This window comes from Cnephaeus nilssonii (genome assembly GCF_951640355.1).
Source record: "Cnephaeus nilssonii genome assembly, chromosome: 4".
Lineage (NCBI taxonomy): Eukaryota > Metazoa > Chordata > Mammalia > Chiroptera > Vespertilionidae > Cnephaeus > Cnephaeus nilssonii.
In genome coordinates this window covers 22206002-22350180 of record NC_137075.1, presented here as the reverse complement: position 1 = coordinate 22350180, position 144179 = coordinate 22206002, and the positions used below count along the sequence as shown (strand labels likewise).

General features: G+C 40.4%; 1 protein-coding gene across 3 annotated transcripts; it reads right to left on the bottom strand.

Annotated features, from left to right (window-relative positions):
* Window positions 1-28613: 28613 nt before the first annotated feature.
* Window positions 28614-123591, bottom strand: BAZ1A (bromodomain adjacent to zinc finger domain 1A). 3 transcript variants are annotated; one of them, XM_079767521.1, is made up of 27 exons: window positions 123385-123591; window positions 122723-122905; window positions 108289-108567; window positions 93124-93267; window positions 88336-88437; window positions 86016-86103; window positions 76922-77056; window positions 75592-75691; window positions 74732-74898; window positions 72132-72227; window positions 70710-70848; window positions 69310-69456; window positions 64369-64464; window positions 64024-64248; window positions 62658-62823; window positions 62294-62407; window positions 52951-53075; window positions 49624-50217; window positions 47577-47740; window positions 46710-46864; window positions 45190-45338; window positions 39415-39662; window positions 39098-39324; window positions 36678-37144; window positions 35049-35191; window positions 30006-30093; window positions 28614-29578 (listed from the first exon to the last, which is right to left on the bottom strand). In XM_079767521.1, the coding sequence occupies exons 2-27, from the start codon at window positions 122833-122835 to the stop codon at window positions 29382-29384; spliced, it is 4668 nt and encodes a 1555-aa protein (XP_079623647.1). In that variant the 5' UTR covers window positions 122836-122905; window positions 123385-123591; the 3' UTR covers window positions 28614-29381. The 3 variants fall into 3 exon arrangements, with proteins under 3 accessions (XP_079623647.1, XP_079623648.1, XP_079623649.1); XM_079767522.1 differs by having other exon boundaries at window positions 123424-123591; XM_079767523.1 differs by lacking the exon at window positions 108289-108567.
* Between the last annotated feature and the right edge of the window lie 20588 nt (window positions 123592-144179).

The following is a 144179-nucleotide window of genomic DNA, read 5'->3' as shown; positions in this document are numbered from 1 at the left end:
TTTGATATAGAAAACTTTGAGATTTTGATGAAGTTATTTAAAAAAAAAAAGAAAAGAAAAAAGCCCTGACTTCATTCTTTCACATGTGGATATCCAGTTGTCCTAATACAATTGGTTGAAAAGATTATTCTTCTCCTCAGATTTGTTTTTAAATGCCATTATAGGTATGCCAGCAACCACACTCTAAAATTATGAACTAAACTGATAACAAGAAAGGACCTTTTCTTGTATTTTACAGCTGGAATACTTATGCATCTGAAAATTAATTTCTTAGTGAATATATCAATAGGAATTTATTTATTCATTCATTTAGTATTGAGTTCCTACTATGTGCCAGGAAGTGTGCTAGACAAAAAAAAAGAAACATTTTGTTAATCCTCACCTGAGGATATTTTTTTCTTCATTGATTTTTAGAAAGTATGGAAGGGAAGGGAAGAGACACACAGAGAGAGAAACATTGATGTGAGAGAGACACAATGACTGGTTGCCTCCCGCACGTGCCCAGACTGCGGTTGGGGATTGAGCCTGCAACTGAGGTACATGCTCTTGACCTGAATTGAACTAACGACCCTTCAGTCCATGGGCCAACACTCCAATCACTGAGCCAAACTAGCCAGGGCTAAAATGAATTTTCCTCAAGAAAGTATTTATATGAGAAATTCCATTAGGATGATTCAATTTCTCAAACATTTTTTTCTGTACATTGCTGTTAGACCTTTTCTTCCATTTTCTTTTCTTTTTTAAATTTCTTTCTTGATCTCATTGGTAACCCATTCATTGTTTAATAACATAGTATTTAGCCTCCATGTATTTGAATGTTTTTGGGTGTTTTTACTGTAGTTGATTTATAATTTCATTCCATTGTGATCTAAGAAGATGCTTGATTTCAATCTTCTTGAACTTGTTGAGACTTGTTTTGTGTCCTAACATATGGTTTTTGTGAACGATCCATGTGCACTTGAGAAGAATGTGTATTTTGCAGCTTTGGGGTAAAATATTATATAAATGTCAATTAAATCCGTCTGATCCAGTGTGTCCTTTAGAGTCACAGTTCCTTGTTAAGTTTTTGTCTGGAAGATCTATCCATGAAGTCAGCGGGGTGTTAAAATCTCCTACTATGACTATATTGTCGATCTCTCCATTAAAGTCTCTAGAAGTATTTTTATGTATTTAGGTGCTCCTATATTGGGTGCATATATATTTACCAGGGTTATATCCTCTTGTTGGATAGATCCCCTTAGTATTATGTAGTGACCTTTGTTGTCTCTTGTGATGGCCTTCATTTTGAAGTTTATTTTGTCGGAGATGAGTATTGCTACTCCAGCTTTTTTTTTCTTTTCCATTTGCATGGAAAATTTTTTTCCATCCATTCACTCTCATTCTGTGTGTGTCTTTTGTTCTGAGGTGGTTCTCTTGTAGACAGCATATAGTTGGGTGATGTTTTTGTATCCATTCAGCTACCCTATGCCTTTTGATTGGAGCATTTAACCCATTTACATTTAAGGTTATTAATGATAGGTACTTATTTATTGCCATTTTAATTCTGTATGCTTGGGTTTCTCTCTGTTTCTTCTTCTCATTACAGCAGTCCCTTTAGCATTTCTTGTAATGCTGGCTTGGTGGTGATGTACTCCTTTAGCCATTTTTTTGGTCTGGGAAGCTCTTTATTTGACCATCTATTTTGAATGATAGCCTTGTTGGATAGTAATCTTGGTTCCAGATACTTGGTTTCCATTACCTTGAGTAGTACGTCATGCCATTCCCTTCTGGCCTGTAGGGTTTCTGATGAGAAATCAGATGTCAGCCTTATGGAAACTCCTTTGTAGGTGACAGTTTGTTTTTCTCTTGCTGCCTTTAATATTCTCTCTTTGTCCTTACTTTTTGGCATTTTAATTATGATGTGTCTGGGTGTGGGCCTGTTTGGAGTCTTCTTGTTTGGGGTTCTCTGTGCCTCCTAACTTGTGTGACTTTTTCCTTTATCAGGTTAGGGAAGTTTTCTGCCATTTTTTCTTCAAACACGTTCTCTATCCCTTTCTCCCTTTCTGCCTCTTCTGGTACATCTGCTATTCTAATATTGTTTCACATTGTCCCACAGCTCCCTTAAGCTATCCTCCTGTTTTTTAATTGTTTTTTCTTTTTGGTTCTCTGATTGAGTGATTTTTTTCAACCCTGTTTTCTAATTCACTGATTCGATCCTCAGCTTCCCTTAATCTGCTGTGTATTCCTTCCAATGTGTTCTTTATTTGTGCTATGTCATTCTTTATTTTCGACTGTTGTTTTTTCATAGTTACTATATCTTTATTCATGCAGTTGAGCATCTTTACCATCATTACTCTGAACTCTGTTTCAGGTAAATTTCTTATCTCTGCTTCATTTATCTCTTCTGCTGGAGAAATCTGTTGTTCTTTCATTTGGGAGTTTTTTTTTGTCTTCTCATTTTGGCTGTCTGTTTGGGTTTATGACTATGTATTAGGTAGATCCTCTATGTCTCTCAATCTCTAGTGCAGGACAGTATTAAATGCTGTTTCTGAATAATTAGATCAGGCAAGGACAGTGTCAAATGCTGTTTCTGATTAATTAGATCAGGCAAAGACTCACAGCCTCCAGAGATCACCTCTGCTTACAGATTGATAGGATTTTGACTTGAATTGCCCCCAGGCAATCATCCTCAGTTGTGGCGAGAGTTTTTTTAAAACAGGATGGGCGGGTGAGGCCGTGTGCCCCTGGATCCGGGTGAGGCTGGGTCCCGGGTCCGGGTGAGGCCACGCCCCTGGGTCTGGGTGTAGCTGAATCCCGGGTCCAGGTGAGGCTGCACGCCCCCAGGTCCGGGCGAGGCCGCACGCCCCTAGGTCCGGGTGAAGCTGGGTCCCGGGTTCGGGTGAGGCCGTGCGCCCCTGGATCCGGGTGAGGCTGGGTCCCGGGTCCGGGTGAGGCCGTGTGCCCCCGGGTCCGGGTGAGGCCACGAAACCCTGGGTCTGGGTGTAGCTGAATCCCAGGTCCGGGTGAGGCCGTGCACCCCTGGATCCGGGTGAGGCTGGGTCCCGGGTCCAGGTGAGGCCGTGCACCCCCGGGTCCGGGCGAGGCTGCGCGCCCCTGGGTCCGGGTGAAGCTGGATCCCGGGTCCGGGTGAGGCCGTGTGCCCCTGGATCCGGGAGAGGCTGGGTCCCGGGTCCGGGCGAGGCTGCGTACCCCTGGGCTCGCATGTGGTCACACGCCCCTGGGTCTAGGTGAGGCCTCACGCCCCTGGGTCTGGGTAAGGCTGGGTCCCGGGTCTGGGTGAAGCTGGATCCCGGGTCCAGGTGAGGCCGTGAGCCCCTGGATCCGGGTGAGGCTGGTTCCCGGGTCCGGGAGAGGCCACGCGCCCCTGGGTCCAGGTGAGGCTGGATCCCGGGACTGGGTGAGGCCGCACACACCTGGGTCCGGGTGAGGTCACGCGCCCCTGGGTCCGGGTGAAGCTGGATCCCGGGTCCGGGTGAGGCCGTGCGCCCCTGGATCTGGGTGAGCCTGGGTCCCGGGTTCAGGTGAGGCCGCGCCCCTGGGTCCGGGAGAGGCCATGCGCCACTGGATCCGGGTGAGGCTGAGTCCCTGGGTCCGGGAGAGGCCACACGCCCCTGGGTCCGGGTGAGGCTGGATCCCGGAACCGGGTGAGGCCGCACACACCTGGGTCCGGGTGAGGCCACGCGCCCCTGGGCCTGGGTGATGCTGGGTCCCAGGCCCGGGTGAGGCCGCGCGCCCCTGAGTCCGGGTGAGGCCGCGCCCCTGGGTCCGGGCGAGACCAAACCAGAGGGAGTCGGACCTGCATTACCACCATTTGTCCACCATCCAGAGCTGAAAAGTCAGTGCCGACATGTACACATAAGGAACTGGTGGACATTGAAATTGGGTCTCAAAAGAACTGTTGGTCCAGAAAGAAACTTACTACAGACTGATTCATTTGCCTGTCAGCATAACTATTATTGCTCGTCTCACATTCGGTTCTTATAAGTATATTTCTAGTAACACGTGATCTCACTCATCTAGGGGAAATGATGAACAACATAGACTGATGAACAAGAACAGACCCAGAAACAAGGAGGCTTCGATTGGACTGTCGGGCCTCAGAGGGAGGGTAGGGGAGGGTGGGGGTAGGGGGGAGAGATCAACCAAGGGACTTGTGTGCATGCATACGAGCCTAACCAATGGTTAAGGACAACAGGGGGGTGGGGGCATCCGTGGGGAGGGGTGGGGGATGGGAATTGGGGGATGAGGACAAATATGTAACACCTTAATCAATAAAGAAATTTAAAAAAGAAAGAAAAATAAAACAGGATGGGGCATTTGCTTCTGCCCGGAGGCTAGTTGTTATTTTTAGTCTCTTAAGTGGCCTCAGGGCAAGGTGTTTTCCAGTAGGGTGGGTCAACTGTCTTCCCCCTGAGGCAAGGCAAATTTCTGTTTGGGGAAGATGACCTTCTCAGTGTGAGGGAATGACTCAGCACAGGAAACTGGGGGTATCTGCCTTCTGAGCTCTAACTCCTGAGTCCCCAATCTTGGCTTCTGCTCACACAGTTCCAGTTCACTTTTCCCTGCCTCTGCTGGAGCACAAGGTGGGTGGCTCCACAGGGAATTTTGTGTGTTGGCCCTTTAAGAGGGTACCTGAATTTCCAACCTTCGTTCTCTGGCAGACAGCACTCCTGCTGCTTTTTACTGCCATATGTTATGTGGGTACTCTTCTCAGTTGTGGTGCTCTCTGCTGGGGGGCCCAGCTTGGGAATTAGACCCCAGAGTTCTCAGTGGCCACTCCCCACAGCTGAGATATCTCCCTGGAACTTTGGTTGCTGTCTATGGGCGCCTGACCAGCCCTTTCGCATCCCTGCCTCGCCTACCAGTCTCTATGCAGTCTCCACTTTCAGTCCTTGGGTATAGGACTCAAAGTGGAGAGCAATAATAGTTGCTGACAGGCAAATGAAGCAGAGACGAGCAATAATAGTTATGCTGACAGGCAAATGAATCAGTCTGTAGTAAGTTTCTTTCTGGACCAACAGTTCTTTTGAGACCCAATTTCAATGTCCACCAGTTCCTGCAAGTCTTCTGTTGATTATTCAGGACATTTTTCTGTATTTTAGTTGTAATTCCAGTTTGTTTCTGGGAGCGTGTGCGTGCAGCATCCACTTTGCTGCCATTTTTAATCTCCATTTTCTTTTCTGATTTGCCAAAACTAGTTTTAGTAGTATGCATTTTTTACCTTGTGAATGTTACAACAAAGATTTGATTTAAAAAAATATATATTTTTATTGATTTCAGAGAGGGAGGGAGAAGGGAGAGAGAGATAGAAACATCAATGATGAGAGAGAATCATTGATCGGCTCCCTCCTGCATGACCCCTCCTGGGGATTGAGCTGGCAACTCGGGCATGTGCGCTTGACCAGATTCAAAGCTGGGACCCTTCAGTCCACAGGCCAACGCTCTATCCACTGAGCCAAACCAGCTAGGGCCAAAGATTTGATTTTTGTATTAGTTTTCTGTACATAATTTAAAAAAAATTTCTGTACATTAAAATTTTTTTCTGTGCTTTTTTTTAAAAATAGAGAGCCCTAGAACACTTTATTTTATTTTATTTAAAAAATATATATTTTAGTGATTCAGAGTCATAATAATCTGTGTATATATATATATATATATACATATATATGTATATATATATATATACAGATTATACACACACACACACATATATATATATATATATATATATATATATATATATATACACACATATATATATTTCTTTATTGATTTCAGAGAGGAAGGGAGAGGGAGAGAGAGAGAGAAAGAGAAACATCAATGATGAGAGAGAATAATTGATCGGCTTCCTCTAGCACGTCCCCCACTGGGGATCGAGCCTATAACCCAGGCATGTGCCCTTGGCCGGAATTGAACCTGGGACCCTTCAGTCCATAGGTCAATGCTCTATCTACTGAGCCAAACCAGCTAGGCCTGTGTAGTTCTTTATATATTCAGTATAACAACCATTTGCCTGTTATATGCATTGCAAATACCTTATTCCATTCTCTGGACTATTTGCTAATTTTGTTTATGGTATCTCAAATAAACAAGTTAAAAATTATGTGATAGAATGCATCAAGTTATTCCTTTAGAGCTGTGCCTTTTGCTTTATATTTATGGTTTGTTTTATTTACTCCCTCCCTTTCTTCCTTTCCTTCTCCTCGGCTTCTTCTCCCTCCTTTTCCAAGACCCTTCTTCCTTTCTTTCAAGAAATCCTTCCTGACCAGCTATTTGACAAGCTCAAGGAATTAGTATAAAAGTTTTTTTTAGCTGAAACCGGTTTGGCTCAGTGGATAGAGCGTCAGCCTGCGGACTGAAGGGTCCCGGGTTCGATTCCGGTCAAGGGCATGTACCTTGGTTGCGGGTGCATCCCTGGTGGGGGGTGTATAGGAGGCAGCTGGTCGATGTTTCTCTCTCATCAATGTTTCTGGCTCTCTATCCCTCTCCCTTCCTCTCTGTAAAAAAAATAAATAAAATATATTTTTTAAAAAAGTTTTTTTTAGTGTAATAATGACATTAAGGTGTGTTTGTTTTTTTTTGTGTAGAGTCCCTTTTCTTTTAGAGATACAGTTTGAAATATTTACAGATGAAATAGTCTAATGAGTGGAATTTTCCTCAAAATAATATAGGGCGGGAGTTGCTGGTGCATGATTGGCCATGAGTTGGCAATTGTCAAAGCTGAGCAATAGGTACAACGAGGGTTCATTATACTATTCTATCTAATGCTGTATATGTTAAAATTTTCCCATAATGAAAAGCATAAAAAATTCTTTCCAATCTTGATATAAAAATATTTTCCTATATAAAGTTTTTTTTGTTTTTTCATTTAGGCCTCTAATCCCTGGGTGTCTCTGAAGGAACACCATAGGAGAAGACCAGAGAACAAGAATGAAGCTGATTGTTGTCTATGAATAGGAATAACCAAAGGAAATATTTGACATTTATTAAACGATTTTTAAACCCTTGCTGCTTTTTGACCATTGGCCAAAAAATTTTTTTATGTGATAACTGCATTATTTATCTAGTAAAATAATTTTGCTAAACCCTTCATCTCAAAAAGTTAGATCATTATATTCTGCTCTTGGAATTCCTCCCTTCAAAGTAACATGCACATTTAGAGAGGAAGACATTTGAGGTGGGGGGAAGTGGCAGATGTTTTTAGATCTACTAGGAAAGGGTCAAGCGAAGAGTCTTTGATCTGTTGGGATTTCTAACACATGTGAATTCTCACCATACTTTCTCTAATTTTACCAGATGTAGTCAAATTGTTCATAGTGAATCCACCAACTAATAACTTGCTTTAGTTATAGATCTCTTGCTTTCTATTATACAGGATGGATTTTCAGATGTTCTTTTGATTTGTATTTTGCTCATTTCCCTCCAAGAAATTGTCAAGAAATGGTCTGGACTGGTGGACCCTTATCTTTATTTGTCCCAAGAGTTGGCTTTGGTAGGCCACCCAGTGAGTTAAACAAATGCAGTACTTTGCAGACCCTGCCATAGTTAGTTTAGACTTTAGAGAGGGAGAGAGAGGAAAAAATCTGAGTTGGAACAGAGGAAGAGTATTAGGAAGAAGAATGTGGTTTGAAAAAACTTTTTTTTCTTGTTCAGAATCAACGTGAGACTGTCTAGTCTTACTGAGATCCAAGAGATCTCAGGATGAAGTGAAATACCCTGTAGTAATGCAAGCCAGCATGCATCTTTTGGCTTTCTTTCTTGTGAGTTTCACAGCCATAGTATTTTATTGAGTATCCACAATATGTCTGGTGCTCTATTTGCCCAACTCTTTCTACAGAAAGGCTCAACTAACCCATTATTAGCCCTAAAGGCAAACTAAGCAGACAGTTCAGCAGTAGTTCTTAAAGCAGATATACACTGTTCTAAGAAGTGCATTCTGGTTGTCTCTGCTTATCTGTCTTTATGGTGAAGAATAGCTACTTGTGAGGGACTCAGACAAGAGATATTCTCACCTTTACTAATCCTCAACTTTTAGTAACCACAAAAAATAAGAACCATTATAAAATGAGAAAGAGAACATCAAGTACTTAACTATCTCTGCAGCTTCCATTTTGCTCTGAGACAAAAATACATTGTTGATGAGTTTGTCACTTCTACTACCCACTGGTGCATTCCTCATCATGTGGTCCATAACCTCGCATCAGCATCCATTACAGATGGAATCACTGAGTCATGTTGCTTTTTGAACTCTTCAAATAGAAATTTCCAAGCTTGGGTTAAACATAGAAGAATAACAGAGATGAGATAGTTGAATGAGGTTTGACAAAGTCTGAAACAATGAGAAAATGACTATAAGACATCATTCCAGTGTAATAATATTTACACTGTAATTCCTCCAAAAAAGAGTTTAAAGTTGCTTAAAAGACACAGGATTGAGATATTGCACTTCATTATCCATATATTATATTTCAAATTTTTAAGGGGCAGAGGGATGATGAAACATTAAGGTTTAGTTTTAAGTTTCTTGTTGGTCAAGGCAAAAGGGAAAATCCTTGTGTTAAATAGCTCTAATTAGCTAATTAAAAAAAGTATAAAGTCGGTAAGGAGAAACTGTTTTCTCCTGAAACTAAATCCCAAGAGAAATTCATTAAAATGAAAAAATTAAAAACTGGGTACTATATACCAGGAGTTTTTGCATGTTTTTATTCTCATTTAACCCTTACAAAAGTACCGTGATGAATATTGTGTCATCTTCATCTTACAGATGAGGAAACTGACGATTACAGTAGTAATGGTGACTAGACACAGCCAGTTTTGAACCCTGATATCTCTGCATTAAAAAGCCTACAGTCCTAGCTGATTTGGCTCAGTGGATAGAGTGTCAGCCCACAGACTGAAGGGTCCCGGGTTTGATTCCCGTCAAGGGCCACGTACCTTGGTTGCAGGCTCAATCCTCAGTCCTGGTTGTGGGAAGCAACCAATGGATGTGTCTCTCTCACATCGATGCTTCTCTCTCTCTGTCTCTCCTCCTCCCTTCCACTCTCTCTAAAAATCAATGGAAAAATATCCTTGGGTGACGATTAACAACAACAATAATAATAATAAAAAAAGCCTAAACTATGCTGATCACACTACACTGCCACTCAGTGGACACTCATTATATTGTTGGTGTAGTTTTGGACGGTGGGTTCATTTTCAGTGGGGCTTTATCTGCAATATTATACAGCATGGACTGAAGCATAGTCCATCCAGAATAGTATTGCATTTGTTTCTGTTAGGCACAGCAGATATGACTAGTTGTGAGTTTGTTTCCGTTAGGTACAGCAGGTATGAGTAGCCCCCAAGGGCTTCTTTTCCTAGAATCTTGAGGGAGAAGCTTATATCAGTGGTCGGCAAACTGCGGCTCGCGAGCCACATGCGGCTCTTTGGCCCCGTGAGTGTGGCTCTTCCACAAAATACCACGTGCGGGCGAGCATGTACAGTGCGACTGACACTTCGTGGCCCATGCGCAGAAGTCGGTTTTCGGCTCTCAAAAGAAATTTCAGTCGTTGTACTGTTGATATTTGGCTCTGTTGACTAATGAGTTTGCTGACCACTGGCTTATATTATTATTATTATTATTATTATTATTATTATTACTAGAAGCCCAATGCACGAAATTCGTGCAAGGGCCTCGGCCCTCGCAGCCCTGGCTTTGTCTGGAATGTCGTCTGGAAGGTTGTTCGGCCGTCCGGTCTAATTAGCATATTATGCTTTTATTATTATAGATTATTATTATTATTTTATTTATCCTCACCCAAAGATACTTTTCCATTGATTTTTAGAGTGAGTGGAAGGGCGGGGGAGAGATAGAAACATTGATGTGAGAAAGACACATCAATTGGTTGCCTCCCACACAATCCCCGACCAGAGCTGGGGATTGAGCCTGCTGCCTGCAACCAAGGTACATGCCCTTGACCAAAATCGAACCTGGGACCCTTCAGTCTGAAGGGCATGCTCTATCCACTGAGCCAAACTGGCTAGGGCTATAAGCTTATACTATTGATTTGAGAATTTTCCTCTTTTTTTAATGGATGCATTTATTACTATAAATTCCCCTCTCAGTTCTGCTTTAGCTGTGTCCCACGAATTTTGTTATGCTGTGTGTTTTTTTCTTTTCATTTTCATTCTGCTCAATGTACTTTTTTATTTCTGTTGATACTTTTCAGATATGATTAATTTAAGGACCTCCAATGGGGAGATAATACTGAATTGTCTGGGTGGGTATAATCTAACCACACCGGTCCTTAAAATATGAGAACCTTTCCTGGTAGTGATCAGAGGAAGATGTGAGTACTGATGGAATAAGGGGCTGTAAGCCAAGGAAAGTGGGTGACCTCTGGAAGTTGGAAAGAGCATGGAAATGGATTCTTCCCTGGAACTCCTAAAGAGGAAAGCAGCACTCCAGAAGTTTTATTTGAGCCCAGTGAGACTCATGTCAGATTTCTAACCTACAATAACCAACTGATAAATGTGCATTTTCTAAGCTGCTAAGTTTCTGGTGATTTGTTACAGCAGCAGTAGAAAACTAGTACACTGAACCTTTCTATTTTTTCATTTCTTTCAAGTGTGTTTATAATTATTGAGTACTTCTTATTTCTTTTTCTTTTAAACAGTATTTTTACTTATTCAGTTCTAGTATACACATCAAGTAGTGTCAGAATTGCTAACCCATATTCCTGTGGAAAATATGTTTGCTAACTATATTACATCATTTATATAGTTATTTTTGTCTTTAACTTTGTAGTATCCAGACAAGATACTGTTTTCTAAAGTTAGGGTAGTTTTCATCACTCTTTGAATGTGATTGCTATTTTTAAAAAATCATTAAAAATTTTTTAAATTGCAGTGACATACATTATTACATTAGTTTCAGCTGTACACCCCAGACATTACATAACTTACTAGGTGATTATCCCAATAAGCTTCACACCCATCTGACACCATACATAGTTATTAGACTGTTATTGACTCTATTCCCTATGCTGTACTTTACATCCCCATTACTGTTCTGTAACAAACAATTTGTATTTCTTAATCCTGTCACCTTTTTCTCGCATACCCTCAACCCCCCTCCTATTTGGCAACCGTCAAAATGTTCTCTGTATTTATGAGTCTGTTTCTATTCTGCTTGTTCTTTTTGTTTGTAGATTCAATGGTTGACATATATGTATTTATTGCCATTTTATTGTTTATATTTTATCTTCTTTATTTTTCTTCTTAAAGAAGAACCTTTAACATTTCATATAATCCTGGTTTGGTGGTGATACACTCCTTTAGCTTTTTCTTGTCTGGGAAGCTCTTTATCTGTTCTTTGATTCTAAATGATAGCTTTGCTGGGTAGAGTAATCTTGGCTGTAGGTCCTTGCTTTTCATCACTTTGAATATTTCTTGCCAATCCCTTCTGGCCTGCAAAGTTTCTGTTGAGAAATCAGCTTATGGGACAGTCTTATGGGAGCTCCCTTGTAGGTAACTAACTGCTTTTCTCTTGCTGCTTTTAAGATTCTCTCTTTTTAACTATTGGCATTTTAAATACGATGTGTCTTGGTTTGGGCCTCTTTGGATTCATCCTTTAAAAAATATGTTTTTATTGATTTCACAGAGAGGAAGGAAGAGGGAGAGAGATGTAGAAACATCAATGATGAGAGAGAATCATCCGACTGCCTTCTGCAGGGCCCCTCCTGGGGATTGAGTCCACAACCTGGGAATGCGCCCTAACTGGGAATTGAAACGTGACATCCTGGTTTATAGGTCAGCATTCAACCACTGAACCACACCAGTTGGGCTGGGCTCCTCTTGTTTGGGACTCTCTGCACTTCCTGGACTTGTATGTCTACTTTCTTCACTGGGTTAGAGAAGTTTTTTGTCATTATTTTTTCAAATAGGCTTTCTAGTTTTTTGCTCTCTCTCTTCTCCTTCTGGCACCACCATGATGTGAATGTTTGTATGCCTGAAGTTGTCACAGAGACTCCTTACACTATCCTCATTGTTTTGGATTCTTTATTCTTTTTGCTGTTCTGAGTGGGTGTGTTCTGTCTCCTTATTTTCCAAATCACTGAATTGATTCTCAGCTTCATCTCCTCTACTGTTGATTCCCTATAAACTATTCTTCATTTCAGTTATTGTATCCTTCATTTCTGACTGGTCCTTTTTTTTTAATCCTCACCTGAGGATATGTTTTTATTGATTTTTAGAAAAAGAGGTAGAGAGAGGGGGCGGGGGTAGAGAGAGAGAGAGAGATGAGAGAGAAACATTGATAGGTTGCCTCTTGTATATGCCATGACTGGGAATCAACCCGCAACCTATTGGTGTATGGATGACACTCCAACCAACTGAGTCACTGGCCAGGGCTGACAGGTCTTTTTTTTTAATGCTGTTGAAGTTCTCACTAAGGTCATTGAGCATCCTTATAACCAGTGTTTTGAACTCTGTATCTAGTACATTGCTTATTTCCATTTCTGGAGTTTTGTTCTGTTCTTTCATTTGGGACATGTTTCTTTGTCTCCTCATTTTGGCAGCCTCCCTGTGTTTGTTTCTATGTATTAGGTAGAGCTGCTACATCTCCTAGGTTTGGTAGAGTGGCCTAATGTAATAGGTATTCTGTAAAGTCTAGTGTCACAGCCTCCCTGATGACTCAAGCTGGGCACTCAAGGTGTGCCCCATACCCTATGTGGGCTGTGTACACCCTCTTTTTAAAAACATTATTATTGATCTAAGAGGATAAGGGAGAGGGAGAGAGAGATTGAAACATCGATGATGAGAGAGAATCATTGATTGGCTGCCTTCTGCATGCCCCCTCCTAGGGAATGAGCCTACAACCCAGTCATGTGCCCTGACTGGAAATCAAAGCATGACCTCCTGGTTCATAGGTCAATGCTCAACCACTGAGCAACAATGGCCGGGCTAGATACTCTTCTTGCGGTTGAGCCTTGATTGCTGCTGGCACGTCAATGGGAGAGGTTTACTCCTAAGACGGTCAGCTTCAAGGATTGGCTGCAACTATTGACCACTGACCTCTGACCACTGTGGAGGATCAACTGGGCAGAAGCCCACCCCACAGAGCAGGACTTACTTCAGCAGGGCTCTGGTGCCCACTGAGTCCACCCCTTGAGTGTGTCACTTATGGAGGTGGTTGAGGGGTGATACTTGGACATGGTCTGAAGCTGTCTACTGGGTGCATTGGCTCTGAGGCCTCCCGGGGGGTGCAGGCCAAGGTCAGCTGCCACCTGTGTTCTGCCCGGGGCCACCCAGCAGGGAGCTACAAAGCCATCAATAGATGGCTGCTACTTGTGCTGGGTTTGGCAGGTCCCAGGTAAGGCCAGGCTGTGAACCAAGGCTGGCTGCTGCGAGTGCTAGGCCTGAGGCACGGGGCATGCTGAGGCCAGATGCTGCTTGAGAGATTTTAGGAAAATCTGAAACATGAACCAAGACAGGCCATTTGTATGGAAAAGCCACTGGAAACAGCTTGGGTGGGCCTGAAATTTGGGTGGGATGGGGCCTCAGGGAATCACCTGGGCAGGGCAAACAGTGTGAGCCAGGCTGTGCTAAGTTGTGGAGTCTCAGATATGGCCTCTGGCCTGTCCTGTGGAGGGAGGGCTCAACAAAGGAACAATGGCCTCTGCCAGCACTTCCATCTGTGAGAAAGCTGTACCCCCTGATGCCAGACGATTCAGTTCCTCGCCATTTGTCTCTGGTGCCTTTCAAGCTGCTGCCTCAGTGCTGGAGCTCAGCGGGAGTGAGTCTGAGTAAGTCTGTGCTTGGACTTTTTAAGAACTGCCTGCGACTCAAAGAGCTCTCCTCTGTCTCTTTCAGCCGCAATCCCCACTGGTTTTACAGCCAGAAGTTATGGAGACTTCTCTTCCTGTCACTTGAACCCTGGCCTGGAAGGTCTGGTGTGGATCTGGATCTCCTCGCTCCGCAGGGGAGACCTCTGCAGCTGGGATATCCCTCCCAACTTTTATCCGTCACACCTGGGTGTGGGACCAGCCTGTTCAGTGCTCTGTCCCTCCTACCAGTCTCAATGTGGCTTCTTCTTCGATTCCCTAGTTATAGGACTTCCATTCAGCTCCATTTCAGGCAGTTCTGAATGATGGTTGTTCTGTAGTTTAGATGTAATTCTCGTGTTGTCACTGAAGCATTTATATCATGGCTGCTTTAAAATCTTTATCAAAGGATTCTAGTATGCCATCTTGGTGTTGGCATCCCCCCCCCCCCCCCTTTTTCATTTAGTTTACAAACTTCCTCGTTCTTGGTATGAGTAATTTTGACTAAAACATGGATATTTTTGTATGATATTGTGAGACTCTGTATCTTATTTAAACTTGTGGTCTTAGCTGGCTTTCTCTAACCCCACTGACCTGGGAAGTAGGGGCACTACCTTGTAATTGCCAGGTGCAGGTAGAAGTCCAAGGTCCCCACTCAGCCTCTTTTGACACCGGAAGGGGTGCTCCGTATAATTGCTGGTCAATATGGAATCCTGGCCCCTCACATGGTCTCCACTGACACTGTGGAGGAAGTGTGTGTGTGGGGGGGACCTCATTCCCGGCCTGCGGGGATGAAGTCCAGCCTTCCTGCTTGGTCTTCTCTGACACCACAGCAGTGGGGATGTTGGAGCGCCTCGTTTTATCTTTGTGAGGGTAGAAGTCTAAGCTTCCCATTTAGTTTTTGCTGGTGTGAGTGTTGGTGAGGCCGATTTTTTCCCTGTGGTGTTTGGCTGGAATGGAGAGGTTATGTCTAAATGTTTTTTTCTTGCTAGGCAGCTCCTTTTCTGGTCCTTTGACTAGAGAACGCTTTTGTTGTAGCTTTCTTTCTTTTTTTATTTGTGCCATTTGGTATTTCTGATGGCCAGCTTCGTCAGCATGGTTTGGATATATGAGTCAAAAAGAAAACCAAGGAATTCAACACTGTCTTTCCTTGGATCCCAAGATTCTTGGTCAGTCTGCCTTCTCTCCACCTTTCAGTCTTTATTTTGTCCTTTCTAAATTTGTTTCTTTTTTGTTTTCTATATCTTTTAGTCTTAAATTTGCTTTATATATATAATGTCCAGGGTTTTTAGTTATACTGAGTGGGAAGATTTGGGAAAAGGATGCTTACTTCATCATCCCAGCAGTGGTAGTGTGCCTAAGGATCACTTTTTAAACTTGGTTTTTCTTCTGGTATGTTTGGACCACATATTGGCAGATTTCCCCCTCCCCCCCATCTACATTTTCAATAAAGGAATAGTCCTATATGGGTTTTGGCTTTATATGGGTTTTCAGTTCAACTCTGATTTGAATGACCCCCAGGACTTATCTCCAAGTAGGTTTTATAACCAAGCCCCTGTAGAATGAAGACCATCAACTCTCCTTCACCTGCTGCCCACCATCACCAGGATAGCTACAGCTTCAGTTCATGAAGTTTTTCAACCAGAATAGTTTTTCAACCGCTCTCTGTGGACTCAGCTATGAATTTAAACAGACGCTCATTGTATTTTAGTTAGCATTTCTGGGTGTTTTAATTTATTTATATATTTTATAGTGGTAAAATATACATAACATAAATTTTACCATTTAAAATTCATTGTGGTAAAATATACACAACACAAAACTATTTTTAAGTGTATGTTCACTGGCACTAAGTACATTCATACTGTCATGCAACCATCACCACTCTCCATTTCCAGAACTTTTTTTTTGTCATCCCAGATGGAAACTCTTTTCTGGGTGTTTTTAAACAAGTATTTAGGCTATCTGCGTTCTGCTGGTGAAGTGGTGGTAGAAAGACATTTCAGGTGGAAGGCACTGCGAGTGAAAAGGCATGGAGGCTTAGAAGAGTCATAATATTTGAGAAACAATGAATTCCAGTGTGATAGGAACCAGAACAAAGATGGTGTGGTGGGAAGTGACAGATGAGGCTGACAGAATGGTATCAGATTGTGCAACGAGGAAAGGAAATTCATAAATAAGAAACTGAGTTGATTAGTTTTGTTATTTAGGGAGATAACTCTAATAATAGATCTTGCAGAGATCTACACTGTGTAATGTATGAAACGTTTGTTCATAGAGTTTGTCCAGTTTTCTAATTGTTTACAGCAGGATGTAGATTCCTATACCAATTCTTCCTCCATGGATAGAAGTAGAGGTCCAACATAGTTCAGAGGTCCGGCTAAGTTTCACCATGGGAATGTATGTGATTTTGTTCAGGAACTAGGTACAGACCTACAATAAAAGAAAAGCAAAGATGAGAGCACACATGAATCTTGACTTTTAAGGAGTAGCCAGAGCAAGGACTAGTGAAAGAATTAAGAGTTCTTCCTGCTTATCAAATACCTTTGTTTAAATGATTTTTATATTATGTATCCCAGATCAGGGGTCAGCAAACTACAGCCTGCAGGCCAAATCTGGCCCACCACTTGTTTTTGAAAATAAAGTTTTATTGTGACACAGCCACACATTTGTTTCTGTATTGCCTCTGGCTGCTTTTGTGCTACAATGGCAGAAATAGTTACAGCACAGATAGATGGATGGCAAAGTCTTAAACATTTCCTATCTGGACCTTTAAAGAAAGTTTGCTAAGCCCTCTCCTAGAGGATTGCATGGACTGAATAGTAAAAAGTGCATGGGATCAGGCAAAAGAAAAAATACCTTAAGAACCCAAAGCAGGAAAATATTTAAAATTAAATGTCTATTTGCTGTAAAATACTACATTGACCATTATCCATTTTTTAGTTAGTCACTCTTCTGATTAGTAGATCATTATCTAATAACAAAAACAGCTGTTATAAACATAAAAATGGGATTACTCTTAGGAGTTAATTGTAGTTAGCCAAAATATCCCAAGGGAATTATAACTTTTTATAATCTGTCATCAGATAACCGGTTAAATAAATGTAGGTCTAGGATATCTGGAGAAGGGTTACAAATTGAGGTGAGTCCCAGATACAATGGGATATTGGACAGCACATAGTATCCACAATGTACTGGTATTTTGCTAAGTGAAAAAGCTGCTTAAAATATGATTTGTATGACATGGTCCCATTTTTGCTGAAGAAAATAATCTAAAAAATTATATACCAAATTTACTTTTGTATATATATATATATATATATATATATATATATATTTCTATTTCTCTTTTTTGGACAATGGCCCTTCATTAATTTTATGACTAGAAGTAGTAAACATTTCATTTTTCTGGGGAAAAAAAGTATTAAATATACCTCTAATACTGACTAGATCAAAGACTTAAATCACAATCTTAAATTTTATAGATTTGTTCAATAATCTGAATATGTTTTCAAATTTCCTTGATAGAAAGGGTTGCTGGCTCCAAAGATAGATGTATCACTGAGAAAAGAATGAATAGAAAGATTAAAGGGTTACTTGGTCATTTGCATACCATTAAATTACTTATACACTGCTTGTCCCTGCATATCTATTCTAATCTAGAGGTTTGCTTTGATATCTTTTTGTTTGTTTGTTTTGTGTGTTTTTTGGTTAATCCTCACCCAAGGATATTTTTTCATTGATTTTTAGGGAGAGTGGAAGAGAGAGGGAAAGACAGAGAGAAACACTGATGTGAGAGAAAAACACATTGATGTTAGAGAAACCAGGAGCCTGCAACCAAGGTATGTGCCCTGGACCGGAATCGAACCTGGGACCCTTCCTTTGGTCCGCAGGCCCACCCTCTATCCACTGAGCCAAACCGGCTAGCGCTGCTTTGATATCTTAACACTGCAAACTCTTGAACAGCACATGTAAGGCTAACGTGGAATATAGGAAGCACAGTCTTCCTGGTGTCGTTAGCGAAATTAACCTAAGCACTCGGCTCATTTTTTTGGTAATCAACGGATGTATCCACATGTGTGAAACTCACTAAACCTCCTGTTCCCTCAAGAAAAAGCCTAAAAATTTTAATACAGAAAAGCAACAAAAGAGACAATGATCTACTTGGAAGAAAGCTACCATCAAAGTGTGGCATAGGTATTACATTTTTGCTTCTAACATGCTTCAGGGATTTCTGATCAAGATGGTGAAGTTGGGCCCTGGCCAGTGTGGGTAAGTGGTTAGAGCACTGGCCTATGCACAGAAGCATCGCAGGTTCAATCCCTGACCCCGGTTGGGGTGCATGTAGGAGGCAACCCATCGATATGGCTCTCTTACATTGATGTATCTCTCTCTCTCCCCCCCCTCCCTCCTTTCCACTCTTTGAAAAGCAATGGAAAAAACATCCTCAGGTGAGGATTAACAACAACAACAACAAAATGGTGAAGTTGGTTAATGTAGTACTCGCATCCTCCCACAACCCCATCAAAATTACACCTGAACTATAGAACCATCATTGAGAGCCACCTGAAATATAGCTGAACAGATGTCCTAGAACTAAGGATATAAAGAAAAGCCATGTCGAGACTTGTAGGAGGGGTGGAGATGTGGAATGGTCTGGTCTCAGGTCCCCCTGAGGAGTGAGGGGGTCCCATGCCCCCAGCCAAAAATTCCAGTGCCAGGAAGAGAAGTTCCTATAACTTTTGGCTGTAAAAATCAGGGGTGGGGGTTGTGGCTGAGACAGAGCTGCTAGCGTTCCAGGCATTCCTCTTAAAGGGTCTATACATAGGCTTTCTCACTGACTGACCCACTCTGAGCTCCAGCACTGGGCAGCAGTTGGAAAGGCACCAGGAACACACAAGGAGGAGCTGAAGTGTCCAGTGTGAGCTGGAGGGACAGCTTTCTCCCAGACAGAAGTGCTGGCAGAGCACTGTTCCTTTGCCGATCCCTTCCTCACAGAGCTGGCAGGCAGGTGCCATATCTGAATCTCAGTCAACCTGGCTAACACTGTTTGCTCCACCCTGGTGATTCCCTGAGACCCCGCCCCATCCAACTTGTGGGCCTACCCAGGCCATTTCCAGTGGCTTTTCCATATGAATGACCATGCTGAGGACTTTCCTAAAATCTTTCAAAGGATCACAAACCCCAAGCAAATAGCATCTGGCCTCAGAGTGCCCCATATCTCTTGCTACGTAGCTCCGGTCAGCAGCGGCACTAGCTGCAGCCTGCCTTGGTTTACAGCTTGACCTTTTCCAGGCACCTCCAAGCCCAGTACAAGCAGCAGCTATTTGCAGATTGCTCTGTAGCTCACGCAGGGTAGCTCCGGGCAGGGCACAAGTGGCAGGTAACCTTGGCCTGCACAAGGTCCTAGAGCTAGAATACCAGGGAGAGAGCTTCAGACCATGCCAGAGCACGACCCAACCACCTCCACAAACAACACACTCAAGGGGCGGACTCGTTGGGCACCAGACGAGTGCTGCTTAGTGGGGTTGGCCGCTGCACAGCAGATCCTCCACTGTGGAATCCTTGAAACCACTCAGCCTGGGAGTGAATCCCTCCCATTGATGTGCCAACAGCAATCAAGGCTCAACTACAACAGGAGGGTCCACACAGCCCCCATGGAGGTGGCGTGTATACCTGGAGCATCCAACTCAGGTGAATGGGGAGGCTGCACCACTGGGCCCTACAGGACACAAACTACATAAGGCCACTCTACCAAGAGTAGGAGATGTAGCAGCTCTACCTAAAACATAGAAACAAACATAGGGAGGCTGCCAAAATGAGGAGACAAAGAAACGTGTCCCAGATGAAAGAACAAAACTCCAGCCTGGCCAGTGTGGCTCAGTGGTTGACCATGGACCTCTGAACCAAGAGGTCACCATTCGATTCCTGGTCAGGGCACATTCCTGGCTTGTGGGCTCAGTCCCTGATGAGGGGTGTGTAGGAGGCAGCTGATCAATGATTCTCTCTCATCATTGATGTTTCTATTTCTCTCTCCCTCTCCCATCCTCTCTGAAATAAATTTTTAAAAACTCCAGAAAAAGCACTAAACAAACTGGAGACAAACAATCTACTAGATGCAGAGTTCAAAACATTGGTTATTCCTTGGCCAGTGTGGCTAAGTGGTTATGCTCTGACCTGTGCACCAAAGTATCGCAGATTCAATTCCCAGTCAAGGGCACATACCTGGGTTGCAGGTTCCATCCCCAACCCTGGTTGGGGTGTGTGGGAGGCAACTAAGAGGTATGTCTCTCTCACATCAATGTTTCTCTCCCCCTCCCTTCCAATCTCTCTGAAAATCAATGGAGAAAAATATCCTTGGGTGAAAATTAATAAAAACAAACAAAAAGGTAAAACAAAACAAAAAACACTGGTTATAAAGATGTTTAATGAGCTTAGAAGAAGAGTAGATAAACTGAGTGAGAACTTCATCAGAGATAGAACACATAAAAATAGAGATAGAAAATACAAAAATGAACCAGTCAGGAATGAAGAATACAATAACTGAAATGAAGGATACATTAATAGGAATCAACAGTACATTAGATAAAGCAGAGGATCAAATCAGTGTTTTGGAAGATAAGGAAGCAGAAAACAATCAGAACAGCAAAAAGGAAAAAGAAAAAAATGAGGATAGTTTAAGGAGACTCTGGGACAACTTCAAGTGTACAAACATTCATATCATGGGGGTGCCAGAAGAACAGAGCAAGGCATTGAAAATCTATTTGAAAAAATGATAGAAAACTTCCATAACCTGGTGAAGGAAGTAGACATTCAAGTCTAGGAAGTGTAGAGTCCCAAACAAGATGAACCTAGAGGCCCATACCAAGTCACATCATAAATAAAACGCCAAAGGTTAAAGACAAAGAGGGGATTTGAAAGTAGCAAGAGAAAAGCAGGTAGTTACTTATAAGGGAATGCCCATGTGACTGTCAGCTAATTTTTCAACAGAAAATTTGCAGGACAAAAAGAAAGAACATTTGCAGGACAGAAGGGAGTGGCAAGAAATATTCAAAGTGATGAATAGCAAGGACCTACTAGATGTACCCAGCAAAGAGCCTATCTAATAAAAGAGTAATATGCAAATTGACCATACCCCCCGCTATGCCTACAAGCCACGCCCACCAGCCAATCAGGAGTGAGTATGCAAATTAACCCAACCAAGATGGCTGCTGCCATGGAGTGAGCAGGAGGCTTGGGTTTCTCCGGCAATGGAGGAAGCCAAGCTTTCTGCCTGCCCTGGCGGGCCCAGGCCTCCACTCAAGGCTACAAAGTTTCAATTATAGAAGATAAATAAATCCCAGATCCCAGGGCCTCCACTTGGATTGCTGGGAGGCGTGGCCAGCCTGCAAACCACCACAGGCCTCTCGCCCAGGCCGCCCCACACCCCAAGGGAACCCCCACCCCGATCTGGGACACCCTTCAGGGCAAACCAGCCGGCCCCCACCTGTGCACCAGGCCTCTATCCTATCTAATCAAAGAATAATATGCAAATTGACTGTCACTCCAACACACAAGATGGCTGCCCCCATGTGGTGAAAGATGACTGCCCCCATATGGACACAAGATGGCCATCATAAGATGGCCAGCAGGGGAGGGCAGTTGGGAGGGACCAAGTCTGCAAGGGAGGGCAGTTGTGGGCGATCAGGCCAGCAGGAGAGGGCAGTTGGGAGGCACCAGGCCTGCAAGGGAGGGCAGTTAGGGGCGATCAAGCCTTCAGGGGAGGGCAGTTAGGGGTGACCAGGCTGGCAGAGGAGGGAAGTTGGGGGTTACTGGGCCTGCAGGGAAGGGCAGTTGGGGGGATCATGCCTGCAGGGGAGGGCAGTTAGGGGTGACCAGGCCTGCAGGGGAGGGCAGTTAGGGGCAAACAGGCTGGCAGGGGAGTGGTTAGGGGTGATCAGGCTGGCAGGCAGAAGTGGTTAGGGGCAATCAGGAAGGCAGGCAGGCAAGCAGTTGGGAGCCAGCAGTCCTGGATTGTGAGAGGGATGTCCGACTGCCCGTTTAGGCCCAATCCATAGGATCGGGCCTAAACGGGCAGTCGGACATCCCTCAAGGGGTCCCAGATTGGAAAGGATGCAGGCTTGGCTGAGGGACAAACACCCCCGTGCACGAATTTCGTGCACTGGGCCCCTAGTATAATTTAGAACAGGGGTTGGACCTCAAAATCATTTGGCCTGGCCCTCTCAAGGCATTAGGGGTGAGTTAATTAAAGGTTTGACCAAATAAAGCAGGCTATTTTTAAAAAATATATATTTTTATTGATTTTAGAGATGGAGAAAGAGATAAAAACATCAATGATAAGAGAGAATCATTTATCAGCTGCCTCCTGAATGCCTCCCATTGTGAATTGAGCTCACAATCTGGGCATGTGGCCTGACTGGGAATCAAACTGTGACCTCCTGGTTCATAGGTAGACACTCAACCACTGAGCCACGCCGGTTGGGGCTAGCAGGCTAATTTTTAAGTTGATAATTTTTTATGGCCCATGAATGATGTTGTAAATATCCACATGGCCCTTGGCAGAAAAAGGGTTTCCCACCCCTGATTTACAAGAATAGATAAAGTGCTTCCCAGACAAGAAAAAGCTAAAGGAGTTCATCACCACCAAACCAAAAAAGGTTCAATGGTCATCTTTAAGAAGAAAATAAAAGATAAAAAAATGAGTAATAAAATGTCAATAATTATGTATCTATCAACATTACTTTAAATTTAAGTGGCTTTAAATGCTCCAATAAAAAGACATAGTGTGGCTGAATGGATAACAAAAAAAAGACCCTTACATATGCTGTCTACAAGAGACTCACTTCAGATGGAAAGACACACATATTGAAAGTAAAGTGATAGAAAGAGATATTTCATGAAAATGGAAACAAGCAAAAAGCTGGGGTAGCAATACTTATTCCAGACAAAAAGACTTTAAAATAAAGTCCATAACAAGAGACAAAGAAGGACCCAGCAATTCCACTCCTGGGTATTTATTCAAAGAAACCCAGAACACTACATTGAAAATACATATGCATCCATATGTTAATTGCAGTATTATTTACAATAGCCAAGATATGGAAGCAACCTAACTGTCCATCAATAGATGAATGGATAAAGAAGCAGTAGTGTACACAAGCATGGGAAAAAGTAGGTTTACAGTTGTAATATAAGTAATATAATAATTAATAAATAAGAATACAAGAATAAACTGTTTTATGTACTCACAACTATAAACCTACTTTTGCCCACCTTTGTATATACAATGAAATTTAACTTAGCCATAAAAAAGATGAAATCTTAACATCTGCAATAACATGAATGGACCTAGAGAGTATTGTGCTGAGTGAAATAAGTCAGACAGAGGAAGACAAATGGCATATGATTTCACTTATATGTGGAATCTAAAAAACAAAATAAATGAACAAGCAGGACAGAAACAGATTCATTGATACAGAGAACATTTTGATGATTTTCAGATGGAAGTGGACCTGGGGGCAAGTTGGTAATTACAGATAGTCATGGGGATCTTAACTACAGAATAGGCAATAGATTCAATAATATTGTAATAACTATATATGGTGTCAAATGGGTACTAGGTTTATTGAGGTGATCACTTTGTAAGTTATAAAAATGTCTAATCACTCGGTTGTATGAAACTAATATGATATTGGATGTCAACTGTAATTAAAAAATAATTACAAAAACATGTTTCTGGATATGCTTAGATAATAAGGACCTTATAGCCCACATTAATTGGACTTATAGTCCTATATACATATGACTAAATTCAAAGTTTGGAAGACAGCAGCTTTTCCAGTGCTCACGCAGCCTTCAGTATATATCCTGAGCACATGGCTAAAAGGTACGACGATAGAGATCTTCAGAAACTACAAATAAAAAAGGAAAAGAATCATGTGTTTAAATGAATATCACTGTAAAAATGTCACATAAATTCGTTCCATATACCTTCTCCAATATACATTTCCCTTTTTGTCCATCCTTTTACATTGTGCACCAAGATCAATCTGTGGATTTCTCATCCACCTGGAGGTATCTTAATGTGATGAAAGATGAAACTTGGACAGCCTCGTGTCATTTACTGATATTGAACAAGTACTTAAAAAAGAAGTCTGAGTCTAAACCTATTTGAGAGAGAATAACAACAACAAAAAGCCCTTACAGAATTGCCTTAACACACAAAGCATTTATCATAGTTATTAAATACAAAAGATACAAACTTTTCTATTAATGGGCTATCATAGTTATGCGGTACAAACGATATAAACTTCTCTATTAATGGGCTTGGCATGTAATAGGGTGTGTTCATTTCTTTCCCTCTGGCACTCTCTTGCAACTACAAATCACATGCTTTTACAAATATAATTTATCTGAGCTTAGAGACCGATCTCAGTAAGAAGTACCCAGCTGACTGATATGTCTCCTTCACTATCTTGGACTTTAGCTTTTTCAGTTATGTTTTTGTTCTACCTATTCCATTATGTAGTACTTTCTCTTTGAAGAAAAACATAAAAGCAAAATAGAAGTTGAATAATACTTATTGCTTTCTTGGTCATGTCAACATTACATTCTCAGCCACTACCATATATTCTTGTGTGTTAACCTTGTTGCTATTTTAAATTTCAATTACTGCAGACATGTATGGGAGTAAATGATTGCTGTGTATGAGACAATCTGGCTGGCCAGATTAAAAAGCAATGTCTTATTTAATGGATCTAACAAAGACAACATGTAAGATAAATTTCAATTTTTAAGATGGACTTTCAGACTGAATAATTTAGTAAATAGTTGGCCAGAAATGGTTCCTTCTTAGTGTTCATTGTCTGGAAGAAAAACAAATATAAACATTACTTGTTATTAATGTTGTTATTAACATTAAGAAATAAAGAATATTAAGTAATCAAGTCATTTACTTTAAAATATAATTATATTTTAGAATTCCCTCCTGAATATTTAAATGCTAAGTAAACCTTTCTAAGAAATTTGGTTATTGGCATATGAAATGATTACAAATTTACCAAAATTTATAGATATGAACATGCAAAGAATCCAGAGAACTTGATAATCTCAAAGTATCTGAGAAAGTAATGAAAATAAAGAGGGTAACTTCTCAAATAAATAAGCCTACTTAAAAAAGAATACAGCATGCTCAGGATTTTGGATGAGAAAATGGAGGGCCAGTTCTCTCTCCTCTTCCCCCAAAGCCCTAAAGAATACACCTGTTTTTGCATCCTAAAACGGAACAGTTACTCCTCCAAAACTGAGGCTCCTGTATGTTTTCTACACTTAAGAAATAACACTTTGGATGGGAATGGCTGGGGGTGTCAATTGGGGAAAAAGAAGACATACGTAAAACTTTAGACAATAAAAAAAGAAAAAATATTGAATAAAAGAAATAACACTTTGTTTCATTTTTTAAATTTAATCTTTATTGTTGAGATTATTACAGATGTCCCTCTTCCCCCCAAACCCAGCTCCGCTCCATCTGGTTCCCACCCCACCCCTGTTCCTCACCCCCTATTGTCTGTGTCCATAGGTAATGTATACATGCAAGATCTTTGTCTAATCTCTTCCTGCATCCCCCACACCTCATTGCCTCTCAGAATCATCAGTCTGTTCCATTTCCATGCCCTTGATTCTATTCCATTCACCAGTTTATTCTGTACATCAGATTTTTTTCTTCTTTTTTAAAAAAAATATATTTTATTGATTTTTTTACAGAGGAAGGGAGAGGGATAGAGAGGTAGAAACATCAATGAGAGGGAAACATCCATCAGCTGCCTCCTGCACACCTCCTACTGGGGATGTGCCCGCAACCAAGGTACATGCCCTTGACTGGAATCGAACCTGGGACCCTTCAGTCTGCAGGCCGACACTCTATCCACTGAGCCAAACCGGTTAGGGCCAGATTTTTTTTAATTCATTTGATTTTTTAGATTCAATTGTTGATATGTATTTGTTGCCACTTTGTTGTTCATATTTGTTATCTTTACTGTTATCCTCTTCTTCCTCTTAAAGAATACCCTTCAGCTTTTCATATAAAACTAGTTTGGTTGGTAATGATGAACTCCTTTAGCTTTTTCTTGTCTGTGAAGCTCTTTATCTGAACTTCAATTCTAAATGATAGCTTTGCTGGGTAGAGTAATCTTGGTTGTAGGTTCTTGCTCTTTATCTCTTTGGGAATATTTCTTGCCACTCCCTTCTGGCTTGAAAAGTTTCTGTTGAGAAATCAGCTGACAGTCGTATGGGTGCTCCCTTGTAGGTAACTGTTTTTCTCTTGCTGCTTTTAATATTCTCTCTGTCTTTTGCCCTTGGCATTTTAATTATGATGTGTCTTGGTGTGGTCCTCTTTGGGTTCCTCTTATTTGGGGTTCTCCGCGCTTCCTGGACTTGTAAGTCTATTTCTTTCACCAGGTGGGGGAAGTTTTCTGTCATTATTTCTTCAAATAGGTTTTCAATATCTTGCTCTCTTTCTTCTTCAGGCACCCCCATAATGCAGATGTTGGTACGCTTGAAGTTGTCCCAGAGACTCCTTCCACTATCTTCATATTTTTTGAATATTTTTTCTTTTTGCTCTTCTGTTGGGAGTTTTCTGCTTCCTCGTATTTCAAATCACTGATTTGATTCTCGGGATCTACTATTGAATCCTGTATATTATTCTTTATTTCAGTCAGTGAATGCTTAATTTCTGACTGGTCCTTTTCAATTTTTTTTTTTTTTTTTTTTTTTTTTTTTGGCATTCTCACTAAGATCCTTGAAGGTCTTACTAAGTTCCTCGGAGGTTTCTAGAAGATTCTTGAGTAACCTTATAACCGTGGTTTTGAACTTTATATCCAGTAGTTTGTTTTCTTCCATTTCTTTCATTTGTGACATGTTTCTTTGTCTCTGCATTTTGTTTGCTTCCCTGTGTTTGTTTCAATGTACTGGGTAGCTGCTATGTCTCCTTGAGTTGATAGAGTGGCCTTGTGTGGTAGCTTACCTATAGGGCCCAGTGGCTCAGCCCCCCCAATCATCTGAGGTGGACACTCTAGGTGCACCCCTTTGTGGGCTGTGTGCACAGTCTTGTTGTAGTTGAGCCTTGATTGCTGTTGGTGTCACTGGGAGGAATTAACCTCCAGGCCAATTGGCTGTGAGGACCAGCTGTGACTACAGTGGGAGAGCTGCTGTTTAGGAGACACTCTTATGGAGCAGGACTTGCTTCAGTGGGGCTTTGGTGCTCACAGTCTGCCCCTTGAGTGTGTCACTTATGGATGTGAAGAGTTGTAACCTGGATGGTCTCACTCTGACCACTGGGTACACTGGCTCTTGGGTCTCTAGGGAGGTGCAAAGTCAGCCACTGCCTGGGACCACGCAGCAGGAGCTACAGAGAAATCTGCAGATTTCTTCTCTTTGTATGGGGTTTGGAAGTGCCCAGACGAGGGCCAGCTCTGAGGCAAGGCAGGCTGGTGCTGGTGCCAGGTCTTGGGCCTTTTATTGATTGGTTTGGGGCTTCCTGACCCAGCTGCAGCTTGACAGGTTTTAGCTGAGAAAGGACAGGCCATTCATATGCAAAAGCTGCTGCACACAGCTTGGGTGGGGTTGTAAATTGGGTGGGGCGGGGTCTCTGGGAATCACTAGGGTGGAGCAAACAGAAATGGCTGCCAGTCAGCCCTGCAATGGGGAGGTCCCAGCACGGGAACAATGACCACTGTGAGCACCCCCGTCTGGAAGAAACCCGCCCCCGGATTCCTGTCCCAATGCCAGACAGTGCAGTTTCTCCCCATATGTGTCTGGGTCCCCCAGAGCTCACCTGACACTGGAGCCCAGAGGAAGTGGGAGCTTGTAAATTCAGTTCATGGTGCCGGCCTTTTAAGAGGAACAGCTGGGTCTCCAGCAGCCTGTGTCACTCAGCCCCAATCTGCACTCGTTTTTACAGTCTGTAGTTCTTACTGCCTGTAGGGACTTCTTTCCCCAGCTCTGGGACCCTGGGCTGGGTGTCTGGTGTGGGGCTGGGACCGCTTGCTCCTCCAGGCGGCCTCCGCAGAGGCGATCTCCCTCCCGATTAAAAAAGTGGCCCACGTGGGTGCAGGACCAGCCTGCTCCGTGTCTCCGCACCTCCTACCAGTCTCAATATGCTTTCTTCTTTACCTCTCTAGTTGTAGGACTTCCATTCAGCCAGCTTTCGGGTGGTTCTAGGTGATGGTTGTTCTGTATTTTAGTTGTAATTTTGATGTGGTTGTGGGAGGCAGCAGCTACAGGCGTTTGCCTATGCCACCATCTTGGTTCTCTCACTTCATTTCATTTAAAAAAAATTTCCAGAGTGGTGTTTCTTTTCTTTAAAAAAATATTTTTATTGATTTCAGAGGAGAGGTAGAAACATCAATGATGGCAGAGAATAATTGATCGGCTGCCTCCTACAAGCTCCATATTGGGGATTGAGCTGCATCCTGGGCATGTGCCCTGACCAAGAATTGAACCATGACCACCTGATTCATAGGTCGACGCTCAACCACTGAGCCACACCAGCCCAGCCAGAGTGGTATTTCTTAACTAAGTGGGCACATCCCAAACTTACTTTCCTCCTTTTAATGACAATCCCTGCCATAGAATGTTCACTGTTACTGATCAGAGGTATATTATTCCTAAAGGGCTTGGGTAGAAAAACCACTGTTCTAAGATTCAGGTACAATAAGACACTGGCTCCTATGGTCTGTATGTATCATGTATAGAAGTCCAACTCTGATTTTTAAAAATGCCAGAAATTCAGAATATTTGAAAAAATGTATCACTTTATTTGTACACTTAAAAAGTTGTACGCAGAAATTTATTCTGTAAAACTGGAAGAACTGTCAGGGAAAAGGAAGGGTGTTACCTTTTATTGAATGCTCATTAATGAAGTTAAGAGAAATAAAACAAAAACAATAAAATGTTTAAAAAATTAAAGAACATTTTCCAGGTATAAATTTTATAAATACAAAACAAATTCACAAATTAACTCTGAATGCTAAATAAATATCTAGTTAATAAACTCAGACTTAATACCTCTAGCCAGCACTGGTCCAGCACTTCAAGGATATAAAATTAGATTCATTCATGTGTAGTGTTGAAAGAATGTGCTCATTAAAGATTTTTAGACATATACACTTTTTTTTTCCTGTGCTATAAATAGAAGATTTATCTGTATAGATAAATCTCTCTTAATACCACATGTCTAAGAAAAGTCATCAATGACAAAATAAATCACAGGTGAAAAATATTTTCCAAGATATTGGGACACATGAATGATCTCAAAATGTACAAAAACCTCTGTAAACCAGTACTGTATCCAATACATCTGTCAAACTTATCAGATACTGAACAAAACTGTAGCAAAGGAAATCTTTCCTACATTCTCCTGAGTGCTTAATATTAAAATTGAGAATATAGTGCAGGCCACACTTCAAAGTGGTCAATCAGTTGTTATTGCTTTATACATATACGTCTGCTTTGTAGCATGATTTAATATTCCATTTCACGAATAATTTGTTTTCCTCAAATATATCCTTTAGAAGGACAAAGTTAGATTCGTGACTTTTTTGTAGCTGGTGGAGTGCTAACTTGATCCACATTCCCAGGTGTGACGTGAAGTCCAAGTTTTTGAGCCTGAATATGGAAGAATGCTTGAAGCCTCGTTCCAGCTTTTGCTTCACTTGTGTTACGAGGGTTGTATTCAAAGCAGTTCGAAAACATTAACTCAATATCATCAATAAACTCAGCTGGAAAGAAAAAACAAATGAGATTAGGATGAAAGTTTATTAACGTCTAACTGAACCTTTTATTTGTATCACGTCTAGAAATGTCCTTAAGGAACAGAAGGCCACCTTTTTCTTTAGAAACTGAAAACAAGGCAGCAGAACCGAAGCTTAAAACCCTTTAACTACAAATACTTTAAACTGTTTTATTCAAACTATGCAATTAGGCATAACTGCAGTTTCAGTAAATAACTTCTGTTAAGAATCAGAGTCTATAAAATACCTTTAACTCACTTAAACCTCATCCATCTTTCATTTCCATATACATGGACAAGCATTTGAGAGATCTCTTGGGATGCCATCTACACAATTACATTAATATATCATAAAGGTAAAAAGAAAAATAGCCTCTACCTCTTTAAACAAAAAGAGAAACATATAAATTACTTACATGCTAATTTATATTCACATTTGTTCACCTTTTCACGAATTATATTTAAGGCAATGGGTTTTTTGATGATGTCATAATAGTCTGGAACCTGTAAGATAATTTAATTATTATCTCTCCTATAAAAAGTTTATCAGAGATAAGTGGTCAAATACATGAAGGTTTTACACTGAAAAGCAACTGCATTAACCGCTGAATTCTATTATTTCATTAAAACCATATAATACATTTCAGTCATTTAATGCTGTAGAAGCCTATTTGATACTATAAAAAGCTAATTTATTATGAAAAAATTATGGTTTTGTGTACTTTCTGTCTCTCTCTATATATACAGTATACTTAACATATATGTATCTATAAAAATTTCTTTAGCCTGGCCAGTGTGGGTCAGTGGTTGAGCATTAACCCATAAGCCAGGAGATCCCCAGTTCCATTCTCAGTTAGAGCACATGCCCAAGTTTAGGCTTGATTCCCAGTGGGGAGTGTGCAGGAGGCAGGTGATTGATGTTTCTCTCTCATTGGTGTTTCTATCTCTCTATCCCTCTCCATTCCTCTCTAAAATATCAATAAAAACATATTAAAATATTTCTTTAATTAGTATTACTGCATTTGTAATAAACAAAAACATGTATGCAACAAAACTTAATTCAGCACAAGTACTACTCAGGAAAAAATGAGTTAAGAGTCAAAATGAGTGCTGGCTGATATGGCCCAGTTGGTTGGGTATTGTCCCATGTGCCAAAAGGTTGCCAGTTGAATTCCCAGTCAGGGCACATGCCTGAGTTGCAGGCTCGATCGCCAGCAGGGGGCATGTAGGAGGTAGCCAATCAATGTTTCCCTCTCACATTGACGTTTCTCTTTCTCTCCCTTCTTCTCTCTCTAAAAATCAATTTAAAAATATATTAAAAAATAGTCAAACTGAGATTAAATTTTATGAGATGCTATTCATTGTTAACTAATACTTTACATTCTTTAAAAAATATGTAAATATTGTTTATTACTAAGCCAAGTGGTGTTCTTGATGTCAGATATGTTATTCTTCACTTCTGTCTGGTTCTGGTTAATGGTCTCTATTTCCTTTTATTTGCTGCTATAGTTCTCACTGAGTTCCTTGTAATTTGCATTAAGCTCCTTAAGCACCTTTATAACCATTACTTTGAATCCTATGTCTGATAGGTTGCTTGCTCCATTTCATTCTTTAGAAAAAATTCCTTCTTTTCTTTCATTTGGGGGTTGTTTCCTTGTCTCCCATTTTAGCTGTCTCTGTATTTGCTTCTATGTTTTAGATAGAGTTGTTATGCCTCCCAGTCTTTGTGAGATGGCCTTATGTAGAAAGTGTCGAGGGCCCCAGTGGTGCAGTCTCTTTGTACGCCTGAGCTGGATGCTCTAAGAATGCCCCTTGTGTACATTATTTGGGCTCTCCTGTTATAATTGGGACTTGATGGTTGAGATCCCATTTGTGGCAGGGATCCCCTCTGACTTGCTGCCTATGAGGTTCAACCCCTACATCGTCGTGCCAGCTATTATATAGAATAAGACATAACAGGACCAAATGAAAAACACCACAAAAATTAAGCTACTTGCCCTAACCGGTTTGGCTCAGTGGATAGAGCGTCAGCCTGCGGACTCAAGGGTCCCAGGTTCGATTCCGGTCAAGGGCATGTACCTTGGTTGCAGGCACATCACCAGTAGGGGGTGTGCAGGAGGCAGCTGATTGATGTTTCTCTATCATCGATGTTTCTAACTCTCTCTCCCTCTCCCTTCCTTTCTGTAAAAAAAAAAAAAAAAAAAAAAAAAAAAAAAAAAAATCTATAAAATATATTAAAAAAAAATTAAGCTACTCAATGCAACAACAGGAAAGAGTAAGAAGGAAAAAGAAAACAAAGCAAGGAAAAAATAAAAAGAATACTGATAGGTGACCAAAGACTCTTTAATATCAGAGAGGATATTAAAAAAAAGGGAGAAAGAAGACGATGAAGAAAATGGCTATATGGAAGCAAGGAGGAAGCTAAAAGAACTAGTATAGGAGGAAAAAAGAAAAGGAAACAGAAAATAAATGAAATGATAACGGTGATTTTAAAATGAAGTAATAATGGGTATATTAAGATATTGATAAGAAAAGTAAAATGGAAATAAAATGAGAAAAAAGAAAAACAAAATAAAGTAAGAAAAATTAATAATAGCAATAAGAATAGACTGAAGTAGAATAGAATCAAAGGAAAGAGAGAAATTAGAGATATGCAAGAAAAATGAGAAGAAAATAAAAGGGGGAAAAAACAAACACAAAAAAATCCACTCACACCAAAAAACAAAACCACACACACTCACACACTCAAAAACCTTTGGGTCTGCTATCTGTGGAGCTTGCTAGGTTTTGCTCTGATGTTCAATCTGGTCCCTTGCTGTGTCTATCCTGGGCCTCCTGGAAGCTGCTCTGGTCAATAGGAGTCACTGTCTCTTTCTGGCCCTGGGCAACCTGATTGAGGTCCAAGAGGCTGAGGCCCCTAATGGTCCAGCGGGCGAGGAATCCTTAGCCCAGAGGCTGGGTCTGCCTTGAGTCTCATATCTGGATTGTACCTGTTCTGAGCTGTACTCCCTTCCCCCACAGAGCTGGCCCCGCAGGTATCAGCCGCAGGCCTGCGAGGTCCCACGGGCTTCCCCTTAGCTGCGCAGTATGGGTGCTATCTGTGGCAGGTGCACGGGGTCTGGGGTGTGTCCTTGGGGATGCCCGTGGGTTCAGGCATGGGACCTGGCTACTCTGGGTGGAGGAAGGTTGGGGGCCTCGCTGCTGCTGCTACCTGCAGCCTCCTCCCAAGGAGGGTCTTGAAAACCCTTCAAGATGGTGTGGTTTCCAAACAGGAGCCCCGCCTGGGGATGGTCTGTGGCAGTAGCAGGGGCTCTTTGGCCAGGAAAACCTGAACCACTGCCACCGAGACTCCTGTGCGATCGGTCTCTCCCTCCTCACCCTCCGCCCCCCAATTCAGTCCTGCCGTCCGCCATGTTGGAATGAATCCTTTACATTCTTGCTCTAGAAATCTCAAAGTAGAAGTCTGATGATGTCACTTTTTCATTCAGAAACCATCACCTAACACTGACAAGTGAGACGCTTTATACTCTTAATTGTGTCTAGCTAATCTGCTCCATTCAAACTATTCATTATCCCCATGTTCTCATTTCTGGGTCTTTAACTTATCATCCCTCTTCCTTTCTGAAATTCCCTTATTCCAGTTCACACTGTTGAAATGCCATCTTACTTCAATGACCAGACTTCAAGTAGTTCTGCCGTTCCCTCCCTCTGAAGTGCTCAAATCAACCTCCTTTTCTTCTCTATTTCTGAAAGACCATTATATAACTTTTATTATTTTATATAATAAAAGCCTAATATGCAAATCGACTGAATGGTGGAATAACGGTGGAATGATAGGTTGCTATGACGTGCACTGACCACCAAAGGGCAGATGCTCAACATAGGAGCTGCCTCCAGCCCGCAGGCCCCCGGCCAGCCAAGGCAGGTGCCAGCAGGGGCCCCCTGATCACCCCGCCAGTCACCCCATAGATTGGCCCTGATTGCTGGCCAGGCCTAGGGACCCTACCCATGCACGAATTTCGTGCATTGGGCCTCTAGTAATACTATAACACTGTCCTATCTCTACTATAGCATATCACATCACTAACATATCACATCACGTGCGTGCACACACACGTACACACACACAGTTGACCCTTGAACAATGTGAGGATTAGAGGTGTCGAGTGACCACACAGTCAAAAATCTGTGTATAACTTTTGACTCCCCCAAAACCTAACTACTAATGACCTACTGTTGATCAGAAACCTTACCAATAACATAATCAGTCAATTAACACATATTTTACATGTTATATGTATTATATATTGTATTTTTACAGCAAAGTAAGCTAAAGAAAAGAAAATGTTATAAAAAATCATCATAAGGATTATACATTTAGAGTACCATACGTATTTATCAATACCATAATTTTACATCATCTATTTATGAGATAAGTCACCTGTCAGTATCTACATCAATATCGTTTTATATGATACAAAACACTGTAGATGTTATACATATTACTAACACTAGACATCAACTACGAAAAAAATATGAACAAGAAATTCATCTGTTTACAGGTATAATGATTCATTTATTGATAACAAAGAAGCAGCAATATGATTGCTTTATGATAGCCTAGTGTAATCAATATGATTGCTTCATGGCAGTAAGAAAACCTCCAAAGAATTTTCTTATATATATATATTGAAAACAATCCACATATGTGGACTCAGTTCAAACCTGTTACTGTTCAAGGGTCCATTGTATAAACAACTACAGCACCAACTCTAACCCCTTAGTTAGGTTAGGCCATCTCTGTTATTTAATAGTACTTATTTTTAAAATCAATGTTTCTCATATTGTGGTCTCTGGACCAGCACCATCAGCATCATCTGGTGATTTGTCATTAATGCAAACGGTAGGGCCCAGTAATCTGTGTTTTAACAAGTCCTCCAGGTGTGTCTGGTATATGTTGAATTTTGAGAACCACTGTTTTACATAATAGAAATACCAACAATGGTACTCAGTTGAATTAACTCTATTCATATTCATTACCTTGAATAAAAACATTGAGGTTATTTCAACACAGTCATCATTTATAAGAATCAGCCACAGGGCCCTGGCTGAGTTGCTCAGTTGGTTAGAGCATCGTCCCGATACACCAAAGTTGTGGGTTTGATCCCTGGTCAGGGCATATACAAGAATCAACCAATGAATGCATAAATATATGGAACAAAAAAATGATGTTTCTCTTTCTCTCTCAAAATCAATAAATAAAGAAAATAGAATCAGTCACAGAGTTAGAAAGGACTGAGGAGACTATGCTGTCTAACTCCATTTTTTTAAAATATAGAGACCAACTTTTCAAGTGTTCAAAAAAATGCAGTCATTAAAAGGTGTTTGGACTATCTCAAAACTGTCATGCAGACTAAATAATGTACAGGGATACATTTTATAAAGTCTAAAAATATTACCTGGATTTTAGAAACGAGTTTCAAAAAAGGCCAGCTGTCATCATGCCGTACCAATTCTACAACAAGTTGTTCAAAAGCAGACAATTCATGAACTCCTCCCTGTCGGCCTGAACTTCTTCGATTCAGTGTCACAGGAGATGCTTCTAAATAAATAATTATATTAATTTTAGGTGATGACAAAGCAAAATATTTGATCACTACAAGCTAAACAGGGCCTATAAATACAAACTAAATTCAAACAAACAAAATGACATTATACTCCGAGATGTTAAACTAACTTACATTTTGAGATATGAAAATCTGGACCTTTTTGATCTTAAAAATTTTGAATTGCATTGAAAATTCAGTGGGAACAGATTGAAAAATAAGTGTAATACAAAAGAAAATTCTAGAACACAAAGTTTGTGGATTTTTTACTGTTTTATTAAAAATATGTTTTCAACTACAATTAAATAACAGTAAGCAATTTTACAGTATTGCCTAAAACGTTATCAATTGGAAAGTTGCCTCTTCAGATCTAGAAATTAGGCCTCTTTAAATCTTAATTTTATATGGAGAATTTTTTTTAAAGCAAGATGCTTTCTCATAAAATCTAAGTATATACCTAAATTGAAATCTAAAGTATATGAATTAGTAGAAAAGGGTGGTAGTATAGTCCACATATAAATTCAGGTGTTTAAATTCTCTACTTAAATGTAAATCCACATATTCCGTCTTTATTTGTCCTTAGAAACAGGACAGTGATTTCACCAATCAATTAATAACAACACAAATTTTTTCAGCGGTGTTTCTGAATAAAAATAGTTCAGGTTTACTAGTTTGAAGTTCAGATTCAGGGAAAGGCAAAACAGATAAAGGGATAAAAAAGCTAAATTAGATTTTGGTGCAAAGTTACCTGATACTTCCTCCCTCCCCCCCCAAACCTGACAACATGTAGACTAATTATAACCCATTTTTCACCAATAAATTCTTTACTCCTGTCACTGTCCCAATAATGCAATACAACCTGTCTACATAATTCTTCAAAGGATAATAGCACTTTTTGTTTCACTTCATTTTTTGAAAATAAAGTTTTATTATCACTGACATTAAAGAAAAAAAGATATGATTAAATAGATAAATAAGTAGGTTATTATATGGATAAAGATTACTATAAACAACAATTATTAGAATTAGACAGATTGTGATCACTCTAATAATATTACTGCCCCCAACTCTCTACCGCCCCAAATTCAGTGTATCAGTTAGGAACCTTAACAAATAACCTAATGTAGCTTGTTTAGATGATAATGAGTATGTGTGTTTTAAGGAGGAAAAGGTGGAAGAGAATGAAATGTGTCATAATGTGGTATATTGAGACTGTTCAAGTATTGGCCAAGTATCTCCATTAGCAAATTTCTCACAACTACCCTGCTATACTAGTAGAAATACTAGTAATATAGTTTACCTTTATTCTCCAAATAGCTGCCCCTTCAATGAATATTATGCTTCAGGGAAGGCTGCTTCCTAAAAACTTTGTATATCTTAGTGACAGCCTTCAAAAAATGATCCAAAGTATCCCAACATTTAATCTTTCCAAATTATTCAATTTTCTTAGGTAAGAATAGTTTAAATTAGACTTCTTCATACCTGCAGATTGTCTTTTCCTGCCTCTTCTCTTGGATTCACTATCTTGGAGAGAATGTTTTGAAGCAACATTTAGAGATCTTGACTGCCCACTTGACTTTGTGGCAATGACTCTGAAGTTAGGCAAGTTAGGGCTATTTTCTGGTGTATTATTAGCACTTGTCCTGCCTCTGCGTTTTCTACGAGGACTAAGTAGTTCCACAAATACATCTGCTTGCAATGGACCATGACTGTGGCGAGTAGAACGACTGGCAATTCTTAAAGATTTAGTTACTGTAGGAGGAGCAGACTTTATCTTCCTTAGGCTTCTACTAGTAGTTTTAGAAGAAACAGATGTTTTGGGTGTACTCTGCTGACTCCTTGAAGTATATCTTCTAGGATCTTGTTGGCCACGACTTGAAAAAGAAGAGTTAAGTCTCCCTCTTGTTTTAATTGGCAATCTAACTTGTGGTCTTCCTCGTTTTGGTGGGCTATAAATATTGTTAGAAAACACAATTATTATATAGAGCAATATGAATGTACAATTACTTCTAGTCCCCTTGTTCTAGTATTCAGTCAATAAGTTCTACATATTACTTTTCTTTATTAATGAGACTTATCCTATGCTCAATTCTTTAAAATTGGAGCTAACAAATTTTTATGGAAATCTAAAATGTGCTTTCATATATTTCTTTGTAATGCAGATAATATTTATTATTTTCTTAGTGATTTCAGGATATCATCATGAAAATCAAATTCTAAATTGTGATAAACTACAATAAAATCTACAGGAGGACCAATAAATAGACTTAATCATGTTGATTAAAGAGTGATGAGCTAATCTTAAAATGCAAATCTTTTGTCTCCGTATTATCACTTTTCATTACCACAGTTTCGGCCAATAGCTGCCATTAAAGTAAGCCTTAAACCTGTTGTTCCTGAATACCAATCAAGAATCTCTTTGCCATCCTACTGGAAAATACAAAACTAGATTCAATCTTTTAATTGCCTTTAAGTTGTAGACAAGGATGAAATAACTCCATTAAGCCTCCATTTATCCATCTTCCCATATACCCAGACTTCTAGTTTAGCTAAAATATTTCCAAGAAGTTTCCAAATTCTTTATCACCTTTATGCTTAACACAATACTACCCTTATAAGCTACAGGGAATATGGCTCCTGCTAGTTGAAGCTATTTAAAAAACAATTTGTGCCTGGCCAGTGTGGCTCAGTAGTTGAGCATCGACCTATGAATCAGAAGGTCATGATTTGATTCTTGGTCAGGACACATGCCTGGGTTGCCCGCTTGAGCCTCAGTGGGGGGCATGCAGGAGGATCAACGATTGTCTCTCATCATTGATGTTTCTGTCTCTCTCTCCCTCTCCCTTCCTCTCTGAAATTAATAAAAATATATTCAAAACAACAATCCCCCGTCAAACAAAACAAAACAAAACAAAACAAAACAAAAAACTACTTGTTCCCTGGCTGGTGTGGCTCCCTTGGTTGGAGCATCATCCTGTACACCAGTAAGTGTCGGATTCGATTCCCGGTCAGGACACATACCCAGGTTGCAGATTTGATCCCCGATAGGAGTGCATGCAGGAAGCAATCGATCAATGTGTTTCCCTCACATGGATGTTTCTCTCTCTTTCCCTCTAAAAAAATCAACAAAATCTTAAACAACAACTTGTCTGAAACTGATGGGGTAGTTCTCTCAACTTAATCTCCTTGGATGGTGGCCTTTTTGTACGTTGTTAGTTCTAGGTTGCCCTTGTTTCACATTCACTTTTCTGATTCCACATGAATGGGGTTCAAATATTAAAAAGGGAGCAAGGTTTTAGGGACAAATAAGGAGAGACTGCCCCATAGCTGGCATAGTAGGAATAACCCGGCCCTAAACCCACTGATTAGGTGTGGGTGGCATAATTTGCAAGTTGCAGAACACTTGGTTTTGTGGTAGTATAGACTATTTCTGTGTGCTGATGTGGTAGGAGTATAAATAAATATAATGTGCTTCTGGCATCTCTCTCTCTCAGTCTCATTCTCTCTGTAGACTGCCAAGATCAACCAAAATTTGGGTATAGAGGCATTGGGAAGCTGCATCTATCTTCATCTTATGAATATCCTCTGGACTGTTTGTTTGCTACTTTAAACATAAAATTAAGTAAAATCAACCTTGAGGTGGGTCTGATTGCATTCTTGTCCAAACTTGAATTCATACTTGATTTTATGATCTGGCAAAGTTCACAAAGCTACTATACTCGCTTGGAAAACTTTGAATGTTTATAATACATAAAGCAAGGGTAATGTCAAACTACTATATTACTTTACATACTAGTTTTAAAAAAAATGATGGACCCCCACCACTCCATGTGTACTTGAGTAAAGAGATTGTCTGGTTAAGATTCATGAACCCTCCATTTTTACTGCATGTTAGGACTTACCTGATTTCTTCCTCTTCTTGGGAGTCATCTTCATCTTGTTCTATCTCATACTCTTCCTCCTCACTTTGACCCTCTTCATAGTCACCATCAACTTCATCGTCTTCACTTTCCATACTGTCTTCCATCTCTTCATCACTTTCCAAGGATGGTCTCTGTCTAGAGGAGAGTCTTCTAGAACGTTGCTTTGGCCGACACTCTGGACAAAACCAATCTCCTTCAGGCACAGTCTGAAAAGTCACATAATGTTCATTAACCATCTGTCATTCAAAATCTCAATGTTTCAATTATAATCTGAGAATTAGAAAAAGAAAAAATACCTTGAGCTTTGGTCGAACACAGTAAGTATGATGACCCCGATCACAGCCATCACAAAGTACCATGTTTTCAGCATCACCTTTCTTTCGGCAGATCTTACAACGAGCATTCAGTATAGACTTAGACCATATCACACTTCGATCCAAGGTGGAGAGGTGAAGAAAGACTTGGGATAGACTAGCAGAAGAAAGAAGCGACTCTCTCCAACGGTCCAGGACTGTTTTATAAGAACGCCCACTGTCACTGGCATCTTAAATGAAAATAGAAAGTGATTAAAATTTCTAGGCAAATCTTAGACATCTCCTAGAACTATTTTCTTGGTAGTTTAAACAGGATAAATTTTACAGTTCTTGTAATACCTAACAAAAATACCATGTTAATATTTAAAAAAAACACACCTCAGTTAAAGAAAATACTTGTTGAATCACATCTTGTTTATGTTAAATCTGTACATCAAATGGTTGGGGATTTCAACAGTTAAAAAAATAACTTCGGCAATGTGTTCTCATCTAATCTTTGTAGTAAATCTTGATCTAATTTAGAAAATTAGCTAGCCCAGCCTACGTGGCTCAGCAGTTGAGTGTTGACCTATGAGGGGCATGCCAGAGGCAGCCAATCAGTGATTCTCTCTCATCACTGATGTTTCTGTCTCTCCCTTTCCCTTCCTCTCTAAAGTCAATAAAAATGTATTAAAAAAAACCCCAAAAAAAACCTGGCTAAATATGGTTACAAGTCAGCTACTATTTATTTAACTCAAGGATGTTACTTCCTCATTTTCAGATAAAAGACTGCTCTCAGTTAAATATCAATCATACATGAAGTTTCCTTTGAGATGATAAAAATGTTCTAAAAATAGATAGCAATGGATGGCTGTACAATTGTGAATATACTAAAAATCACTGAATTGTACTTAAAAGAATGCTTTTAAAAAACGTATGTTTATTGATTTCAGAGAGGAAGGGAGAGGGAGAGACAGAAACATCAGTGATGAGAGAGAATCATTGATTGGCTGCCTCTGGCATGCCCCTCACTGAGGATCGAGCCCGCAACCCAGGCATGTGCCCAAACTGGGAATCAAACCATGACCTCCTAGTTCATAGGTCAATACTCAACCACTGAGCCATGCTAGCTGGGCAGGATAAATTTTAGATATGTGAATTATATCTCAATAGGCTGTTATTGAAAAATACCAATTATGTATAAATGCCAACTATATTGTCTTCTATCTCTAAGAAAATATTATTTTTAAAGTGAAATAAATAAAAAAATGTTAATACCCCCCAAAATAAACTTTCAGTACCAGTATTTATACAGAAACATTTGATACCTTCTGTCATTAACAAATCATCCTTTTGTCTTCTGGGTTAAAAAATGTATTAAGAATCATTTGATGCCATTAATCTAGCCAGTCTATCGTTTTACAATGGCATGTGTTTTCCAACTTTAATTATCTTCAATATTGCTACTACCTTAGTTTTCCTAAGACATTATACTTAATTATGAAGGGCCTACCACATCATGTGAAAATTTGCAAGGTATATAAAACTCCAAACATAGTTTGATCCTATCATGCCATATTTCCTATTATTATCCTCAAATAAAACCTTTGGGCAGTAGCATAATGGTTAAGAGCATGTGGAACTCCAGAGTCAGTCTGCCTTGAGGTGAGTACTAGCTCCCTCCTATGAGAGGTCGGGCAAGATACTTAACCCTTTTATCCCTCAGGTTCTTCAACAGTACTATGTGGACAGTATCTACCTCTGAGGGCTGTTGGGAAGATTAAACTAGATAATATACGTGAGACATGTAAACTGACTGTCACAGAGTAAATCTATTATCATTATTCCTGCATTATATTGTTCCTCCTATGTGCAGCACTTTAGAAGATAGGGAAAAAATCTATTCTATGGTCCCTACCTTTAAGAAATTTTTAATATAACTGGGAGTGTGAAGATATACACAACGAGTTCAAGTCATAAAACAACAGACCTATAAAACACTAGTGAGTCTTGAGCTCCTGTGTGACTCTGGGGCAGGGTGAGAAGACAGGACATGAAACCTAGGGCCCATCCAATGTAGTGAGTCCCCTCTAAAAAACTAGGACTCCAAAAGGGTATATTTTTAATGTGGAGAGGATAGCACAAAGAAAGAAAGAACTAGCAAGGAAATCTTCTCATTGGACATTGGAGTTGGGTAGAAAAGGGAAATAAAGATACCCTAAGAAGCCCGGTTGACCTGGTTGAGTATCGACCTATGAACAGGTCACGGTTCGGTGCCTGGTCAGGGCATATGCCGGGGTTGCGGGCTTGATCCCCAGGTGTAAGGCAGCCGATCAATGTTTCTCTCTCATCATTGATATTTCTCTCTCTCTCCCCCACTCTCCCTTCCTCTCTGAAAAAAAAAAAAAAAAAAAAAAAAAAAAAAGATACCCTAAGAATATATAACTATAAGCAGAGCCTTGACCAGGTTTAAAACCTGAAAAACCACAAGCTAAGATTTTACAATGGTTCAGGGTTGGCAGTGATCTCAGGTGAATGGTAGAAACAAGCACAAATCTTTGCAAATTTTCTCTGAAGAAATATCCATAAAGTTCTGAGGAATGAGAGCTAATAGTCAAAACCTACAAGGCTATACAGAAACAAAACACTATAAGCAAGAGCCAGCAGAATCTGACCCATAAAGACTTGAGATATTAGAATTACAAACAGAATATAAAATAGCTGTATAATATGTTTTAAGAAATAAACATTTGAAAACGTGAGTAAATAAGTAGTTTGAAAAAGTACCAGAACTTCTACAAATATGAGATTAATCACTCAATGGGAGAGGAAAAAAATGGGTGGTTCTAATGTCTCCTCAGACAAAGCTAAAGAGAAATATTAGTAAGGTGGGAAAAATGCAATACAGTTCATTTGACTTATTTCCACCCTCTCATTTTGTGCTTTCTTTTAAAAAATGTTTTAAAATTGATTTTTAGAGAGAGAGAGAAAGAGAGATAGAAACATCAATGATGAGAATCATTGATCCTATGCCTCATGAATGTCCCCCTGCTGGGGATCGAGCCCACAACCTGGGCACATGCCCTGACATGGAATTGAACGGGGACCTCCTGGTGCATGGGTCAACACTCAACAACTGAGCCACATGAGCCAGGCTCATATTGTGCTTTCCATTTATCTTGGTTTTTGATAGAAGGCTTCATGAAAAGTCTAGCCTGAGCGGGACATCTAAGGAAGGCGACAATAAAAACTGCTAATTCAAAGATCTTGAAGAAATCTTTCTGGATAAATCAGAGTGCATTGTTATCAGTAATGGCAAGAAATAAGCTTGCAGAGGCCAATGTGGAAGAGTTGAAGAAAAAGACAAATTCTGAAGATATTTTGAAACCTGAGGAGAAACCAAGATGGTGGCATAGGTAAACACCTAAACTGCTGCCTCGCACAACAATTTCAAAACTACAACTAAAAGACAAAACAGACATCATCCAGAACCACAGGAAGGCTGGCTGAGTGGAAAGTCTACAACTAGAAGGAAAGAGAAAAGCACACTGAGACTCAGAGGAGCTGCAGAAGCCAGAGGTACAGAGGTGCGTGCGCGCGGAGAGGGCTGGCAACTGAGTATGCCGCTGGCATTCTCAACCGGGAGGGAGACAAAAGCTCCCGACTGCTCTGAACTCCAGTTCCGGGCGAGACTCTGGGGAACCAATCTCATTCAGGGAGAAACTGGACTGTCTGGCAGTGGGCGAAACTCGAGGGCGGCTTTCTCTCAGAGGTGCTTGCAGCGATTACCGCGGGACACTGAGACACAGAGCCTACTAGGTCAGGGCTGATGGGAAGCCACTGCTGTCTGCTCCGCCCTGAGACTCCGCCCCATCCAAACTGAGCACAGAAGTTCTCCCAGCGTAGACACAGCTGACCTTCACAGCCAATTGGCCTGGAGGTCAATTCCTCCCAGTGATATCAACAACAAGCAAGGCTTAACTACAACAAGACTGTGCCCACAGCCCACAAAGGGCTGCACCAAGAGTGTCCACCTCAGGTAACTGGGGAGGCTGAGCCACTGGGCCCTATAGGACGCCTAGCACACAAAGCCATTCTATCAACTCAGGGAAGCAGCCAAAATGCAGAGACAAAGAAACAGGTCACAAATGAAAGAAATGGAGGAAAGCAAACGACTGGATATAGAGTTCAAAACCACGGTTATAAGGTTTTTCAAGAATTTTCTAGAAAAGGCCGATAAATTTAGCAAGACCCTCGAGGATATGAAAAAAGACCAACTAGAATTTAAGCATACACTGACTGAAATAAAAAACAATATACAGAGATCCAAGAGCCGACTAGAGCAGTGGTTCTCAATCTTTCTAATGCCTGGACCCTTTAATACAGTTCCTCATGTTGTGGTGACCCCCAACCATAAAATTATTTTCGTTGCTACTTCATAACTGTAATTTTGCTACTGTTAATGAATCGTAATGGAAATATCTGTGTTTTCCGATGGTCTTAGGCTCTACAGCAGCGGTTCTCAACCTGTGGGTCGCGACAGGTTGAAAATAATTGTTTCTTCTAGTACCTATTATTGAGACATAAACTATCTTGAGCCCTAGCTAGTTTGGATCAGTGGATAGAGCGTTGGCCTGCGGAGAGAAGGGTCCCGGACTTGATTCCAGTCAAGGGCATGTGCCCAGATTATAGGCTTGATCCCCAGTAGGGGGCATCCAGGAGATAGCCAATCAATGATTCTCTCTCATCATTGATGTTTCTATCTCTCTCCCTCTCCCTTCCTCTCTGAAATCAATAAAAATGTATTTAAAAAAAATCTATCTCGATATGATGAATTGTAAGTTAATTCAACATTTCAGAAAGACCACAGGGAAGTAGAGTATGACAGAAAATTGATTTGAAACTTGAAACACATTTTTCTAAAGACATATTGATTATGTTCCTTAATTACTAGTCCCTGAAAGCATATTAATTTCATAAATTGCTGACACATGATCCAGATAGTATTATTTCTATGATCCTAATAATAAATTATAGAACATTTCCTTATATATGTACCATTTAACACTTGGTATTTCTTTCTTTTTTAAAAAAATTTTTTTTCATTGACTTTAGAGAGGAAGGGAGAGGGAGAGAGAGATAGAAACATCAATGATGAGAAAGAATCTTTGATTGGCTGCTTCTGCATGCCCCCAACTTGGGATAGAGGCCACAACCTGGGTATGTGCCCTGAATGGGAATCAAACCGTGACCTCCTGGTTCATGGGTCGACTGATGCTCAACCACTGAGGCACACTGGCCGGGCAACATTTGGTATTTCTGATCTAGCACTTCTTATATAGTGTTCAGGTTAGTGATCCACATTATTAAACTGTACCCTTAATGGTGGAAATTTAAGTAGCTTCTTTGGGGTTTTGTTTTTAAAAAATAACAAAAAATTTATGTACAATCTTTGATTCTTCAGAGTCTGGCTAATCATAGGTTGTGGTAATCTTACTTCTGATTAAGGTTTCACAAAGAAGATACTGACAGAAATAGTTAAAAAGACATTTATTAAATGATAAATATCTAGAATAAAATTTTAAAAATAGTATTTAAGAATTATTTTAAAAATAAATCTCACCTGAAAGAATTCATGTATTAAAATGAAAATACAATCTCAAATTTTTCAAATCAATTAATTTCATTATGTTAGCCCATGAAGTTCTATTAATTAAGGGCCAATTTCAAAATAATTTAAAAGATAACTAATATTTTGAATTAAAAACAGATACTTACCAAGTGGAGCTTTGAGAAAACGCCGCTCAATGCCCTGCTCTATTTGAAAGAGTGCCATTGCCAGATAATGAACCACGTTGCTCACTGATTGCGGTGTACTTGCATTCGTTGAGACAGTACTTGGAGTTTCTGTTTTTATGCCCAAAAGTCTACAATTAAAAAAACAATGAAGAGTTTATGGTACTTAAAAACACTATTAGGTGAAACTTGAGTACACTCATTCATCCAAATGCTTGCTTACACCTTTGTAAGAAATAGTTTCCTCAATCTCAAGGAGCTCTAATAAAATAGTAGGAAAGGGAGATAAATACATGAATCAAGAGCTAAACGATATGTCGTTATTGAAGGGGTCAGAGGGCAAATATTTGGAGGAGGGGAGATGACGAGACAAGGCAAAGGGAAAAGGCTTTAAAGAGGTGACATTGTGTTGGCCCTTAAAGAATAAGTATCTCAGGCAGCTTATCTCTATTTCTCTTGCTTCAACTTTTACTGGGTAGGACTCTATAGCTGTCTCCTAACTACTTAAGATTAGTCTCCAATCTTACTCCCTTTGCAATAAATCTCCATGCTGCAGCTAAAATGGTCATTTAAAAGGACAAATCCATTCACTCAAAGTCTTTGGTTTACCCTCCCAATATCACATCTTCCCCATATTTAGGTCTGAGGTTTGAATTTATTTCTTCTAGCATTTTCTTTGCTGCTTTCCATGTTCTACCAAGACAAACAGCCCTCCTATGAACTACATTTGCACTGGGTATTTACTTCACCCTGTTCCATAATTACTAGCTTAATGTCTGTCTACCATTTCCTTCTACACAATAAACTCCTTAAAGGATGTACTATAGAAAATAACTCCAAAAAAGTAAAAGTATCTATCTATTGATATAGAGGTACAGGTTCTGATTATTAGTTCAAATAATATTTAAGTTTAGCACAATTTACTATATTTTCCTACAGAAAAAAAAGGAAGTGTAGAATTACTTTCTGAAATTAATAAAAACATTTAAGTTTAGATTTTTAAAAACTTGGATAAATTATCTTAAAAAAATAAACTTTAATGTGGGAATTTCCAGGGACCTTTTATTTTATTTATTTATTGAAAAATATATACTTATATTGATTTCAGAGAGGAAGGAAGTGGGAGAGAGAAACATCAATGATGAGAGAGAATCATTGATTGGCTGCCTCCTGCATGCCCCCTACTGGGGATTGTACTCGGCAACCTAGGCATGTGCCCTGACCAGGAATTAAACCTGGTTCATAGATTGACACTCAACCACTGAGCCACTCTGGCTGAGCTAAATTATTATCTTAGGTTGTCTTTTGGTTGCATCAGTACAAAGTAGAATAACAAGTACCTGAAGTTTAAGCAAAATCATCATTTCAGTGGTTATCAGTATTAAAGTCCTCACAATAAGGTTTTAAAACAATTTTTTTGAAGAAAAAGAAACATTTACATTAGAAAAAACATAAGAGTGGCAAGGAAAAGTGATGGTTACTTTAAAAAATTCTTTTTGTACCTGTCTTTTACTATGACTTTTGCTTGCTCATCAATTTCCATGTCTTCAACATTTTCATTCACAGTTTTAATTATCCCATTTTCCTTGTTTTCTTCAATTAACAGCTCATACCGTCCATTTTCTAATGCTGATCTCCAGATGTGTCGATCTGTAACCTGTAACAAAACTCAAATTACTAACCCTGAAAACTGGCATATGTTGTTACTAAGGAGTATGAGTTTTAATGTACATATGAAAAACTCATGAATGTTCTAGAACAGATTGTGAATCAAAAAGGGATCTAAAAATAAGATTACTAAGTGGTCAAAATGAAATTCATATCATTCACAGATGGAAGCTTTAGTACCTTACTCTCTATTTAGGAAAATCATAAACAATTCTAAGATTGGTCACCTGATAGTAGCAAAAAAGTGACAGATGATAGCAAAGCAATGAATAGAACACACATACCAAACATGAATTACTTACAGATTTTAAAAAGGTAACAAAGAAACCAATAAACAAACCAGACTCAGCAGAGCAGGCAGGAGCTGGTCAAGGAAGAAGAAAATATCCTTACACATTTCAACATCTTGGATGAAAATACCATATAATAGATATTTTAAAAATACTAAAAATTAATGTTAAAAAGGTCAGTTATGGTCACTAAATTCGGTGTAAGAAAGCTGATAGTCATATAGCATAATTAAGAAAGATTTATATCCACACATAAACATTCTGATACAGGGGAATAACAGACTTAGTTTTTATAGAAAATGTATCACTCTGGTATTCAAAACACACATGGGTTGCCTATAGCAAAGAAATGAACAAATATGACCAAAATTTTGGTAATTTGATAAACTAAAAATGGGAACAGGTACAAACCTTTATTGCTCCTAATGTTCCTTGGTAGATTCTGTCTTCAATATCCAGAAGAAAATCTCTCAGCCTCAATTCAAGCTGCCTCTCTGCAGACATCTGAGATGGATCATATGCATTGGAAGCTCTTCCCCGAGTATACGTAGGTTTGCTATCAATTTGAGGTTTGTCTGAAATAGTTATCCAATACTTTATTATGATTTCCTTATTAAAAAATATAATCACCCCATGTAACTGTTATGATCATGAGATAATGGATATAAAAACCCTTAGTAAATCCTCAAGTGCAATAAAAAAAAGGAGAGGGGGAGAAAATGTTTGCATATCGTATATCTGAAAAGGAACTTGAATCTAGGATATACATAAAAAACTCATAATAAAAAGACAATTAATCCAATTAAAAATGGTCAAATGATCTAAATAGACTTTTCTTTAAGGAAGATACATAAATGGCCAATCAGACCATGATATAATGCTCTACATCATTACCCATTCAGGAAATGAATGTCGAAAATAAAATGAAGTATCACTTCACTGTAGGATGGCTAGAATAAAAAAGTCAGATAATAACAAGTGTTGGCAAAGATGTGGAAAAATCTTAACCCTCATACTCTGTTGGCAGAAATATAAAATGGTGTAGCCACTTTGGGAAACAGTTTGGTACTTCCTCAAATGATTAAACAGAATTACCATATGGCCCATTAATTTCACTCTTAGGTATATACCCAAGAAAAATGAAAACATATGTCAACACAAAAACTTGTATGCAAATGTTTATAGTAGCATTATTTAAAATAGCCAAAAGATGGAAACAACAGAAATGTCCATCAGCTAACATGGATAAAAAAAAAAAAGTGATATACAATGGAACATTATTTGGCCATAAAAAGGAATGAATGCTGATACATGCTACTACTTAGATGAATCTTGAAAACATTATGCTAAGTGAAAGAAGTCAGCCACAAAAGACCATATGTTACACAATGCCATTCATATAAAATGTTTAGACAGGGATATTTATAGAGACAGAAAATAAACTTGTGGTTCTTAGGTCTATTGGGTGGCGGGTAGTAGCTAAAGCGTATGGTGTTTCTTTATAAGGTGATGAAATGTTCTAAAATTAACCATGTGATGATGGTTGTGCATGTTGGTGAATATACTATACAACCACTGAAGTGAATATTTTTAACGGGTGAATTGTATGGTGTATGAATTAAATCTAATAAAGCTGTTAAAAAAAGAATCGTGAGCCACAGTTTTTAATCCTGAAGAGAACTAAAGTAGTGATGGTCACTCTGGCTGGTTTTGCTCAGTGGTTAGAGTGTTGGCCTGTGGACCAAAGGGTCAAGGGTTCCCAGTCAAGGGCACATACTTCGGTTTTGGGTTTACTCCCCACCCCTGATCTTGCTGTATGCAGGAGGCAACCAATCAATGTGTCTCTCATGTCTATGTTTCTCTCTCTCTACCTCCCCCACTTCTATTCCCTTCCACTCTGTCTGAAAATCAATGGGAAAAATATTCTCGGGTGAGGATTAAAAAAATAAAAATAAAGTAGTGATGGTAATATGCCCCCAAATTTAAGAGTACACTACCTAGAGAATCTCATTTAGAAATATAAAAATTATACCTAGCCCTGGCCAGGTGGCTCAGTTGACTGGAGCATGTTGCAGGTTTGATTCTCGGTCAGGGCACATACCTAGGTTTCAGGTTCGATCCTCAGTTGGGGCACATATAGGAGGCGGCTGATCAATGTTTCTCTCTCTCTCTCTCTCCCTCTCCCCCCAATAAAAACATACTTGGGTGAGGATTAAAAAAACAAAACAAAAACAAAAACTTATATCTAAAAATGTTTTACTGCTATTACAAATGAAACCCAGTGGAATCTAGAGAACCTTGTTTCCCTAACTCGCAAACACTTTCAAAATGATAGCATGGTCCAAATGAAAGATAAGGTGTTTCAATATAGCTCTAATAATTTGAAAAATGTTTAATCCTGAATCAGAGTTTTATGAGGAGAGAAAAATAAAGGCAATAGTTTTCACTGAAAATTTACCTGAAAAATGGAATTTCTCTTCAGAAAAACGGGCTAGCTGTGCACATATTCTGCTTTTCTCTTGTAACAAAGTTTCTTTTAAGGCACTTTCTCTATGTCCTCTAGAATTAAGAGCTTCGATAAGCTGGTCTAGCTGTTCACAAGAACTGTAAAAGCACCACCGATTTGGCTTATGCACTGGTTTTGGCAGTTGCATAGAATCATCACATGGATCTTGGTCAATGTTGGAGGTAGATTCAGACATCAAAGACTCTCCAGTTTTAGTGGATACCTGAGCATTTTGAAATTGTACATTATTCTGAAATGATGAAGGTCTAGGCAACAGCATGTCTTCAGTGAGACCAGAATAATCCTCTTCAATAAACAATCCAGGAATAGAAGGGAAAATCCAATATCGCCTATACATTCGGTCACGTCCCAAGGGAAAGATATTGGTGCATGCTATGGCACTTTGGATTTTTTCTAAGAGCTCTTTCTCTTTTTGTTGGTGTTCCTGTTTTAAAGCTTCTTCATCAGCAGTAAGAGGCTCTCTTGTTAAACAGTTGATCTTTTCTTGTCTTGTAAATTCTTTAAATCCATTTTGTCCCCTTTTCCCTAGAGTTGAAGTAACATTTGATCACTATCATATTTTAAACTTTCATTAGAAAAATAAGATATAAGGCTACCCCAAGTTACTATGCTATGAACTGAAATATATGCCCCAAAATCCATGGGTTGCAATCCTAAATCCCTATGCTACTGCTTCTGGAAATAGGTCCTTTAAGGAAATAATTAAGGTGAAATGAGGTCCTAAGGGTGGGAGCCTTATAGGAAGAGGAAGAGAGACCAGAGCATTCACGTTCTTCGCTGTGAGTAGGGAGGAAAGGCTGTGTGAGGACAGTAAGAAAGTGATATCCTCTAAGCTGGGGAGAGAAGCCTCACAAGAAATCAACCCTGCTTGCACTTTGATCTTGTACTTCCAGCCTCCAGAACTGTGAGAAAATAAATTCCTGTTGTTTAAGCCACCTGGTCTGTGGTACTTTGTTATGGCAGCACTAATAGACAAATACACTATGTTAATAAAAAATTGGTATAGTTAAATATAAAAAGACACACAAATATCTGTGATATCAATAACTGGAAAGTCTGGCAGAATTTATTATTCTGCAATATATATTCAGTCCTTCCTCTAAGGCAGGAGTAAGCAAATTACTTTTAAAAAGGACTAGATAATACATATTTTAAGCTTTATGGGCCATATTGTTTCTGTCACAGCTACTCAACTCTGCCATTGCAGCATGAAAGCAACCACAGTCATTATGTACATGAATGAGCATGGCTGTGTTCAATAAAACTTTATGTATAATCACTGAAATCTGAATTTCATATAAATTTCACGTTAAAAAATTTTCTTTTTTTAAAAACAGAGGGCAGGGCAAATTTGGCCAATGGGCTGTAATTTACTAACCACTGTATTCAAGTAAGGGAACCCTTAACTTTTAGTTGGGTACCCCCAGCAAGCCAAAGGAAGGACAATATTTCCCAGACCCTCTTTCCCCAGTAGGCATGACTACATGAGAAACATCTGGTGAAATAAATGGGGGAACAGAAGCATTACATGTAACTTCAGAGTCGTGCTTCTCTTTCTTTTTTCCCTCTTCCAACTAGCCAAAATGGAGACATGATGATAAATGCTTTTTGAACATAAGGATAGAAGCACCAACAAGACAGAAAGAGCCTGAATTCCTGGTAACCTGCCTGGCATTAATAATGTATTAAAGAACTGAACTTATCTCCTATTCCAGTCACTGTCAAATTACTTAAATGGTTGGGGAGTATGTTTTTTTCTACTTTTTTTTCCTTGAAAGAGTTTGTATAAAATTGAAATTATCTGCTTTAAAACTGGCAGAATTCACCTATAAAATTGTCCAGGAATGATGTTTTCTTTGTTGGAAGACTTTTAAAACTAATTCTAAATCTTTAATGGTTTAGAACCATTCACATAATCCATTAATCCATTTTTATAATTTACATTATTCAACTTATTGCCATAAAATTAGACACAGAAAATCAATTTCAAAAAAGGTTTGTCTAGCCCTGCTGGCGTGGCTCAGTGGTTGAGCGTCACACCTATGAACCAGGAGGTCACTGGTTCGATTCCCAGTCAGGCACATGCATGGGGTGTGGGCTCACTCCCCAGTGTAGGGCGTGCAGGAGGCAGCCGATCAATGATTCTCTCTCATCATTGATGTTTCTATCTCTCTCTCCCTCTCCCTTCCTCTCTGAAATCAATAAAAATATATATTAAAAAAAGGTTTGTCTAGTTTGTGTCTTTTTCAAAGAACAAACTTTTGGCTTTGTTGTTCTTTTCTATTATAGTCTTATTTTCTATTTCTACTCATATCTGTTGTTTCCTTGTATTTGGGGGGATTATTCTATTTTCTACTTCTAACTTCTTAAATAAATGCATACCTCAATTTGCCTTTCTTGATTCCTAATATGCATTAAAGCTATAAATGTTCACCAAAGTAGAGGGACTACATCAAACAAATGTTAACATGCAGCACTGATTAGTTTGAAATATTTTCTAGTTTCCATTATGGTTTCTCCTCTGATACATTGCTTGGAAATATGTTTTAAAACGCTCATCATATGAGCATTTTGAATTTCTAAATCAATTGGACTGCAATCAGGAAATATAACCTCCATGATATAGGAAATTTTCTGTAATAACCGTTTAGAAAATAATGTAGAAAAAAATAGCATCCAAATTATAGGCACAGAATAAACTTAAGGATTAAGTTGTCAAATGAGGATGGTTAAAGACCCTCAGAAGTAATTTGTATCAATAACTTTCAAAAATGTATTTCCTTTGATCCAGGAGTTTATGAAATTATTTTAAGGCAGCAGAGATTTCCATTCTCAGAAATATGACACCAATTACAAGCATTATTGATCTTTGTATCTCTATTAACTAAGAGGCATTCAATGAATGTTGAATGGGTACATTATAGACAAATCATTTAACAAAAAACTCAACAAAACTTACTGACTAACCAAAAGTAGAAGTTATGAGAAATTGACCTATTAAAGAGATAGGTATATTGTCTTTTTTCCCTAAAGTATAAATGACATATAAATAAAGACCTAATCATAAATATACTAATGTAACTTCATAACCATTTTATTACAAAATGGTTACCGCTATGAGTTGGGCACTTAAAAAACAAACACACCTTGGAATCACAAATGGAAGTAATCTAATACATAAGTCAGAATAGCTGAATTAACAAAGTGCCTTATCAATTAAAAACAAGTAAGCATGTCCATAAGAAATTTCTGTATTACCCCTTCTGCTTCTTTTATGTGATCCTGGGTCATCTTCATCTTCAGTGACTGTATCTTGATCTAGTTCTTTTTGCTCTATTTCTTTGCTGTCAGTGCTAGTATCAAAATCTTCTCTTTCTTCCTCCCTTCAGGATAAAAACAAAGTTTATATTCATTAGTGAATATATAATTCCATTCATAAAGGACTTATTGCCGGCCTACAAAGTGTGCTTATGAAGTAGTAGACAAGATGACACAGAGTTTATAGACTTGTAAAGAAAACATAAACCATTGTTAAAATATGTAGTAAGTACTAAAAAAAGGTGCTATGGAAGCATTTAAAGGAGAACCAGATGTAGTCTCAGGGATCAAGAAAGGCTTGCTTGAAGAAGTGACATTTAAACTGAAAGACTAAAAACAAACAACAACAACAAAAAACCTGGAAAGACTACAGAGACTGAGGAGGAGTGAGATGGCAGAAAAAAAAAAATCTCCATTTCTAGTAGAGGTGATAATATGTGCAAAGGCTGAAGGGAACAGGAAAGAGCATATAATTTCAAGAATGTAAAACAACAAAAAGAGAAAAAAAGAATGTAAAACAAAAAGAATACAAGATATGGGTAAGAAAAAGGCAGGGTTAGATCATACTAGATCTTGTAGGCATTATTCAAAAATCAATGGTAAAAAAAGAGAGAAAAAAAGCAATGGTGAAAAGGTAGAAGAGTTTAGTAAAGGGAAATGATATGACTAGAAAAGCACTTTGGTTGCTACATGGAAAATTATCTGGCAGAACAGAAGAGGGGAGACCAGTAAAGTGGCCACTATAATAGTCTAGGTAGTTGTCTGGGAGGTGATGGTGGCTCAGAGTAGAAAGTAGATAGACAAATAGTGGAGGAGAAAGGTAGACAAATTTCAGACATAAGTAGACAGAATGAACACTATATGGATGTTTTGTCTAATCCATTCTATTGTTCAAATTAAAACTAAAATTGTATGAACTTTGAAATAAATTCCATTTATGTTCTATATGCAAAGCGAGGTTTGTAAACTCAAATGTATTCAGAAGCGAGAGAGATAATGTATGAATGAGGCTAAGTGAGTATAAAATATGAAGTTGTGGGGTCTATAACATGTTTATTTTCTTGAAAGACAAAAACCCATGATCATATCAATAGACGGGGAAAAAGCATTCAACAAAATCCAATACCCAATTTTGATAAAAACTCTCAACAAAGTGGGAATAGAGGGAGCATATCTCAACATGATAAAGGCCATATACGACAAACCTACACGGGCAAAAACTAAAACCATTTCCCCTAAGAACAAGAACAAGCAGGGATGTCTGCTTTTACCACTCTTGTTCCAACATAGTACTGAAGTCCTAGCTACAGCGATCAGACATGGAAGAAATAAAAAGCATCTAAATTGGAAAGGAGGAAGTAAAACTGTCATTAATTGCAGATAACATGATATTATACATAGAAAATCCTACAGACTCCCCAAAAAAACTATTAGATTTAATATATGAATTTGGCAATGTAGCAGGATACAAAACCAACACCCAAAAATCGATGGCTTTTTTACACAACAATAAATTCTCAGAAAGATAAACTAAACAAGCAATCTCATTTACCATTGCAACAACAACAACAAAAATTAAAATACTTAGGAATAAACTTAACCAAGGAGGCAAAAGACCTGTTCTTGGAAAACTACAGGACATTGGAAAAAGAGATAAAAGAAGATATAAACAAGTGGAAGAATATACCATGTTCATGGGTGGTAGAATTAACATCATTAAAATGTCCATACTACCCAAGGCAATCTACAGATTCAATGCAATCCCCATTAAAATACCAACAGCATATTTCACAGGTCTAGAACAAATACTCCAAAAATTTATATGGAACCAAAAAAGAATCCAAATAGCTGCAACAATCTTGAGAAAGAAGAACAAAGTTGGAGGAATCACAATACCAGATTTCAAGTTATACTACAAAGCCACCATAATCAAAACTGTCTGGTACTGGCATAAGAGCAGGTATACAGATCAATGGAACAGAACAGAGAACCCAGAAATCAACCCAAGCCATTATGCTCAATTAATATTTGACAAAGGAGGCAAGAGCATACCATGGAGTCAAGACAGTCTCTTCAATAAATGATGTTGGGAAAATTGGACAAGTACATGTTTATTTTCTTTAAAAAAACCCTGAGATATCACAAGGAAAAAAATTTGTAACTATGTGAGGTGATTAATATTAATTAAACTTACTGTGGTAATAATGTAACAATACTATATGCATGTATTAAGTCATTTTGTTGTACACATTAAACTAATATAATGCTACATGTCAGTTATCCTATCTAATAAAGGGGGAATATGTTAATTGGCCCTCACACCTACGCAAAGATGGCGGTGCCCACCGCCAATAAGGAGGGAGTATGCTAATTGACTGCCCACCCTCAAAAATGGCTGTGCCCGCAGCCAATAAGGAGGGAATATGCTAATTGACTTCCACGCCCTCAAAGATGGCGGTGCCCACAGCCACAAGATGGTGGCGCCCAGTTCCCTCAGCCCCATTGGGGCAGCAGGCGCGCGGCAAGGCCGGGCCTGCACGTCTGCATCTGGAGTCCCCCAGTCCCCTTGGCCCTGCAGCCGCCCAGGGCCCGCTCGAGGTGCAGGCAAGCCTCGGATGGCAGCTGCCCAGCCGCCCAGGGCCACCTGAGGCTCAGGTAACCAGGGCTGGCCAAGGCTTATGCTGCCGGCAGTGGCAGCAGCAGAGGTGTGATGGGGCTTCGCCTTCCCCTGATCGCCAGGTCACCTCCCGCCCTGAGGGCTCCCGGACTGTGAGAGGGGGCAGGCTGGGCTGAGGGAACCCCCTCCAGTGCATGATTTTCATGCACCGGGCCTCTAGTATTTTAATATAACTGGAAAAAGTTTATAAAATGTAAAAAAATTGAGATATAATTCACATACCATAAAAATCACATTTTTAAAGTACAAGATTCACTGGTTTTAGTATATTCACATGGTTGTATAATCATTACCCTGATTTAATTCCAAAACATTTTCATTATCTCCAAAGACAAACCCTGTAGTAATCACTTTCCATTTTCTCTTCCCCACTGCCCCTGGTAACCACTCATCTACTTTCTGCTATGAATTTGTCTATTCTGGACTTTTCACATAAATACAATCATACACTACATGGCCTATTAGGATTAGCTTCTTTCACCTGCATTACATTTTCAAATTTCATCAACATTGTAGCATATAACAGGGTACTATTCCTTTTTATTGCTGAACTAGAGGCCCAGTGCATGAAATTCATGCACGGGTAGGGTCCCTAGGCCTGGCCGGCAATCAAGGCCCATCAGGTTCCCCTGCCTTCTCCTTCCCTAGCCACCCGAGCTGCCACTGCGCAGTTCCCCCCACCTCCTCCTTTCCTTCCTCCCTCAGTGCTCCGCCACTGCTGGTCGTCCACCATGTTCTGCACCACCCCCTGGTGGTCAGTGCATGTCATAGCGAGTTATCAAACTCCCATTCTCCATTGAACTCCAGAGGGGACATTTTGCCTATTAGCCTTTTGTATCTTACCTTATAATAGAGAAACATGCAAATTGACTGCACCTCCGCTATGCCCATGATTGGGCCGGCAGGAGGCTGGGGGCGGGACTCCGGGTGGCATATCCGCCGTTGAGAAGTTCAAGATGGCGGTGCCAAGTGGCCGGGCCCATGCCGCCGCTCCCGGGGGTGCCTGGGGCGATCGGCACCCCGGGGGTGTGTGGCAGGGCCCATAGGCACCCCGGGGGGGCGTGGCCGGGCCCATGCCGCCGCTCCCGGGGGTGCCTGAAGCGATCGGCACCCCGGGGGGGGGCGTGGCCGGGCCCATGCCTCCGCTCCCGGGGGTGCCTGGGGCGATCGGCACCCCGGGGGACGTGGCCGGGCCCATCGGCACCCCGGGGGGGCGTAGCTGGGCCCATTCAGCCGCTCCCGGGGGGTGCCTGGGGCGATCGGCCACCTAGGGGGGCGTGTCCGGGCCCCTCCCGCCCCTCCCGGGGGTCCCGGGGTTGATCGTCCACCTGGGAGGGCGTGGCCCTGCCCCTCCCGCCCCTCCCGGGGGTCCCGGGGTCGATCGGCCCCTCCCGGGAGTCCCGGGGGCCGAGGCTTTCCGGGCCTTGGGCACCAGCGGGGAGCCTGCACCGATCGCAGGAAACCACTGGGGGTCGGCTCCTGTGATCGGTAGCAGGGACGCTGGGTGCGGCGAGCCCAAGGCCGGGAAAGCCTGGGGCGGAGGCTTTCCCGGCCTTGGGCACCAGTGGGCAGCCTGCACGGATCGCAGGAAACCACTGGGGGTCGGCTCCTGCGATCCTTAGCAAGGATGTTGGGTGCCGCCGAGCCCAAGGCCACCGCCCGGGGCCAAGCCCCGACCCTGAAAAAGGCAGAAGGCGGTGGCCACAGCCAAGGCCTGGGTCCCTGGTGCCGGCAGAAAACTGGTGCAGGCAGCCAGGTGAATGAAGGTCTATTGCACGAATCTTTGTGCAAACGGGCTACTAGTATATAGATAACATTTGCTGTATGGATATACCACAGTAAGGATATATCATTTTAATTATATATCATTTGTCATCAATTGATAGACATTTGGGTTGTAACCATTTTTATGGCTATTAAGAATAATGTTGCTATGCCCTGGCCAGTGTGGCTCAGTTGGTTGAGCATCGTCCCATGCACTGAGAGGTTGCTGGTTCGATTTCCAGTTAGGGCACTTATCCTGTGCCAGAGGCAACCAATCAATGTGTCTCCCTCACTCTCCCTCCCCCCTTCCTCTCTCTAAAGGGGAGGGAGGGGGGGTGAGAGAGAGAGAAACATTGATGAGAGAGACACATCCATTGGTTGACTCCTGAACATACACTGACTGGGTTGGGGATCAACATGCAAGCCAGGTACGTGCTCCTGACCAGGAATTGAACCCTGGTGTGCAGGCCAACACTAAATACTGAGCCATGCTGGCCAGGGCAAGAGTTTCAATTTTTTCCATTTCCTCACCAACACTTGTTATTGTCTCTCATTTGGATTATAGCCATCCTAGTGAGTGGCAAGTATATCTCAATGTGATTTTGATAATACACATTTCCCTACTGACTAATGATGTTGAGCATCTTTTCATGGGCTTCTTGTGTATCTTCTTTGGAGAAATGCCTATTCAAATCCTTTGTCAATTTTTTAATTGGGTTGTCTTTTTATTGTTGAGTTGTATGAGTACTTATCTATTCTGGATATTAGACCACTATCAAATATATGATTTGCATATTTTTTTTTCCCCACTCACTGGATTGTCTTTTTTACTTTTTAAAAAAATCCTCACCTGAGGATATGCTTTTCATTAATTCTGGGGGGGCAGGGGGGAGGGAGTGGGAGAGAGAGAGACAGAGACAGAGATAGAGACATGTGAGAGAGAAACATCGATGAGTTGCCTTCTATTCATGCCCTGACCAGAGTTCAAATCCACAATCTAGGTATATGCCCTGACTGGGAAAATTAAACCCAAGACCCTTTGGTGCTCTGGACAACATTGTAACCAATTGAGCCACACCAGCCAGGGCTCTATTCACTTTCTTGACAGTGTTCTTTAAAGTATAAAAGTTTTTAATTTTGATGAAGTCCAAGTATCTATTTTTTCTTTGGTTGCTTGTGCTTAAGGTGTCATATCTATTAACTTTCTTAAGGCATCCAAATTCAACTGATGGACATATAAAATATAGCCATTTCAAGTTTGTGACCTATGATCTTCAGGCTTAATAGGTATTTTTTACAGATAAGTATAATCAAGTCAGTACTAATTTTGAAACACTGAGATTTTTAAAACATTCCTTGCAGATTTTGTAAATAAAAAATTAGTTCTGCTAAATTTGATTATGGTTTGGCATCTACAATATGGAAAAATTCCCACTTGTCTTCATAGCCAATCTTCATCCCAAATATTTTATGCAATAAAATACTTAGGTAGTCACTAAATTACCTAAGGTGCTTTCATCCTTTCTCTATACCTTCTATCAAAACCTCCAATCTCATCCCTAATCCTCAACAGGCTCAGAGAAGCTCTGTGAAACACAGTGTACAACTGTGATGATGTTGGTGGTGGAGTGGGGGACTTACTACTATTGCTAGAAATATATTACTGATTAAAAATAGCCTATTAAAAGTTTTCTGGGAAATTTTAATTAGTAATATTATTTCTATGAGAAGATGAGAAATGAGCTTCATATTTTTCCATTGATTCTTTAGAGAGAGTGGAAGGGAGGGGAAGAGACAGAGAGAGAGAGAGAAACATTGATGTGTTTCGTTGCCTCGACCAGGGCTGAGGGGTGAGCCACCAGGGCCAGAGATAAAACCTGCAACCAAGGTATGTGCCCTTGACCAGAATCGAACCCCAGACCCTTCAGTCCATAGGCCAATGCTCTATCAACTGAGCCGAACTGACGAGAGCCCTGGAAGCACTTTTAAACACAATACATGGACTGATGCCATTTTGGTCTCAACCTTTTGCTCACAGATGTAACAATGAATTTATAATTCTTAAAAAAAACCAAAAACACACACACACAAAACAAGACCAAGATGGCGGCATAGGTAAACGCCTGTGCTCACTGCCTCCCACAACCACATAAAAATTACACCTAAAATACAAAACAACCATCATCCAGACCCACTGGAAAGATGGCTGAATGGAAGTCCTACAACTAGAGAGGTAAAGAAGAAAGCACACCAAGACTGGTTGGAGGTGCGGAGGCACGGACGGGCTGGTCTGGCACCAACGTGTTCCGCTTTTTTAGTTGGGAGGGACATGGTTTCTGCGGAGGCCAGAGGCTGCCCGGAGGAGCAAGGGATTGCAGCCCCACACCAGCCCCCAGCCCAGGCTTCCAGTGCTGGGAAGAGAAGTCCTCGTAACTATGGCTGTAAAAACCAGTGTGGATTGGGGCTCAGAGACAGAGGCTGCTGGAGACCTAGCTGTTCCTCTTAAAAGGCCGGCACCACAAACTCAACCTACAAGGTTCTGCTTTCTCTGAGCTCCAGTATCAGGGTGAGGCTTTGGGGGACACAGACACATATGAGGAGGAACTGGACTGTCTGGCATTGGGGCAGGAACTCGGGGTCAGCTTTCTCCCAGAAGGAGGTGCTCCCTGGGCTAACTGGCAGCCATTTCTGTCTGCTCTGCTCTGGTGATTCACTGAGACCCTGCCCCACCTAATTTACAACCCCAACAAAGCTGTGTGCAGTGGCTTTTGCATATGAATGGCCTATCCTTGCTCAGGCTAAAATCTGTCAAACAAGCTGCAGCTGGGTCAGGAAGCCCCAAACCTCTCAATAAAAGGCCCAAGACCCAGCACCAGAACCAGCCTGCCTTGCTCCACAGCTGGGCCTCATCTGGGCACTTCCAAACCTGATACAAAGAAGAGGAATCTTTAGATCTCTCTGTAGCTCCTGCTGGATGGCCCCAGGCAGTGGCTGACTTTGCACCTCCCTGGAGACCAAGAGTCAGTGTACCCAGTGGTCAGTGTGAAATCATACCAGATTACAACTCTTCACCTCCATAAGCGACACACTCAAGGGGCAGACTCAGTGAGCACCAAAGCCCCATTGAAGCAAGTCCTGCTCCATAGGGGTGTCTCCTGCACAGCAGTTCTCCCATTGTAGACACAACTGTTCCTCACAGCCAATTGGCCTGGAGGTCAATTCCTCCCAGTGACACCAACAGCAATCAAGGCTCACTTACAACAAGATTGTGCTCATAGCCCACACAGGGATGCACCTAGTGTGCCTAGCTCAGGTGACTGGGGAGGCTGAGGCACTGGGACCTATAGGACACCTACTACACAAGGCCATGCTACCAACTTCAGGAGACATAGCAGCTCTAACCAATACACAGAAACAAACACAGGGAAGCAGCCATAATGAAGAGACAAAGAAGCATGTCATAAATGAAAGAAACGAAGAAAGCAAACTACTGGAGTTCAAAACCACACTTATAAGGTTACTCAAGAATCTTCTACAAACCTCCAAGGGACTTAGTGAGACCTTTTAAGAATCTCAGTGAGAATGCCAAAAAATGGAAAAGGACTAGTCAGAAATTAAGCATACACTGACTGAAATAAAGAATAATATACAGAGATTCAACAGTAGACTAGAGGATCCGGAGAATCAAATCAATGATTTGAAATATAAGGAAGCAAAAGACATCCAACCAGAAGAGTAAAGAGAAAAAAGATTCCAAAAATATGAAGACAGTGTAAGGATCCTCTGGGACAACTTCAAGCGTACCAACATTCCCATTATGGAGGTGCCAGAGGAAGAGAGAGAGCAAGATATTGAAAACCTATTTGAAGAAATAATGACAGAAAACTTCCCCTACTTGGTGAAAGAAATAGACTTACAAGTCCAGGAAGCACAGAGAACCCCAAACAAGAGGATCCCAAAGAGGACTACACCAAGACATATCATAATTAAAATGCCAAGGGCTAAAGACAAAGAGAGAATCTTAAAAGCAGCAAGAGAAAAGCGGTTAGTTACCTACAAGGGACCGCCTATACAACTGTCAGCTGATTTCTCAACAGAAACTATGCAGGCCAGAAGGGAGGGGCAAGAAATATTCCAAGTGATGAATAGCAAGGACCTACAACCAAGATTACTCTACCCAGCAAAACTATTATTTAGAGTTGAAGTTCAGATAAAGAGATTCACAGACAAGAAAAAGGTAAAGGAGTTCATCACCACCAAACCAGTATTATATGAAATGTTGAAGGGTATTCTTAAGAAGAGAAAGAAGAACAGTAAAGATAAAAAATATGAACAACAAAGTGGCAACAAATACATACCTATCAATAATTGAATCTAAAAACGAATAAGAAATCTAATGAACAGAATAAACTGGTGAATAAAATAGAACCAGAGGCATGGAAATGGAACAGACTGACGACTCTCAGAGTGAGGCGGGAGAGGCGGGAAGAGATTAAAACAAGATCTTATATGCATATATGCATTACCTATGGACTCAGACAATTAGGGTGGCGAAGGCCTGGGGTGGGGCGGGGACCAGGTTGAGGGGGGTAATGGGGAGAAAAAAGAGGGACATCTGTAATAATCTCAACAATAAAGATAAAACACACACACACAAAAGAAAACCACACAACACGTATACTTGAGGGCTGTCTGTACTACGTAACTTTCATAGGCTCACAACACAATTATTTTATCTATAGAATACTAGTTTTCTAAAAATTCTGAAAGCATTTTATAGTTCAAGGTGCTGATTTTTCTTCTTTATGGAAAGCAAGATGAACAGTGTAATTCAAACCATACCCAATTGACATATCTGCAGCTGAATTTCTTTGTTCATCTTCCTTCAGTTTTTCTTGTTTCTCTTTCATTTTTTGTTCTTGCTCCTTAAGTTTTTCTGCCTTCCTTTTACGAATTCTAAAAGTTAAAAAAAAAATTATAGTCTGTCAGATGTTTTTAACTTTTAGCATCTTGCCATTAATCATTAAATTAGTCATCCAAACGTTATCACAAAACCATAATGTAGCAATCCATTTATAACCTCTTAGTGAAACCAGAAAACATCAGTGTGAGCCAATGTCACATTACAGCCCAATGTGAAATACGGTTCTAGAGGCAAAAAAATAAATAGTTTTCATTAGAACAACTGACAATAATTGTCTCTTACCTAGCAGCTGCTTCTTCCCGTTCTTTTCGGTGTTGTTCTGCTTTTAACTCCCGGAACTCCTGCTTGGCCTGTCGTAATATATCAACATAATCTTCAATAAAATCCCTAGTAGAAACTAGGGTCAGTAGTTTCCCACAGAGCGCATGAAGTATCTTCATTTTTTCTCCTGTAAAAAATTGGTAAATAACTTCTGTATTATCAATGACAAAAAAGGAATTATGTTTGAAACATTTTAATTTGTGGCTCAATGTGAAAATGTTTAAAAATAGGGGAAAGTCTCTTAAGATCATACATGTAAATGGCATGTCTTCAGAAAAAAGCAACATTGAGTCAAATTTAAGTTATGTGCTATATAAGGCATTTCAAATACTAATGACTACATTATATACTAGTGAAATAGACATGAAAAAAATTTTTTTTGTAATCCTCACCTGACCTGAGGATATTTTTCCATTGCTTTTTTAGAGAGAGTGAAAGGGAGGGGGAGAGACACACACAGAGAGAAACATTGATGTGAGAGACACACATTGATTGGTTGCCTCCCATACGGGACCCCAGTCGGGGCTGGGGATTGAGACTGCAAACTGAGGTATGTGACCTTGACCAGACTCGAATCCATGACCCTTTAGTCTGTGGGTAGACGCTCTATCTACTGAGCCAAACTGGCTACGGTATGGAAAATCTTCTAATCATAAAGAATTATTTTTCAAGTTTCAATTTTTAGGCTCATATATAAAGTTCAAATCAAAACTAAATTATAATCACATGAATTTTCTTTAAAATGGCAATAGGCAAATTGCTACTCTGAAAAGACTACTCAGAAACACTAGCATAAACTATAAAAACTATATGAATGGTAGGAATTAAGGTCCTCTATGTTCTGTTTTCTTAATCACATAAAATTAAACTCTATATATTTGTATATTACAATTTTTTTATTTTAAAAGGCAGTGAAAAATAACTAACTTTTATACTGTTTCTCAAACTTCAAACACTTATTCAAGCAAGTGTTGGAATTTAGTAGTTACAGCTTAAACTTCTGATATACTAATAAAAATGAAAGCTAATTCTCACTTATCCTTTTAAACTTAGTAGATTCAGTAGACAAATCAAAAAAATTTAAATAGAAAACCCAAATAAAAAAGAAAAGAAAATCCTAAATAATTAAAGATAATATGAACAATAGTAGTTTCAACATATGACACTATTGGTATTCCAACAATTTTTTTTTAAAGACTGTATTTTCTCTTTCTCTTTTAGAACTGCTTATCATCTAAAATATCTCATTAGCTAGTTTTCTGGGTGTAAGAGACATAAGAGGGTAGAAAGTGGAAAAGTTATACAAATTCCAACTTGCAAAGTTTACCTGGTGTCAAATCATACACTGAAGTGCTTGACAGTTTCTTTACTAAACTGGGATTGCTTAAACGAAGCTCCATACAGGCATCATCTGTAGCATCAAATCCTCCTCGTTTTTGATATCTGTACTTTGCATTTGCTGATGTTACATCAGCACCTGAAGCTAAGATGTGCAGTCTGAGGATTTCAGAAAGGGTGCAGCTATCAAGATCCAAACTTTTCAAACTGCAGCCTATAGTTAAAAATGAAAATAGTCATTTAGAATGTAAACCATAAATCCTCAGCAATGTAAAATGTACCTTTATAAAATTAAAAATTAAAAGCCAATAAAAAAAAAAAAGCCCACACATACCCTGGTGCAACTGGGGCCATGCAGCTGCCAAAGATGCAACTGCAGACAGTGCAGATTTTGTGGGGTCTGCATCTTCATCCAAAGCCTCTGTTAAATCTTTAAGGAAATAAATACTTTATTCTAGTGCAAATCAAAGCTTGAATATTTGGGAACAATGCCCTTTCACAATGATGAAACAGCAAACAGCTTAATATTCACAAACCTCAAAAGAACCAACACTAATTACAAGCATCATTTATATTCTGCCTACTTTCCACCTAAAACTCTAAATCCTGCAACATGCACTACATATTAATATTTTCCTTACTTAACATAGAGAAGACAACTTCCAAGTTACCAGCAAGATGCACATACACCTTCCAAAAAATGGTAAAATACACTTTAAAATGAAAAACAAATCTTTTTGCTCAATATAACTTTGGAAAATACTACTTTGAAAATCAAAATCTAATTGAAGATAGCCAATCTTTTAAAAATATGTATATTTTTACTGATTCAGAGAGGAAGGGAGAGGGAGAGAGAGATAGAAACATCAATGATGAGAGAGAATCATTGACCGCTGCTTCCTGCATGCCCCACACAGGAGATTGAGCCCGCAACTTGGGCATGTGCCCTGACAGGAAATCGAACCATGCCTTCTGGTTCATATGTTGACGCTTTCAACTACTCTGCCACACCAGCTGGCGAAGATATCCAATCTTTTGTAAATATCTTAAGATTGAATCCTAACAAAGTGTAGGTTGTAATCATCACAAAACCAGCAAAGAAAAAGAGCTAAAAGAACTTAAAGACAGCACTGCCGTCACTTAACCATTGATTTATCTTATACATTTAAATTTTGTTTTGATTTTTAAAACTCTCCAATCCAAAAAACAATAGGAAGATTTTCCTGTATTTTCTAAGTAAATTGCTTTAACTTTGAAAACAGTGCTTAGCTTACAAATAGGACTAATGAGCAAATCAACAAGCACAAATGAATTTAGAGCATTAGCATATATAATTATTTCTAATTATAATACAGAGATGATAAAAAATTAAAGTGTCAACTATGAAAAACTTCAGGCTTAAAAAACTTAAGTCTATGTCACAGTACAGTGCACCCAGCTTCAGACTAAGAATCAGATCATGTATAGTCTAGTCTTAGGCTCCTGCAGTCAGTCCCTAGTTCCTCATTATGTAGTCTTTAGAAAAGTCACTTAATTGGTTTCATTTTTCTGGATGCGATGAGTCTAGATCAGCAGTTTTCAAATTTTTCAAATTATTTCTTGGAAGCCCATTATAAAATAGATAAAGAATGCCCTTGTTAAAGTAGGGTTATGGAGGTGACAATCCTGCACATTCATCTTTCCAACTCTCCTGCAGTCGCACCAAGGAACCCCTGTACAACCTGAAGGACTCTATGGATTAGAGTTTAGAAAATCCCTAGGCTAAACTGGTTCTGTGATTCATTAACTTTCTACCATATGATTTCCTTCCCAAAATTCACAAGCTCACAAAATGAATCTTAGAAAACAGAACTGCTGTCCTTTACTAAAGGAAAAAGGCAGCTCTGGTATCCTGTCTGATTACAATCATTGATAATTTCATGGCACTTAAGAATAAACAATACCACACTGGAGAAAATTATCTGACTAAATTCTACATCTATGCAGAACTTCTTACCAAGCCACAAATCTAGTCCAAAAACAGACTTTATATTCTTCCTCACTAGGAAAATAGTAGACCTAAAACTTTTTTTCAATTTCCATTTTACTTATAAAGCCAAATAAACAAAATGAACAGGCACTGTAAAATTAACAACAGTCCTAGTTGTGAGCTGTAAAAGTGTACTGGCCCTCTTCCTTTGCAGCAATCACACATTCAATCTTCTATTTCCTAGGACAAAGGCTTAGGAAATGGACAACCAATAAAATTACAATTTATTTTTAATTGTGTTATATTAACATGTTAAAATATTACTTAACTCAATTTATCTACCAAATGGTACTCTCCAGAAACTGTAAATATCACTCTAGGAGAGCGGTCGCCAAACTTTCGGACCTCATGAACCACCAGTGGTCCGCAGACCACCAGTTGGCGACCACTGCTCTAGGATTTGCTTAGAGCTGGTCATCTGGGTACATCATACCAAGAGAATATAAACTTGAACTCTATGTGTTATGGCTATCTAAAAGATACTCTTAATATCATAGTAAACTAGAATTATGTACATAAAATTCCAACACTAAACAAGAATATCTCAGCCAACATACAAAACTATCCTACATAATAAAATGGTAATATGTAAATTACCATCACTCCGCTACGCCCACGATTGGGCCAGCAGGAGGCGCAGGGGGCGGGACTCAGGGTGGCCGGGGTAGCTGATTGGGCCAGCAGGACGCTGAGCCAGAGGCTTTCGGAAGGCCTGGGGCACCGGCGGACAGCCAGCCAGGTCCCCCGCGATCAAAGGCCAAAGCGGGGGACCTGGCCGGCTGTCTGCTCCGGCGCAAGGCCTTTCGAAAGCCTCCGCGGCAGCCGGAGGCTTTCGGAAGGCCTGGGGCACCGGCGGACAGCCAGCCCGCTGGTGCACCAGGTGCATGATTAAATCATGCACTGGGCCTCTAGTTCTATATAAGGAGGATACTCTTATTCATATGCTCTGAAGGGCTTTCAAGTTTATGATGTAAGATTAAAGTGAAGAATAGATATTTTTAATATAAGATTTTAAAAACTGCTGGTAAAAACTTCCAAGATTTGGATATAACAGAGACCAAGGGGCAAAGTAATTAGATCTTCTTGAATACAGATAAATTTATGGGCCATGCTAGGGAAACAAATATTCAGAATTTCAACTTCTTTGCCCTTATAGCATAGTCATTATGAGGCTCTAGACCTGATTGCCAGAGTTTGTATCCCATCACTTTCTTATTAGCTATGTGTCTTTGGGCAAATTAATTAAGCTCCTTAAGTCTAAGTTTCTTTATATGTAAAAGGCAGAAAATAATCATATCTACCTCATCAAGGGTGACAGGAGGATTACATGAAATAATGCATATATAATTTATATCACTTATTAGCTAAGTAATCTTCAGTAAATAATCTCAGTGAACCTGTTTTCTCATCACTAAGATAAATTCATACTTTTCTCTTTTGCCCAATTTCCCTCTTTCTGGAAATAGCAGGAAAATACCTTACTATTAAGACCGGCTAAAGAGGAAGTAAGAGAATATTCAATCCCATATGACTATTAAATTGCTTTAGGAAAACTGTGGAAAGGCTTTTTTGTTACTGAATGGGAGGACAAAATGAAAGATGCTTGGGGGAACAATCTAGGGCTCTTATGGAAACTGAAATAACTATGTAAAATGTGGTAAAAAATAATAAGGAAGTGAGAGTAAGGTGAAAAATTCCCAAGTATGTTTTTTATCCTCCCTAACATTTAAATATTTTCAAAAGGAGCATTACAACCTTTATTTAATGGCCAATACTTATTCAGAGACCTCACATTTACATGTATAGACAGTTCTACAAAGGAGTAGAGCTATAGAAATTACAAACAAATAATGAATACAAAATATAATGACAATACAAATACCAACAGTCACATATATTTTTCCTTTATACAGGGGATTTTCCAAGAAAATTTTGTCACCCACTTTTTGTCATTGGGATTTCATCTGCTTTAATTCCTTAATTAAATACTACAGTTTTATGTCCTGTATTAAGGTCAAAACTTGGTCAATAACCCTGTGATGTTATTGGTGATTAAGGCAACCTAATGGCTACAAGAATGATTATGTGCTACATTGTCTGTCTTAGATAATCCATCTTTAGTGCTGGTGCTTGTAATCTTAATAACCTTTAGATAAACAGATTTACCCTTCTATCTTCCCTTTCGTAGAATCTCATTTAATTGACTAAGTTATCTGTGATGACAACAGGGACCACATTGCTAAAATGGCCTTGATAAGGGATCTATGGTGAATAGCACTCAAGCTATAGAATGTATTTTGCTTGAACACAGGCTATAAAACCCAAAAGCAACCAACATTGGATGCATACTCATCATTATCCTGTTTCTCCAACCAGCATAAAGGAAAATGAGCTCAAGTTATCTAATAAGACCAACAATACTATTTGAATGGAGGAATTCCCTACCTTTTTGTACTAAGATTTTGCTATCAAGATGTCTCCCAATAGTTATTTCTTATTGTGAATTTGTATGCAATACATTAGTATTGTTTAATAAAGCTTTTGATCCTAAATCTCATAGATGGCAAAGTTCACAGAGAGTATTATTTAGGAAGCCAAATCAATCTCTTAATATGGCTTAATGATTCCTGTGATTGAGGAAAATCCTGAACAAAATATTAAACATACTCTGCTTTAAAAATGAAAAAGGGTTTATTCAAGAATTATTCCTACATTAATATGTGCCACACACTGACTCCAGATATTTAGGTATACAGAATTTAAAGAGCAAGATTTTTAGTTCAAACTAAGTAGCAAAATAAAAAATTAAATTTTACTTAACTCTGATCCTAAAACTGTCAAATCTAAAATGAAATCAGCAATAGTATTTTCAATTTAAGTTATTAATAACAACAATAAAAGTATTTCCTTAGGTGGGGCAAAACAGTGCTACTAGCAGAATCTCTTGGAATTTCAGATACTAGTCAATGAAATCTGTAATGATACTATATGATAGGAGAAATCTAATGGAATAAAAAGCAAGATAGATTGGGAAGAAAATATTTTCAAGGTCATCAGACACAGGATACATCAAAAGAAAGGTTTTATAAAACAACTGATAATGCATTCCTAGCATATGATTCAAGAATTTGGTAACTTGAACAACTATGTTTTATAACTGTAAAAGCCAAGTTAATTTTAAAGTAACCTTCAAAAATGAGTATCACTACAAAGCCACTACCAATCAACAATAATATGAATTCTGACCTTTGGTGTCAGCATCAGTTATTTGCTCTTTGGCAACTTCCTCTTCTTCTTCAGCTATTGCCTGGAAGATGGCAGTCAGGAAGAAAAAAAGCAATTCACATAGTGGGCCTTCACTGTCATTTCCTACAAGAGCTTCCTCTAACACTTCTGTGAATAAAATGTTTAAAATCAATTTAAAGTTCTGTTCATGTACTGAAAAAAATCAACTCCAATGGAATAATAAACATTCAATCAACAATAGCCTAGTTAACTATTTTTTTAAATGCCCATTTATCAAGGTAGAGCCAAGTATTACCTAAGGTAAAATAAAAACCCCCAATTATAATGATTATTATAAATTTCAATAAAATAATAAGCCCAAATCACCACATTCAAGAAAGCCAAATCAGACTCAGTAGATCAATACAATATTTCACCTAAGTTTAAACTTGAGGTGTAAATTAAGGTACATCTTAAAAATTATGATTTTACTCTAATTTGAATAACAATGTAAAGATTTGTTATTGTTACCCCCACTGTTCTGAAGAGCTATGTGGGACATTACTTTTACCAAATAGTGCAAAGGAGAGGTAATCATCAGCATTAGGTGTAACCCTAATATCAAATCCAAGTCATAAAAGTTTCTCATCAAATTCATCTTACCTAAACCAGCATTATTTAGACCTGTAACAATGACTCATACCTCACCTAGCTCAGAAAGAGAAATTTAGGGAATGTAAAAGCCCTTGTGGAGAATACACTCTTAAAATAAGATTACAATTCTGTCTTTGAGGTCTTTACTTGGATCTTAAGACATTATTTTACCATTTCACAGGTAAAGATCCAAAACAGGAGCCAAAGCTCTACTCATATTAAGTTAGCTCTTAAAAATGAAGTTCATACAAATTAAAGTATGTAAATACAGAGACAAAGCAGACTCACAAATTAAAGGTAGGCCATTAACTTGTTTTCAAATATGGCTGATGTCAATTTCTTCCTTCCTTGTACTTACTTACCAGGCCACTCTCAAGTGAAGTCTACTCTTTCACCCCCTTGAATACCAGCAAGCCTGACCAATGGAATAGGGCAGAAATAAGGCCTGCCAGTTCCAGGCCTTGCATTTAAGAAGGCGGGCAGTTTCTGTGTCCTGACTTTTAGAGCCCTCAGGTGACACATAAGAAGTGTAGGCTACTCTGATGGAGTGGGATGCATGTGGGGGAGCGCCAAGGCACCAGACATGCGTGCAAAGAAGCCATCTTGAACATGTAGCCAGGTAAGCCTTGAGATGATTCCATTTCCAGCCACTGACTGACAGTAACTAGAGAGGTAGGTCCAGTGATTCCACAGAACTTGAGAGATAATAATTTGTTCTTTAAAGCCACTAATTTTAGGATGAACTATAACACAGCAAAAGCACTTGCCTAGGGTTACTCCCTCAGGAAATTCATCTTGAAGATCAAAAAGTTCCCCAAATGCATTAAGAAACTCTAAAACCATCAGAGCATCACCAAAGATTTCAGGAGGTAGTCTAGTTTTCACTGGAGTTGGTTCTGGAAGTTCCTGCAAGATTAAACAATTTATGTAACTATTTGAATCAAGTGTAGGAAATTGTACAAAGTAGATATGATATACTCTTTACCGAATAAGAATTATTTCATGTAACTAGTGGTTCTCAACCCTGAATGTTTACAACAATCACCTTTAGAACTTTTAAAATTATAGATGTTCTGGCCTTATTCCAACTTTACTAAACCAGTTTCTAAGGATTTTTTCCTTCATCAAATTAAGAACATAACTTTAGGTTGAAGTGTATTTCTGACTACATTTTCTAGTTAAGAGGAACTTTTAACCTAGATTCTGATGTCAAGACAGTTGTGTCAATATTATCTTCAATATGGGATCTCCTTAAGATATGGAACAGAATTAATCTGCCACCTACTGACTTAGAAATGTTTCCTTATAAACTGAGCTGAATGAGTTTGGTTTGAATATTGTGATCATTTCTGGAGGCAGAAATAATTCTTCTTCTTCTTTTTTTAATCCTCACCTAAGGATATGCTTTCATTGATTTTAGAGAAAGAGGAATGGGGGTGGGGGGAGAGAGAAACATCAAAATGAGAAACACTGATCAGATAGATCGATTGCCTCCCACAGGCACTGTGGCTGGGGATCAAATCTGCAACCCTCTGGTATACAGGATGATGCTCCAACCAACTGAGCTACCTGGCCAGGGCATGGAAAAATTCTTTATCTAGCAATCAAGCTAAAAATGCATGCCTGACCCCAATGGTTATTAGATTATCAAGGATCACATAAATGACCAATTATTCTGCAGAATAAAAATCATTATCCAGCTGGTGTGGCTCAGTGGTTGAGTATCGACCTATGAACCAGGAGGTCACAGTTAGGTTCCTGGTCAGGGCATATGCCCAGGTTGCGGGCTCGATCCCTAGAAGGCGGTGTGCAGGAGGCAGCCTATCAATGATTTTTCTCTCATAATTGATGTTTCTATCTCTCTCTCTCTCCCTCATTCTCTTCCTCTCTGAAATAAAAAAATATTTAAAAAAATCATTATCAAAGCTTGTTAGGAAATGCTACCTTGAAACTCTTAAATGTAGCATTTGCTCAACTGACTATTTAAATATGAAGAGGCCATTATTGATAAGAAATATTTCATCAACAAAGCCACATAGGACACTAACTGCTCCCCTGCCAGCCTGTTTGCACCTAACTGCCCTCCCCTGCAGGCCTGGTCACCCCTAACTGCCCTCCCCTGCAGGCCTGGTCCCCTGATGTTTCACACAGAACATGGGTGTGTGAAACATCACATAACAAACTTATACCTTAAGATCATCACATTCCATATCTTCTCTAGGTTTATTCCACTGTTTTAAGTGTTCCATGTATTTTCGCTTTTCTTCACGTAACTTCTCTCTTTCCTAGAACAAAAGGTTAATAAAAATTCTTATAAGAACTTTATAAGGCAGCATCAGTATCACTTGGGAACTGGTAAAAATACAAATACTTGGGCCCTATCCCAGATCTACTGAATCAGGAACTCTGGGGTTGGGCCCCAACAATTAATGTTTTAAGAAGTCTTTCTAGTAATTTTTTATGCATGCTAAAGTGTTAGAACCACTGATCAAAACAATGCCTACCTGACATAACTGCTAAAAAGATGGAAAATGTCCAACACAGTAGTGCTTGGATAAGTATTAATTCAACCGGGCCCTGCATAGCAGCTCTCCCCATACTTCAAAGCAATTAGATCCTGACAAAGTAGGTAACAAATTATTAGAGTACCTAAAATAAAACCTCCCCTTATATTTGTAATATACTTGTCATTTTCAAGATTCATTTAAACTTGACTGACAGACTAGAGATAACACACACAGAGGGAGCAGTAAGTAAAAGCAGTATTAGAATACAGTTGGTAAATTTTCTTTTTAATATAGGCCATTTCTCTTGTTCCCTTGGGTCTTTTGAAACCCTTACTTCTTGGTTTTGAAACTGCAAAATAAATACTGACCCTAAAAAAGTCTCTAATAAAGTACAGTATAAATATTTTATTATAATTTTTCCAATAAATGTTTAATATATGTTAACATTTTCCCTTTGAAATTTAGAAACACCAAAGGTAGACAGATGTGCACTTATCAAACTTTCAACATAAAACGACTAAATGGTTACAGAACTTAACTGTGCTTTGAGTAGTCTGCTGAAATAAGTCATCCCCCCCACTACAATATAATTCCTATAGGACGTAATAGGATGAGTAATCTCATTCACTATTGCTGAGTGTAAATAACACGTTTGCTAAACAAATACCCATGTACACGTATAGAAAGTTTTAAAAATGTTCTTAACCCTTTGACCCATTATTCTACTTGTACAAATTTATCCAGGAACATAATCCATAAAAAGGATATTTATTCACAAATTTGAACAAATATCATTATTCATGGGCAAAAAATTATAATCTACTTAACTACATCAATTTGATTAACTATTAAGCAGTCACTAAGAATTCTACCTTACTTAATTTAATAACATGAAGAAATGTTTATAACGTTAAACAAAAAAGTATACAAAATTATAAATGCTGGATCTCTTTTTTAACGTCCAGAATAAAGATTAGAATAAATTAATCAAAGTGTTAACAATGCTATCTCTAAATGTTACCATTTAGATTACAAGTGTTTTTTTTGTTTTTGTTTTTTTGTTCTCTACCTTTTCTGGAATGAACATATATTAGATACCTCTAAAATGGCGTATTTGAAATAATTCATAAAACTTCAGGCAATTTAAATAAGCACTGTGTAGAACATGATTATCTAAGGCTACTTGTGAGTAGCTCAGAAAACCAATGGCTATTACTATCTTTGGAAAAAAACCAGCTATAGAATTCTCTAAGGAATATCTACCATTAAAGATTATAATAAAGATTTACTGAAATGTTCTTATTATTCTTTAAGGAGAGTAACAACTCTGTAATAATTCTTGTTGAGTCATAGATTTTATTGTATTTTTCTAACTATGTATTTTACTTTTAAAGGTTTTACTCATGCCTGGCCGGTGTGGCTCAGTGGTTGAGTGACACCGCTCCTGGTCATGCCTGGGTTGTGAGCTCAATCCTCAGTGGGGGGAAAGGGGAAGCGAGGGTGTGCAGGAGGCAGCGGGTCAATGTTTCTCTCTCATTTTTGTTTCTATCTCTCTCACTCACTTCCTCTCTGAGATCAATAAAAATCCTATATAATAAAAGGCTAATATGCAAATTGACCAAATGGCAGAACGACCGGTTGCTATGACGTACACTGACCACCTGGGGGGAGATGCTCAATGCAGGAGCTGCCTGCTGGTGGTCAATGTGCTCCCACAGGGGGAGCGCCACTCAGCCAGAAGCCGGGCTTGTGAGCAAGTGCAGCAGCAGTGGCGGGAGCCTCTCCCACCTCTGGGGCAGCACTAAGGACCCCTCGGGGGATGTCCGCCTGCCAGCTTAGGCCTGCTCCAGCAGGTGGACATCCCCCGAGAGGGCGCAGGCTGGGCTGAGGGACCCCCACCCCTGAGTGCACAAATGTTGTGCACCGGGCCTCTAGTATATTTATAAAGGTTTTACTCATTATGACCTTCTCTAATTTTAAAAGTCTAAATGATGAAGAAAATTAACTTTAGAATTATACATTAAAAAAAGCTGAGGTGTAAAGACATGTTTTGTAAAGATGTGTGTGTGTGTGTGTGTGTACACATATGTTGAACCTTAAATAATTCATTAAATTTTTCAAAGCAAAAGGGAGATAGATCAATACTGTTTATCAGTGCTCTACACACAACTATAAATGTGAATGAAAATAGTAAAGGAACTTGAAAATTAACCAGGAATTTAAATGTTTAAAGCACTATTAACTATATGTACAGGGCATAGCTAATATATTTAAATGAATACCTTTTCTCTTTCTATTTTAAGCCTTTCTTTTTCTTCTTTCTTCTTCAGTCTCTCTTCTTCAACAATTTTCTTCAATTCTTCCTTCTTTTTCTCTTTATCTTCCCTTTCTTTTTTCTTTGCTTCTAGGGCATCTGCTTTTTCTCTTTTTAATTTAGCCTTTTCAAAAGCTGTGGAGAAGGTCAAAGTTAGAACTGCACACAGACAAAAAACAACATATTTTGTAATGTAACATAAAAATCCTGAAATAATTTAAGGTTTAATGAGATAAGCAGAGATACACAGGGGTTATAAATTCCTGAAGGGAGCCAGCAGGTGATTAAAACCGAAAAAGCAAGTTGGCCGGGCTTAAGATAAACTATTGCAGTGGGACATTTACCTGCTTTTAAAAGCCCTGCTACTCAAAGTGTGGTCCTAAGAGCAACAACCAGGTTATCTATCACCTTCTTAGAAATGCAGAATCTCTTCTGTCACTCAGATCTACTAATTTAGAATCTTTGTTTGTAATAATGTTCCCAACTGATTCATATGCACAGTTAAGTTTGGGAAGCCATGTTTTATAAGGCTGCGTGACTCAAACAAAATGGCCCAAAACAGTCTGTAAACTCTAGAAACTCCAACTTGTGCTTAATTCAGCATTAGGTCAGTTTAACATGGGATATGCTATACCTTGAAATAGATTTAAGAGATAAGCAGAGTTCTCATTTATCATAAAAATCAATGGATACGTAATGAAAAAAACACCCTGATTTATGCTTTTTAAAGACCCCAGAAATATGCATTTTTAGAAACATCCCCCACCGGGCACAGAGAAATACTCTTCCTGTATCTAAATAGTTTTTGGACAGAGTGTTAAAACTCACCCAGTGATTTCATTTCTTCTTGTTTCAAAAGTTTGTCTCTTTCTTTAGTAGCTTTATTCCTATAATTCGCGATAGTCTGTTTATTAGCAAGACTGGCTTCCTAAAAAACAAACCAAGAAACTAAGGTTGTAGAACCACAACTTCTACAAACTGGGTCTGCCTTGTTCTTACAGTAATAAAAAACAAAATACTGAATAGCCCTCCTCAATTATACTTTCTTTATACTAAAATTAGGTTTTATTAAAGCATAACTGAACTTTAAAAAATATGGTATTTAGGCCCTGGCCAGTTAGCTCAGTTGACTATAATGTCATCCCAATATGTCAAGGTTGTGGGTTTGATTCCCTGTCAGGACATATACAAGAATCAACTAATGAATGTACAAATAAGTGGCACAACAAATCGATGTTTCTCTCTCTCTCTCTCAAATAAAGAAAAATATTTACATAAAAATATACTTATTAGGATACCATTAATAACATTATAGTTCAGTATCTGTATACTCTATTGTGTGCTCACCATCCAAAGTCTAGCTTCCTTTGTTATCATATATTTGACCCCCTTTACCTAATTCGCTTCTGGTAACCATCATTCTGTTGTCTATGATTTTCTTTTTGTTTTGTTAGTTCATCTTATTTTTTTTTTATATTCCACTTAATTCCTAAGTTTTTGCCCTTTTCCGTCTTGTAACTGCATTTTTAGTAACCCTAATCATAGTAACATAGTAACTTTTAATAACTTTAATCATAGAACTAATTCTATAGTCTACAAATTGGTCCAAAAATCTTCCAGAAAAAACAACTGGTAACCTATAAAGGGAGACTTAAAAAAATATGCACTAGATAAAAAAAAAAATCCTTATAAACTAGATAGTATAGACATCAAATATGTAAGAGGTAGAGAAAAGACATGTCAGAAACATTCTGTGGCTAATGTTAAAATATGTCAAAAGTTTATTTCTACTTTATTTCTTGTGAAAATAACGTCTCTAGCCTGCTTTACTATCTCTTATATATTAAATACTCTTTATGTTTCAATAATATCATTTATTCCCTCTATTTCATCCTGGTTTACATTTTAGTGATTGCTTATATGCTTGCTTCCACTGTATAAAATCCCTGTGGCATGGGAGCCATGTCTAAAATTCACACCTGAAGCTTCTACAAGCCTCACTGCTGAGCAGTTATCACCATATAGTACACACATTTTGTGTGTGTGAAGGAATGTGCTCCTTCCTACAGGCTATGGAGGTGGGGGAGCTAAACAATACTCGATTTTAAATAGTTTTATTCAGAGTTACAAGGTATTCTTTTATCTATTCTCTACTTACCTGACTAATAGATACTCGTTTGGGTGGTCTCCCTCTTCTCCTGTTAGCAGTACTGAAGAGAAAGGTGGGTGGATCATCAGGGAAAAAATAAGAAAAATCTTGGTCTGCTATTTTATATGTTGAAAGAGAGGATGCCTTTGTAAAAAAAAAAAAAAAAAAAGATAAAATAACATATTAGTAAACCACAAGTAGATATCCTCTAACATGTCATATGACTAACATATTAGACGAGGCCCAAAACATTAAAATTTCTTATGCTATTATGAAGTAATGCATATTTTAGTTAGTTTCCTTTAAAAAACTACATAATTAATTTGCTTTACTAGAAAGTAAACCAAAATTGAAATACAATAAACTCTCAAGAATGTTTCAACAGTTTCTTAAATTCTAAAACTATTTCAAAATTACATTTACACAAGAATAATTTTTACTTGCTTTGTTTTTGAATAATTTTGTATGAGTTTTTTCTTCTTTTTTTTTTTTGTTATTAATCCTCACCTGAGGATTTTTTTCCATTTATTTTCTTAGAATGGGAGTGGAAGGGAGGATGGGGGGGAGGGAGAGAGTGAGAGAAACACTGATGTGAGAGAGATTGGTTGCCTCCTGCACATGCCTGACCAGGGCTGGGTGGAAGGGGGTGTCGAACCTACAACCCAGGTAAGTGCTCTTGACCCTTTGGTGCATGGGCTGATGCTCTAACCACTGTGATACACTGGTCAGGCTGTATGAGATTTTCTATGTAAATAAATAATCCATATATTTAACATTTAAAATCCATCATATTAACCAATAAATTTTTCTTAACCATTTCCTAACTGCTAAACATTTAGCTCCCCCTACTCTGTTTGGGGTGATTTTTATGTATCGAATTTTAAAGTTGATCTGGATAAAAGCAGAAATACTGACAAATTCCTATAAAGTTTCAACTCAGAATTTTAGTTCAGAGAAATCAATCTCATTTTTATCAGAAGTGGTGTGGTTCTGGAATAACTGATAAATCTAAGAGTTTCTCTCCTTTCACCTTGTATTCAGAACCTTTTCACCTTTTTTATTCATGTCCAACTCTTTTTTATTTTTTATTAGCAATTTTGAAGATTATTTTTTGTCTAATTGCTAAGGTCATCATTCATTCTCTCTCCCTCCATATGTATGTGTATATGTATATGTATGTGGTGTGTGTGTGTGTGTGTATCATATATATATATATATGTGTATATATATATGTATATATATCCTAATATATGAAAAGCCAGGGGCTGTCAGACCTAAACGACAGAACGGACGACCAAACAAGAGGCTGTGTGGGGCGACCAGGCCGGCAGGGGGGGCCGTGAGGGACGACCAAATGCCTGGGCCCTGGGCCCCAGCCAGAGTGCAGTGGCGGAAGGGAGCTCTGGGCCTGGGCCGGGGCGTGGCAGAAATCTGGGTCTCCTATGACTGGGGGTGTGACTGGCCTTCAAACCTGGGGTCCAGAGCTCTCTTTCGCCACCTCGCCCCTGCAGGGGGGCGGCAGTTAGGGGTGACAAGGCTGGCAGGGAGGGGGCAGTTAGGGGTGACCAGACAAGCAGAGGGGGCAGTTGGGGGTGACTAGGCCAGCAGGGGGGGCAGTTAGAGACAACCAGGCCAGCAGAGGGGGCAGTTAGGGGTGACCAGGCTGGCGGGGGGGGGGGCAGTGAGAGGCGACCAGGCCAGCAGTGGGGGCGGGGAGGGCAGTGAGGGGAAATCAGGCCGGTATGCAGGTGAGTGACTAGGAGCCAGGAGAGGGATCTCGGATTGGAGAGGGTGCAGGCTGGGCTGAGGGGACCCACCCGTGCACAAATTTTGTGCACCGGGCCTCTAGTATATATATAATTGATTTTAGAGAGAGAGGAAGGGAGAGGGATAGAGAGATACAAACAACGATGAGAGAGAGACATAGATCTGCTGCCTCCTGAACACCCACCATGGGGGATCAAGTTCGAAACTGGGGCATGTGCTCTGACCAAGAATTGAACCAGGGAACGCTTGGTTCATAGGTTGATGCTAAACCACTGAACCACACTGGCCAGGCAAGAATTTTCTTCCTCTTGAAGAAAATATGTGCCATTTACAAAAATATCTTTCAGGAAATGTGTAAGAATATAATGATACACAACTTCATATTATTAACAAAAAATTACTTCTATTGGAATTCAATTTTCTATACAGTTCCATTTTGGTTGGAACATATCTTTTAATATCTAAAACTCAATTAGTTCTGGCCATCATAAATCAAGAATCTATTAAGATTTTACACAGATTCCATTAAGATGGTTGTCTACTATCCCACTTAAATAACTCCTGAATATACAGAATTGCTCTTTAAGTGTGAATGTAAAGCACATAAGTGGTTTCTTTTCAAGCATATATATTAAAAAAAAGTCAAAATAGGCTTTAATATATTACTAAGGTTCCTTATTCACATATACATTTTGCACAACACACATAAATACCAATTATCTTTGTGTACTTGCAGGCATTCCTAAAACAGTCTACATTTACCACACTGAATATAACTGTGCTTTGTCGAGGGTGTGAGTATGTGTCTCTGTGTGTGCGTACATGCATGTGCTTGCACCAGATATCCATTAATAATCTTTTATTATACTCTAAGAGAAAAATGTTTATCGTCACCTTAATTTTCATTTATTTATTAAGTAAAGTTGAACTTCTTTCCATGTTTATTGAATGTTTATTTTCCTTGGGAAATAACTGCTGCTGTCCTTCACTACTTTTCCAATTGGGTTGTTTTTGTTCATTGATACATAAGAGATCTTTGTAAATTAGAGAAATTGGCCAACTGGCTACTTAATAATACACATATACAACTATCCTATCTAATAAAAGGGTAATATGCAAATTAACTGTCACTCTGCCACAAAGATGGCAGTGCTCATAGCCACAAGATGGTGGCGGCTGCTGAGAGTGGGCAGTGTGAACGGCCTGGTGGAACGCTTGCTTCATCACCATGGCAACGAGGCAAGTGTTCCACCCCGGCTGTGGAGGGCCTCTCCACAGCGGGCACGGAGTGGCCGGGGGCATGGGAGTGAACGCTTGTGTCATTGCCCCGGCGATGAGGCAAGCGTTCTGCGCCCTGCCGCGGATGGGCCTCTGGGCCGCGGAGAGCCTCTGTGCAGTGGGCACGGAGTGGCCAGGCCCCACAAAGAGCTACTGGCACACGGATTCGTGCACAGGGCTACTAGTCTATACTAATAAAAGGGTAATATGTTAATTAGAGCAGACAAAGCCGCAGTGGCTGCGAGGGCCAAGGGCAGGTAGCCGTGAGCCCCGGCGGCTAGCAGTGGCAGCAGCAGCAGGGTGATGTGGGCGGTGCCTTCCCCTGATTGGCTGGTCGCCTCCCGCAGAGGGAGGACATCCCCTGAGCGCTCCTGGACTGTGAGAGGGGGCAGGCCGGGCTGAGATACCCCCCCCAGTGCACGAATTTTCGTGCACTGGGCCCCTAGTTCATACATAATATTCACTGACTGCCTACCAAACACCAGGCACTATTTTAGCCACTTAACACAAGTATCCAAATTGTTAACTTCTTAAGCATTATTTTACGTGGCTATCTGATATTCAATGCCATAGATAAAGCATAATGGGGGGGGCAGGAGCGGAGTGGAGGGGGTCACTGGGGAGAAAAAGGGGACATGTACAACACTTATTCAACAACTAGTAGCCCACTGCACAATATCACGTGCAGACCACCCGCCCTTCTGCGGGAGCAGCGGTAACCACGGCGCGCCGCCAGGAGCCGTGCTGCTTCAGTGGGAGGCAGTCCCGCTGTCTCCTCTCTGGGCCTGTGCTCAGCCACGGAGGCTGTGGGCCAGCCCCGTCCCCAGAAGCCCTCCGCAGCCAGGGCGTTGCCACGACAACGAAGAAAGCATCCCGCCTGGCCGCTCTGCACCCACTGCCCAGAGGCCCTCCGTCACCGCGGTGACAAAGCAAGCATTCTGCCAGGCCGCTCACGCTGCCCGCTCTCAGCGGCAGCCCCTCCAGGACTGGGGGACTCCGACAAGGCTGAGGGGACTGGGCGCCACCATCTTGTGGTTATGGGCACCGCCATCTTTGTGACGGAGTGATGGTTAATTTGCATATTACCCTTTTATTAGATAGAATAAGCTTGGAGGCAGCCAATCAATGATTCTCTCTCATCACTGATGTTTCTATCTCTATCCCTCTATCTTCCTCTCTGAAGTCAATAAGAGAAATATAAAAAAAAGAGAATGCATAACATTAAAATTGGTTTCATTTCATTTTTTTTTTTCAGTTAACCAAATGTCCCAGCTTTATTTTATTTATTTTCCATTGATTTTTAGAAAGAGTGGAAGGGAAGGAAAGAGACAGAGACAGACAGACAGATACATCATAAATGTGAGAGAGACACATTGATTGTCTCCTACATGTGTGTGGGATCAAACATGCAACCCAGGTATGTGCCCTTGACTGGGAATCAAGACCCTTTGGTGCACAAGCTGATGCTCTAACCACTGAGTCACACTGGCCAGGGCCCAGTTTTATTTAATAAATAATCTATCTTGGCCTCTAGTGATTACTAATCTACTTTTTCATTTTCTTTTCTTTTGATGTAACATTTAGATATAATGAAATGCATCAATCTTAAGCATACAATAGCTGATTTCTGATGCATGTATATATCTCTTACCCATTCTATTGCCTTTTTACTTAGATTTAGCATTTATCCCAATGTGTGTTAAATATTTCTCTCTCTTTTTATATGTGTGTTATAATAAAACTTTATTTATAAAACCAGGCAGCTAGCAGGAATTTGCCCACTGGTGCTAACTTGCCAACCCTTGATCTGGTGACAAAAATTACTACCATCACTTGAGGAAGACACAAGTGAAGCCCCAAAAGGTTATTTTACTTACTTATCCAAGGTCTCACAGACAAATTACAGAATGTGAATTCAAATTAGTACTACTCAAATTTATTTTAAAATATATCAACCAATAAACTATTTATATATATAAAAGGCTAAGTGTTCGTCCATCCAACCAGTAGCTATGACGTGCACTGACCATCAGGGGGCAGATGTTCAATGCAGGAGCTACCATGACTCACACTGGCCATCTACACTAAAAAAAAAGAGAAACATGCAAATTGACCATCACTCTGCTACACCCACCAGCCAATCAGAAGGGAATATGCAAATTAGAAGGACAAAGATGGCAGCTGCCCAGCTGCTCCAGGCGCGGAGTGGCCTGGCGGGGCAGGACACCTGCTATGAGAGGGAGGGCAGGGGGTGAAGGGATCTACAGGAGCGGCACTCCGGCCGGCCGCAGCGAAGGACAAAGAGTGCAGACTCCGGAGTCTGCAGCGAAGACGAAGATAGCAGACTCCAGTGAAGATGAAGATGGCAGACTCCAGTCTGAGTCTGCAGCGAAGACGAAGATGGCAGACTCCGGCCTGAGTCTGCAGCGAAGATGGCAGACTCCGGCCTGAGTCTGCAGCCAAGATGGCAGACTCCAGCTGGATTCTGCAGCAAAGACGAAGGTGGCAGACTCTGGCCGGAGTGAAGGCCTGGGTCCCGGGTGCCGGAGGAAAACCAGAGCTGGAAGCCAAGGGAAGAAAGACCTATTGCACGAATCTCTTCGTGCAACAAGCCACTAGTTTAAAAATAAACAGCACCACGGACCTGGCGCTGACAAACCAATACTTGGCTTCCCCCAAGTGGGACACAGGCCCTGCCACCATCTCAGAGCGACACCCCACCAAATCGCAGCCAACACTGCCAAAACCCCATGGCGCAAAATGCATCCCACACCCCAGCCCAGCCCGGAAACGGTTGCTGTGGGTGCTGGGTGCTAATGTCACATAGCAATGCCTGACTTCCTCTCCCTAGAGACTAGCCTCCTTGCAGTTTCTTCAGCCCAGGAACCCGACTTGCTTTATAGTCAGGTGCAAACATTTTACAGTTTAACAATATGTTTGTGAAGTGTTTTCCTATGCCTTATCTCAGTTGATCCTCACAGAAGTCCTGGAACAGGTAGATAGGAGACTCTGTAGAATCCTATTTTCTTTTCATTAGCCGGAAAGTGGAGATTTAGAAAGCTTAGAAACTTGATCTGACTGAAAATAAGTAAGAAATGGTGGACCTTAAAAATGACTTCAGGTTTTCTCACTGCAAAGAATATAGTCAAACACTGCTGCAGTTAAATATTTCACCCTTTGTTCTCCCTGCATGATCTACAATAATAATCTGCTTTGTATTGATATTTACTGCTGTGTTGCTGACAATTACCTGAGAAGTTGAGGTACTTCACTGGGCTGGAAAAAGTTTAGCTACATCAGAAAGCAGGTCTAACTAAGCAAGTTTATTCTATATAGACTAGAGGCCCGATGCACGAAGATTCATCCAAGAATGGGCCTTCCTTACCCGGGCTGCCGGCACCGCCTTTGCTCTGGCCCGGTGCCACCATTCAGCCTTCCCACGCTGCCCAGAGGCCTGGAGTGGCTGGGGCGGTGCAGAACGCCTGCGTCATCGCCATGGCGACGATGCAAGCAAGCATATCACCCGGCCCCCTCGGCGCCTGCGTATGCAAATTAACCCAACATCTTTGTTGGGTTAATTTGCATACTCACTCCTGATTGGCTGGTGGGAGTCATGAAGGTACAGTCAATTTGCATCTTACTCTTTTATTAGTGTAGATAAAAGGCTAAGTTGATTCGTGCATGTGTGATACATATAAAGCTCTCGCTGGCACCAATCGCATGCGTGTGTTTTGATCTGTCATTGGTGATTGTGAATTTGGTTGACACTTCTGTTATAGAGAAAGGGTGAATACTATTATTAAAATATTTCTTCTAAGTAATTTCCTTTCAATGTGCATGAATCCATGCACTAGGACACTAGTAGTAATATAAAAAATAGAGTAATTTAATCACTCACTATTTTTTTTTAGTATTTTGATAAATAAATTTTATATCTTTCTTTTTTATTAAATTGATTAGAGTGACATTGGTCAATATGATCATATAGGTATCAAGTGTGGGTCTCTATATTACAAAAATCTGAATATTGTACCATGTGCTCACCTCCCCAAGTTAAATCTTGTTCGGTCACCATATATTAGGACCCCCTTATACCTCCCACTCCCTTCCCTCTTGCAACACCACACTGCTGCTTGTGTTTTTCTCCTTTTTAAGAATTCGTTTTATCATTTAACTTTTTACTCAGTGTACAATGTGCAGTTTACAAAATTTATTCACCCCCCTTTAACAGTTATGAATAAATTATAATCTTAGTATTGGTCTTTGATGTTCTTTTTATTATATAAACTAGTGGCCCGGTGCACGAAATTCGTGCACGGGAGGGGGTGTCCCTCAGCCCGGCCTGCACCCTCTCCAATCTGGGACCCCTTGGGGGATGTCCCTGTGGGATCGGGCCTAAACCAGCAGTTGGACATCCCTCTGACAATCCGGACTGCTGGTTCCTAACCACTCACCTTCCTGCCTGCCCGATCGCCCCTAACCACTCTGCCTGTTGGCCTGCTTGCCCCCAACTGCCCCGCCCCCCCGCTGGTCTGATCGCTCCCAAATGCCCTCCCCTGCCAGCCTCATGGCCCTCAACTGCCCTCCCCGGCCGGCCTCCTGGCCCCCAACTGCCCTCAACCAGAGGCCCATCTGCTCCATGCCCGCTGCCCAGAGGCCCTCCGCGGCTGGGGTGGAATGCTTGTCGCCGCAGCAATGAAGCAAGCATTCTGCCAAGCCACTCATGTTTACCACTCTCAGCGGCCACTTCCCCCGGGACTGGGGGACTCTGGCAGGGCTGAGGACTGGGCGCCACCATCTTGTGGCTATGGGTGCCACCATCTTTGTGGAGTGATGGTTAATTTGCATATTACCCTTTTATTAGATAGGATTGTTCTCCTATCTAGTAGGATCTATTTCAGCATTGTTCTTTGATCTATTTTTGTGAGTCATAACCACACTATTAGAAAATTATAGTTACCCCACCCCCAAAAACCTTTCTTTTTCCAAGTTTTCCTTCTATTCTCACCTGGTTAATCATTTTTACCAGGAAAAAAAGTGGCAGTACCTGTACCATCTAGCAATTCTAGAAATTGCAAAAAACAGTATCTAATCCAATCCTATATAATAAAAGGTAAAAGGGTAATATGCAAATCAACTGAACAGTGGAACGATCAGTCGCTATGACACGCACTGACCACCAGGGGGCAGACGCTCAATGCAGGAGCTGTCCCCTGGTGGTCAGTGTGCTCCCACAGGGGGAGCACTGCTCAGCCACAAGCCGGGCTGACGGTGCTGCGGTGGAAACCTATCCCGCCTCTACGGCAGTGCTAAGGATGTCCAACTCTGAGTTAGCGGGGAGTGGGCCTAAGCCATCAGTCGGACATTCCCCAAGGCTCCCAAACTGCTAAAGGGAGCAGGCCGGGCTGAAGGGACCCTCCCCCTCCCCCACCGAATGCATGAATGTCATGCACCAGGCCTCTAGGATGTAAAGAAAATTACTAAAAATTGGCTCTAGGTAAAAAGAGCTATTTTTAACCAATTCTGAATGAACATTTCTGCAATATTATAACTTTACCAGTGGCTCTGTGCACAGATTCATGCACATTGAAAGGGAATTAATTAGAAGGTGGCCGGCAGGGCAGGATTGGGCAAGACAGGCCAGACATGCCCTATAGCCAACCTCCCGCTGTTCTTCCCCTGCCCGCTGCACCTGGGGTGGTGCCACAGCTCAAAGGGCATCTGCGGTCACCGAAGCTCAGCAATAAACCAGATTTGGGGCCGACAGTGCCCCAGCAACAACATAACCCACAGCCGAAGGTGAAATCGCACAGCCTTGCAAGGAATCGGGCTCCCTCCTCTCTGGTTTGGGGGTGCATCACCCGAGAACTGCTGCTGCCAAGTCACTGCAGCTCGGCAGTTCCTGCATTGAGTGTCTGCCCCCTGGTGGGCAATGCGCGTCATACCTACCGGCTGGTCGGATGGTCACTTAGCCTTTTACCAGTATATATATAGAAATCACACTATCCATTTCTCCTTTTTTCTTCTTTCTAACAAATAATTACACTATTCTAATTACCTTAATTTTAATGACCCCATCTTGAGTTTCACAGTGTTGCTTTAGAAAAAGCTTTAGTTTATCACGAGAAAATAGGTGTTTTCTCCGGCTAAAGGGGAAAAAAGGAGAGCAAAGTGTTAATATCAAAGAACTCAATCCGAACTCCATAATCTCTGTAAATCCATAACCTCAATTTCAAGCCTAGAAAATGACATTTCATTTTGTAAGAATATTTTTGTAGAAGTAGCCAGAAACTTTATACAAAAGTACTTAGCAGAATGTTATAAGATCTACTTGATTGGATCTATTATAAAAGTCCATTAAAATAGTATATGCATTTATTGCTTAGGAACCACTTAGAAATAAACCTCAAGGAAAACATACTATGAAGAGTAAACCAAATCTTATAAAATTAGACGATCATTCCTACAAGTTATCACCATTAAAAATGTTTAAAAAATTAAAATCAGTAGGCTATCATAGTAACACTAAGTAAATCAACATTCAAATGGATATTGTGAATAGAGTAGGACATGGGTTTTATCAAATTCTAAAATATTTTGTGTTTAAACTTCATATGGCAGCCAACAAATTCATGGGATTAAACTGAAAGAGAATTAGAATTTTTAAAATTCTAATAATATACTATTTCTGATTCTCCCTTGCTCCCAAATTAAAAAAGAGTAACTATAACAGTAACAAACACCACTACAACTAAACAAAAACAAATGACACACAAGTATTTCTGGAGTTTCTGGAAAGCAAATGATTTAATTCAATTCAATGTCTTCCTATCAAGAAAAAGCCACATCTGGGGGGTGAGGGCATGTATGGGTGTGGGGTGGGGGGGAGGTAATGGTAAGATATGTACACATATAATACCTCAAAAAAAAGAAAAAGCCACATTAAAAGCTTCTATCCTATATAATAAAGAGATAATATGCAAATTGACTGTCACTTTAACACACAAGATGGCCACCCCCATGCAGTCAAAGATGGCTGCCCCCATGTGCACACAAGATGGCTGGCAGGGGAGGGCAGTTGGGAGGGACCAGGCCTGCAAGGGAGGGCAGTTGGGGGCGACCAGACCTGCAGGGAAGGACAGTTGGGGCGGACTGTGCCTGCATGGGGAGGGCAGTTGGGGGGGACCGGGCCTGCTGGGGAGGGAAGTTGGGGGCAACCAGGCCTGCAGGGGAAGGCAGTTGGGGGGACCAGGCCTGCAGGTGAGGGCAGTTGGGGGGGGACCAGGTCTACAGGGGAGGACATTTAGGAGCGACCAGGTAGGCAGGGGGGGTAGTTAGGGGTGACCAGCCTGGCAGGGGAAGGTAGTTAGGGGCATTCGGGCCAGCAAAAGGCAGTTAGGGGTGACCAGGCCTGCAGGGGAGGGCAGTTATGGGAGACCAGGCTGGCAGGGGAGGGCAGATAGGGGCAATCGGGCCAGCCGGGGAGCAGTTAGGCGTTGCTCAGGCTGGTAGGGGAGTGGTTAGGGGGTGATCAGGCTGGAAGGCAGAAGTGGTTAGGAGCCAGCAGTCCTGGATTGTGAGAGGGATGTCCCAGATTGGCGAGTTTGCAGGCTGGGCTGAGGGGCACCCCCCCCACCCCCCCCAACCCCATGCATGAATTTCATGCCCCGGGCCTCTAGTGAGTAAATAAACTATTAAAAAGTTTTTAAGTAAAGGCCCTCCCAAAAATAATATTACCACTTTTCTTCAAACACATGAGTATATATGGACAACAGGGATGAGAAAATAGGTAGAAACATTTTACATCAAACAAAAATGCAAGATGGACTCCTATGTGGCAAGTTGATAGTAGGCTGACAATGTCAACTTATTCAGATGACTAAGAGCCTAACCTCAGCAGGCAAAAATAGGGATTTTCCCTATGTATAGTGCTGATTCTTTTATTAACCGCTCACTACCTCTCTTTTGATTAGGTCTCAAAGAGGAATTTTTAAAGATACTCAATTTTTATTATTTAACTTTCTCAAGAAATTAGGAGACTGATCAGATGCTTGTATCTAATGAATAAATTATTACAAACGTGACTGACATATTTGTAAGCACCATCAAATTTCTCAGTTTTGAAAATTGAGTTCTCTCATGAGAAGTACTTCATAAATAGGATCCTTCATAATTTCTTAGATGTGAAGACTATTTGGGGTTACTTACAAATCTAAATAAAGGGCTCATGGAGTCCATTAAGATTCATTTTATCTGTTTATGAGCATATAAATGTACATTTATTTTTAAAAAAGAAGCAACCACTTAAAAGTTGTTTTATATCAAATCTTCTTAACCTAATATAATCAAATCAGCATAGAGAAGATACTGAATTTTACCTGATTTGTGTGGCTTTAACAATAGCACACTCAAATAATTCTTTTTTAGTGGCTTGTACTTTGTACTTGAATAATAAGGGATCAATTGCATCTCTTTTCTTCCTAAAAAGAGTAGAGAAGAGATAGAAATCAGTTAATAATCTCTTTGGAAAGGTGAGGTTTTAAATAGAAATCTAGTTCCTAAGAACATACCATAACAGAACCTAAAATATTTTTATATTTTCTTTTCTTTTCTTTTAATCCTCACCCGAAGATTTTTTTTCCATTGATCTTCAGAAAGAGCGTGAAGGGAGAGAGGAAGGGAGAGAGGAAGGGAAGGAGGGGAAAAGGAGGGAAGTGAAGAAGAAGGGAGAGAGAATAACATCAATGTGAGAGAGATACATCAATTGGCTGTCTCCTACACTCTCCCAGACTGGGACGGGGATTGAACCTGCTACTGAAGTATGTGCCCTTGACCAGGAATGGAACCCCCAAGCTGCTTTGGTTCCTGGGTCAATGCTCTAACCACTGAGAAAAAACTGGCCAGGGCTGTGTATTTTAATTTTAACTAGAATTTTAAATGTTATTGATATTCCTCACCATTCTATTAGCCAAAATAGTAAAAAGCACTATTTTGTTAGGTGGTACTCTAATTTCTCATTCAATAAAATTTTCCTTGGGTGAAGAAAATAGTTAGAAATGACTTAGCACAAAGTATCCAGTTTAATTTAAATTAATAAACAAACAAATAGCTCTTATATTTGCTTTTAAACTTTCTTCTTCATAGCTTTGTAATTCAAGAACTAAAGTAGAGATAATGGAATTTATCCTATTTTAAGAATTGGCAAAAAAGTACACATTTAAAACCTCCACTCCCATCAACTTATCTTTTCTTCCCTTTGAGGGTGCATTCATTCATTCATTCATTCAGTTATAAGTGTCAACATGCTACAATAAGGATGTACTTTAAAAAATAATACCAAGTGAAATAGGCCAGACACAAAAGAACAAATATTATATGATCCCACTTATATGAAAATATGTAATTAATGCCACTAAATTATACATTTAAAATGGCAAGTGATTATGTTATACATGTTCTCTCTCTTTCTTTCCCTCTACCTCACCCTTTCTCCCACAAAATGCTGGTGATCATTTTGAGCACCTAGGCTCATTTCCAATATCCTGCTTTAGTATATCTTGCAGGTATTATGAACTATTTGATACTTTCCTAACTCAACTTCTATTTCTCCTCAATGATATAAGAATATGACTATCTACCCTATAGAATGCGTCTGAGGAATAAATAAGACAACATATGTGGGTGCCGTTACACAGTTTAACTCATGGAAAATGCCACCTACTAAAACATAAGAAAATCCAGATTATGTTTTGTTTGGAGGGATCAACCAAGAAGTAAATCACTTAAGTTAGGGAATTAATAGAAATAACTCAACAGATGCTCTGGCCGGTGGTCAGAGCATCGGCCCAAGCACCAAAGGATTTCAGTTCGATTCTGGTCAAGGGCGAGTACCTGGGCAGCAGGTCCGGTCACCTCTGGGCATGTGTAGGAGGCAACCAATCAATGTGTCTCTCTCACATTGATGTTTCTCTCTCTCCCTTTTTCTCTCTTCCTCCCTCCCTTCCACTCTCTCTAAAAATCAATGGAAAAAATATCCTTGGGTGAGGATTAACAACAACAACAAAAAGAAATAGCTCAACAGAGTAAAGGTCCACAGATGTCTATGTTTCACTCTTCCTGATATCTCAGGATATAGCAGTAACAATCTATAAACAACCTGGCATTTTATGATGTTGATGTACAGTGAAAGCTCAGATTCTTTGAGAATCACAAACTGGTTAAAAATATCTATCCTATCTAATAGACAAATATGCAAATTGACCATACCTCCAACACACCCATAAGCCACACCCACAAGCCATGCCCACCATCCAATCAGAGCGAGTATGCAAATTAACCCAAACAAAGATGGCTACAGCCACAGAGAGCAAGGTTTCCCAGGTAACAGAGCAAGCCAAGCTTTCCATAGCCGTTGCAGGCCTAAGCCTCCACTCAAGCTACAAAGTTTCAATTATACAAGGTAAACAAATTCAAACAAATGGCGGCAGAATGGAGCTTTGAGAGAGCAGGCCAGGGTTGCCGGCGGCAACAGGGGAAGCAAAGCTTTCCGCACACCCTGGCCGGGCTCACCCGCTTAAGGCTACAAAGTTTCAATTGTAGAAGGTGAATTAACTGCCACAGAAATGGCTGCCGCCCCGGAGGGAACAGCAGGCTTGGCTCCGCTCCAGGCTACAAAGTTTCAATTGTAGAAGGAAAATAAATTCTAGATACCAGGGCCTCCTCTTGGGTCGCCAGGGGGCGTGGCCGGCCTGCAAACCACCACAGGCCCCTTGCTCAGGCTGCCCCACGCCCCAAGGGAACCCCACCCTGATCAGGGACACCCTTCAGGGCAAACCAGCTGGCCCCCACCCATGCACCAGGCCTCTATCCTATCTAATAAAAGAGTAATATGCAGATTGATCATCACTGCAACACACAATATAGCTTCCCCCACGTGGTCAAAGGTCCTGCCCCCATGTGGACACAAGATGGCCACCACAAGATGGCCAGCAGGAGAGGGCAGTTGGGAGGCACCCGGCCTGCAAGGGAGGGCAGTTATGAGGGACCAGGCCTGCAAGGGAGGGCAGTTGAGAGGGACCAGGCTTGCAAGGGAGGGCAGTTGGAGGTGATCAACCCTGCAGGAGAGGGTAGTTAGGGGTGACCAGGCTGGCAGAGGAGGGAAGTTGGGGGCAAACAGGCTGGCAGGGGGGCAGTTAAGCATCAACCAGGCTGGCAGCGGAGTGGTTAGGGCGTGATCAGGCTGGCAGGCAGAAGCGGTTAGGGGCAATCAGGAAGGCAGGCAGGCAAGCAGTTGGGAGCCAGCAGTCCTGGATTGTGAGAGGGATGTCCGACTGCTCGTTTAGGCCCGATCCCACCAGGGGGATCGGGCCTAAACGGGCAGTCGGACATCCCTCCAGGAGTCCCAGATTGGAGAGGGTACAGGCTGGGCTGAGGGACAACCCCCCACCGTGCACGAATTTCATGCACCGGGCTTCTAGTGACTAAATAATAGACCAGCTTACTCATTTTTCCTATATCAAGGGTTTATTCCTATGGCTAAATCCAATTATACTTTGTAATGAGCTTGTTATAAGTGGCACAAGTGAGATTGACCAATAGAAATACTCCTCTAAATGCTACATATAACAGGCAAAATATTCACTTACTAATTGGGATTCTGAATTAATTTGCTTTGTACTCAAGGTAAGAAATTAGCCACAAAATATGTAGGTAGCTCTTATTCAAATCTAAAAAGAAGGGAAAGGACATTAATGCACCGAATAAGAGAGTGCTAAACCTAAGAAGCTAGACATTCCTCATCTCAAAACATGTAAAAGATTTAGAAGAGTATATTAAATAATCTTAAATAAATTATTTTAAAAAGAAAAAATTAGATAAACAAATGCTTACCATATTTAAACATCAATTTAAAAAATATCTTTTACATACAAAATCTGTATTTAACTGTTCAAGACTTATCTACTATGTAACTAAATCTAAGGGTTACAATCCTTGCAATAGTCCAAAAAAAAATAAATCACATGAACTACTTTCAGAGTTGCTAAAGAACATACATTAACTACCACAATATCCACTAATGTTGCATGCCAAACTATGTATTCAATAAGACACACAGACAAGTGACCTATTAATTTCTTTTTCTGCTTAATAACAGCAACTCAAGAAAAAAAAATGAGATGTATCAAAAGACTTATTATATAGGACCAAACCATGTTTCATTCACTCACCCCAAAATAATTTTTTTCTGTCAGGCAATGCATTAGTTAGATGACCTCGTGCAAAGCCAATTAACCTTTCTAAGGCGCAGATTCTTGTTAAGTAAAAATAATAATACTCTTTCAGAACGACAAACATGCAAATCAAGCACTTAGCACAGTGCCAGGACACAGTACATGCTCAAATTCTAGCTATGGATACAATAATTCAAGTCAGACAAAACGAGAACTTGAATTACAAGGTTTTGAGGGATAGAACCTGTCACTAGTATTTTCAGGAGCAAAGGAGTTAAAGGAAGTATTTAAGAGTGGCCTCCTGTTTCTTATTTGATTATGGTACTATTCACTGAAAAGAGGGAAGAAGATGATAAGACAGGCTGGAGAAAACTTTTTTAAGTCTGACATTCCTAAAAGGTAGAGCGGGAACAGAATGGAGCAGTGAAGAATTAGGTAGTTGTAGAGAACAGGAGGGAGCTGAGCTAAAACATTTAAACAGACTCTTAATCAGTTGAGGACTTGGCAGAGATTTTAAATTTACCTGCAGGGATTGCTAATCTAGATGTGTTTGTGTGCTTTTTCTCCAAGAGCACTCAGCTGAATAAGGCTGCCAAATAAATGCATTTCAGAAAGTTACAGAATTTCTTTACCACATGTATCATAAAGTGAGTAAGTCTAATAAAATACAGAATGAATTTTTCCAAGTAAACAAAAGCAGAATTTTTAAATATAATTGAATGAGATGAGCTTCAATTGCTCTTAAACTGCTAACTAGAGTTGACTACGTTTCAGTTTTACAAACTCTAACATGTTGTAGAACCACATTGTTTAGCTGAATAGCATACCACAGTATGACTAGAAAAGAATAAGGGATGGAGTAAAGAAAAAATGGTTTTCAATGGTATGTCATTAGCCAATCTGATATACATTTTAAAATGAATAAAAATCACTTACCCATTTTGAAAAGAACTGTTTTGTGTTTCCGAATCATCACTATCACTGATAATAATAGTTTCTCCATCTACACTACTGACATGTCCATTAGAAAAACCATTCTGATGTGATGGAGGGAGGACTTCCAAAATCCTACACTGTAACCTGAAAGAAAATGATATATTTAAAAATGCAAATCATTTGACATTTTAAAATCAAACATTTCAAATGATCTAATTATTGTGAACTGAAAAGTTATTTTGTTTTATGGAAACTATGACTGATTGATGTAACCAATTTTACAAAAAAGAAACATCTGTAACATCCAATTTAAGCAAAGGTTGGCTATAACCCTATAAAATAAAAGGCTGATATGCAAATTGACCAAACAGCGGAGTGATCGGTCATGATGACGTGCACTGACCACCAGGGGGCAGACGCTCAATGCAGGAGCTGCCCCTGGTGGTCAGTGCGCCAGAAGCTGGGCTCACAGGCCTAAGCTGTCAGTTGGGCATCCCCCAAGGGCTCCGGGACTGCGAGAGGGTGCAGGCTGGGCTGAGGGACCCCCCTCCAGTTCACAAATTTCGTGCACTGGGCCTCTAATTTAAAATAATGCAAAACTATTTCAAAGGTCAATTTATCAAGATTCTTGGCAATTTTATTTTTAACTAAAGTTACTATTTAGAAAATCAAATTCATAATATCTCATTATACAGATTGAGCCTTAAAGTTTTTCAAAGCCTCCAATATTTTCAATTCTGAAAATTTCCTGATCACAATATTTTTCATTCTCACTGTAACATTTTTTTTAAACATTTTGATTTTTAGAGAGAGAGGAAAGGAAGGGGAAGGGAGGGAGGGAGGGAGAGAGAGAAAGATTTGTTGGTCCACTTACATATGCATCCATTGGTTGATTCTTTTTTTTTTTGTTAATCCTCACCAGAGGATATTTTTTAGAGAGAGTGAAAGGGAGGGAGGGGGGAGAGAATGAGAGAAAGAAACACATCTATCGGTTGCCTCCTGCACACAGCCTGGGTCAGGCAGGGATCGGGCCTGCTACCCAGGTATCCTTGACTGGGAATCAAACCCAGACCCTTGGATCCAAGGGCCGATACTCTAACCATCGAGCAAATTGGCCAGGGTGATTGGTCAGTTGTGCCCTGACTGGGGATTAAACCCACAACCTTGGCAAATCCGGATAATGCTCTAACAAACAGCTATGCCGCCAGAGCCTCATTGAAACTTTTGTGATTTCTGATTTCTGGAAAGCTTCCTATTCACTAACTTTATTACCCTTATTTTGGCTTCCCTTACCTTTGCCCACTCTATCTGGGTTTTATGCACTGCAGTTTCAGACTCATTCATCACAATAAAAATATTCCTCAATCCTATTTTACTGTGCCAATTTTCAACTGAAATAATTAAAATGTGGTATATTCATACAAAGAAAAAAATACAGAAATGAAGCACTGATAACATGCTACAGTTTGGATAAACCTTGAAAGCAATATGCTAAATGAAAGAAAACAGATGTAAAAGGCCACACATAGTACATGATCCCATTTATATGAAAAATCAAGCAAAATAAAACCAGAATAGGAAAATCCACTGAGACAGGAAGTAGATGAGTGGTTGCCAGGAACTTGGGGGAATAAGGGAGGAGTAAGAGACGAGAACAAAGGGCAGTGGCTGCTAATGGGCCTGGGCTTTCCTTCTGGGATGTAGAAAATGGTCTAAAATTAGTTTTTAGTGATGGTTGTGCAACTCTATGAGTATACTAAAAACTACTGAACTATACATTTTAAATGCATGAATTTTATGGTATGTGGAATACATCTCAACTTGTTATATAAACATAGTCACGAGTAAAAGTAGGGTATAGTAAGAAGAGGGAGAAAACGCGTGCATTGCTGGAATTGTACTTCTACAACTCTTAGGCAATCCAGAGGTTTTATTAATATCTTAAGCACATATACTAGTATATTACCAATGGGTAAATCTCTATTTTCTAGAGAAAAAAGTAGCTCAAGAATAAAAAGTTGCTCACTGTATCATTCATTTAGTCATCTCATGCCATAAAAAAGTTTTGATATATTACTATTGTGGGCTTCACCAGCCCATTCTCCTGAGAACTTCATTCTTCCCACACCCACCTTCTTTCATATAGTAGCTACTAGTAGAGCTGTCATATTCCCACAAGACCCTGGTCATAGTTAGTTGATACTGGGTGGGCACCTTTAGCTGAGCCAGTACATCTTTTCTAAGATTTTAAAATCTGGAATCCAGAAAGTAAATATCAGTTCCCCTGCCATCATGGAACCTATAAATTTCTGGTCCTGTTGGCACCCAGGGCCCTGCCGCATGGAGTGGCCAGTATGCAGTGAGAGAAAAGAAAGCCTACAAAGGAGAAGAGAGGAGAGATGGCAAAAGTACTACCAGAGGTAATCAGTTCTCTTATTCTTGTTCTTCCTTAGACTTAGCTGCACCTTGCCATGTCAGGATTAGCTGGTTAATCTTTCCTTTGATTCAATAAACTGGTAATTTACCCTTTTGTATGTTTTTTCAAAATGAATTTTTCTCACAGCCCAAATAAATAGAATCATACAATTACAGAAAGACAAACAGAGTTGGTTTGTTAGAGTTGGTTCATTTTGGGAAGCTGGTGGATTTTAATAAGGTAATAGCACTTTTCATTTCTATACATTGTAGAATACGCTTCTATTCTCCTTCAAGAGAACAACCTTTAATGTCCTCTACAACATCTAATATTGCTGTCAGGCACAGAGAGAATCAGGACTATGGATTTCCTATTAGGAACTCTGCACTACACCCAAACAGAAGAAAGCAACTGGTTCTATAGTACCCAAGTTTAAGAACCAACAAAATGTTGACATGTGGAATTCAAAGCACTCAAAATATCTTATCTTCGTCCTTCACTCATTTCCTCTCACTCTGAGACTTATGCAGGTTAAATTAAAAGCATCATATATGGCTCCTTTATAATTTGCTCTTAAAAAAATTTAGAAGAGAAACTCAAATTATTAACAGCAATAGTGAAAGTGGGGACACTCCTATTGATTTTACAGAAATAAAAAAGATTATAAGAAAAAACTATGGACCATTATAAGCTGATAAATTGGATAACCTAGGTGAAATGGATAAATTCTTAGAAACACACAAACTATCATAATTGACTCAAGAAGAAATAGATAATCTAAAGAGATCTATAACTTGCAAGTACATTGAATCAGTAATCTAAAACCTCTCAATAAAAATTTTTTAAAAAGCCTAGGCTCTGCCTGATGTAGCTCAGTGGGTTGAAGTGTTGTGGGTTTGATCCCTAGTCAGGACACATACCTAGATTGGGTGTTCAACCCCCAGTCAAGGCACTTACAGGAGGCAGCCGATGGATGTTTCTCTCTCACGTTGCTCTTTCTCTCCCTCCCTCCTTGCCTTCCCTCCCTTATTCTTTTACCCTCTTTCTTAAAAACAAACAAACAAACAAAAAAAAAACAAACAAAAAAAAACAGCTCAGGACCAGGACCATATGGCTTCACTAGTAAAGTTACCAAGTATTTAGACAATCAATACCAATTCTTCCCAAAATCTTCCAAAATACTGAAGAGGAGAGAACCCTTCTTAACTTATTCTTTAAGACTAACATTACCCTGATTCACAAATAAGACAAAGACATGACAGAACATGTAGAGAACTCTTATAACTCTACAGAAAACACACAATCCAACTCAAAAATGGGCAAAGAACCTGAACACTTATTTTCTTTTGTAAAAATATGTTATTGATTTTTAGAGAGAGAGGAAGGGACAGGGAAAGAGAGAGAGAAACATCAATGATGAGAATCATTGATCGGCTTGCCTCCTACTTTCCCCTGACTGGGGATCAAGCCGGCAACCCAAGCATGTGCCCTGACCGGGAATTGAACTAGTGACCTCTTGGTGCATGGGCTGATGCTCAACCACTGAGCTACACCGGCTGGGCCTGAACAGACATTGTTCCCAAAAGATACAAAGGGCAATAAATACATTAAAAGATGTTGAGGATCTTAGTAATACTGGGAATACAAAATCAAAACTGCAGTGAGATACTATTTCATACCCACTATTATGGCTATTATTAAAATTAAAAAATGGAAAATGGCCCTGGCCAGTTCGGCTCAGTGGATAGAGTGTCGGCCTGCAGACTGAAGGATCCCAGGTTCGATTCTGATCAAGGGCACATGCTCAGGTTGCAGGCTCCATCCTCAGTAGGGGTCGTGCAGGAGACAGCCAATCAATGATTCTCTTTCATCATTGATATTTTTATCTCTCTCTCCCTTTCCCTTCCTCTCTGAAATCAATAGAAATATATTTTACACAAATGGAAAATGATGAGTGTGGGTGAGGATGTAGAGAAATTGTAATCCTTGTGCACTATTCGTGGGGATGTAAAATGGTGCAGCACTGTGGAAAACAATATGGCGGTTCCTAAAAAGATTAAACATAGAATTATCATGACCTGGCTTCTAGGTATATGACCATAAGAACTGAAAAGGGGAACTCAACAGATACTTGTACACCAATGTTCATAATGGCATTATTCACAATAGCCAAAAGGTGAAAACAACTCAAGTGCCCATCAACAGATGAATAGATAAACAAAATGTGGTATGTATACATACCATGGAATATTATCTTCTCTAATAAAATGGTAATATGCAAATTAACAATCACTCCGCTACATAAGCCACACCCACCAGCCAAGCCACGCCCACCAGCCAATCAGGGCGAGTATGCAAATTAACCCCAATCCAAGATGGCTACAGCCACAGAGAGCAAGGTTTCCCAGGTAACAGAGCAAGCCAAGCTTTCCATAGCCGTTGCAGGCCTAAGCCTCCACTCAAGCTACAAAGTTTCAATTATAGAAGGTAAACAAATTCAAACAAATGGCAACAGAATGGAGCTTGAGAGAGCAGGCCAGGGTTGCCGGCGGCAACAGGGGAAGCAAAGCTTTAAAGCACACCCTGGCCGGGCCCACCCACTTAAGGCAACAAAGTTTCAACTGTAGAAGGTGAATTAACTGCCACAGAGATGGCTGCCGCCCCGGAGGGAACAGCAGGCTTGGCTCTGCTCCAGGCTACAAAGTTTCAATTGTAGAAGGAAAATAAATCCCAGATACCAGGGCCTCCTCTTGGGTCGCCAGGGGGCGTGGCCGGCCTGCAAACCACCACAGGCCCCTTGCTCAGGCTGCCCCACGCCCCAAGGGAACCCCACCCTGATCAGGGACACCCTTCAGGGCAAACCAGCTGGCCCCCACCCGTGCACCAGGCCTCTATCTTATCTAATAAAAGAGTAATATACAGATTGATCATCACTGCAACACACAATATAGCTGCCCCCATGTGGTCAAAGATCCTGCCCCCATGTGGACACAAGATGGCCACTACAAGATGGCCAGCAGGGGAGGGCAGTTGGGAGGCACCCGGCCTGCAAGGGAGGGCAGTTGAGAGGGACCAGGCTTGCAAGGGAGGGAAATTGGAGGTGATCAACCCTGCAGGAGAGGGCAGTTAGGGGTGACCAGGCTGGCAGAGGAGGGAAGTTGGGGGCAAACAGGCTGGCAGGGGAGCAGTTAAGCATCAACCAGGCTGGCAGCGGAGTGGTTAGGGGGTGATCAGGCTGGCAGGCAGAAGCGGTTAGGGGCAATCAGGAAGGCAGGCAGGCAAGCAGTTGGGAGCCAGCAGTCCTGGATTGTGAGAGGGATGTCCGACTGCCCGGGATCGGGCCTATACGGGCAGTCGGACATCCCTCCAGGAGTCCCAGATTGGAGAGGGTACAGGCTGGGTTGAGGGACAACCCCCCGCCGTGCACGAATTTCGTGCACTGGGCTTCTAGTTCAGCCATAAAAGGCTAATGATACATGCTACAACATGGATGAACCTTGAAAACATCATGCTCATTGAAATAAGCCAAACACAAAATAACATGTATTGTATGAATCCACTTATCTGAAGTATCTAGAATAGACAAATTCATAGAGAAAGTAGAATAAAAGTTACCAGATGCTGGAATGAGGGAGAAATGGTTAAGTTATTGCTTAATGGGTACAGAGTTTCTGCCTGAGATGATGAAAAAGTTCTGGAAATAGTAATGATAGTCACAGAACACTGTGAATGTACTTAATGCCACTGAATTATACACTTAAAATGGTCACAATGGTAAATTTACATTATGTTATTTTACAATTTTTAAAAAAAGAAACTTTTTTGTTCTAAAAGTGAAGATTAAGCAGGCTCAGTTACCAAGCCTATATTGGTAGCAAACGGAAATGGTGTCGAAAGAACTGGAGGCTGACTTTCACTCCTAGCTGATAGAACTAAACTAGTGTTTCTAAAGAGGAACAACTACAGGAAATTATATCAAAACTTGTTAGGTAATTATGTAGTCTAATGATAAAAAGAATCTGTAATTAGTGACATGAACTTCACAAAAATATGCAAGGAATCAAAATGGACCCACTTTTGAAGCGCCTGGGTATCACATCCAAGGATGGTATTGCTCAGCTCAGGGTTTCATGAGGTGATGAGGAAGCTTTTCAGTGAACCTTTGACAAGGTTCTTCAAGTTAGAAAAAGAGATGGTTTTCCTTGTCAAGGCCTAGGTGAGTCCCCTAAGTTGTAATGATGGTCACAAGGAAAAAATAAAGTAAATGAACCTACTCTGGGTGCAGGCATGGTTGATGTGATGCCTAAAATGGTTTGACAGTCCATTGAAGGGAATAGTCCATGACCATAATGAGGCCCATAGAGTTACAGTAACTTAAGAACTAATTTATTTCACATCAAGGGAAAAAATCAATACACGAGGAAAATAAAGTATTCTATATGTATTACTAAGAAGCTACAGTACATAATGACACTGTAGTATTGGCAAAAAGACAGCCATACAGATAAATGGAAGAGAACAAGGTCCAGAAATAGACCCAAGATTCCATTTATATTTATATTTTGTAAAGGATAAAATTATAAGGACAGAAAACAGATCAGTGGTTGCTAGAGGCTAGGAGGCAGGGGCAAGAGTTGACTACAAAGGGGAACAAAGGAACTTTTGGGGGGCAATAAAAATGTTCTTCTATGTCTTATTGTGGTGGGTTATGTGACTGTAGGTGTAAATGTCAAGAACTATACACATTAAAAAGGGTGACTTTTATCATAAGAAAGTAATGTACTTTAATAAAGATTTATTAGTTTAGACTATTTAGGATAAAGACCTACATAATATAAGTTATTTAAATGATTATTTAACCTAAAAGAAAAACACTTATTGCTTTTCTGAAGACATTAACACATATGAGATGGCAAATTGAAGTAGGTCCACTTGTTGGATCTCACTGAAATATAGATTGGTCCTCTACCCTTACCTGAACAATGGCCAGAGTTCTGTGTAATGCAAAATCTATGTAAAGGGAGTTCTATTCTCCAGTTTGTTTCCATCTCAACTATAAACATTATAAAAATTCATCTTAAAATACCCATTTTTCATTAAGGAAGTTCAATATACAGGTATTCTCTTACAACCCGAGTTGGTCAAGCCAAATAAAGTTAGATGATTTCTACACATCAAAAGAAATTATTACATATACAACTAACAAACCATGATTTTTAGGGTATAAAAAAGGTTTCCCAATTTATATTATTATCAAGTAAATAAGGATTCTAAGTTGTAACTGTTGAACTTGCAATGACAATCCAGGAGTCAATTAGGTGTAAGTATGGGTCTTGGTTGCAGGAAGCCAATTCCAGCATGTCAGCAGGGCTGAATCATCTGGGAATGGCTAAAGGCATTTCCCCAAACATGAAAAGGATACATAAATTGATTGCTTGCTGCCAGACAGCTGAGGGCATCTCAATCTACATGTTATTGCCTCCTACTGGCCAAACACCTGAACAGCCGTAGGCTATTCCCCCTCTGACAATGGACTCTGTAGACTAACCCTACCCTTTGATGTGTGTATCTCCACCGTGCCTTAGGACAAATTGTGTTAATAAAAAGCAAGGGGTCCTGAGACAAGAACTTTAGCTAAGTCTTCTCTGACTCCCTATAATGCCTTTCAAAATTATGTTTCATCTCTGGACTCTTATTTAATTTACGCACAGCGCTTCTCCAGATTGCTGAACCCTTCTAGATGCCAGATCAAGACCACCAGCACTTGGTACATACAACAAACCTAATACCTATCTAAAGAAGATGAGTACCACTCTAACTTAGAATTCCAAAAACAAAAGAAAACAAAAAACTCTAGCTGTCCCAAAAGCCTCCTTTTTGTTTCTAGTAAAAATTATATCATTGACATATTAGGGTTATTGGGAACAAAAGATTAAAAACAACAATTCTGGGATTTTTTTAGCACTCTCCTTGGCTGAGAACAGAAATTTTGACCTTAAAAGGTCAGTGGTGTAAGCTGACCAACAGAAAGCCTTTTTTCTGAAATCCTAGCCAATAAAAGAGTAATATGCAAATCGACTGTATCTTCGCTACACCCACAAGCCAATCAGGAGCGAATATGCAAATAAACCCAACCAAGATGGCTGCAGCCACAGAGAGCAGGAGGGAGGCTTGGGTTTCCCTGGCAATGGAGGAAGCCAAGCTTTCCACCTGCCCTTGCCAGCCTAGGCCTCCACTCAAGGCTACAAAGTTTCTATGATAGAAGATAAATAATTCCAAACAGAAATGGCGGCAGTCACAGAGCTGGAAAGAGCAGGAGGCTAGGGTTGCCCCCCGCAATGGAGGAAGCCAAGCTTCTGAAGCCCTGGCCTGCCGTGGCCTCCACTCCAGGCTACAAAGTTTCAATTGTAGAAGATAAATAAACCCCAGATACCAGGGCCTCCGCCTGGGTCGCCAGGAGGCGTGGCCGGCCTGCAAACCACCACAGGCCCCTCGCCCAGGTAGCCCCAAGCCCTAAGGGAACCCCCACCCTGATCCGGTACATCCTTCAGGGCAAACCAGCTGCCCCCCCCCCCCCTGCACCAGGCCTCTAACCTATCTAATAAAAGAGTAATATGCAGATTGACCATCACTCCAACACACAAGATGGCTGCCCCCATGTGGTCAAAGATCCTGACCCCATGTGGACACAAGATGGCCGCCACAAGATGGCCAGCAGGGGAGGGCAGTTGGGAGGGACCAGGCCTACAAGGGAGGGCAGTTGGGGGCGATCAAGCCTGCAGGGGAGGGAAGTTAGGAGTGACCAGGCCAGCAGAGGAGCGAAGTTGGGGGTGACCGGGCCTGCAGGGAAGGGCAGTTAGGGGTGACCAGGCCTGCAGGGGACGGCAGTTAGGGGCAAACAGGCTGGCAGGGGAGCAGTTAGGCATCAATCAGGCTGGCAGGGGAGTGGTTAGGGGGTGATCAGGCTGGCAGGCAGAAGCGGTTAGGGGCAATCAGGAAGGCAGGCAGGTGAGCAGTTTGGAGACAGCAGTCCTGGATTGTGAGAGGGATGTCCCAGATTGGAGAGGGTGCAGGCTGGGCTGAGGGACACCCTCCCATGCACGAATTTTGTGCACCAGACCTCTAGTTTATCAATAAAAAGAAATAAAACACTGATAGATCTACAATGCAGATGAACCTTGCTTATTAGTTCCACTTCTAATTATTTATAGTAGCTCAAAAGTGAAAACAACGCAAGTATCCAGGAACTGATGAAGAGATAGACAAAATGTGATAGATACATATAGCAGAATCTATACTAATAAAAGGGTAAAATGCTAATTAGACAGGATAGACCAGACGTCTTCTGGACATCCTTCTGGACAAAGCCATGGTGGCAAGGGCTGAGGCAGAGGTGGTTAGGGGTGATCAGGCAGGCAGGCAGAGTGGTTAGGGAAGCTCAGGCAGGCAGGCAGGTGAGCAGTTAGGAGCCAGCGGTCCCGAATTGTGAGAGGGATGTCCGACTGCCAGTTTAGGCCCAATCCTGCAGCCGCCGGACATCCCCCCGAGGGATCCCGGATTGGAGAGGGTGCAGGCCGGGCGGAGGGACACCCTCCCATGCACGAATTTTGTGCACCGGGCCTCTAGTTTATCAATAAAAAGAAATAAAACACTGATAGATCTACAATGCGGATGAACCTTGAAAACATTATAGTAAGTGAAAGAAACCACACAGAAGGATACATATTATGATTCCATTTATATGAGATGTCCAGAATAGGCAAATCCAGAGACAAAAAATAGATTAGTGGTTGCCATGGGCTGAGGGGAGAGGGTAGTTGGTAGTGTCTGCTAAAACAGGACTTCTTGGGGTGATGACAATATTCCGTAATTAGGTAGTGGTGACAGCCTCATAACTTTGTGACTATACGAAAACCCACTGAATTGAACCTTTTAAGTGGGCAAATTTTATGGCGCTCATTTAACAACAACAAAAAGCAGAGAAATGAAAATGTGTGTACCATGTAAGCAAATTCTTGCAACTTCACATTTTGTGGAGAAAGAATGAAGAATGAAAGGTGGGAGTGGGAGCACAGATACCTTATACTAATGGACCTCATGTAAATGCCTGCTATTTCTCAGTTACTGGGAGAAATTCATTTATTTCTCTAAATAAGCCCCCTACCAAAAAACCTCATGCCACAGTAAGGAATAAAGGCCGAAGACGTCTACAAATAAAAATCAACAGGAATGCCTTGGGCGGGGGGGGGGGGGGGGTGGCGGGGTCAGCTGGTTGGAGAGTGGTTTCATACACCAAAAGGCTGTGGGTTCAATTCTAAATCAGGGCTAATACCTGGGTTGCAGGGTCAGTCCCCGGTTGAGGCATGAATGGGAGGCAAATGATCGATGTTTCTCTCTCTCTCTTCCTCTCTCTCAAATCAATAAATGTGTCCTCAGGTGAGAATGAAAAACAACAACAGAATACTTAGAAAATTCAACCTGGATTTTCTCTCATCACAGAAGCTGGATTTACCCTAGCCCCTCTTTGAGGATGCCAGGATCTTACCACTTCCATCATCTCAAAATTGAACTCAATACCAAAAGTTACACAAACTTTACATTAACTGCAAAGTAAATATGAAGCCAGAAGGGACATGTATTCTTGAGGGTCTAGAACACAGTCCAAATGAAAAACATGCCAACGCATTTCCCCATATTAATGTAATAGGATAGGAGTTTGTGTTTTTTCCCTTTTCTAATATTAATTTACAAAGATCTTTATTTTACTGGGTTGCAGCAGCTTGGATATTTAAGAAGGCCTGTACCTAATATATTATCCCTTAAAATATCTCCATGGAAAAAAGCAAGGGAAGCCACTAATCCTATCCTATATAATAAAACCCTAATATGCAAATTGACCAAACAGCAGAATGACCGGTCACTATGACATGCACTGATCACCAGGGGGCAGATGCTCCACACAGTAGCTGCCCCCTGGTGGTCAGTGCGCTCCCACAGGGGGAGCACCACTCAGCCAGAAGCCAGACTCATGACTGGCGAGCACAGTGGCAGTGGTGGGGGCCTCTCCCGCCTCCGCTGCAGTCAGGCGGTAAGGAGCGAGGGGTCCTGGACTGCAAGAGCCCTGGACTGCGAGAGGGCGCAGGCCGGGCTAAGGGACCCCCCGCTCCCCCCCCAGTGCACAAATTTCATGCACTGGGCCTCTAGTATAATAATGAAATCAAGACTATTGACTATGGTTTATTAAAGGGGACAGACACTCTCACCACTACATGTGGAAGCAAGAGAACACATTACAAGAGTCATCTTAAAAGCTGTCCCCACAGGACAGAACAGCACTATTTCAAGGTGCCAGAAACATAGGAATGGTCACTGACTTGATAAGGCCTTTGGCTACCCAAACAGTTTAGACCACCACCCTATAATCCAATTTATAAAAACAAAAACCCAAATAAAAATCCCAGAAACTACAATTAGAATAAGAGTTTATAAGCATGACAGAGAACTCAAAAATCAAAATGGAAAAAGACTGACTTTTTAACTTATTTATTGAGCACTTGCTATGTGCCTGGCACTTCACACACAGCATCTCAGTTAATCTTCACAATAATTCTACTAAGTGTGCAAAGGAGAGATGAGTGATGTTAAATATTTTCCCAAATGTTATGCAGGTGGTAAGTAGGTGGTAGAGGCACAATTCCAACCAAAAGGAAATCTAGTCATTAGGCAAGTTTATATATTAAAATTATTCTGAGATTTAAGTGAAAAGGGTAAAAGGAAAGGGTGTACTCAGAAACTTAGGATTTAAAGTAGCAGAAATCTTAAGTCAGGCTTGAAGCTTAATTATAACATAAAATTTAATTTTTAATAGAAAAGCTAGTGAGTGATAGAAGAAAAATATTAACTTCCATATAAGCCTATTTGGCTAATAGTAGCCTTATCATCCCACCTCACCCCCATGGTAAAATGCTACTACTATATTCTATTTATGTAGCAATTCAAAATGTGTACCCCCCCAACATAGTCTCATTTTAGTCTCATAATAACCTGAAAGGATGTCATTGTTCAAAAAGGCAGTCTGACTCCAAAGCCTAGATCCTTCACTATCACACTATTCTGCCTCCCATAAAATTAGAAATTTATAATTTTTCCCAAACTATAAACAAAAATCAAAGATAAAAATATTCTATTAAAGCCAAGTGGTAAATGCATGACTTGTGATTGCACATTTATTCTTTATTCCTTAATTATATTGTTCATACACATTTTTAAAAATTTACATTAACTGCATCTTTAAGAAAAAACAAAAAGTGAAATGGAAAAATATTTGCAATAGTAAGAGAGAGGTATAATATGCCTAGTATTTAATAATAGCTCTCACAAATCTACTGAAGACAAACAAGCCAAAAGAAAAATGGGCAAAGAACCTGAACAAACAAATAAACACTGAGATATCATCAGATCTGGCAAAGACTAAAAAACTAAAATATCTAGTGTTAGCATGAGAGCAGGGAACCCAGGCCTAGCCTTTATGGCATTCTGGACCTGGATGCTCCTGAATTACTTCATTCATACATTAATTTTAATACTTGGCAAGTTGAAATGTTTGTCTCTTTCTTAACTGAATCTTAAAGGGCATCTTAATCCTTATTGTATCCCCAGTACCAAACCAGTGTCTAGCCTATAAGTGATACTTACAATCACCAAGCAACATGTGAAACACAATATCAGAGCAATCAAAAATATCTGGGCCTGAGCTGAGAGCAAAGTTGGCTAGACTCATAATATTACTTCCTGAGCCTCCTGCTAAAGGCAAAAAGTAAGGAGTCTTCCACAATTTCTCCTTTCCTGCATAAAGATTAAGAATGGTCAATGTGTATTATGAAAATTAAGCCTTAAAAGTTTGCAGAAAAATACTAATTTCTTATACTTCATAATTTAAAGGCTTCTTAAGCAAGAAGAGGTATGTTTCCTGATAATTGTGACTCCCAAATTTCCTATTTCTACAATATAACCTAGTATACTACTGTTAACAGCTATAAATACCTGAAGTCCATTTTTAAAGTATTCCAAAAAAACTATACAAAACACAATGAACCAATACATTTTTAGATGTGAGCTATATTCCTAATGTTAAAGTTTAATGCATCTCAATGATTTATAATTCAGAAAACATTTCTGGCATAAGTCAAATAAAAACAGTGACTATAAGAAGAAAAAAACCATCCTCCCCAGAAATGATCCTATTATTTCTTTTGATGATATAGATAGAACACAAAAATCTGTTTTCTAAGTATATCACCAAAAACCATAAAACATACTCCAAACAGTATTTATAATTTGATCTCTTTTTAAAAAGGGTATGTTCTTGGTGAGATTACCGGTGACAAGTTAATCTCTCCCCAAAAAATAAAGATATAACTTTTTTTTAATTATTATTATTGATTTCAGAGAAGAAGGGAGAGGGAGAAAGAGAGAGAAACATCAGTGATGAGGGAGAATCACCGATCGGCTGCCCCCTGCACACCCCCTACTGGGGATCAAGCCTGCAACCTGGGCATGTGCCCTTGACTGGAATTGAACCTGGGACCCTTCAGTCCACAGGTTGACACTGTATCCACTGAGCCAAACCAGCTAGGGCTAAAGATATAACTTTTTCTAAAAGATAGAACTTTTTCTAGACACGAAAAATTCTTCAATTTTTACCATTTGTTGCTTCTACAATTAATTTTAAAAAGTATCCAATTATTCATCAAAATCAAATCCAAACAAATTTAGATCTTAATATAAAAACCTCTTGGCTTTTTAAGATTTATTCATAATAGCATTTAATAACTAAATGGATTATAATATTTTAAGACATTATTCTGAAATTACATATAAACTCATGGTAATTCTCCAAAATAAAATAAAGAACATAATAAAATAACTTTTGATTGCTAACATTTAAAATTCAGAAAGAAAAAACATCTGCATTCAAGCCAATAAAGAGGTGGGAAAAAGGAACCAAAAAACATTTTACAGACTCTGCCCTAAAAGCAAAGAAGACTGTACTAAGTTTTAATGCAAATAAAGGTGATTATGATGAATATCAGTGACTAGCCAATCATAAATGCTTAAGACTTCAGAAAAGCAGTGATAATTTTTAATTTAGTACCATAGATAATGTCATTTAAAATTTTCATATATGAAAAATCCACTTTTTTTCCTAAAGACCTGGGTAAAAGAGAAGAGAACTTAGTGAAGTACACAAAACTCAGTCCTCATCAAAGGAACCACTAAAATCAGCATGAAAAACAAGCATATTAAACTATCAGGTAACATAATGAGGACACCAGATACCTTCACCTAAGGCTTTTTTACTCTTAAATAAAGATGAAACTTCCATATAATGGAATTTATTATACAGTAGTAAATAAAAAAGAGAAGGCAGGCGATTTATAAAGCTATGAACGACCTTCAAGATATTTTAAGTGAAAAAAGGTATAGTACACAGTGTGTTACCTTTTGTATTAAAGTGGGCAGGAGATTGTGTGTGTATGTGTGTGCATGTGCGTGTTTTTGGTGGTCTATAAAAATATTAGTTTTAGAAAAATACCTAAGAAACTAACACTAGGACTCTGTGGGGAGGGTAGCAGGGTAGCTGGAGGATAGTAAAAGGGAAGCTTTCTTCACTTCAGCCTTTTGTGTATCTTGGATTTTAAGCAATGCGGGTATCTGCAGATCAAAAGAAAAGATTAAAAGTACTTTACCTTGCACCATTGTTCCTAATGACTTCCACAGTTTCTTTGACAAAATATCGATCCTTGACATATGCAAAAATATCATCACAAATTTCATGTAAGCGTGAACGATGGGTAAGGTTGGTCAAGTATAAAACTGGAATAATTAGTGGTTCTGGAAAACTCTGAAGATTCTGTCTTGCTCTTTTTTCTGACTCAAGTGCTTCCTGATAGGTCAGTCCAGGTCTACCCGTCACAGCACAACTCCACACAAGACTGTTGCACAGAATGGTTCGTTCAAAAAAGTCACTGATTAAAAAACAAAAATAAAAATCTATTACCTATCATTTCACAAATTTTACATTAAAAGCTGATTAAATAATTGTGCCTCTATTGCAAAAATTTACATAGAATCATAGAACTCAAACAAGGGTTTAGTAACTGGTCAGCGTACACATTAATACAAACCTGAGAAAAAGTATAATAAACTAGATATTTATATTTTGCAATTTAAAAGTACATTCAGCCAAAATTGGACTTTGATTTCCATCAGTTTTTGAAACTGGAAGTGCAAATGAAAATAAACTCAACCTTTCCTTTTCATTCTTCTAATTTTAAGCTTTTGCTCCAAAGCAATCCAAACACTGGAGTCAATTCAAGCACTTAACTATGAATTTTATTTATTTTTTAACTATGAATTTTTAAATATATTTTTATTGATTTCAGAGAGGAAGGGAGAGGGAGAGAGAGATAGAAACATCAATGATGAGAGAGAATTATTGATTGGCTTACTCCTGCACGCCCCACACTGGGGATCAAGCCTACAACCCGAGCATGTGCCCTTGACCGGAATCGAACCTGGGACCTTTCAGACCGCAGGCTGATGCTCTACCCACTGAGCCAAACCGGCTAGGGCTTAACTATGAATTTAAAAGGCTTTAACATAATAGTGGAAACCTGAAATGTAAGCATCTAACAATCAGAGAAAGGTTAAGTAAGTTATAGTACTTCATATGCTGAAAAATCATAGTCATCACACAGTATAAGAACAGTTCTTAAATAATATGTTAATAGGGGGAAAATGTTCAGGTTTTTCTATAACACAGTATGGTCCCATTTGTGTTAAAATAAAAGAAAAAGGAAAGAAAAAGAAAGAGAACCTTAAAAAGCATAAAATATTTCTGAAACAATATACAAAAACCAAGGTAACAGGCATGGTACTGGGTGACCATTCTACTCAATCCTTTTCTGTACTATTGGAATTTTTTAATATGGGCATTTCTTTAAAAAAATTCTATCCTGTCACTTTTAAAATGCAAGAGATCTATAATTTGGAAAAATTTCTCGTATATTTTAAGTAGAAAAAAATCAAATTAGTGAATAACACAATCCCATATACACTGATTATAATAACAAGAGGGTTTGTATTTATACAAATACTATAAACAGATGGTCCCTATGGAGAAAGGGAGGAACTGAGAAGGAAGAAAAAGGAAAATTGGTTAATTCTAAATATTTCTACACTGTTTAAATTATAAGGAGTATATACTTCTATTATTTTAATAATAAACAGATTTTCTTTTTTAAAAAAATTTATTGATTTTTTTTTTTTTTAAGAAAGAGGAAGGGAGGAAAGAGAGAGAAACATCTATGTAAAAGCGCCCTCTATGGGGGATTGAGCCTGTAACCTGGGCATGCGCCCTGATCAGGAATCAAAATGGCAACCTTTCAGTGCACAGGAGGACGTCCAGCTAACTGAGCCACATCAGCCAGGGCTATAATAAACATATTTTCAAATAGAAAAGGTCAGACAAATGCAATAGGGTTAACAATGGTTGCCTCTAAATGTTAAGACATTCATATTCTGTGCCCTCCCCCATACTCTGGTCTTCTTTGCAATAATTACATGTAACCGACATAATTCACTCTTCTTTAACTTTTTCTCCTTCTTGAAATCCTTCTTTCCTTCTCCCATCATTCTAAAAAGTATGTGTTTACTTCCCAGTTAGTAAATCTATTTAGGTTATCCCTGTAATAGTCTGATCTCCAAAGGTAATTCCATTAAGGTACTTTCACTTGTATATTTGTTTGTAGAACAACAACAACAAAAAAATGAAATATATGAAAATAAAGAGAAACTACTCATACTTTAACATAAATGAGATCTAAAGAGATAGCATACATAAGTCAAGTTACATGACTTGGCTTTAGTAGAGGAGATAATGGATGTATATCATTAAAATACAAAGTAAAGAATGATCCTAATAAAAGAGTAATATGCAAATTGACCATCACTCCAACACACAAGATGGCTGCCCCCATGTGGTCAAAGATGGCTGCCCCCATGTGGACACAAGATGGCCGCCACAAGATGGCCTGCAGGGGAGGGCAGTTGTGGGTGATTAAAACAGCAGGGGAGGGCACTTAGGGGTTACCAGGCCAGCAGAGGAGGGCAGTTGGGGGGGGGCACCAGGCCAGCAGGGGAGGGCAATTGGGGGGGCACCAGGACTGCAGGGGAGGGCAGTTGGGGGGGACCGGGCCTGCAGGGGAGGGCAGTTGGGGGCAACCAGGCCTGCAGGGGAGGATAGTTGGGGGGGACCAGGCCTGCAGGGGAGGGCAGTTAGGGGTTACCGGGCCAGCAGAGGAGGGCAGTTGGGGGGGCACCAGGCCAGCAGGGGAAGGCAACTGGGGGGGCACCAGGCCTGCAGGGGAGGGCAGTTGCGGGGGACTGGGCCTGCAAGGGAGGGCAGTTGGGGGCAACCAGGCCTGCAGGGGAGGGCAATTGGGGGGGGGGACCAGGCCTGCAGGGGAGGGCAGTTGGGGGGGACCAGGCCTGCAGGGGAGGGCAGTTAGGGGTTACCAGGCCAGCAGAGGAGGGCAGTTAGGGGTTACCTGGCCAGCAGGGGAGGGTAGTTGAGGGCGACCAGGCTGGCAGGGGAGGGCAGTTAGGGGTGACCAGGCTGACCAGGGAGGGCAGTTAGGGGTAATCGGGCCAGCAAGGGAGCAGTTAGGCATTGGTCAGGCTGGTAGGGGAGAGGTTAGGGGGTGATCAGGCTGGCAGGCAGAAGCGGTTAGGGGCAATCAGGCAGGCAGGCAGGCAGGCGAGCGGTTGGGAGCCAGCAGTCCTGGATTGTGAGAGAGATGTCCGACTGCCCGTTTAGGTGGGATCAGGCCTAAACGGGCAGTTGGACATCCCTTGAGGGGTCCCAGATTGGAGAGGGTGCAGGCTGGGCTGAGGAACACACACCACCCCGTGCACGAATTTCGTGCACCGGGCTTCTAGTCTTACCTAATAATAGACAAACATGTAAATTGATTGTACTTCCGCTACTCCCACAGCCAATTGGGAGTGAGTATGCAAATTAACCCAATAAAGATGGCAGGGTAATTTGCATTTGAAGCGTGGAGAGGCCAGGCAGGACGCCTGCTATGAGGGGGAGAGGGGTGGGGAGAGCTACAGGAGCGGTGCTCCAGCCGGGAACGGGGACTTGGTGGCTCCCGGACGGCCCAGGAGCGGGGACTTAAAGGCTCCCGGGTGGCCGGGAGTGAAGCCAGGGGAAGGCAGGCCTATTCTTGCATGAATCTTCATGCAACAGGCCTCTAGTCCTATATAATAAAAGGCTAATATGCTGGCGAGCACAGCAGCAGTGGCAGGAGCCTCTCCTGCCTTCCTGGCAGCGCTAAGGATGTCCGACTGACGGCTTAGGCCTGATCCCCGAAGGGCTCCTGAACTGCGAGAGGGTGCAGGCTGGGCTGAGGGACTCCCCCCAAGTGCACGAATTTTGTGCACTGGGCCTCTAGTTATCTTTATAATACAGAGACAGATATCCTTTGGGAATTCAAAGGAAGGAAAGGAGGAGAGGCAGGCAAAAAAGATCAAGAAAAACTAGAAGGAAGTGGCATTAAAGAGTTAAGGTTGTAAAGGGAACAGAGTTGAAGAAAGAAATGCCAGAGAGAAAAAAGGAATATAATCTGGTTCTTATAAGCAAGAAAATCTATGTCAGATAAGTAATATCAGCTAAGAGAGAGGCAATAGACATACCCAATAGATGGATATCAATTGTATAGAATAAAATGAATGAATGGATCTTGAAAGAGGTCTTATTTGTTTTACTGCCTAAAATTGCAATTTACTTAGACAACTTTATAGGTTTAAATTTTTTTTCTATAGAAACAAACATATCTGTAAGACTTAGCTTCCCAAGCCACCACACGGTTAGCACATACACTGAATGGCCAGATTATTATGATCTCTGAATGCATAATAATCTGGCCACTCAGTGTATCTCCTATATAATAAAAGGCTAATATGCAAATTGTCCCCTTGACCAGGAGTTCGACCAGCAGGCAGGCCAGCCAACCGCCCATGTCCCCTCCCCCTGGCCAGGCTGGCCGGACCCCACCCATGCACGAATTCATGCACCGGGCCTCTAATACACACACACACACACACACACACACACACACACACACACACATTGAGTGGCAAGATTATTATGCATTCAGAGATCATAATAATCTGGCCACTCAGTGTAATATAGTACATGAAGTGTACTTCTAATAATTTAAACTACAGTACTATTTAAGAAAAACAAACTTCAAATCTAGGTACCTTACATATTAACTAGTCTCTAAAACAGCGCTAACAGAAATAGAACACCAGCTACACATATAACTTAAAATTTTCTAGTGGCTACATTAAAATTTTTTTTAAAGAAACACTAATGAAATTAATTTTCTATTTTATTTAATCCAATATATCCCCAAATACTTTCATTTCAATATGTAATCAATATTGAGTTATTTTTATATTTTGGGGGTACTAAGTCTTCAAAATCTAGTATGTATCGTACACTTATTACACATCTTTATTTTGACACATTTCAAATTCTTACTAACCTCCAAGCCAAGTACTGGCTCCTATATCGGATAGCAATAGCAGGTCAGTATTTGGTAGCCTGAGGTACTTGGTATATCGGTATTTGGTGCCATTGCAGGGGGACAGACTTTACACTGAGCTGCAATAAATACTATCTACATTTGTTAACACTGTTCAAAATAACAAGGAGAGCGATGGCACAAGTGCCAGAAATCTCCACTAAATGTGTCACCAAGCAGAAAAACTGGGTAGTCAGTAACCAGTGATGTACAGTTGCCCTTCTACACCAGGTTTCCACCACCTCCTGCAAAGTGTTTGTACTTACAATACTGCTGTGCACAAAGATCTACCCTCAGCAGGGCAATTTCAATGGAAGGGGTAAAAAGCCCAAGGGCTATTTTTCCTATTCATCACCCCCTACCAGCAAGGCCCCATCTCTAACATTACGTACCTTCACTTTCTCCCAATTCTGCAATTCTGCTCTTCACCCATTCATCATCCACATTCAAATCTGTAAGATTTTGTTAATAGTACTAAACTCTAGGACAGTGATGGCGAACCTATGACACGCGTGTCAGCACTGACACGTGTAGCCATTTCTGATGACACGCGGCCGCTGAGGCGGCCGCATGCCGAGGATGAAACATTTGCTGCTCCTGAGGATGAAACATTTGCGAAATAATGTTTTTTCCTCAAAGTGACACACTACCCGAGTTATGCTCAGTTTTTTGGCGAAGTTTGACACACCAAGCTCAGAAGGTTGCCCATCACTGCTCTAGGAGGTAGGTTACAGTGCCTGTTCAATTTCTATATTATAAAATGAAACTTTCACAAGAAGCACATTTTACTATTGTGAGCAAAAATTTATAAAATACAAAGTACAGTTTGATACAAATATATCTTTAGGCTAATGTAGATTATTATGTCTCTAATTTATTACTACATTCCTTCAACAATCTTCTTTACCAGAAATTGGCATATCATTGGCCAAGAGGCCAAATCCACCTGTTTTTGAATTTTTACTGGAACACAACCACACCCACACCTTCAGGTATTGTCTGACTGCTTTCTCACATAGAATCTGAGAGTTGAGTAGGTGCAACAGACACCCTGTGGCCTGCAAATCCTAAAATATTGATTATCTGACCCTTTAAGAAAAAATTTGATGACCTGTGCTCTTTACCATTATTTCTTAACAAAAAATTGTGTCTGAGTTACCAGGTCCATTACTGGTAAGAACACACCTCTAATATAAAATCAACCAACTCTCTGGTGAACAAACTAAGGAACAAAGAGCAACATACTGTTAAATTGCTAGGTATCTGGACAATAATGCAGAAAAGATCCAAGGGACATAAACTCCCCTATCCACAAATAATTAGTATAACTGAGAATTGCAGCCATAGGATAAAAATTAACATAATTCCTGACTTACACAGCATATGGTACAGCCAGACAAGAAAGTTTGGCTTCTAAACTTAGAAAAATAGTAATTGCTAGAAGACAGCATATGTTGTTCTAAAAATTTCCTTTACTCACAGAGTTACAAAAACAGATCAAACAATCCTGGGGATGGTAGATTTCACATGCCTTATGTTATACAATATAGAGAAATCCCAGATAGATGAAAATTAATTTACTTTTTAAAAATATATTTTTATTGATTTCAGAGAGGAATGGAGAGGGAGAGAGATAGAAACATCAATGATGAGAGATAATCACTGATTGGCTGCCTCCTACACACCCCCCACTGGGGACCAAGCCCATCCCTGACCAGAATCAAACCGTGACTTCTTGGTTCACAAGTCCACAAGTCCACACTCAACCACGTTGGGCTGAAAATTATATTTATTACATTTACTATGAATGGTCAGGGGGAAAGTATGACTAATTAAAAATATAAAGCTTAGTTAAAAAAAAAACTTTAATGAAAGATTACTTTTGCACTTAGTGTTATCAGACAGACTTAGTTAATGACGACATACAAGGCAGGCTCCTAAAATCTGCAGATGGACACTAAGGTGAGGATTAGCAATGCAGATTTTTAAAATCTACAGACTAAAAGCTTACATAAAAATCAACAAGTGGAACTTTATAAAAGCTTAATAAATGTCCTAGCTTAACAATAATGAATATGAAAAAGGCAAATTTCAACCAAACTACAAATTCACATTTCTGTGCCTTATATCATTTTCTCTGCTTAAAAAGTATTCTTTAGAGCATTCTCTGCCTAGAATGCCCTTTTCCTCATTCTCTGTCTTGACAGCTTCATCTCTCAGGACCCAACTGGGATATCTCCAATTTGGGGGTTTCCTCAACTTCACAGCAGTTATCAGCTCAAGTGTCTATACTACCATTACACTGACTCCCATAACACATATGTGATTTATGCCAACGTGTTGTAGACATACATTCATTCCTCAGTTCACGGAAAAATTATCTCAGCATCTCCAAAAACTCATCAAGTATATTGTCAAGAATAAGTAAATGGTCTTAACCGGTTTGGCTCAGTGGATAGAGTGTCGGCCTGAGGACTGAAGGGTCCTGGGTTCGATTCTGATCAAGGGCATATGCCCAGGTTGCAGGCTCGATCCTCAGTAGGAGGCGTGCAGAAGGCAGCTGATCAATGATTCTGTCTCATCATTGATGTTTCTATCTCTCTCTCCCTTCCCCTTCCTCTCTGAAATCAATTAAAAAAAATTTTTTTTAAAAGAACAAACAAATGCAGAGAAAGACAAGTACCATATGGTTTCACTCATATATGGAATTAAATGAACAAACTGAACTACCAAACAGAATAGAGACAGACTCAGATAGAAAGCAGGTAGATAGCTCTGGTGTAGGGTGGTGGTGTTCAGGGGAGGGTGGATGGATTGAGCAAAAAAAAAAAAAAAAAAGAGGAAGAACTCATGGACAAGTGTGGTGACTGTGGAGGTGGGAAGGGGGTGGGTGGAGGTGGAAGAAGGTATAGAATGGATAAATGGCGATGGAAAAAGTAAAATTAAATTAAAAAAAGAATAAACAAATGTATTCTCATTGGCAGTCATTTGTTTTTGTGTATTTAGACAGAGAAAGTACACATGAATGGGAAGGAGAGAGGAAAGTATCTGAATCTCAGCTTTACCACTTGTAGAATGTGAATTTGGGTAAGTTATACAACTTACTAAACCTGGTTCCCCTTCTGTAAAATGAGGATAATATCTTTCATGAACAGTCAATATGAAAAGTAAGGTAATATATAATACTACATGTACTATATGCATATTATATGCACACTCAGTAATAGTATCAATTTCTTATTGTTCAGGTACCAAATTTGCAGAGAGATCCCAGAATACATAGGAGAATCTATATGTATATAAAACCCTAATATGCAAATAGACTGAACAGCAGAACAACTGAACGGATTGCTATGACGTGCGCTGACCACCAGGGGGCATGTGTGGAACATGGTGGGTGTTGGCCGCGGCAGGATGGTGGAGCAGGTGAGGGGGCACCAGGCCAAGGTGGGGCATCGGTCGCGGTCATGGGGCGAGCCTCTGGTGGTTACTGAAAATTCTTTACTCCCATGCGCTGTGGTCCTGCCGGATGCTCACACCTGCTGCCTCGGGCTTCTCCACCTCCCCCAGCTTCTGAGGGGTGATAGGGGCCGGCAGCCGCCTCTCACACCCATTGCCAGTGACGGCCCTGCTCACACCCGCTGCCGGTGCCAAGCGCTGGTCCTGTTTGCTTGGCACCGTCAGCAGGTGTGAGCAGCAGCTGCCAGCCCCGATCGCCCCTGAGGGCTTCTCCACCTCCCCCTGCTCCTGAGGGGCGATTGGGGCTGGCAGCCGCTGCTGGCAGCCGCTGCTTGCACCCGCTGATGGCACCAGCCCCAATTGCTCTGCGCTGTCAGTGGGTGTGAGTAGGGCCAGTGCCATCAGTGCATGGGAGCAGCGGTGGCAGGAGTGAGGCTGCTGGCAGACAGGGGGCTGGGAGCCACGGTGGGAGGGGCCAGGCTGGGACACAGAGGATGGGCTGAGACCCATCCCTGTGCCCACCTCAGCCTCGCGGCCCACAGTTCCTTTCAAGGTGCATGAATTCGTGCACTAGGCCCCTAGTCCTATATAATAAAAGCCTAATATGCAAATTGTCCCCTTGACCAGGAGTTCGGCTGCTTGCTATGACATGTGCTGACCACCAGGAGGCGGTGTGGAACATGGTGGGTGTTGGTGATGTGGCGCTGGCAGTGGGGGTCAGTGGAGGCACTGCCGGCCCCGATGGGCCCTGATAAGAGTGGGACTGTGGCGGGATGGTGGAGCAGGTGAGCGGGTGGTGCCAGGCCAACGCGGGTGTGAGCGGGCCCTGATCACCCCGCTGAATGCTCCACAGATGGCCACCAGTGGCGGTGGCGGGGGGTGGGGCTGCCACCCGGCTCTCAGGCACTGAGGGAGCCGGGTGGGGACCCGATGACTCAGGTAGAGAGGGACACACAGGGGCCCAGGTGCTGCCAAGGGCCCAGAGGTCAACTGGGACCTGCCCTTCCACACCAGACCCTCACGCTTCGACTGCCAGACAGAACCAGGGACTGCACCCGTGCACATACTGCCTGCACCAGGCCTCTAGTAACTAGTGTAATAGAGGAACAATGTCAGAGGAACACATAAAAGACTTGAGAATCTTTGAAGAGAAAGTTTGGCCCGGGGAAGGGGGCTAGGAAGAGGAACTATCAGAAAACACCCAAAATCTAATCAGGATGACCTAAGCATAAAATCCTATCAACTGCTTACACTGTTTGTAAAGAGGGCTGAAGGTGTTCGGGCTCCTTAGAAATATGACTCGGACATTCTTTTTACAAGAGGTAGAGTCTATTTTACCAACCCTTAAATCTGGGCTGGCCTTGATATTGACTTTGACCAACACAATACAGAAATGACATTGAGAGACTTCTGCTCTCACTCTCTTGGAACCCTGAGATCAGCAAGTGAAGAAGCCCAGATTAGCCTTCTGATGATGAAAGACCACATGGTGAGAAAAGCCATCCCAGTATATCATCAATGGACAATTAGGTTGTTTGCATATCCAGGTTATTGTAAATACTTCAATGGACATGGGGAAGCTTATTTTTTCAAATTAATGTTTTCATTTTCTTTTCATAAATACTCAGAAATGGAATTGCTGGACCATATGGTACTGTTTTCCATAGTGGCTGCACCAACTGACATTCCCACCAAGAGTGCACAAGGGCTCCTTCTCTACATCCTCCCCAACAGTTGTTATTCTAGTCTTTTTTATAATAGGTATTCCAACAGGTGTTAGGTGATAATCATTAAGGTTCTGATTTGCATTTCCCTGATGATTTATGATGTAGAGTATCTCTTCATTAGCTGTTGCTCACTGGTTTGTTTTCCTTGCAAAAATATCTATTCAGATCTTATGTCCATTTTTAAATCAGGTTGTATGGTTTTTTGCTACTGAGTTGTGTGAGTTCTTCATATATTTTGGATATTAGCCGCTATCAGATATACGATTTGCAAATACTTTCTCCCATTCAGTAGGTTGCCTTTTCATTTTTTTAAAATATATTTTTATTTATTTAAGAGAGGAAAGGAAAGGGAGAGAGAGATAGAAACATCAATGTCAAGAGGGAATCATTGATTGGCTGCCTCCTACACATTGGACCAAGCCTGCAACCCAGGCATGTGCCCTCGACCGGAATCGAACCTGGGACTCTTCGGTCCTCAGGCCAACACTATCCACTGAGCCAAACTGGCTAGGGCTTGCCTTTTCATTTTGTTGATGGTTACCTTTGCTGTGCAGAAGCTTTTTAGTTTGACATAGTTCCACTGTTTTATTTTTCCTTTTGTTATTTGTGTTTTTGATGTCAGATTTAAAATATTATCCTTAAGACTGATGTCAAGGAACTTACCAACTATGTTTTTATCTAGGAGTTTTATGGCTTCAGTTCTTATGTTCAAGTCTTTAATCCATTTTCAGTTAATTTTTCTGTATATTGCAAAATAGTAGTTCCATTTCATTCTTTTGCACTTTAGCTTATGCATTTATCTATGGTTAATGTGCTACTTTTTTTTTTTATCATCTTTACCGAGGATATTTTTTTCCATTGATTTTTAGAGAGAGTGGAATGGAGGAGGAGAAACAGAGAGAGAGAAACATCAATGTGAGAGTGACACATCAATTAGCTGCCTCCTGCATGTGCCCCAACTGGGGATTGAGTCTGCAACCGAGGTACATGAATCGAACTCAAGACCCTCGGGCTAATGCTCTAACCACTGAGCAACCAACCAAGACAATGTGCTATTTTTAACAAGTCTTCTTTACTTATGGAAAGCAAGTCAAACAAGAATTAGTGATTAGTTAAATAATATATAGTTCAAACAAACAACATAAAGCAGTTTGCATTGTATAACCAATAAGTATCTAATATCCTGGTCATAGTCTCTGTCTCAAAAAATTCAGGGTCTAGGTCAGTAATGGGCAACCTTTTGGGCTTGGTGTTTCAAACTTCGCCAAAAAACTGAGCATAACTCGGGTAGTGTGTCCCTTTGAGGAAAAAACATTATTTCACGGTATTTATAGTTTAAATAACATAAATGTTTCATCCTCGGCATGCGGCCGCTGAGTCATCAGAAATGGCACTGACACGCGTGTCAGAGGTTCGCCATCACTGGTCTAGGTAAAGAGAAAATGTGAGGCAACAAATACATTACATTACAGTACAATAATAGATGTCACACTAGATAAAATGAAGGGGGTGACCATAGCTGCCTAGGAGGTCAAAGGAGGAAGTGTTAGACTATAATATCAAATAATATAACGACAGAAAACTATTTGGCAATCAAAAAGTCATTAGCAACCTCTACTAACCAGAGTCAGAGGAAAAAGTTATTTTACATTGTGCTGAGGAATGAACAAGTGTAGAAAATCTTTTTGAGACTGATTGAAACAGAGGAAGTTATATTCAAGAAATCCAAAACCTGAGCAAATAGGTGAGCATACTGGACAAATACAAAATAAATTCAAGATAATGCACTTAAGGAATCTTCAAACAAATTCACATAAACCAATTGGTGATTTAATGAATGAGTGAAACAGGTTTCCTTCATAGTTTCTCCAGCCAAGGGTCAGATTACTATATACTATCCACTGTGAATATATTTTTGAAAAGATTTCTTTGTAATCATCTAAACAAAAGATAAAGTAATCCAAAATTTAACACAATTAAATTATTCCAGTTTTGCCAATTCAAAGTCCTAAAGATGAATTCCTAAGAACTGCAGTAGTTCTGCTTTGTTCAGGGTAAATGATTTAGTATCTTTGCTCCCAAGCCAATTGCATCTCCTGATCTGCTTGTAATTTCCCAAAACCAAACATATCAGCACAGAGGAAACAACAAAAAACTACTGTTTTTTTTTTTTTAATTTAATGTCATAAGGCTACAAATGACACAGTTCTTTATTAATGGAAAGTATTACATTTGGAATAACAAAAGTCTCTTCCTTTATTTTGGCACTCTTCAAATTTCTCCATGAAATTTGGGGAGTAAATTATCAAGAACCAAAGTATATGAGAAATGTTTGATTTAAAAAGATAACATCCAGCCCTAACTGGTTTGGCTCAGTGGATAGAGCATCAGCCTGCGGACTCAAAGGGTCCCAGGTTCGATTCTGGTCAAGGGCATGTACCTTGGTTGCGGGCACATACCCAGTAGGGAGTGTGCAGGAGGCAGCTGATTGATGTTTCTTTCTCATCAATGTTTCTAGCTCTCTATCCCTCTCCCTTCCTCTCTGTAAAAAAATCAATAAAATATATATTTAAAAATAAAAAATAAATAAATAAAAAGATAACATCCATGTGGAGTCTCCCTGATAAAGTGAGACCTTCTTAAAAAGGTAAGATTGCTTATATCAAAGGAGAGAACAGTTTGAAATCTAAGCCCCTTTCCTACTTTGTTGTCATTCTTAAGTACAATTTTTTTTAAATATTGGAATTATTACCAAGGATTTTAACTTAAAACTTTGAAAAAGGAGGCATCATCCTTGTCAAGTTACCTAATCCAAGTTCACTTAAAATAGTTACAAGTAACAAAACAAGTCTGTACAGGAGCAGAGTAAGATGTGCACTCCTATTAAAAATTTAGTACTGTCTGCTGAAAAACTTCTCTAGATCTAACAGATTTACGTGTAATTCTTTCTGTGGAGCTGAAGAAAAGGGCTCAAAGGAAACGACTTTCCTAACTTCACTAGGCACTCATTTCTCAGACAGGTGCGATTTGACTAAAGTCCTCCCTGGATCATCATGCCCCCACTCAGAAAGGTGCGTCTTACACACAATGGATTTGGCTGCGGTAACACTGGGTTTCTAAGCCACAAAGGATTCCTTCTGAATGGGAGAGGCTAAAGCATAAGAAAAGGGAGAATTAGGCTGTTTTCGTGATTGATCAGTTCAGATTCTCACTTGGTGATTCTGTGTTTAAACAAAGATCTCTAACGCACTTGGTTGTTTGGTGTGACAAGATAAGGGGATCTCTTGGGATAAATAATCCAGGAGAAAGGACTGAAAATTTAGGGGCTGAAACTGCACATGCAGCAGCTCCGGATTCGTACCAAAACAATAGCGAACGGCACATGTCAGGCGGCCCACATGCGCGGGGGGACAGGGAGCCTGGCCGAGTCTGCCGTTGAACTTGGCTTAACCTCCTCCCCTAACTCTCCTGGCGGCCCTCGGGGCCGTGCGAAAGTGAAAACTGGGGCGCCCAGGGCCTCGCTCTCTGCTCCTCCTCTTCCCCCTCCCAGCCCCGACTTCTTCCTCACCCGTCTCCCGGGGGCGGAGACGCTGAGTTCCCCGGGGCCCGGAGTTAGTCACCGAGAGGAGGCGGTGACAGGGCGCACGGCTCGCGTCGCCCACTCCAAGGCCTAGCCGCACCGATCCCGAGGCCCCGGGGGGCCGTCCAGCCCCGGCCCCGCGCCCCCCCCCCCTCCGCCCCCCGGCTTCCCGTACTCTCAACTCGCTCCCTCCCGCCCCTACCCTAGGCGTCTCCATGTCAGGCTCCACTCCGGTCCCAGAAAACGACGCCCAGCCCGGCCGTTTCCTGTGCCCAGGGCGGGGATTCCCTCTCCGGGCCGGGGGACCGCGGCCCCGCGCCACTGACCCGAGCGGGGATCCCCTCGCTGCCGGGCGGGGATCCCGGAACTGGCCCCGGAGTGCGCGTGTGGCCGCGGCGGGGAGGGGAGGGGAGGGGCGCGGCGGGGAGTTTCCGCCGCCCGGCCGGGTGGCAGCCCCGGCTCAGCAGCCGCCCCGCACGGCCGGCCGCGGACCCTCGCCTTCCCGGCTCCGCCCGCTGTCCCCGGACACGCCGCCCGCCGCGGGTCGGGCCGCCCGGGGCCCCGCGACGTCACCGGGTCGGGCTCGGGGAACCGAGAAACGCGGCCCGGGCCACCAGGCACTTTCACGGCTCCCCGCCCGAAGTCTGGGGCGAGGAGAAGGAGAGACAAAAGGACGCTGGGGAGGGCCCCCCGGGAGGGCCCCCCCCGCCCTCCGCCCCCCGCACCGCCCCCCGCGCCCCCGCGCCGGCTCGGTCCTTACTCGTAGTGGCGGAAGATTTCGTTGGTGACTTTACAGTAGAAAACTTCCTCGTCGGGCCGCAGGTCCGCGGGCGGCTTCTGTCTCACAAACGGCTTTCGGTGGAGCAGCGGCATCTCCGCCCGCCCGCCCGCGGGCTCACCCAGGGGTTCGGCCGCCCGCGTCGGCCCCGCTTCGCGGTCAGAGCTGGAGGGAAAGGAAAGCCCGTGAGCCGGGGAGCGCTCGGCGGCGGCATGGGCCGGGCCGCGCGCCGGGGAGCTCCGCTGCCTTTTGTGCGACTGACGCGCCGCGGCTGCCGGCGGAGGCGAGGTCGCTGCTGTCGCGGCCCCGGCGTGGAGCCAGCGGAGCCGCCGCCGCCTCTGCCCTCCCAGCGCGCCCCACCTCCGCACGCCGGTTTGCCGGCTCACAATGGGGCCGGCCGCCCCGCCGCGGGCGGGCGGTGCGGGAGCGGCGGCGGCGGCCCCCTCCCCCCCCGCCCCTGCCACCCCGCGCGGCTCCCCGCCCGCCGGCCGCCGGCTCCCAACGTGCTCGGCGCGCAGCCGGCCCGACGCCGCAGGGGAGCTCGCCGCGGGCGGCCCCGGCCCCCGCCGCTTTGTTCCCGCGCTCCCTGCGCTCCCGCCCGCGCCGGGCGGCCGGCTCCCGGGCGACCGCACGGAGCCCCTCACCTGCGAGCACGCCGGCTGACACTTCCCCTCCGCCCCTACCTGGGCGGCGAGCGGGGGCTCCGACCTCCCCGGGGGTCGCCTCCCGCCGGCCCGCCGCGCCCCCCGCCGCCGAGGCTTCAGCTGCCACGGCCTGGCTCCGCGCGGGACCGCGTCCCCCCGCCGCTTCCCCGCCGCTCCGAGCTCCTGGGAAGTTTCTGAGCTACTTTCGGCCCCGAAGGAGGAAGAGCTGCTGGGAGGAGCTTTGCACTCCTCGCTTCTACCTTTTTATTGGCTACTCGATGACTTTTACAGCTTGTCACCGATACAGGAAGAGACGGCGGAAAGCCTGGGAGAGCCACATTATTAATTAATGGAACCAGCCCGCGTGAAGGATCGGACGCATCCTCCATGTTTGAGATTATCAGCCCGGAGATCGAGGGGAGGCGCTGGGGTGGCACGAACACCTCGCTCACAAAGTAAAAGCCTTCACCGTCAAGTCTGGCACCATCGCCTGGTTACACGATGGGAAAAGATTGCCATTAAGATTTAATTTGTTATTTTAAGCATGGGATGAGGAATAAGGAATGAAAAGTGTCTTGATGTGTTCTTCAAAATTAGGATGCTCCTGTCTAAAACAATGTTTTGCTTGTGTAAACGTCCATCTTGAAAAGGAAATAACCTCCCTTGACAGCAGTTCTCTTCAATACTTAGGGCAACGCAAAGATTTAGCAGAGGAAAAGACCAGAAAAGTGTATGTTAGAAAAGGCCATCATTCCCTTGGACCCCCAAATATTTAAAACTAAAAAGCACACCTTTAACAAGTGATATCTAGAATACGCCGTGAAGACATTTTGCAAATGGTCAATATTTAATTCAATCACTCAGAGTTTTAAAGATCGTGGATTTACTAGTGAAATTTCCCCCAAAGAACTTTTTCCCATATCTGTGAAACTCATTTCTGAAATGAATTTTAATGCACACAACACGTGACTTTTGAATTAAACAAAATTGTCCAAACTCCAGATAACTCCACATGTTTGCCAGCTTTGTTTTAAAAGGCCTTTTTCGCTACTGGCCTTGATAGTTGCTTATTTGTTGGCTAACATGAAAGAACTAATTTAAAAGACAGTAGGTCTGAAGAACAGCTATTCAACAAAGAATGCAATTAATTACCAATACTATGAAATGATCATAGTTATAGAAACACTTTGGGATCATCTTTTAAGTACACGTGAACATTGGAGCTGAAAATGTATATATCCAAATCTCTTGCCATTTTTAAACTTCTTTGAAGAGCCCACAAGTTAGACTCAAAAGAGGGACAAGGAGGGTAGATAATTCTCAACCACTATTGAAACATTCTCACAATTCAAAATCCCAGCTTAACTATTAAGCTAAAACCATGAAATTTTCTCTGAATAAATAGTATTTATATTTCTTATATCTCACTATTTGATAAGCTGTTAATTTTGTTAAATCCATGATCAAAAATAATAATATTGATTTTATTATGTTAAGTTCATATTTTTAAACAATTGGATTTTTTTATACTAACTTAATATTAACATTTTATTCTACTTCATCAAAATACTATCATACTCAATTTCCCTACTACTATACTCAAATTTCAATATTATCATATCTCAATTCTGAGTTATATACATAGGATTTATTGTAATGGTTTGTGATACTTAATGTTATATACATAGATATTCATTGTTAACTCAGAATAATGTAAGTTTAGTAACTTATAATTAACATATTAAAAAGTTTAGTTTTGATGTGTTTATAATATTTAACCAAATTGATAGCATACCTAAGCTACCTCAAAATAACACTTTAAGTTATCCTACATATTTACTATTAAAAGCTTACCTAATATGTTATTTTTTTATTTTGGTATCATGATTACTTCCTAGCTTTATTAATAACTACTTCTAGGCTTTTGAGAGTGAAAAGTTCATTGCTGTATTCAGAAAGTAAAGGGCACTGTTGTGAAATAAGACTTTGTGTAATAGGACAGGGTAAAAATTTTTGAAATATTATAATGCAAATTATGAAAGGTACAGTATCGCACAAAAAGATAAGAGAAAAATGAAATTGAATTAATTTTTAATAACTTAATTCAATTAATCATTTGTCAGACTCCTTTTATGTGCCAAGACACTGTAGTAGCTCATGTAAGGAATATAATATAAATGTATCCTCGCCTCAAAAAATGTACACTCTTGTAGGGAAAAGATAATGTAAAGACAACCCATACGAGAATTTTGTGAATCCTAACGATCCTGAGTAATACAATACAAAAAGAGAAGTAGAAAGGATTAGAAGAAAATGTAGAAGGGGGACTGGGAAGTCATCCACAGGGCAGGCATTGAAGGGCAACAGAAAGCTCATGTTCCAACGTATCCTGGCAAGTCTCAAGATGCACCCCTACCCCAGCCCTCCATTACTCACCCCTCTGCATGAAGACACCAATGGCCCCTGATTAAATGTAAGATGTAAATATACTAGTTAGGTAGGACGTGTATTAATCTAGTATCATCAAGGCATAGTTTAATATTTGAGAAGGTATACTGCCTTACATAGCTAAAGACAAAACAAGACTATGAAATGTAAATTTTAAAAGCTTGGGACAGAATAATTTTCCTGTATTCTATTGACCGATTAAGAAAGGCTTTACTTAGCTTACTTGGTGAGGCAGCTGGAAGAAACCTTTGGGAACTCGTCTCTCATGTTGTAGCTGAGGTAACTGAAGCTCGGGAACTTGAATTTTGGCCTCCTGATTCCTTACCCAGTCTCTGCTACTCTTTCTTTGAATTCAGTAACACCTAACTTTCTTCTATATCCTACTCTGTATCTATAAATGAGCTAAAACGCCATTTAAATCCTCCTTAAACTGCTAAAATGTGCAAGGGGATAAGATATATTACTCATGATCAGAAATAATTTATTTTTGAGAATTATCCAGGAAAGCAATAGGGGTAGTAAGAATCTTAAATTCTTCAGTTAACACATTTAACAAATATAAACACCGTATGTTCCTTGCCTCTAAGTGGTAGTTATTAAAGTATTTAGAGTAAAGCTGCCCTAAGATCTTCATATTAAGATATCTTCAACTTTGAAGCTCTCTTCCTCCATATCTCTGATACCTGTCTCAGCTCTTTTAATGTCTTCCTAACTAATTCATGGCATTTTACTATAAAAGATTTCTATATATTATTTTTTAGAAGCAATGAATGTGTTTCATTTCATATCTGAAATCATTAGCCTAGTGTTAGGATAGTGATTCTAGAACTTAGATGACCATTGAAATCACCAAAGGGGTTTTTGAAAAATACTAATGTCTGGGCCACGCCCTAGACCAATTAAAACAGTCTCTGGGATAAGGACCCAAGCGTTTGGAGTTTAAAATTCTACGCACACAATTCTAATGTACTGCCATGGTTCAGAACTACAATTCTTAGAAGAGATTGGGTTATTAATGCAGAAGTGGTAATGTTAGCAGATTTGTATTTTTTAAATGCAACCCCTTGTGACTAACGTAATGAATTATGGGATGGTAAGGGTTGAAAGAATAGTCTATGGGCATCATCATTATCACAGTAATAGTTTACATTTAATGAATGCTTTCAGCTTGTCAAGCATTATGCTAAGGGCTTTAAATGAATCATCTCATGCAATTCTCACAACAAACTAAGTACTGTTTGTAATTTCCATTTTACAGATGAAGCCATTGAGGCTCAGAGAGGTTAATTAAGTAGCATACCCAAGGTCATACGGCCCAGAAGTAGAAAAACTCCAATTATCAACTCCAGAGTCCAAGCTCCTTATTACTACCAGTATTCTATATTTCCATGGGATGATTTGCTAATATGGCTTAGATATAAGTTGAAACAGGGAACTTGATCCAATGCACTAAAAAATTTAAAACTTGTAACGATCAAGAATGCTTGTTAATCAGAAAAGTACTACAGAAAATCATGAAGAATATTGAAAAATTATCTCAAGAGTCGGGAAAGCCTAAATATGGCACGAAGTCCAAAATTCATAGAAATAATTCTATACAATAAAAATTTCTGCATCACAAAAGCTACCACAAACTTGAAAGACAAATATCAAACTGGAAGAAAATTATTTGCAACTCACTGGTAGAGGGCTAATATCCCTAATATATAATCTATTTCTCTATCATATAAGCAATAATAAATTATAGTAAACCAAGAGAAAAAGAAAAGGAAATACAAATAGTTTTAAAACATATAAACAGATTCTTAACCTCACTCATAATAAGAGAAATACAAATTAAAACTACATTGAGATGATATTTTTCATCTTTCAGATTTGCAAAGATCACCATCATATGTTGTTGAAGTCTGGGGAAACAGGCACAACCTCCATAATGGGCAAATTGGCAATATTTAGCCAAAATTACAAATGCACACGGAAATTCAATCTTTAGGAAGATATCCTACAAATATAACTGAACATAAGACTCTTTACTTTGGAACAGCATATTAAAATTAATGGAAAGTCCATAATTAAAAAATTATAACATGTCCATACAGTGGAATAGTATGAAGACATAAAGAAGAATGAGGACATTTAAAGAAAAAAGCAAAATGCAGAAAAATATGTATGGGATTTAATATATACACATTTGCTTAATACATAAAATGCATTTGAAAGGTTATACAGGAAAATAATACACTGGTTGCCTCTGGGAAAAGAATTGCCAGGGGACGGATGAAAGGGAGACTTTTCATTGTGGAAAGATGAATAAAAAATTTTAAGATTCAGAGATTAGACAGTAAAGAGGCAGGTCAGGACAGATAGCTGACGTAATAAAGTCTTTCACATCACAACTGGGAATAAGTTTAGAATTGCAAATAAAAAGTAAAAAAATGTCTGTATTAAATATTTTATGGGACCTAGCATAGTGCCTTTCCCATGACAGGAGTCCAATACATATTTGTTGGATAGATGAATGGCTAGATTGATATATAAAATACAAATTCAATTTGATTACAGTGAAATAAATAGAGTCAGATGGTTGCTTTTATCTTAACAGGGAAATGGAATTTAGATTACACATTTCCAAAAAACTATCTAAATTGTTTATGGTAATGATTAGTTATATATCAATTTACAGAAAAAAATTCTACTAATGATCAGCCAAATTGATTTATTATTGTTTTTAAATTAAGACACAAGAAAAAAACAAGTAGAAGGTTTTAAAATGTAAATCACAGGGCTCTTTTTCTTATTTTTATCAACCGCCAAACTAATTTCTAAGTTTCAGTTTATATTGAATAAAATAGCTATCAGATAAAAGTTGCACTAATATTTTCCATCTCATCTACTGACTAAATTCTGTTAATACTGGAGTATAAAATGGAGTATACTTTGTTTGCCTTTTACTTTGCCTTTATGGTTCAAGCTATAACCTGCTATCAGATATCATTTTAAATATTACTATACAATTTAAAAAATATTTTTAAATATTTACTGTAATGCCTAGAACATAGTAGGCACTCAACCCTATTATAAAAAGTATAATGTCATTTCATTTTCTTATAATATTTAAATAATTAATATTTATAATGTTCAATTAATAACATTATAATTAGGACCATATCTTTTTTCCTACCAGTTAGCTCTTGTGGTTGTAGCATGGTAGTACCAAGTTTGACACCAAGGACTAGCCCCATATTACAATGCATGCATCTATAAACTACTTGGCAATTATGGATGAAGAGAGAGAATTAACACAGTTGAAATTCAGAACCCATATCTGAATATATTATTACTAAATTCTAATCTAAGAGCTCCTAGTGAAATATATTCTAACTAGAGGCCTGGTGCATGAAATTCGTGCACTGGGGGGGGGCAGTCCCTCAGCCCAGCCTGCCCCCTCTCACAGTCTGGGAGCCCTCAGGGGATGTCCTACTGATGGCTTAGGCCCGCTTCCCATGGGGAGCGGGTAAGCAGCAGTCTGGCCTCCCTCTGTGGGAGGCAACCGAGTTGATCAGGGAAAGGCGACACCCCATCACCCCGCTGCTGCTGCCACTGTTGGCAGCCACAGCCACCAAGGTGTTTTCATCAACACGGACTCCAGTCCCTTCACCACAAAAAAATGACAACTTTAGGCATTTTCAAGATGTCTCTTTCATAGAATATGACATTTCTTTCTTTCTTTTTTTTTTTTTATCCTCACATGAGGATATTTTCCCATTGATTTTTAGAGAGTGTGGAAGAGAGAGGGAAAGACAGAGAGAAACATCAAAGTGAGAGGCACACTTCGATTGGTTGCCTCCTGCATGAGCCCTGACCTGGGCCCTGGCCAAGGAGGAGCCTGCAACCTAGGTACATGCCCTCGATCAGAATCGAACCCGGCCCCCCTGCAGGTTTGTGTCTCTGCTCTGGCCCCAGCAGCCCAGTGCTTCGGCCACAGGACTGGGGCTGGGGGCCGGCCCCGCTGCGTGTTGTTCTCTCCGGCTCCGGAGCCCTGTCTGTTGTTCTCTCAGGCTCTGGGCCCGCACCGGGCCCCTCCTCCTGAGTTGGTCATGACTGTTACAGCGTCCTGGCCTAATTTGCATATTACCCCCCTCCCCCCCTCCCTCTCTCTCTCTCTCTCTCTCTCTCTCTCTCTCTCTCTCTATTAGCTGACGTAATAAAGTCTTTCACATCACAACTGGGAATAAGTTTAGAATTGCAAATAAAAAGTAAAAAAATGTCTGTATTAAATATTTTATGGGACCTAGCATAGTGCCTTTCCCATGACAGGAGTCCAATACATATTTGTTGGATAGATGAATGGCTAGATTGATATATAAAATACAAATTCAATTTGATTACAGTGAAATAAATAGAGTCAGATGGTTGTATACACACACACACACACACACACACACACTACGGGTGCCTGTAAAATAAAACATTTAGGGTTTTCTCTTTTATTTCTGTTGCTATCATCATACCTAGAAACTAGGAGTAATGCTACTATCCTATTTTCTCTAGTCTAAATATTTAGGTCAAAACACCCATCTCTTTTTTTCTTAGCTCAACTGAAAAATAGATTAACTTCTCTCTAAGTTACTAGTAAACTGTTTCTCAAAAACTTCTTAGCATCTAGGAACCAGTTTGCCTACCAGAACAAGCATCTTGCCTATTTCTTTTTTTTTATTTTTTATTGATGTATTATATGTGTACATATCTTACCATTGCCCCCCCCCCCCCCCATCTTGCCTATTTCAAGTGCAGAAAGCAAATGCATGCCTTAGCTGGTTTGGTTCTGTGGATAGTGTCAGCATGAGGAATGAAGGGTCCCAGGTTCGATTCTGGTCAATGTTTCTCTCTCTCTCTTCCCCCCAATCGACGTGTGTCTCCTCCCCCCTCCCCCAATCGATGTGTATCTCTCCCTCTCATCCCCTGGTACTAAACGCATTTCTTTTTCCCATTTCAAACCTCTATCTTAAAATAAAGACCTCACCATCAGTTCCCATGTGGTAGGCTGAATATTAGCCCCCAAAGACGTCCACAGTTTAATTCCCAGAACCTGAGAATATGTTATTTTATACGGCCAAAGAAACTTGCAGATGTGATTAAGGTTAAGAACCTTGAGATGGGGAGATTTGCCTGGATTATCCCGGTGGGTCCAATCTAATCACGTGTATCCTTAAAAGTGAAGACACTTTCCTGGGTGTGGTCGGAAATAGATGTGATGACTGAAGAAAAGTTAGAGAGAGATGAGGGGTTGCTGGGTTGGAGTGGAGAAACCAAGGACTGTGGTGGTCTCTAGAAAGAAGCTGGAAGATGCAAGGGAAAGGATTCTCCCCTAGAGGCCTCCAGGAAAGAGCATAGTCCTGCCTACACCTTTATTTTTGCCCAATGAGACCTCTTGGACTTCTGACCTCCCACTACATTTCTGGTAATTTGTTAAAGCAGCAACAGAAAATGAATACACCCAGTTCCCAATCAGAAAATATTCTTCATCCTCAGCTGGTTTTCATGGTGACAGTGAAAGATATCTTTGAACCTTAATGAATGATTTCACTCTTTCAAACTAAGGTTATTAGCAACTCCTACTTCTAGAATTTTTTGTAATGATTTATCCAGCTGCCACCCCTTCAAATTGCTTAAATTCATCTAGTCATTTTATAACCACATACAACCATAACATAACATATACAGCCAAAATTAGTACATAAGTAATAAGAAGATGATTATAAATGGACAACTTTTTCCTCTCATTAGAGTCTATCTCCTCAGACGTCCTTAGGATCTTGCTCCATCCGTCCACTGCCCTCTATCTAATATCAAGCTCTCCTTTGCCACTGAGATCTCTGCCCTTGGACTGTTATCTAGTGCAAGTCTCTATCATTGTAGGGGTAACAATTAAGTATATCTTCAGCACTGTTTCTTTTCTGTTCTCAACCAAGACTTAAAAAGGAATATTATGTTCCTTGTTTCTACTCCTTTATTTTTGAACCTTCTATAGCCTCCCCATATACTCCTCTAAAGCTGCCCTTCATTCTGCCCTCCTAATGCCAAATCCAATAGACTCTCACCAGGGAAGAGTCCACCTTATGGACTCTGCTCCTTGACATCCTCTCCTACTTTAGCCTCTGGGGCACACTCTCCCCTGGTTCTCCAGCCCCTCTGAACTGTCCTGAGGCTCCTTGGCATCACCTCTTTCTCCACAACCTATTCCCTAACCTGGGGTTTCCAGACTTTGTTCCATACATTCTCTTCTCTCCTCACTCCTCCAGGAAGCCTTCTCTAATCAGGGTCGCCTCCTGTTTAGTTACTGGTAATTGCACCCATTCTCACTGGAATGTAAACTGCTCTGGGTCTTCTTGTTTCCTTAGGGACTCTACCTCAGCTCCTTCAAGATTTTTGAGATGGAGAATGACTCATCAAACTGACATGTTCTAAAGATTAATCTGGGCGTGGTATGTAAGACTGAATGTATTGGGTAGAGCCTGGAGGCAGGGAAACCAGTTGAAAAGGCATAGGAGTACAAGTATGAAATAACAACAGCCTGCATTGCCTTGGCAATAGAAAGAAAGAAAAGCCAGAGAAATATTTCAGTATAAGTACAGGCATACCTCACAGGTGTTGCATTTTTTTTACAAACTGAAGGCAAGATACTCCACCAGCTAAAAGGTTACAATTCATGCCCAGCTGGTGCTGCTCAGTGGTTGAGAATTGCCTTAGGAACCAAGAGATCCCATCAGAGCACATGCCTGGGTTTCAGGCTCGACCCCCAGAAGGGGACATGCAGGAGGCAGCCGATCAATGATGTTTCTCTCTCATTGATGCTTCTATCTCTCTATCCCTCTCCCTTCCTCTCTCTCTAAAAACCAATAAAAACATATTTATAAAAGAAAACAATAAATAAATATTTCAAGATAAAAAGCATTCTTAAAAAAAGATTACAACTTGCTTTATTGTGATGCTCTATTACTGTGGTCTGGAACTGAATCCACAATATCTCCAAAATATACCTATATTTAGTGACAGAACTTGATGACACATTAAGGAAGGGAGAGGAAATGCCAGAGATGACTCAAAAGTTTCAGACCTGAAAGACTGGAAAGGTAATACCATCATTAACAGAAATGGGCTGATTTGGTACAGGAGACAGGTTTGGGAGAAAGATGAAGCATCCAGTTTTAGATATGGAACATCAAAGCAGAGATGCCCTACAGGCAGGTGGAAGACTGGACTCTGAAATCAAAAGAGAAATCAGGACTGAGGCTATAAATTAGGGAACTGTTTCCAGAAGTAAGATAACAAAAGCTACTCAGGCTGATGGTATACAGTAGGTAATTAACATTTACTAAATAAATAAGTAACTAGACATTTTGTCCTCTATTCAAGTACCAGCGCAAGCAATAGGATGCCCAAGGTACTCACCAACACTCCACAATACCTCTCTGTTCTACCGTAAGTAACCCCCAGCATTTGCTTTTTCTGTTGCTTCTTCCCGGTTGATCATTGCAAGATATTACAAAAACATGCTCTCTGATCTTAGGGCCTTCACTGACATGCTAAACTCCTTTTTAGGTTATCTCATGTTGATGTTCTATTGAACACTCTTACAACAGGGTTTCTAAACCTCTTCATTTTCCCTAAGCTTCCAACCTAAGGGTTTGCTTTCTAGAGCCACATTTGATGCCTGTCGTTCCCTTGAAAGCAGAGCTTTAGGCAAAGATAGTTTATTGGAGAATATGAGTTCAGGGAATAGAATAAGGGGCTCAGGGTAAACAAAATAGACAAGAAGGAAAAGTCAATACAAGAATGCATTATTCAGTTGTCTTATGCCTTGGGCAACTGTTTGGTTGATCCTGTGGTGCCTTGTGAGAGGCCTTATGAAATACATCTCACGATTCCGCACTGGAGTGAAGAAGAAGAAAGAGGAAAGCATTTATCCATCAGTACTTGTCTACCACATGCTTCTAGTTGCACATGTGTGTGGAGAGCTGGTTTCTGCAGGTATCCCATTATTAGGCAGGGAGTGAGAGAGGCAAGGTGACGTTATGTTGTTCCTGAGAGAAGTGTTCCCGCATAGAGTTGATCATTGGGCAACATCTGGATTGAGAGGTAAGGCTGGAAGGATAGAACAGGATGCCCAAAAGATTTTTAAACACTGCCTCTTCCTGAGTTTTCTCTATTTGAGTTAATGGTCTCTCTCTCTTCAGCTGCTCAGGCCAGTCCTGAGCTCCTTTCTTTCTCTCACATTTCACATCTCATCTTTCCAGAAATCTTATTGGTTCTGCCTTCAAAGTATGTCCAGAATCTGACTACTCACCATCTCCATTGCTACTCTTTGATTATTGCCAGTATGTCTCTTTCTTAGCCTTATCTTTCTCTCAACATTCACTTTGCCTCCTAATTTATTTACAAAATCTGGGCCATTCAATATGACTTCTGTTCTCAATCCAAATCTTCTTTTATTCTCACCCCACTCTTTTCCTTCCCTATTGTCTTCTCCTTTCCAAGGCTCTGTCTGTGCATTTGATCACATTTCTCTCAACCTGCAGGACCTTATTCTATGATGTCCTTCTCTAATATCTCCCCACTTCAGTTATTCTTTTCTTTTGGTCTACTTAAGCATGCAAGTCCACCTTATCCTTAAAAAAACATTTTCCCATCACTTTGCTCCCCTCAGAGCTAGCATCTTATCACTCTTTTTCTGTGTTACTAATAGAAATTTTACAACTATATAGAATCCTTTTGTTGTTGTTAATCCTCACCCGAGGATATTTTTTCCCACTGATTTATAAAGAGAGTAAGAAAGGGAGGAGGGGGGAGAGAGAGAGAGAGAGAAACATCAATGCGAGAGAGACACCCCAATTGGTTTCCTCCTACACGTGCCCCTACTGAGGTAGGGATCAAACCTGCACCTGAAGTACATGCTCTTGAATGGGAATCCAACCTGAGACCCTCAGGTCTGAGGGCCGACACTCTAACCACTGAGCATCCCAGCCAGGGCAAGAATGTTGATAGTGATTTGAATTCTCGGTAAGGCACTTTTGTGTTATATGTCCTATTTGTTTGTGTCAGAGTCTCCAAAAGTTTCTGTAGGACAGAAATAATATAACTCAATCATAAAATTTTTTTAGCTATGAGTAAAGAAATAGTTGTGAGATTTGGGATGCTGATTTCTGATAAAAAATAAATAATATAATACTATTTTGCCTTTATCTGCTTCCAAGTAGTTAAAAGTGTAAATGCACTTAGAGTTGTCATGTGATGGTTATCTCTTAATCATAGGCAGGATTTTTCTGATGTCTATAACAATTGCAATTATACTCATTTAAGGCTGTAAGCAAGAGTCTTGGGCAATCCCTACAGCAACAAATGTAGATGCTAGCGTGAGAAGTGAGCAGTTAAGTTTTAAACTTAGAAAGCATTATGAGAACACTAATTTTGTTCATTATTAATTTAGATAAAATCAATTTGACTTTATAAAAGTTATTTACTTGAAAGTTGATATTGCCTTCCCCTCTGTATTCTACACATAAACCTACATTTCTCATTCTATCCCAAAAAAGCTACCTTTTAGCCCTGTTTTACTATAGCTGCCTTCCTAAATTGTTGACGAAGTTAAAGAAAATGCCAGAATGTGCTGCAAATTATTTGAGCTAAGCGCTTAAGAATAAAATATTTTAAAACAAATTAGTTTTTATAACCAACTTTTAGAAAAAGGTATTTTTATAACTTTATAAAAATAAAATATATTTTATGTTATTCTAAAAAAATTAAATTTCCACAACTAGAAAGCTTCTGAAAAATACTTATAAATATTGTGATTTACAGTGACACAAGTTTATTCTTTATAGTGAAATATAAAAATTGAATTAAAACCATTTAGAGAGAAACTGATGGGTATAAAACACTTTGCCAAGTACTGAGCTTAATATCTATATATATATAAAAGCCTAAGTGACCATCGTAACCGAACAGACGACTGAACAGGCTGTGTGGGGCGACCAGGCCCGCAGTTGGGGCAGTTAGGGGCGACCAGGCCAGCAGGGGGGGCAGTTGGGGGCAACCAGGCCAGCCGGGGGGGCAGTGAGGAGTGACCAGGCTGGCAGAGGGGGGCAGTGAGGGGTGACCAGGCTGACGGGGGGGGGGGGCAGTAAGGGGCGATCAGGCTGGCGGGGTGGGGGGGGCAGTTGGGGACGACTAGGCTGGCAAGGGGGCAAATAGGGGTGACCAGGCCAGCAGGTGGAGAGTTAGGGGTGATCAGGCAGGCAGGCAGGTGAGCAGTTAGGAGCCAGTGGTCCCAGATTGTGAGAGGGATGTCTGACTGCCAGTTCAGGTCCGATCCTAGGGATCGGGCCTGAACTGGCAGTCGGACATCCTCCGAGAGGTCTCAGATTGGAGAGTGCAGGCTGGGATGAGGGGAGCTCCCCGCTCCCCACCCCTGTGCACGATTTCATGCACTGGGCCTCTAGTTTAAATATAAGAAAGTCATAATGGCTCACATTAAAGGTCTATGTTACAAACATATATAGAAATACATCCTATATTATTATTCTCATTTTATACTAGTAGATAATAAGGCTGAAGTTTAACAGGGTAAAGAAATCCTCCACATTCCCACAGTATGTAAATGGAAGAGGTGAAATTTAAATTCAGATTGATTAGATGTCAAAGTCTATTCATTCAACAAGTATTTCTGAGTGCCTTCTATATGCCAGACACTGTTGTAGAGACTTGGGCTACATCAGGGAAGAAAACAGAAGAACCTTGCACTCTTGGTGCTTATATTTATTAGCTGACAACTCCTTTGCCCCCTCCCCTACCAACTATCTATGCAAATAAAGAAAAATTTACTTTCCCAAGTTTAACCCTTCTATCTAGATTGTCTTTATCACAAGTCTCCTTTGAAATCTGGCTTAATCAATTATTGCCTCTTCCACTTCCATACAAAAATATTAATATACAAAAGTCTCATCTTGAAAAATGCCTCTACTTGTCCCTATTTTCATTCCTTTTTCTTGTTCCACACCATACTCCAAATTCCACAGCATTCATTCTCTCTAACCCTTTGATACCTTGTTTTCCTTCCAAAGCTTGTTTACAGTCCTCATGCCTCTCAATTTCTCTACAACATTAACCATGCTAAGCACTCCTGGAAACTCCTGCTTGACTGATGAGAAATCACCTTATCCTAGCTTTAAAAGAATGGTGTGTCTATATCCATGAGTATCTTTAAGAAGAAGGAATAAGGACCTTCTCCTGTGAATACTGTCATCACAGTGAGATGTTGAATAAGTCAGAAAATTGGCTACCTTTTCCTGAAATCATCTAAGATTTTTTCTTTTCATGTTTGTAAGACCTTTCTAATACAGACAAGATGATATATTCATATTCACTGTGTCATATAGTTTACTGGAAAATAGAGGTAACTATAAGCTAGTACAAAAATCAGACATAATTTCTACCACTCATCAGGTGACTCAGAACTGCTTCTGACTCAAGATACATACTCAGAAGCAGACACAAGAATTTTAAAAGCATAAATTTAGAGTCATTTAATGTTAGGACAAAAAGTCCCACATAAATCAAGTGTATTCCAGCACAGTAATAACAATGTTTATGAAAGTGCTTCTAAATCATTAAGAAAAGATAAAATTAAAAAAGAAAGAAAAAGAAATTAAGAAAAGATAAAATTATGTTCAATTTACTATTCTGGAGTCTGAAAATGTGTGTACTGTGCACACACACACACACACACACACACACACACAATTTTAATCCTTTCCATTGTGAAAGACATAGAACAATGCACAAAATGAACACACAGTTCAATTAACTACCACACACACACACACAAAACACACACAACACTACCCAGGTAAAGAAAGAAAACAGCCTAGCTGGTGTGGCCCAGTGGTTGAGCATCAACCTATGAACCAGGTGGTCACAGTTCAATTCATGCCTGGGTTGCGGATTCCATCCCAGTAGGGGGTGTGCAGGATTGATGATTCTCTCTCATCATTGATATTTTTATCTCTCCCTTCCTCTCTGAAATCAATAAAAATATTTTTTTAAAGAAAGAAAACATAGCCGGAACCCCAATATTTATGGGATTCGTCCAAGTTGTTACACATAGCTGTAGTTGATTCATTTTTGTTACTATGTGGTATTCTATCATATACATTCACCATAATCTATCCATTCTTTTATTGATGAACACTGGGTTGCTTGTAGTTTTATCTATGAACTAGTGGCCCGGTGCATGAAATTCATACACATTAAAAGGGAATTAATTAGAGGAAATATTTTAATATTGCTATTTGCCCTTTCTCTATAATAGAAGTGTCAGAGATGAAAGAAAATTAGTAAAATGTATATGAAAATCTTTCTCCTGTCAGAGTCTGGGGCATGCTGCGGGACCCGAAGTCAAATCTCCGCCCACCCGTGCATGCCTCGAAATCGGGCGAGACCCATACCTGGCTGGCCTCACCCCCATTGGGTGAGATCCAGACCAGGCCAGTCTCACCCCCGTTAAGCCCCACTGGGCGGGGGGCACAGCCTCAGGTCCCCTGGCCTGGCGCCGGGCCAGTGGTGCAGCCTCAGGTCCCCCATCAAGCCCCGCCGGGTGGGGGCACAGCCTCAGGTCCCCCGGCCTGGCACCAGGGCGAAGGGCATGGCCTGAGGTCCCCCACCCTGGCCCAGCGCCATGCAGCCTCAGGTCCCTGCTGATCGTTAGTTACAGGAACCCTGCCTCTACTCTGGGCGCAGCCATCTTGTGTTCCGGGAACCCCGCCTCCTCTTGTGAAAGCGTGAGGGTTAATTTGCATATTACCTCTTTATTATATAGGATATTCTTGTACATGTCTGTTGAATATGTGAATGTGTAGATAGGAGTGGAATTGTTAGGTCATATGCATATTTTTAGCATTAATGGAAACAAATTGTCTTCCAAAGTGGTTATATAAGTTGGCACTCCCACCAGCATCATTACGTAAGTTCCAGTGACTGCATTTCCTCACTAATACTTGGTATTGCCTTTCTTTTCAGCCATTCTTGTACGTACGTAGTAACATCTCACTGTAAATTTGCATTTTTCTGATTGCTAATGAGGTAGATTATCTTTTAGAATGTTTGTCATTTACATTTTTCTTTGGTGATATCCTCTTTACATCTGAAAAGATTTTGATATTAAGTGGTTCAAATAAACAGAATAAATTTTGTTAGGTAGAACAGGGGCAAAGAACAGCCATCACAGCTCTTTAACTTGCTATTTATTGGGCTTCTTGAGCAAAGCAAGAAAAGACCAAAAGTTGCTCTGCCTTATAACAGAGAGTCATGGTTTCTGTGTACTGAGCTTGAGGCCTGCAAATACAGGGAAGTTATTATGTTCTCATTAGGCTTTAGAGAAACTTATCTGTTTCAAAGTGTAATGTGTAAATTCTGTGGTGTCCACAAGAACAGGGAGGCCAGAGGAACTCTGCCCCATCACATTCCCTCCAGACCTCAGGAGAGAGAAGACATTAACTCAAAGATGAACTCCAATCAGGTTCTAGTGGCTTTTGGTAGCAGAAGAGGGTCTCATAATCAGAAAATATTTTCGAGAGAGACTGTAAGCCTGACTGGTCCTCCCTCATAGGCTAAAAGTGAAGTTGCAATGGGGGCTGGATGGGAGGGACAGCTAACCACTGGGTGATCATATATGGGAAATTCACAAATACAGAACAGTTTCACTTCCCCTCCTGTCAGATTATTGAAGCTTTTGGTAAATTCTCTTCTTTCAAATAAGAGAAGAATGCATCTCTTATTTGCCAGACATCCGTACAATAGTTAAGGATAATTAATCATGCTAGAGAAACAATAGGCTGTTGCAGAAAGCAAATGCCTTTGTAAGACTGGGTTTTTAAATTTCCCATTTGGCACATAAAACCTTGGGAAACAAAGTTTTCTCATCTATAAAGAGTGGAGATAGATTCTAGACTTATATATATTTCTATGTGAATTTTATCAAAACTTTAAGGCATATAAACATTATAATCTATACTAGCTAGTCTATTCTAGAAGATATAATGTTATGGAAAGTTTCATTATTTATTTTACAAAGTTAGCATAATCCTGAGAACAAAATCTGAGACATATATAGCACACACAGAAAAAGAAAACCACAGAGCAATATCATTAATGAAAACTGATGCCAAAAAAAGCCCAAATATAGTATTAGTCATAAAATCCAGTAATATATTAACAGAATAACACACCCTAACCAAGAAGGTTATGTTAAGACTGTACAATGGTTCAACATTAGATCAACAAATAAATTTCAATACATTAATAGATCAAAAGAGTAAAAATCCAAGATCGCTTTGAGAGGGAACAAAAAAGAACTTGATAAAATTCACTGTCTGATCTTTACTGTAATAAAAAAATAAATAAAAAAGTATAAATGAAGACACAATGAAGCATAAATAGCAAATTTGAAACTAACATTAAAACTTTAATTACATTTCTATCAAAATTTGAAATAATAAAAAAATCCTCACTATTTTTGCTATTATTCATATTTGTTCAGGAAGCTGGTTAATACAACAAGAAAAATAAATAACAAGTATGATATTAAAATCTTAGAGAAATTGATAATTATGTGTAGATGATCCAATTAGAAAACCAAGAGTCACCTAAAAAAAAATTACCACTAATAAGAGAGGTTCAGAAAGATGTTTGGTTACAAGATAGCTTTCCTGTATGGTAGCAGTAACCATTTGGAAAATATAGGGGAAGCAAGATCCCATTCAGAAAGAGCCCAGAATTCTCACTTGATATTTATTCTGCTTGAAACACTTTCCCTACATCTCTGTGTGTCTGTCCACTGCTCTCCTCATTCCCTTCTCATCTTAATTTCCTGTTCTTTAGAAAGACTTCCCCCCTTTCTAGGCCCTACTACTATTAAGCATTTTCCCAGGCAGAGAGTGCTGCTATGTGTGTTTGCAGGTGCTTACTTTTCCTCCTGGGTACACAGAACACATTTCCAAGCCTCCCTTGTAGTTAGTGGGACCCATGTGACTGCATTCTGGCCAATGGAATATGGGAGGAAATGCCACTTGTAAAGCAGGGAGGGAAAGCTCTCAAGCATTTCTCTACCCCCCCTTCTCTTTTCCCGTCAACTAAGTGAAAATATTCCAAAGACCTAGAGATGGTGGAGACACAAGTTGGAAGTAAGATGGAAGCACAGTTGAGAAGAGAATTGCTCCAGGGAGCTGCCCACTCAGGAACAACCACACTGGCCTGTTGCATGAGCAGGAGGTACGTTTATTTCTTACAAGTAAAAAATGTTGGGTTGTTTATGACACTATTAGAAATAAATACATGTACCTTATGTCAGATATTATAGCACTTTAGTGCTCACAACTTCATTTTCAGGTGAGAAAGTACAAATTTAATGATTTTAGTTTGTTTGCCCAAGGTCACCTAGCTTCTGGAGTGGTGGAGCCACTTGTTTTTGGCGCCTATGCTCTTGACAGCAGGCCGCACTGGCTCACAAAAGCAAGTATGTTTTTGAAAAAAAGTAATGAGAGGCCCTTATATTATCAGAAACAAAAACATATTGTAAATCTATAAAAATAAAAAAGAATAAACAAGAGAGGTAGACACACAAATAAATGGAACAGAGCCACAGATAATCCCCATCAGGATGCTCAGATGATTTTTGACAAGGATGCAAAAGCAAGTAATGGAGGAATGGTGCTGGAGTAATTGGATAGTTATAGGCAAAATAAATAAATAAACTTCAATTTAAAACTCATACCTTTTACATAAACTAACTCAAAATGGATCATAGTCTTAATTAAATACAAAACATAAAAACTGTAAATTTTTAGAAGAAGAAAATCTTTGGGACTTAGGACTAGACAAAGAGTTCTTAGTCTTGACACTTAAAAATCATGATCCCTAATACCCAACACCCTGGTAAGAGGAACACTTTCCCTACATCTTTGTATGTCTGCTGCTGTCATCATTCCTTTCTCATCTCAATTTCCTGTTCTTTAGAAATACTTCTCCCCTTTCTAGAATGAAAAGACAAGCTATGACTCGGGAGAAAATATGTGCAAACTAATATCCACCACCAAAGGGATTATGTAAATTTCATGTAATATATAAAGAATTCTCAAAATTCAACAGTTAAGAAACAAACCAATTAGAAAATGGACAAAAGACATGAACAGACATTTCACTGAAGAGGATATGTGGATGGTAGATAATAAACATATGAAAAGGTGTTCAACATCATTAGTCATTAGGGAAATGCAAATCAAAACCACATGAGATATTAGTACACTCCTATCAGAATGGCTAAAATAATAAATAATGACAACAATGCTGGCAAGAAAGTAGAGAAACTGAATCACTCGTTGCTGGTGGAATTGTAAAAGATTTAGTTGCTCTGGAAAATAATCTCCTTTAGTGAGTCAGTAAAATAATTTTTGTTTTTTACTGGTTTGTGTTGTCTTGCCCTCAAAGTAAATAAACTCTGTTTCGCTTTACGAAAAGGGAAGGGAGAATAGACAGATCAATCAATGGAACAAAAGAGAAAATCCAGAAATAGCCCCAGTAGAGCTAAGAATTTAGAATAAAAAAAGGTAGAATTTTGAATCAGTGGGGTAAGATGGATCAAAATGATATTGGATCAACTGGGCAAACTATTTGGGAAAAAGATCAATAATATCTCCATCTTATGTCTTATTTCAAAATAAGTTTCATATGGAATATATACTATATGGAAGAGAAACATGAAAGTGTAAGGCATATTATTCTGACTTAAAATTTTACTCTTAGGAGAAAATGTTTGTATTATATAACGTTACTGTAGAGAAAGCCTGCCTGAGCACGATACAATAGATAGCAATAAAATGGAATAGACTGATAAAATTAACTATCTATATATAAAAGGCTAATATGCTAAATGTCCCTCCAACTGTCCGACCAGTCGCTACAATGCACACTGACCACCAGGGGGCAGACGCTCAATACAGGAGCTGCCATGACACGCACTGGCCATTTACTAATACAAAGAAACAGCACCACGGATCTGGTGCTGACAAAGTAACACTCGGCTTCCTCCAAGTGGGACACAGGCCCCACCACCACCCCAGAGTGACATCACACCAAATCTCAGCCAATGCTGCCAAGACCCCATGGCACAAAATGCAGCCCACAGCCCAACCCAGAAACGGTCGCTGTGGGTGCCGGGTAATGATGTCATGTAGCAACCCCTGGCTTCCTCTCCCTAGCGACTAGCCTCCTTGCAGTTTCTTCAGCCCAGGAACACGACTTGCTTTATAGCCAGGTGCAAACATTTTACACTTTAACCAAATGTCTGTGAAGTGTTTTCCCATGCCTCATCTCATTTGATCCTAACAGAAGTCCTGGAGTAGGTAGATAGGAGACTCTGTAGAATCTTATTTCCTTTTCATTAGCGGAAAGTGGAGATTTAGGAAGCTTAGAAACTTGACCCGACTGAAAATAAGTAAGAAATGGTGTACCTTAAAAATGACTTCAGGTTTTCTCCCTGTGCAGAATATAGTCAAACACTGCTACAGTTAAATATTTTACCCTTTGTTCTCCCTGCATGATCTACAATAATAATTTGCTTCGTGTTGAAATTTACTGCTATGTTGCTGACAATTACCTGAAAGAGAAGTTGGGGTGCTTCACTGGGCTGAAAAAAGTTTAGCTAAATCAGAAAGCTGGTATAATTAAGCAAATTTATTCTAGATTATAAAAGGCTAAGTTGACTCACACATGTGTGGTACATATAAAGCTCTTGCTGGTGCCAATCACACACGTGTGTTTTGATCTGTTATTGTCAAATCTTGAATTTGGTTGACACTTTTATTATAGAGAAAGGGTGAATAGTGATACTAAAATATTTCTTCTAATTAATTTTCTTTCAATGTGCATGAATCTGTGCACCAGGCCACTAGTATAAAAATAAAATCTTTTTTTTACCTAAAAATAAAATTTAAAACATGGAAAACACAGTAATATTTGTAATAATTATGACAGGTAAATGTTTACCAGTAGTATCCTTAATAGATAAAGAGGCCTTATAAACAAAAAGAAAGAGCCCAATAGAAAAATGGACAAAGTACATAAAGTCCCTTACAAAAGAAAAAATACAAATGACCAACATTTGGAGAAAGATGATGTCTCCTTAGAAATCAGAGATATACACACCTATTTTTATTTATTAATCTTCAGGTATAAAATTTGCCCACTTTTTAAACTATTACTATATCCCCCAGAGGTTTTGGGTACTGTAGGCAAAA

Coding starts and splice junctions, on each gene's coding strand:
- BAZ1A (XM_079767521.1), bottom strand. CDS start 122,835: ATGCCGCTGCTCCACCGAAAGCCGTTTGTGAGACAGAAGCCGCCCGCG. Junction 93,268..108,288: donor ATTAGGAACAATGGTGCAAG/GTAAAGTACTTT, acceptor ATTTTCTTTCAG/GTTACAGTGTAGGATTTTGG. Junction 64,249..64,368: donor ATGGCCCCAGTTGCACCAGG/GTATGTGTGGGC, acceptor TTTTAACTATAG/GCTGCAGTTTGAAAAGTTTG.